The sequence below is a fragment of the Cetorhinus maximus genome, chromosome 17 (assembly GCF_964194155.1).
Source record: "Cetorhinus maximus chromosome 17, sCetMax3.hap1.1, whole genome shotgun sequence".
NCBI lineage: Eukaryota > Metazoa > Chordata > Chondrichthyes > Lamniformes > Cetorhinidae > Cetorhinus > Cetorhinus maximus.
The window spans coordinates 29,797,613-29,941,791 of record NC_135895.1 but is presented as its reverse complement, the minus strand read 5'-3'; the positions used below and the strand labels follow the sequence as shown (position 1 = coordinate 29,941,791).

Here is a 144,179-nt window from a genome sequence, read left to right as displayed (position 1 = left end):
ACTCTTATTTCCCAGTTTTTACTGTTTTTTCCTATTGGGAGTCAAGATTGCCAATGGCTCCTTTCAGGCTACCTAAGGTCCAGTCAATCAACCTATATCTCATACTAATGGTCAATGATGCATTGTTTATCAGGGATAAGGATTTCATCATTTTAATTCTGAAGCATGAATGTCAACGAGAGAGCACTATTCACCTTTTCAGAGTAGTTGATTTCCCAAAAATACAAGACTAGGTCGATGGAACCATTTGGCCATATGGAATCCTTGCACAAATGCAATGGTACTTATGGAAACCATTCCATCACAGATAGGTATATGTGACCATTGGAGTTAGAACAACATCTTGTAGACAGATATCAGGTACTCTGGAAGCTGCCACGGTGCGTTTATTCTGTATCAATCTACAATCACACCTTAGATGGATAGTTCTGTCCTAAATAAATAGATCCTGGGCAACTAGAAATATCCACTAGACCTTGGCTTTCAACAGATGTGTGGAATCCAAGAAGTGCATCGGAAAGAAAATGCAAGGATGTACATGTACCTAAAGGAATATGAATCGATCAAACATAAAGACTGCTGAAAGAAAAATTCTGCTACTTAAATCAGTCCAGAGCAATGGGGTCGGCAGGAGTTGAAGCTGTACAACCTCAAAGAGAATTCTAAAATTACAGTTGTGCACTGAATACTGAACAACTATGAGCAAAGATGGGAAAGAAGGAGCAAAGGAGATCAGACAATGCGGCTAAACCTGAGCATTGTACACTGGAACAGCAGCGTGCATGACAAATCTAACATTTAGTGGACAAACAATTCTCTTAAAATTTCTTTGCCTTCCCAGTATAAGCAAGACTATATCAAGTTCCCAAAAAACTGTCATGCCACTACCATGGCCCAGTATCACATGTCACCCACCATGGAAGCACATTGAGTCGTATCTAAGAGGTATGTGGTACAAGACGAAGCAATTCCCACTGCAAAGTTAGAGTTAAAATCCTCAATATTTGAGTAACACTGGGGAAAATTTTTAGCTTGGCAAGTGGGCACGGGCCCAACCTGACCGAGCGTAAAATGACGCATGATGATGTTGGGCGAGGGTCCCAACATCGCACACTTGCTCGTTTTTTCGGTCGGTGGGCGCGTGCCTGAGTCGGCAGCGAGCTCACCGACAATTAAAAGGCCTATTAAGGCCATTAACAGGTCATTGAAATGGTTAGCAGGCAGGCAAAAAAGCCAAGCGGCCCTTGCATTTTTTAGGAAACCTCAGGTTTCTAACAGCAAATAAAAATAAAATAAATTTTTTAAAATTTCATTTATAACATTTCCCTGCTCGTGTGACAGACAGAGTCACATGAGGGGGACACGTTTTATAACATTTTTAAAATCTTTATTTCTAATTTTTAAAACTCTTCGTCTCCCTGAGGTAGCTCTGTGCCTCAGGGAGATTTTCAAGCGCACACTCGCGTGCATGCGCGAAGTTCGTGCTCGCCTTCCTCCCCCACCCCCACACAGGCAGTGCTAAGCGCTGCCTCTCATATTTCACGCAGGGCAAGCTTTAATTGGCCCGCCAGCATGAAATCGCAGTCCAGCCCCCATTGCGGGCGGCGATCGGCTTCCCAAACGCCTCTGCCAAGCCCACCCGACAAGGGCAAAATCCTGCCCACTGACTTTTTTGATGCAGTGGCAGTGGTTTTTACTTCAATGCTTCCCAGTGTTACCTGTAACCTATGCACACATCAACCTAGAAGGAATTGCAAAGGCCACTTATAAGTTGTCCCCTTTAAGATACTGCACTTGCATAGCCGCAAAAAAATACATAAATGTAATTTTTTTTTTAAAAGTTAAATGAACAGGCCATGCACGATGAAAAAAATGAAGAAAAGAGAGCACAGCGGTGCTTCCCTGGTGAGTACCCTTTACAAATTAACTTAGTGCTCCTTCTAATGGGAGAAGCAGATGAGGTGTCTGACTGTTGGATGTTCCAGAGGACTTCCTTGGATGTAGGTAGCTCATTACTGCTTCCTATAAAGTCATAAGATGCCCTTGTCATGCTGTCTGCTTTTATCTGTCCAAGCCCACTTAATTTCAGGCGTTGTGAGGCCATGTGAGTGGCCCAATTGATTGGCGTGAGTAGTGCCCTAAAACACAGTTCCTTCAACCATGTCTATTGCTGCCGTGGCCTTGCTGCTGGGCATTGTGACAGCATGTTCTGCCATCTGTGCAAGGGCAGACTACAGGGCTGCAGTGAAATCCTGTATCAGCGTCCTGTCAAGATGATTCCCCAGCATGGTGAATCCAAGCAGAAACATATCACAGAGATCAAAGCCCAAGAACTTGAGAGCCACCCTGCTCCTGAGAGAAGCTTTGGACCCTAGTTGAAGGTGGTTCCCCTCCAGATGACCCATATACACCTAAATTTCTGTGAAGCAGCTAAATATCACTGCACCGTTATGGATGGTGGAGTGGCCCATATTTAGCTGACGTACATTGTAGAATTCCTTGTCAAAAAAAACTCTTTGAAATGTTGGTGTTCAAATAGCAAACTTTTTTTTTTGGTTATAATGTATTGAGACCCCTTATAACATTTTTCAGTAGATTACACATGTTAAGGTGTTGTGGTGCTTATGGTAAGTTCCTTTGCAACAGAATGCCTGAGTGAAAGCTAAACATATTGGGGAATGTAAATACAACAAGAATGTGTACTAACCCGTAGATACAGGTCGGGCATCTGCATGCCCCGCTTCAATGGGCTCCACAGCATGCTGATGTTCTATGTATAGAATTAGCACCTCCTGCTATCTTAGGGGCTTAAAGTTGGGTGCCTGCCCTAGAATTGTGGGCCTTCATCTCGTGCAATCATGAAGATTTGGCAAAATGTCATTTGTTCAATGAATCCCACTATGGTTCTGCAATTAGCCACTGTTACAGCATGCAAGTGGATGCTATAAGCCCAGACTTCTTAAGTAGGTGAAAGGTGTATCATGCATGAATATGCATTGCCTTATTCTTGTGCCAAATGTCCATGCGAATTAGGAATCATCGTATAAAAATAAAAAACTACTGCGGATGCTGGAAATCCAAAACAAAAACAGAATTACCTGGAAAAACTCAGCAGGTCTGGCAGCATCAGCGGAGAAGAAAAGAGTTCTGTTGAAGGGTCATGAGGACTCGAAACGTCAACTCTTTGCTTCTCCGCCGATGCTGCCAGACCTGCTGAGTTTTTCCAGGTAATTCTGTTTTTGTTTAGGAATCATCATATTTGAGTACGCAGTGGGTTGTGCTGAAGTGAACTGTGTGAATGCCAGAGTAGGATACCAATAAGGAGAGCAAATTTCTTTGAAGCATTGAATTTTTCCTCAGGTGAGAGGAAGACCACCTTACAAAGGACACTGTGTTACCCTACTTTGCCACTTTTTCTTGCAACAGGTGCCTTGTAAGGAGCAGGCCTCTCTGAGCCAACAATACCAACCCTCCTTTGCGCTGTCCTGCTCAGAATAATTTCCAAAATTCTGTCCAAAACTGAAGCCGTTGTCCCTCCTCTCTGGCTAACTGCAGGCCCATGTCGCAACTTTCAAAATAAGCAGCCCATAAATCAAGCAAACAAAAAATCACAAGTGCTCTTTTTAAGGGGCTGAATCTGCATATTTAACTTCCTGCCTCACATTTCCTCGCCCCACCTCCACATTCCCAATAATTGGGCCAGACCATGCTGGGAACCCAACATACTTATGTAAATTATGTCGAAAATCTTGGAAGGTCCCTCCCCATGCCTGTAATGTGGATTGCACCGGCACATGGTCAGTTGCTGCCACTGTAGCCCTCGTATTTCTCCGCATATGGGACACATCACTTTAATTGCAACGATCACTTTAAATTTAATCCACTGGCCAGATGTTTCACCCCACGTGCCCCCATTAGGCTTGTTCTTTACATAAGACCAAAGCTGTACAAGGAGCTAAGAATAATTTTTCAAATGACCTGACACAGACAACTGGAGGCAGTCAGCTCACTATGCTGATAGTTAGCTTTGCATCAGCAGGTAGCAAAAAAAGCATAAGCTTAGCCTGGAGCAAAAAATCCAGCAGGGTTGAAAAGATGTTACAAAAGCAAAATACTGCAGATGCTGGAAATCTGAGGCAAAGGGAAAATGCTGGAAGTACTCAGCAGGTCTGGCAGTGTCTGTAGAGAGAAGCAGAGTTGACCGTTTCAAGTCGATGACCCTAAGAACGTTCCTCAGTTTTGATAGAACCATAGAAAAGTTACGGCATAGAAAGAGGCCATTCAGCCCGGTGTGTCTGTACCGGCCATAAAAAGTGAAAATAGAAGCTAGCCGCCCATTTTTAATCCCGTTTTCCAGCACCTGGTCCATAGCCTGGCAGGTTACTGCACTTCAGGTGCATATCCAGGTACCAATTAAATGAGTTGAGCATTTCAGCCTCAACCACCAATTTAGGCAGTGAATTCCAGATGCCCACCAACCTCTGGGTGAAAATGTTTTTTCTCATGTCTGTTCTAATCCTTCTATCAATCACCTTAAATCTATGCTCCCCGGTAATTGACCCCTCAGCTAGGGAAAACAGGTCTGTCCTGTCTACCCTATCTAGGCCCCTCAAAATTTTGTACACCTCAATTAGGTCACCCACCCCTCAGCCTCCTCTGTTCTGAGGAAAATAACCCTAGCCTAGCCAATCTTTCTTCACAGCTGCAATTTTCAAGCCCCTCCTGTAAACAGTCTTGTAAACATCCTCTGTACTCTCTCCACAGCAATTATGTCCTTCCTGTAATGTGGTGACCAAAACTGTACACAAAATTCTAGCTGTGGCCTAACCAGCATTTTATACAATTCCAGCATTACATCCCTGCTTTTGTATTCAATACCTCATCCAATAAAGGAAAGCATTCCAAAAGCCTTTTTTTTTTACCACCTTTTCCACCTGTCCTCCCACCTCAGGGACCTGTGGACATGCACTCCAAGGTCCCTCAGCTCCTCAACCCCTTTCAATATCCTCCCATTTATTGAGTATTCCCTTGCTTTTGTTTGCCTTCCCCAAATGCATTACCTCACATTTCTCTGAATTGAATTCCATTTGCCACTTTTCCACGCACTCAGCCAAACCATTGATATCATTCTGGAGACATTATTTACAAAAGTATGTTGTGTTCCCAGCATGGTCTGGCCCAATTACTGGGAATGTGGTGGTGGGGTGAGGAAATGTGGGGTAGGAAGTTAAATGTGCAGATTCAGCTCCTTAAAAAGAGCACTTGTGATTTTTTTTTTTGCCTTGTTTTATGGACATTTTATATGACATTTACTATCAATTACGTGGCCAATTTTTGTGTCATCTGCAAACCTCCCAATATTGTCTCCCACATTTAAGTCCAAATCATTAATATATATGACAGACAGCAAGGGCCCCAACACTGAGCCCCGTGGAACACCACTGGAAACCGCTTTCCACTCGCAAAAACATCTATTGACCATTATTCTCTGTTTCCTGTCACTGAGCCAATTTTGGATTCAACTCGCCACCTTCCCTTGTATCCCATGGGATCTCACTTTTCTGACTAGTCTGCCTTGTGAGACCTTGTCAAATGCCTTACTAGAATCCATGTAGACAACATCCATTGCACTACCCTCATTCTCAAAAAGTTCTATTAAGTTAGTAAGAAATGATTTTCCCCTAACAAAACCATGCTGACTTTCCCTGAGCAATCCATGCCTTTCCAAGTGACAGTTTATCCTCTTTCTTAGATTTGATTCCAATAATTTGTCCACCACTGAAGTCAGGCTGACCAGCCTATAATTTTCTCATCTATCCCTCGCACCCTTTTTAAATATTGGTACAACTTTCAAAGACTTCCAATCATATGGCACCTCGCCTGTATCTAGTGAGGATTGGAAATTTATCCTCAGAGCATCCGTTATTTCCTCCCTGACTTCCTTTAACAACCTGGGATACAATCCATCCAGCCCTGGTCATTTATCCACCATTAAGGATGTCAGTCCCTCCAATACTTATTCTCTCATTATGCTTATTGTATCTAACATTTCACTTTCTCTTTAACTAGAATGTCAGCATCATCCCTCTCCTTAGTGAAGACAGAGACAAAGTAGTCATTGAGAACCCCACCCATATCTTCAGCATCAATGCACAAGTTACTATGTACATCTCTGATAGGCCCTACCCCTTACCTTGTTATCCTCTTGCTCTTAATGCACTAGTAAAACATCCTTGGGTTTTCTTTGATCCCACCTGCCAGTGTTTTTTCATATCCTCTCTTAGCTTTCCTAATTTCCTTTTTTACTTCACCCCTGTACTTTCCATACTCCTCTAGGCTTTCTACAGTATTAAGATTTGTGTGACTGTCAAAAGCTTTCTTTTTCTGCTTTATCTTACCCTGTATGCGCAACATACTGTATTCCCTGTATTCCCCCACTTTGGAAGAACATGTGGATCCATAATTGGGCTCCTCAGTCATCTGAAGTCTCACCAAACCTGACAGAAGTCATCCTCGATTCCAAGAGACCGCTGTCACCAATGATGACAATGACGGCTTCTGGATAACCACGGGACTCTAGATTTGGCAGTAGCACCTTTTTTCTTTGTGGAGACATGTCTACACTGTGCCCGTGGAATCTCGCTTTTGAATACCTCCTGTTTAGTAGCCGTATCCAGTCCACTTATACCAGTTCACCTCTTAGAATTGTAAGATTTGTCTACCCCAATTTAGAACTTTTACTCCTGTTCTATCTTTGTCCTTTTCCATAATGATGCTAATTCTGGGGAGGTGTAGTGGTATTGTTGCTGGACTAGTAATCCAGAGATCCAGGGTATTTCTCTGGGGACCCGGTTCAAATCCCGCCATGGCAGTTGGTGGAACTTGAATTCAATATAAATCTGGAATTAAAAGTCTAATGATGACCATCATGTCGATTGTTGTAAAAACCCATCTGGTTCACAAATGTCCTGTAGGGAAGGAAATCTGCTGTCCTTACCTGGTCTGGCTTACATGTGACTCCAGGCCCACAGCAATGTGTTTGACTCTTAAACGCCCTCTGAAATGGCGCAGCAAGCCACTCAGTTGTATCAAACCACTACAAAGTCTCAAAAAATGAATGCAACCAGACGGACCACTCAGCACCAACCCAGGCACCGGAAATGACAACGGCAAACTCAGCCGTGTCGATCCTGCAAAATCCTCCTTACTAACATCTGGAGGCTAGTGTCAAAATTGAGACCTGTCTCACAGACAAGTCAAGCAACAGCCTGACATAGTCATCCTCACGGAATCATATCTTACAGATAATGTCCCAGACACCACCATCAACATCCCTGGGTATGTCCTGTCCCACTGGCAGAGGTGACGGCACAGTGGTGTACAGTCGAGAGGGGTTGCCCTGGGAGTGCTCAACATTGACTCCGGACCCCATGAAGTCTCAAGGCACCAGGTCAAACATGGGCAAGGAAACTTCTTGCTGATTACCATGTACCGCCCACCCTCAGCTGATGATTCAGTGCTCCTCCATGTTCAATACCACTTGGAGGAAGCACTGAGGGTGGCAAGGGCGCAAAATGTACTCGGGGTGGGGGACTTCAATGTCCATCATCAAGAGTGGCTCAATAGCACCACTACTGACCCAGCTGGCTGATTCCTAAAGGACATAGCTGCTAGACTGGGTCTGCAGCAGGTGGTAAGGGAACTAACAAGAGAGAAAAACATACTTGACCTCATCCTCACCAACCTCCCTGCCGCAGATGTATCTGCCCATGACAGTATCAGTAGGAGTGACGATCGCACAGTCGTTGTGGAGACGAAGTCCTGCCTTTACATTGAGGGTATGCTCCATCTTGTTGTGTGGCACTACCACCGTGCTAAATGGGATAGATTTTGAACAGATCTAACAACTCAATACTGGGCAACCATGAGGCGCTGTGGGCCATCAGCAGCAGCAGAACTGTACACAAACATAATCTGTAACTTCATGGCCCAGCATATACCCCACTCTAACATTACCACCAAGCCAGGGGATCAACCTGGTTCAATGAGAGAGCAGGAGGGCATGTCAGGAGCAGCACCAGGCATACCTAAAAATGAGATGTCAACCTGGTGAAGCTGCAACACAGGACTAAACAACGTAAGCAGGAAGTGATAGACAGAGCTCCCACAACCAACGGATCAGATCTAAGCTCTGCAGTCCTGCCACATCCAGTCAGGAATGGTGGTGGACAATTAAACAGGTCACTGGAGGAGGAGGCTCCACAAATATCCCCAGCCTCAATGACGGGGGAGCACAACACATCAGTGCAAAATATACAGCCTTCAGCCAGAAATGCCGAGTGGATGAACCATCTCAGCCCCCCTCCTGAGGTCCACAGCATCACAGATGCCACTCTTCAGCCAATTCGATTCACTCTACATAATGTCAAGAAAGGGCTGAAGGCACTGGATACTGCAAATGCTATGGGCCCTGACAACATTCCAGCAATAGTACTGAAGACTTGTGCTCTAGAACTTGCCACAACCCTAGCCAATCTGTTCCAGTACAGCTACAACTCTGCCATATTCCTGGCTATGTGGAAAATTGCCCAGGTATGTCCTGTACACAAAAAGCAGGACAAATCCAACTGAGCCAATTACCGCTCCTCAGTCTACTCTCGATCGTTAGTAAAGTAATGGAAGGGGTCATCAACAGTGTTATCAAGTGGCACTTGCTTAGCAATAACCTGCTTACTGAGGCCCAGTTTGGGTTCCACCAGGGCCACTCAGCACCTGACCTCATGACAGCCTTGGTTCAAACATGGACAAAAGAGCTCAACTCACGAGGTGAGATGAAGACTGCCCTTGACATCAAGGCTGTATTTGACTGAGTGTTGCATCAAGGAGGTCTAGCAAAACTGGAGTCAATGGGAACCAGGGGGGAAACTCTCCGCTGGTTGGAGTCATATCTAGCAAAAAGGAAGATGTTTGTGGTTGTTGGAGGTCAATCATCTCTGCTCCAGGACATCACTGCAGGAGTTTTTCAGGGTAGTGTCCTCGACCCAACCATATTCTGCTGTTTCATCAATGACATTCCATCTATCATAAGGTCAGAAGTGGGGATGTTCGCTGATGATTGCACATTGTTCAGCAACATTCATGATCCTCAGACACTGAATCAGCCCATGTCCAAATGCAGCAAGACCTGGACAATATCCAGGCTTGGGCTGACAAGTGGCAAGTAACATTCGTGCTACACAAGTGCCAGGCAATGGCCATCTCCAATAAGATCTAACCATCACCCTTTGACGTTCAATTGCATTTCCATCACAGATTCCCACACTATCAACATTCTGGGGGCTACCATTGACCAGAAATTGAACTGGACTAGCCATATAAATACTGTGGCTACAAGAGCAGGCCAGAGGCTAGGAATCCTACAGCGAGTAACTCACCTCCTGACTCCCCAAAGCCTGTCCGCCATCTACAAGGCACAAGTCAGGAGTGTGATGGAATACTCCCCATTTGCCTGGATGAGTGCAGCTCCCACAACACTCAAGAAGCTTCACACCATCCAGGACAAAGCAGCCCGCTTGATTGGCACCACATCCACAAACATTCATTTCCTCCACCAACGAGCACTGTAGTAGCAGTATGTACCATCTACAAGATGCACTTCACCAAGGCTCCTTAGACAGCACATTCCAAACCTACGACCACTACCATCTAGAAGGACAAGGGCAGCGGATGGATGGGAACACCATCACCTGGAAGTTCCCCTCCAAGTCACTTACCATCTTGACTTGGAAATATATCGCCGTTCCTTCACTGTCACTGGGTCAAAATCCTGGAACTCCCTTTCTAACAGCACTGTGGGTGTACCTACATCACATGAACTGCAGCGGTTCAAGTAGGCGTCTCATCATCACCTTCTCAAGGGCAACTAGGGATGGGCAATAAATGCTGGCCCAGCCAACGAAGTCCACATCCCGTGAATGAATAAAAAAAATCTAACTATTATTGTCACTATCTCCAAAATGACACGCCCCCCCCACCCCACCCCACCCCCCCAGCTGCTATTTCATCCACTTGCCCAACTTCATTTCCTAAGACTTAATCTGGAATTGTGTCCCCTCTCATTGGGCTTGTTACATGCTGGCTGAAAAAGCTCTCTTGAATGCAGTTCAAGAAATTGTGCCCTCTGTGCCCTTCACACTGTTCGTATACCAGCTGATATTAGGGTAATTGAAGTCTCCAACTATTACTGCCCTATTGTTTTTGCACTCAGAAATTTGCCTACATATTTGCTCTTCTAATTCCCTTCCACTATTTGGGGGTCTATAGTACAATCCTAGCAATTTGGTTGCCCCTTTTTTTATTTCTGAGCTCAGTCCATTTGGCCTCATTTGGTGCTTCATTTAGTTTATCATCCCTTCTCACAGCTGCAATGGTTTCTTTAACCAATAATGCTCCACCCCCCCCACCTTTTTTATCCCCCTCTCAATCCTGCCAGAAAACTCTAAATCCAGGGATGTTGAACTGCCAGTTTTGCCCCTTTTTAAGCCAAGTTTCTGTTATAGCGATGATACCATGCTGCCCTCAGCTCATTGGTTTTATTGGCTAAACTCCTTGCATTTACATATACACCTTTTAACATGAAGGGTCATCGACCTGAAACATTGGCCTGGATTTTCACTGAGCCAGTTTGACTCTGGCACCCTTTAAAAATGGCAGGAGGGTCCCGATTCCGGGATTCCCAACAGCATTCCCGGACTGTTTAATTTTTGGGGGTGCTTAAGGGTGCGGGCTGGTTCCTTTCAAAAGCCAGCATCCAGCACTCCCGGCCTGGCCAGCTCCATTGCAGAGATAGGCATGTCTTACTCTTCTGCAATTTTCTTGGAGTCGAGAAAGTTTTTTAAAGAGTCATGGTTCATGGACCCTTAGAGCAGTCATGAATCCTAATGTGCATGAGGGGACCTTTTAAAAGTTAGTTCAAAAAGTCCCCCTCCTGCCCCCTATACCAAGTTCTGCCCTTCCATACACCTCCTATGTCCCCTAATGCCCCCATGCCAAGTTCTGCCCTTCCACACAATCCCAATGGCCCCTAATGCCCCCATGCCAAACTTTCCCTTCCACCCACCCACCCCCTCATGCACCTAATGCCAAATTCTGCCCTTCCAACTACCCCCAAGGCCCCTCATGCCCTCTATGCCAACCTATGGCTCTCCCATGCCCATAACCCACTGTACATTTTGTAGAACCAATGAACCCTATAATGTATAGTGATATGTGTAAAAAAATAGCTTTGAAAAAAGTAATCGATTGATAACTTTCTCCTATGCTTGAAAAAAGGCTGGACTGCAAGGTAATAAAAATGTCAATCATCCTTTGATGTTTCAAAACCACTTAACAAACATTGTGAAATTGATGGCAGAGATCAGAGAGCCTGAGCTGCCAATCAAACAATGTTTCTTCTGGGGTACACATGTTCTCGTGTTGAAATAGCTGTCTGGGCTCTCTGCCAAGTCTCATTATGTATGCTTGGGACATAGGGGTGGGTGGGAGGCATGAGGTGGCATGGATGGGGCATGGGAAGTGTTTGGATGGTGAAGGGGGTGAGATGGCTGAAAGCTGGAGGACCTTTGTGTTTTTATTTTAACTGGGACAAAGTCCCATGGCACCAAGGCAGGCCTTTTAAACAGCCCATCTCGGCATCCGGCAGCCCCTGTGGCTGCCTCCACATTTCTTCTTCTGGCTCAATTCCAGCCTGCACCTGGCCCCCAGCAATGAAGATCCTGCCTTTGCGGGCACTTTCTCCTGAGAGGGCGGGCCAAGCCGGGGATTTTCCCGACTCTCCTTACCCACCTCGATAATGAAAATCCAGGACATTAACTCTGTTTTTCTCCATAAATGCTGATCTTTCCTTCACTTCATACCTTTCCAGCACAGCAACAGCAAATCTGGTGGTGTGGTCACCGTCCAGGAACATTTCATCTCAAAACTCTTTCCCTTGTGCTCCAACCAAAACTGTGCCAATTTAATTACTTCTGAAGTCCTTTAAATGAGCCTCACTTGTTTACCTTCTGTGAACACTCTGGGCTATTGTAAAGAATAGATAAAAAAAAGCTTTTGTCAGGAGTAAATGAGCATGTGAGTGTGATCACGAAAAATACTTGCAATGTAACTCTTACCCTGATTTGCAAACTGCCACAAATCTTTAGCCGCATAATTTGGCAGTGCAATTAAGTAGCAATAGGAACAGTTGGGCAAGCATTTCCTTGGAGTTGCTCCCACAAGCATGTGGGATTTCAGTCACTCTTCTGGTACCATTATGGGTGACGGAGCACAAGCATGCAAGGAAATCCCCAGCCAATTAACTTGCAGGCTTTGGATGAGGACATAACATTTGTTTATGAGTCTAACATGTAACTGAAATGTTCAAGTGGAAGAATACCTTATTTCCACAGTAATTTACAGCTGTGATGACTATCCTCGGGCAAAATGACTGTAGGGTGATTTATACGAGTAATATAAAAAAGTCCCTTAGCAATTCACAGGGACAGTTGTAGTTTTGCTTATGTAACATAGGTATAGTATAGGTTTATCTTAATCATGGAACACCGAAGTCTTTTTTCTCTGTGGGCCAAGGAGGCGCATACCACGGAGCACCATGGGCCACATATAAAGTTTAAATCTATGTTCCCATTCACTCCCAAGCAGCTGATACAACAGGTCTTAAGGCAAGACATTCAACATCTGTGACAACATAAAACTGGCAGTGTTGAATGTTTCACCCAATTTTCCTCTCCATTAACTCTTCATAACTTAATTGATTAGGACAATTAGAAGCTCATTACTACCTTTGTTCAGCTCCTGTATGGCCTATTAATAAACTGCAAAGTAGCAACTCAGAAGATCACTGCCAATACATCACTGTATTCAATTCACTCCATGTGATATCAAAAAACAGCTGACAGCACTGGATACTGCAATAGCTATGGGCCCTGACAATAATCTGGCAATACAACTGAAGACTCATGCTCCAAAACTAGCCATGCCCCTAGTCAAGCTGTTCCAGTACAGCCATAACACTCACATCTATCTAGAAATATGGAAAATTGGCCATGTATGCCCTGCCCATAAAAAGCAGGACAAATCTAACCTGCAAATTACTGCCCTATCAGTCTACTCCTGATCATCAGCAAAGTAAAGGAAGCGGTCATCACCAGTGCTATCAAGCAGCAATTGCTCACCAATAACCTGCTCACTGATGCCCAGTTTGAGTTCTGGCAGGGCCACTTGGCTCCTGGCCGCATTAAAGCCTTGATCCAAACATGGAGAAAAGACCTGAACTCAAGAGGTGAGGTGAGAATGACTGCCCTTGACGTCAAGGCCGCATTTGACCGAGTGTGGCATCAAGAAGCCCTAACAAAACTGAAGTCAATGGGAATCAGAGGGAAAGCTGTTCACTGGTTGGAGTCATACTTAGAACAAGGGAAGATGGTTGTGGTTGTTGGAAGTCAATCATCTCAGTCCCAGGATATCTGTGCAGGAGTTTCTCAGGGTATGTCCTCGGCCCATCCATCTTCAGCTGCTTCATCAATGGCCTCCCTTCCATCATAAGGTCAGAAGTGGGGATGTTCACTAATGATTGCATAATGTTCAGCACCATTCGTGAGTCCTTACATACTGAAGCAGTCCATGTCCAAATGCAGCAAGCCCTGGACAATGTCCAGGCTTGGGCTGATAAGTGGCAAGTAACATTCGCTCCACAAAGTGCCAGGCAATGACCATCTCCAACAAGAGAGAATCTAACCATCTCCCCTTGATATTCAACGGCATTATGATTGCCGAAACCCCCACCATCAACATCCATTGGAGAGTTTTCCCCCTTATTTCCATTGACTCCAATTTTGCCACACTTGGTCAAATGTGGACTTTAATGTCAAGGGCAGTCACTCTCACCTCACCTCTGGAGTTCAGCTCTTACATCCATGTTTGAATCAAGGCTGTAATGAGGTCAGGAGCTGAGCGGCCCTATTGGAACCCAAACTGAGTGTCAGTGAGCAGATTTTTGCTAAGCAAGTGCCACTTGATAGCACTGTTGATGACCCCTTCCATCACTTTACTAATGATCGAGAGTGAACTGATGGGGTGGTAGTTGGCTGAGTTAGATTTGTCCTACTTTTTGTGTACAGGACATATCTGGGCAATTGTCTTCATTGCTGGGTAGATGCCAGTGTTGTGGCTGCATTGGAATAGCTTGGCTAGGTGCGCGGCAAGTTCTAGAGCACAAGTCTTCAGTATTATTGCCGGAATATTGTCAAGGCCCATAGCCTTTGCAGTATCCAGTGCCTTCAGCCATTTCTTGATACCGCATGGAGTGAATCATTGGCTGAAGACTGGCACCTGTGATGCTGGGGACCTCTGGATGAGGACAAGATGGATCATCTACTCGGTCTTTCTGGATGAAGATTATAGCAAATGCTTCAGCCTTATCTTTTGCACTGATGTCCTCCATTATTCAGGATAAGGATATTTGTGGAGCCTCCTCCACCAGTGAGTTGTTTAATTGTCCACCACCATTCACGGCTGGATGTGGCAGGACTGCAGAGCTTAGATCTGATCCAATGGTTGTGGAATCGCTTAGCTCTGTCTATCACTTGCTGCTTATGCTTTTTGCCATGCAAGTCATCCTTTGTTGTATTTCACCAAGTAGACACCTCATTTGTAGGTATGCCTGGTGCAGCTCCTGGCATGCTCTCCTGCACTCTTCATTGAATCCTGGCTTGATGGTAATGGTAGAGTGGGGTATATGCTGGGCCATGAAGTTACAGATTGTGGTTGAGTACAATTCTGCAGCTGCTGATAGCCCACAGCACCTCATGGTTGCCCAGTCTTGAGTTGTTAGATCTGTTCAAAATCTATCCCATTTAGCACAGTGGTAATGCCACACAACACAATGGAGGCTATTCTCAATGTAAAGATGGGATTTCATCTCCACAATGACTGTGTGGTGGTCACTCCTACTGTCATAGACAGATGCATCTGCAGCAGGCATATTGCTGAGGATAAGGTCAAGTATCTTTTTCCCTCACCAAAGACCCAGCCTAGCAGCTATGCCCTTTAAGACTCAGCCAGCTCGGTCAGTAGTTGTGCTGCTGAACCACTCTTGGTGATGGACATTGAAGTTCCCCCCCCCAGAGTACATTCTGCACCCTTGCCACCCCCAGTGCTTCCTCCAAGTGGTGTTCAAGATGGAGGAGCACTTATTCATCAGTTGTTGGGGTGGGGAGTGCCAGGGTGGCATTATGTGGTGATCTACAGGAAGTTTCCTTGCAAATGTTTGACCTGATGCCATGAGATTACATGGGGGTCCAGAGTCCATGTTGAGGACTCCCAGGGCAACTCCCTCCCAACTGTACACCACTGTGCTGCCACGTCAGTCCTGCTGGTGGGATAGGACATACCCAGGGATGGTGATGGTGTGTCTGGGATATTGTCTGTAAGGTATAATTCCCTGAGTATGGCTATGTCAGGCTGCTGCTTGACTAGTCTGTGAGACAGCTCTCCCAATTTTGGCACAAGCCCCCAGAGGAGGGCTTTGCAGGGTCTACAGGCCATTGTCATTTCCAGTGCCTAGGTTGATGAAAGGCAGTCCATCCAGTTTCATTCCTTTGAGGCTTTTTAGCTTTTTAGTGGTTTGATACGACTGTAGTGGCTTGCTAGGCCATTTCAAAGAGCATTTAAGAGTCAACCACAGTCTGGAGTCATATGTAGGCAGGATGGCATATTTACTTCTCTAAAGGGCATTAGTAAACCAGATGGGTTTTTACAACAATTGACAATGTTTTCATAGTCATCATCACACTTTTAATTCCAGATTTTAATTGAATTCAAATTTCACCATCTGCCACAGTGGGATTCGAATCCTGGTCCTCAGAACATTACCCTGGGTCTCTGGATTACTAGTCCAGCAACAATACCACTATGCCACTGCCTTTGAGGTACACCCACTGACATCAGTGCCTTCAGCTGCTGAGGCCCTAAACTCTGGAATTCTCTCCCTCAACCTTTCTACCTCTCCGCCTCAATCTCCTCCTTTAAGAAGCTCCTCAAAACCAAACTTTTTAGCCATCTGTCTTAAGTTTTATTTATTTATTCATGGGATATGAGCATCGCTAGTTCGTCCAGCATTTATTGCCCATCCCTAATTGCTCTCCTTCTCATGCTCTCAGTGTCAAATTTTGTCTGATAATGCTCCAGGTAAAAGCCTAGTAATGTTTTACTGCAGTCAAGGTGATACATAAATGGAAGTTATTGCTGTCATTCTATTCCTGTAGGTACTTTCTATGCTTTCTAAGACTACCGTATGCAACTTCTTTGTCTCCTTCTTGAGTTCTGTGCCTGAAGACAGGCCCTTGGCGATTATTCGCCAAATCACTGTAAAGTGCTGTGATTTTTTTTACTATGAGTAGGGTGAAGAGGCAGGCAGATCAAACCCCACGCAGTTGGCATGAATCTGATCCACTCGCTAGCCATCTAGCCACCTGAACTAACTGATCTATGCAATCTTCCCACAAAAATACAATGATTATAAAATATCTCCAACATTAGAATTAGCTCTTAATTTTTTTATGATTTCTGAAATATCAAAACATTCAACAATTAACCAAACTTGAAGAGTTTACCCTGAAATCCATCGCAGAAAATTCACTGCATCCTTTGAATTTCGATCTGCCTTGTTCACGTACATGCCAGACGGTCCTACAGCAAAGGCCAATAGGTAAGTGAAATTCTCCATTGACCTGTTTGGGAAACTTTATGGAAAGATCACAGCCACTTCTGTGTGAAGAAACCAACACATTTCCTCATTTCTGCCTTTCTAGCCTATTTCAATTTCTTCAATGCAATGCACCAACGCAAATAATTTGTCTGGAAGGCAATTATCTCTCCACTACATGTTTTTAACTTAACAGAGGAGGAAGAAATGACCAGTGACCTCTCCCTTATGATTGTATTTCTGAAAACACTAATTGCAGGACCGTTTCATTGTGTATGCAGTGTCTTTATTTTTAAAGAACCTATGTCATTGCAATGAGCTAAAATGTTTAAAAATCTTTTTTCCTTTTGATTTACCCTTCGCTGGCTCAAGTAATAACTCTGAGGCAGACACTGTCTGTATTCTTTACACACTGCTGCGAAAGGAGCACTGAGTTACTGCAGTGGTTGCCACAGTAACAGGTTACCATAGCAATCAACTTTGCAGCCCCTTCATGCAGGATGTATTGGTGTTGTCTGACAAATAAACACTGCAGAGTCTAATGTTACCATGGCTTTCTGACCATCTCAACAGTCCCCTCCAAATGTTTTGTTAAAAAAAGAGAAAAGTAAATACTGCATTTCGATTCATTTAAAATGTTATCTGACGCACAGATGTCATAATAAAATGGAAGAAATTCTTATCAGGCTCTACCATGAAAAATGCTAAGTGGTTAAATAAGTGGTATTGCTGGAATCCTGGGTGGAGCATGTAAGTCTTGTTCAACAACTGATTGCACATTTATTCTGGCTCATTAAAAACAAACATTCCGACTGCAGATTGAAAAGATCATACAATTCGGGGTACGTTATTAAAAACCTGAACTGTTTTATGACATTGACATTCACTGTTTATGCATTTTGTATTTTAAGTAATGTTGACAATAATGAGCACTGGAAGGTATGGTAAAGTGGAGCACTGCCCTTTCATCTTTCAAGCTTGGATTTAAATCTGGACTACGCTTATGATTTGGGACTTTCTTTCCACTGGTTTTAAGAATTCTATGGGCAGAATTCTTACCTCGTCGAGCGGGCCTGGGAGTGACCGCACAACCGTCCGCTGCCCACGATTGGACCCCAACCACAATTTCACGCTGCCCGGCCAATTAACAGCCAGCCAGCGTGAAACGCACGCTGATAACCTCAGCGCTGCCAGGTTGGGAGGGTGGGGAGGAGGGCGAACGCAGAAGTCATCGCATGCGCGCGGGTGTTCTCAGTGAAAGCTCCCTGAAGGCACAGAACTGCCTCAGGGAGCTGAAGATTTTTCACATTAAAAATAAAGTTTTCCAAGAAAATATGTCCTCTCATGTGACTCTAACACATGAGCAGGAACATGTTGAAAATTAATTCTAAAAATTTTTATTTTATTTTTAACTGATATCGGAAACCTCACTCTGCCCGTGGGTGAGGTTTCCTCAAAAATCCAAAGGCCGCTTGGCCTATTCGCCTGCCCGCCAACCATAAGGTTGGATGGGCAGGGAAAAATTCTATTTAATTAATTAATTAATGGGCTTAACAGCCCTCTTAATTGTCGGGCCCGCTGCCAACTCCTGCGCACGGCTGCTGCCCGAAATATCGCGCAAGTGTGCAATGACGTCGGGGCGCTCACCCGACGCCATCGCGTGCTATTTAACACTCGTGCGTGTCGGGCACATGCCTGCACGCTGAGCTGAAAATCCTGGCCTATGGAAATTGAATTTGGGCTGCCTCAACTCACCTGCCGCTGCATAGGATAGTCACTGTTGTAATATATGGAAGTGCCAAAGATCCCATGGTACAATTCGAAGAAGAACAGAGTTTTCCTGCCAAGTATTTATCCCTAAACCACATAAAATGATTATTTAGTCATTTATCTAATTGCAGTTTAGGAGACCTTGCTGTGCACGAATTGGCTGCAGAAATCCCTTACATCACAAGAATATAAGAGCAGAAATAGGAGCTGGAATATGCCAAGATAAAAACAAAAAGCTAAAAGCTACTGCGGATGCTGGAAATCCAAAACAAAAACAGAATTACCTGGAAAAACTCAGCAAGTCTGGCAGCATCGGCGGAGAAGAAATCAGTTAACGTTTCGAGCCTTCATGGCCCTTCGGCAGAACTGGAGCATAGTTAGAAGAAGGGAGAAATATAAATTGGTTTAAGGTGGGTGGGGGGGGGGAAGAGGCACATTGAGGGTGTGGTGTGATGATTGTGGAGATGAGCAGATAATCAAAAGATGTCACAGACAAAAGGGTCAAAGAGGTGTTGAAGGTGGTGGTCTTTGTCTGAGAAAAGTGCTAATTAAGAATGGAAGACAGGATATTCAAAGTACAGCTCTAGTGGGGGTGGGGTGGAAAGACTAAAGGTTTTAGTTTTAGATTTAAAAATAATGGAAATAGGTGGGGAAAGAATAAATTATTGAAAAAAAAAGCGGCGGGGGGGGGAAAGCGGCGGGGGGGGGGAAAGAAACGGGGTGGGGATGGGGGGAGGGGGAGTTTAAGATCTAAAGTTGTTGAATTCAATATTCAGCCCGGAGGGCTGTAAAGTGCCTAGTCGGAAGATGAGGTGCTGTTCCTCCAGTTTGCGTTGGGCTTCACTGGAACAATGCAGCAAGCCAAGGACAGACATGTTGGCAAGAGAACAGGGTGGAGTGTTAAAATGGCAAGCGACAGGGAGGTTTGGGTCTTTCTTGCGGACAGACCGCAGGTGTTCCGCAAAACGGTCGCCCAATTTGCGTTTGGTCTCTCCAATGTAGAGGAGACCGCATTGGGAGCAACGGATGCAGTAGACTAAGTTAGGGGAAATGCAAGTGAAATGCTGCTTCACTTGAAAGGAGTGTTTGGGCTCTTGGACGGTGAGGAGAGAGGAAGTGAAGGGGCAGGTGTTGCATCTTCTGCGTGGGCATGGGGAGGTGCCATAAGTGGGGGTTGAGGAGTAGGGGGTGATGGAGGAGTGGACCAGGGTGTCCCGGAGGGAACGATCCCTACGGAATGCCGTCAAGGGGGGTGAAGGGAAGATGTGTTTGGTGGTGGCATCATGCTGGAGTTGGCGGAAATGGCGGAGGATGATCCTTTGAATGCGGAGGCTGGTGGGGTGATAAGTGAGGACAAGGGGGACCCTATCATGTTTCTGGGAAGGAGGAGAAGGCGTGAGGGAGGATGCGCGGGATATGGGCCGGACACGGTTGAGGGCCCTGTCAACGACCGTGGATGGAAAACCTCAGTTAAGGAAGAAGGAGGACATGTCAGAGGAGCTGTTTTTGAAGGTAGCGTCATCAGAACAGATGCGACGGAGGCGAAGGAACTGAGAGAATGGGATGGAGTCTTTACAGGAAGCGGGGTGTGAGGAGCTGTAGTCGAGGTAGCTGTGGGAGTCGGTAGGCTTGTAATGGATATTGGTGGACAGTCTATCATCAGAAATTGAGACAGAGAGGTCAAGGAAGGGAAGAGAAGTGTCAGAGATGGACCATGTGAAGATGATGGAGGGGTGGAGATTGGAAGCAAAATTAATAAATTTTTCCAGGTCCCAACGAGAGCATGAAGCAGCACCGAAGTAATCATCGATGTACCGGAGAAAACAGTTCTGTTTGTGGATTTTGGGTAGGAGGTAGAAGCGGGCCGTCCGAGGTTGGGCGACTATCAAGTTGGAAGCTGTGGGAGGAAGATCTCCAGAGGAGATGAGGTCAGTGACAGAAAATCCTACCCAAAATCCACAAACAGAACTGTCCTGGCAGACCGATCGTGTCAGCCTGTTCCTGCCCCACGGAACTCATTTCTCGTTATCTTGACTCCCTTCTCTCTCCCCTTGTCCAGTCCCTTCCCACCTACATCCGTGATTCCTCTGACACTTTACGTCACATCAACAATTTCCAGTTCCCTGGCCCCAACCGCTTCCTCTTCACCATGGATGTCCAATCCCTCTACACCTCCATCCCCCACCAGGATGGTCTGAGGGCCCTTAGCTTCTTCCTTGAACAGAGGCCCCAACAATCCCCATCCACCACTACTCTCCTCTGTCTGGCTGAACTTGTTCTCACACTGAACAATTTCTCCTTTAACTCCTCTCACTTCCTCCAAATAAAAGGTGTGGCTATGGGTACCCGCATGGGCCCCAGCTATGCCTGTCTCTTTATGGGGTATGTGGAACATTCCTTGTTCCAGTCCTACTCCGGCCCCCTCCCACAACTCTTTCTCCGGTACATCGATGATTACTTCGGTGCTGCTTCATGCTCTCGTCGGGACCTGGAAAAATTTATTAATTTTGCTTCCAATCTCCACCCCTCCATCATCTTCACATGGTCCATCTCTGACACTTCTCTTCCCTTCCTTGACCTCTCTGTCTCAATTTCTGATGATAGATTGTCCACCAATATCCATTACAAGCCTACCGACTCCCACAGCTACCTCGACTACAGCTCCTCACACCCCGCTTCCTGTAAAGACTCCATCCCATTCTCTCAGTTCCTTCGCCTCCGTCGCATCTGTTCTGATGACGCTACCTTCAAAAACAGCTCCTCTGACATGTCCTCCTTCTTCCTTAACCGAGGTTTTCCATCCACGGTCGTTGACAGGGCCCTCAACCGTGTCCGGCCCATATCCCGCGCATCCTCCCTCACGCCTTCTCCTCCTTCCCAGAAACATGATAGGGTCCCCCTTGTCCTCACTTATCACCCCACCAGCCTCCGCATTCAAAGGATCATCCTCCGCCATTTCCGCCAACTCCAGCATGATGCCACCACCAAACACATCTTCCCTTCACCCCCCTTGACGGCATTCCGTAGGGATCGTTCCCTCCGGGACACCCTGGTCCACTCCTCCATCACCCCCTACTCCTCAACCCCCACTTATGGCACCTCCCCATGCCCACGCAGAAGATGCAACACCTGCCCCTTCACTTCCTCTCTCCTCACCGTCCAAGGGCCCAAACACTCCTTTCAAGTGAAGCAGCATTTCACTTGCATTTCCCCTAACTTAGTCTACTGCATCCGTTGCTCCCAATGCGGTCTCCTCTACATTGGAGAGACCAAACGCAAATTGGGCGACCGTTTTGCGGAACACCTGCGGTCTGTCCGCAAGAAAGACCCAAACCTCCCTGTCGCTTGCCATTTTAACACTCCACCCTGTTCTCTTGCCAACATGTCTGTCCTTGGCTTGCTGCATTGTTCCAGTGAAGCCCAACGCAAACTGGAGGAACAGCACCTCATCTTCCGACTAGGCACTTTACAGCCCTCCGGGCTGAATATTGAATTCAACAACTTTAGATCTTAAACTCCCCCTCCCCCCATCCCCACCCCGTTTCTTTCCCCCCCCCCGCCGCTTTTTTTTTCAATAATTTATTCTTTCCCCACCTATTTCCATTATTTTTAAATCTAAAACTAAAACCTTTAGTCTTTCCACCCCACCCCCACTAGAGCTGTACTTTGAATATCCTGTCTTCCATTCTTAATTAGCACTTTTCTCAGACAAAGACCACCACCTTCAACACCTCTTTGACCCTTTTGTCTGTGACATCTTTTGATTATCTGCTCATCTCCACAATCATCACACCACACCCTCAATGTGTCTCTTCCCCCCCCCCCCCACCCACCTTAAACCAATTTATATTTCTCCCTTCTTCTAACTATGCTCCAGTTCTGCCGAAGGGCCATGAAGGCTCGAAACGTTAACTGATTTCTTCTCCGCCGATGCTGCCAGACTTGCTGAGTTTTTCGCTGGAATATGCCATTTGGTCAATCAGCCTGCTCGGTCATTCAGTATAATCATGATTGAACTTCTACCTCAACTCTACCCTCCTGAATTATCCCCACGTCCCTTTATTCTTCTAGTATAAAAAAAAACTATCAGTCTTAGCTTTGAATATACTAGACAAGTGAGCTCTCGGTAGAGAATTCTAAAGATTCATAAGCCTTTGAGTGAAAAAATTTCTCCTCATCTCAGTCTTAAATGCCCAAATAGTGACCACAAAGTACTTCACTGGCTGTGAATTACTATGTGATTTCCCCAAGGTCATAAAAGGCATAATAGAAATTTCATTTTTTTAGATAACTTTTGCTGTATCAAAGCTGTGAGTACTTCAATGTTAACACTTTAGGACCAATTTAAGGAATTATATTCGCAGTGGGCTCCAGGAGTGTGCATCGGGAAATCATGCTCATGCTCTATTTTCCATCCAATACAATTGTGGGAACATGCACTGATAAAATCATCTTTAATATGCCAGAAATGGGAAAATGTCTCATCCCCCATCACCATCCTGACCAGCAGAAAAATTCATGGAAAATTGTACTTTTGAAACCTGGGTGCAAACTGGATAGGAATGGAGAATATATATTGGGCCACAATATGCTGAAGCCAGGCAGCTTTTCCTGTTCTTTTGAAAATAATATTCTACATCTTCCAGTCGACAATATTGTTTCATTCAAGGACCAGGAAGTCTGTTAAGGAAATTCCTTCAAGTGGGTCCCCAACTGAATGACATAGTCAATCTAAAATGTTCTTGTATAACAAGAAGCCTTATTCAAGGGCGGCAATTCTACGTCATCTTCAGCAGTATCGCCCAAACCTGAGGCTTCCACCACTAAGAAGGACAAGGGGAGCAGATACCTAGGCATGCCATCACCTCCAAGTTCCCCTCCAGGTCACACATCATCCTGACTTTGACACATACCACGTTTCATCATTATCGGTGGATCAAAATCTTGGAACTCCCTGTCTAACTGTACAGTGGGAGCACTTTCACCACACGAACTGCAATAGTTAAAGAATTCACATAGAATTACACAGAATATACAGCATTCAGTTTCTTGTTTCTTAATTTCTAAGGTGTAAGCAATGTTTCTATTTTCTGCTACCAAAATGTATGATCTTACATTTATTAATGTTAAAGTATATTTACCACTTACTTGTCCAATCTACGGTTTCTAATGCCTTCTTGTATGGTGTTGAATTTTTACTCAGTGTTAGTTCTACCCCGTCATCATTTGCAAATTTTGATATTGAGTTACTTATTTCTAAATCACAATTATTAATGTAAATTATAAATGACATTGGTTCCAGCACTGATTCATGTGAAGCACCAATTTTTACTTTCCACCAATCTAAATAACCACCATTTAGCCCTACTCACTCTGTTTTATTTTTTAGCCAATTTACTATCCATTTAGTTACTTTCCCCTGATTCAACATGCCCTTCCCTTTGTCAGGAGCCTACTGTGTGATATCTTATCAAAAGCCTTTTGAAAACCTGCTATATGGAATCTACTACATTACCCTTGTCTACACTTCCCATTATCGCTTCAAAAAGGCAGTTAAGCATGACATGGCCTTTCCTAATCCATGATTATTTTTTATTATAATTTCTGTTTCTACTCTTTTAGTATAGATTTCAGCATCTTTCCTATCATTGACATTATGCTGACTCGTCTATAGTTCCACGTTTTTGTTCTTTCTCCTGTTTAATATATGGGAACAACATTAGCTGTCCTCCAGTTCACTGGCACTATCCCCCCTTCTATGGAATCTTTATATACAGAAACTAGTCCCTCTGCTGTCTCCTCCCTAGTTTCCTTGAGTATCCACATACCATCTGAACCTGGGTTTTTATCCCCTTTTGGTTTTGCTAGTTTGTCAATTACTTTGTTCCCTTTCTATCCCATCTGTATTAATATTCTTTTTAAGTGTATCATGTAGTGCAGTGTCTTTTTACTCAATCTTCTCTTGTAAAAACTGAGCCCAAGTAGTTATTCAATACTTGCGCCATTTCTCTGCCATTAATAGTAAGTTTATCTTAGTCATCCTTTTGAGGCCCGATCCATAATTTAATTTTCCTTTTGTTGGTTATGTGTTTATAGAATGCTTTATTTTTATGTTCTTTGATAATTTGATTTTGTATCTTCTCTTTGCCTTTGTGGTGTTTTTTATTAGTTCTCTCCTAAAGGTAAATGGAGTTAAGATACAGATCAGCCATGATCTAATTGAATGACTCGAGGGGTTGAATAGCCAACTCCTACCCACATGTTCTTAACTGAAGGACAGAGTAAAAAGCAAACTGCAGGCTGTTCTTGCGCAGAAATGTTTTTGACAAGAATAAAAGAGGGGTCATTGCATAGATAAACTTTAGAAGCTGGGATTGATGAATTTGCATGGGATTGAAAGATGTTATAAATAAGTTTATTGACATGATGATGTGACATGTGCAGGTGAGATAGCAATCTTTAATTTCATTGGCTGGTCAAATATATATTGATAAAAGCGAATATATATTGAACTGCTTTAAAAGGACTTTTAAAAAGCAAGCAAAGACACTGAATTAAGATGACTGCCACAAGCCATTGGATGTCTGGTACTAAAAATTGTCCAGTCTCTGGAAGGTTCCAATCTGAATTACAATTAAGACATGATAATACAACCTCCTGTGGAATTTCACACCTGCTGATGTCAAGAATTACTTCAAAAGATGAACTGAAACTGTACCGTTCTTCACTGTTTGCATTTCTATAAAGCTACCCTTCCAGCGGAGGCAGAAAGTCTCGGGACAATAGCTATATGGATGGTGTTCTTCCTACCTCATCGAGATGGAGGATGAATTATTCAGGAGTTAATGTCTGGGACATTACAGAATCTAATGACCTAGGCCATAAAATAATAGCCACAGTCTGTCCAGACATGAGCTAATCTATTACCTTCTGAAACCATTATGGGTAGAGAGAGCCTGTGACTAGAATAACCATTTTGAAATGTATTTTATGACAACACCCAATTTGCTAAGGAGAAGTCTGGAAGAAATTTGCCAGTGGAGCAGTAACACTTTCTTCCCCCTCCCCCCTCCAAGTTCAAGACCCTGGATGAAATAGCCCTAGATTTGCATTAAGTGTGGTAGCGGGCATGTAAAACAATGTTTATCATGTTGTATCGTCCAAACGCCGCCACATTACATATGCATTCCCAGGATACACGCGTTTCCATCGCAGGGGGGCTCTCATTCACCCACCACACCATCACCTCGCTGCTTCATCACACCAGGCACCACATTTAAAGTACAACTGCGTTCAGTGCTTCTATCCCAGGACTGCAGCAAAGAAGACATGGTCCCAAAAGACAAGAAGACGGCAGCGTTTGAGCACCTTTTGGAAGCTGTGGAGGCCTGCTGTGACGGTCTCTACCCCCCGCTCTGGCCGCAGGAGGGAAAGCTACATTACCGCTCTGGCTTGGTAGGCAGTGGCAGCTGTGGTCAGTGCCAATGTTGTACAGAGGAGGTTATAGACTCATAGACTCATAAATGTTTACAGCACAGAAGGAGGCCATTCAGCCCATTGTGTCCACCCAGTCAACAAAGATCTGCCTACACTAATTTCATTTTCCAGCGCTTGGCCCATACCCTGGAGGCTATGGCAACGCAAGTGAATATCTAAATACTTCTTAAATGTTACAAGAGTTTCTGACTCAACCACTCTTTCAGGCAGTGAGTTCCAGACTCCCACCACCCTCTGAATGAAAAAACCTGTTCTCAACTCCCCTCTTAGCATTCCACCTCTTACCTTAAATCTATGTCCCCTGGTTATTGACCCCTCTACTAATGGAAAAAGTGCCTTCCTATCCACCCTTTCTATGCACCTCATAATCTTATACACCTCTATCAGGCCCCCTCTCAGCCTTCACTGCTCCAAGGAAAACAACCCCAGCCTATCCAATCTTTCCTCATAGCTCAGACCCTCCAGCCCAGGCAGCATCCTGGTAAATCTTCTTTGCACCCTCTCCAGTGCAATCACATCCTTCCTATAATGTGGTGACCAGAACTGCACGCAGTACACCAGTTGTGGCCTAACCAGCGTTTTATACAGTTCCAGCATAACTTCCCTGCTCTTGTATTCTATACCTTGGCTAATAAAGGCAAGTATCTCATATGCCTTCTTAACGACCTTATCTACCTGCCCTACTACCTTCAGGGATCTGTAGATTTGCACACCAAGGTCCCTCTGATCTTCAGTACTTCCCAGGGTTCTACATTTCATAGTGTAATCCTTTGCCTTGTTAGCCCTCTCCAAGTGCATTACCTCACACTTTTCCGGGTTGAATTCCATTTGCCACTGCTCTGTTCACCTGACCAGCCCATTAATATCCTCCTCAGTATTTACCACCCTACCATTTTTTGTGTCATCCGCGAGCTTCTTGATCATACCCACTACATTTAAGTCCAAATCATTTATGTACGCCACAAACAGCAAGGGCCCAGCACAGAGCCCTGTGGAACCCCACTGGAAATAGAAGTCACAGAAACATCCCTTGGCCATCCAATGCAGATAGAGGATGAATGATCTCATCCATGCAGCCAGGATATGGCAAGCATCTCATCACTCTAAACTCACACACTCAAGCCCATCACACAGTCACTGGCATCTCACTCACTGCCAGCTCAAGGAGACATCTCCACCCATTCTCACACACATACCCTTACTGTCCATCTGGCCACATCTCCTCTGGAAACTGCCTCCTCAGTCCTCATCATTTTGAGGCCACTTGCGCAGATCAAATGTGCCCTCACACACCCTGGGATACCCTCCTTCCAGTATAGCTTTCATCCTGCAGCCTCTTCCCTTACCTGAGGCCACATCTTCCCCTTCCCCAAGCAAGATCTTGCCCTGAAGCCATTGAAAATCCACCCACATATGGCTGAGCTGGTAGATAGAGACCTATCTTGAGCCCCCCTAAAAGTGATGTGGTGCTGTCTGTGAAGCCTGGCGCTGATGCCTGCGAGAGCTGACCGAAGCAAGGCAGACAAACAAATCTTAAAGTCCCGAGCAAAATGCAGCCTGCCAGATGGACGTCATTTATGTGCTGTTGTGAAACATGTTGGTGTGTTTTCCTACCAACGTGGGGGTAGGGTGGGGGGGGAGGGGGGTGGATGAGTCCGGCGGACTGGACTTATAATGATTAACTGATGTATTACAATGAGGTTCCTGATGTCTGATGGCGGGCAACGCGGCCCACCAATGGCAGGCTAAGCAGGCAATTGCAAACTGATTTCACGCCATTGTGAAACTGATTGCACCATATTGTCCGCTCACGCCACCGAACACGGCCAACACTGGCGGGCAGGGAAAATCCCAGCCCCTATCGCTATCACAGTTCGAAAACCAGCACAGAGATAGAGAACTTCCATCAAGAGGAACATTAGGTGCAAAAATCATCGACTTTTGGATAAGACAGATTACATTTAAAAAAGAGACTGTCTCCAGATATTGCAGTTTACATTGGCTTCAACTCCACTGAAATTTCAAGACCACTGTGGAAAAATTCTGCCACAGAAAACAGCAAGGCCAGGAAAGGAATTAAACACAAAGATGAGGATTTGATGCATTTGGAGACTGAGAGCCAATGTAGATCAGCGAGCAGAGGAATGATGCATGAATTTGGGAAAAAATAGAAATGACAGACTTTGGTATCAGCTGTAGATTATAGGGAGGCTGGCCATGGGGAGATTTGGAACAGTCAAGGCTGGAGTTGGTAGATGTATGGCTGACAGTTTTGTTAACAGATGGGCTATGTCTGAGGTGGAAATGGATTATCTCATGGAGATGGTAGAAGGCAATCACCTGAGATGAATTATGACATCAAAGCAAACAGTTCAGCACACGTGGTAGGGAGGGAATGGAATCAAAGGCAAGATATGGCTTCTGTTGGTGGGGCAAAGACAATGATTTTGATCATTCCAATGTTTAACTGAAGCGTATTCTAGCTTAAACAAGACTGGACAAGCAGCCTAGAGACAGTGGAGCAGTTGAGAGAAGTGGTGAAGCGGTAGAGTTGAGTGTCTTCAGTATACATATGGATAATAACCTCCTGTCTTTGGAAGATGTCACCAAGGAACAGTATGTACATAAAGAAGATGAAGAGTATGGGGCCAAGCATAGATCTTTGGGTATTCCAAAGTTAACGTTACAGGGGTAGGAGGAGAAATCACTTCTGGAAATACTCTACACTGAGCTGGACAATGGAGGAGAGGCATTGAAGAAGGATGGTGTGGTTGAAAGTGTGAAAGGCTGCAGAGAAGTGAAGAAGGACAAAGAGGGATAATGCATTCTACTCACAGTCACAGAGGATATTTGTGAATTTGATGAGAGTCGTTTCAGCTAGGGCAAAAACCTGACTGGAGCATTTCAAACTTTGGAGAGGAAAGGAAAATTAGAAATGAGGCAGTAGTTCCCACCCAAGTTTTTCACTTTGTTATATTATTTTTACTTTGAAGAGAACTGTGTGTGTGACTTTCAATACGGAACATGCTGGGCAGAACAAATGACTTCATCTGCTACTGTCTTTGATCAGTTAGTTCTAAATGCCACAGATCTCAATGAAATAAGTTTCAACTTTGAACCTTCAAAGGATTAATGAGCTCTTCCAAAGCTTTTTACCAGCGTTTTAGGATCAGTTGGTAATGTACTTTATGTCATCTCTAAGAATGAAAGAACAAAGATTTCTTAAAGCAACATACGATAGCATTTTTCTGAAGTTTAATTGGAGTTATATAATTGACGAGTAGAGAATGCTAAATGGTAGAAACTGAGATGCTGGCAAATCATTTTATTCAGAGATTCGATCATGATCTGATTACATTTGGAGAGATATGCATTTCATTATGTAACCTAATTTAGTTGGTTTAGTGATTTTTTTTGTGACTTTTTTTCTACGATAAATTAGCTAATCACCTGTGCCTAATTGTTTATCCTACTGATGCAAAGAAATATTTTATTTTTGGTTTTAGTTTTATAACTGGTTTATTAATTTTATATATTTTGGGCTTGTCAGGGAACTACTTTTCTCCTGTCTGTACATGTGCATGGAGACCCACTGCTGATTTAAAGCAACAGCCATTCCTAAGCTACACAACTATGTAAAACCATGTGATACAGAACAACCCATATTGTCAACCATACTATGCCAATGTAGTTTAACCCCGTCATGAGCCAGTCTTCTTACCCTTTTTGGTAGCATTTCAAATGTAAATACTGTATATATTTTTGTAACATTGGGCCAATTCCATGACTGGGTTAAAAAATGACTTACGTTTTCAGTGCTTACCTGCTCTATGGTGCAATGGTCAAGTCACGTCAGATTCCACAGAATCAATTCATTTACAGAAATTAAAAAAGCTCCCTGCATGGTTTTCTCATGCATAGAAAATGCTGCATCACCTGGGATTGGGACTGAAGGTGAAGAATCAGGGCTGCAGAAGTTCTTAAAGGCCAACTGTATTCTTAACAAGAGGAAGCAATATGTGGAGGTAGTGTTACCAGGCATTGCGACTGGAGGAGCTCCAGAATTGCCCCGTTCAGTGAAAAGAGGCTGGAGATTTTACTGGAAAAGGGAGCCCTGAGTAAATTGTTAACCCTTGAGTGCCAGAATACAGCAAGAAGGTTGGCAAACAGATTAATGAGTTCCCTTCAGTGTATTTTTTTATATACATTCTTTCATGGCATGTGAGTGTTGCTGGCAAGGCCAGCATTTATTGCTCATTCCTAAGTCTCCTTGAGAAGGATCTTGAGATGGGAGCACATAAGAGATGGAAAAAGCAAACACTGAGCACAGTCCACAATTGACAAGATGCTGCCGTATCTGCGATGCAGCTTGCAAACTATTCACTCACTGCTTCAATCTTCTAAAAATCCAAAGTTGTACCAACTGGAAAGCTACCAAAGGGATGCTTTCCCTTCACTCACACACCTCTAGCATGTTTTTTGGCCAAGCTCCTTCAACTATTTGTCCACTCACCATCTTTCCACACCAGGTGCCACGTCAAAGAAGGAGATATTAGGAGAGACGTCCAAAGCCTTGGTCAAAAAAGTGGATTTTTAAGGAGTGTCTCAAAGAAGGAGAGAGAAGTTGGGAGGTTTAGGGAGAAAATTCCACAGGAGTCTAAATGTCTGAAATCATGCTGGGCAAAGAGAGGGGAAGAAGCACCAGAAGTCACAGTTGGAAGAATGGAGATTTCTGGAGGCACCTGGACTCAAGGTGGTGGGGTTGGGCTGCTGTAGTGCTAGAGTAGTTAAAGAGATAAGGAGATAAAAAGGCAATCAACATTTAAAACATGAGAATGAACATTTTAAATTGGAGGCTTTGAATGAGTGGGACTTTAAAAAAGTCACTCCTATGTTGCGGGCTTTATTGGCAACAAGAACAAGTCAGAATCTGGATATTCTGTGGCAGGTAGCTCACCTTCAAACTCCCCAAAGTATTCCCCTCACTTACAAGACACCAGTTAGGTATATGATGGAACTCACACCACTTGCCTGCATGATTGCAGCTCCAAGAACACTCAAGAAGCCCAACACCATGCAAGACAAAGCAGCCACTTAATTGGAACCCCATTTAATGCCCATCTTTAATTGCCCTTGAGAAAGCTATGGTAAGCTGCCTTCTTGAACTGGTGCAATCTGTGTTGTCCAAGTGCCCCCATAGTACTGTTAGGTAGTTAGTTCTAGGATTTTGACCCAGCAATGGTGAAGGAGTGGCAACATATTTCTACATCAAGATGGTGAGTGACTTTGAGAGGATCTTGGAGGTGATGATATTCCCATATTTCTGCTGCCCTTGTCTTTCTAGGTAGCAGAGGTTGTGAGTTTGGGAGGTGCTGTTGAAGACTTGCCAAGTTGCTGCAGTGCATCTTGTGGGTGTTGTTCTCATCTTGCAGCATCTGAGTTGTACTGCTCCCTATCTGAGGGTTTGTGAACAGTACTGAACATTGTGCAATCAGCAGCATATGTCCCCACTTCTGACCTTATAATGAAAAAAAGGTCACTGATGAAGCAGCTGAAGATGTTTAGGCCTAGGACACTACCCTGGGGAACTCCTGCAGTGATGTCCTAGTGATGAGATGATTGACCTCCAACAACCATCTTCCTTTATGCTAGTTATGACTCCAACCAGTGGAGATTTTCCCGATCCTTGATTCCCATTGACTTCAATTTTACAAGAGTTCGCATTTGGTCAAATGCTGCCTTGATGAGGTGAGGGTGAGAGTGACTGGCCTTGACATCAGGGCAGCAATTGACCAAGTGTAGCATCAAGGAGCCCTAGCAAAACTGGAGTCAATGGGAATTGGTGCGGGTGAGGTGGGTGGGGATCTCTTCGCTGGATGGAGTCATACTTAGCACAAATGAAGATGCTTGTAGTTGTTGGAGGTCAGTCATCTCAGTTCCAGGACATCACTGCAGGAGTTCCTCAGGGTAGTGTCCTTGGTCCAGTCTTCAGCTGCATCATCAATGACCTTCCTTCCATCACAAGGTCAGAAGTAGGTAAGTTTACTAATGATTGCACAATGCTTAGTACCATTCACAACTCCTCAGATACTGTGGCAGCCCATGTCCAAATGCAGCACGACCTGGACAATATCCAGGCTTGGGCCAACAAGTGGCAAGTAACATTAGCTCCACCCAAGTGCCAGGCAATGACCATCTCCAACAAGAGAGAATCTAACCGTTGCCCCTTGACATTCAAAGGCATTACCATCACTGAATCACCCATTTTCAACATCCTGGGGTTACCATTGACCAGAAACTAAACTAGATCAGCCACATAAATAGTGTGGCTACAAGGGCAGATCAGAGGCTAGGAATCCTGCAGTAAGTAACTCACCTCCTGACTCCACAAAGCCTGTCCAGCATATACAAGACACAAGTCAGGAGTTTGATGGAACACTCTTTACTTGCCTGGGTAAGTGCAGCTCCAATAACACTCAAGAAACTCAACACCATTCAAGGCAATGTTTCCCACTTGATTGGCACCCCATCCACAAACATTCACTACTCCCACCACTGACGCACAGTGGCTGTACCATCTACAAGATGCACTGCAGGAACTCACCAAGGCTCCTTAGACAGCACCTTCCAAACCCATGACCACTACCACCTAGAAGGACAAGGGCAGCAGAAACATGAGAACACCACCACCTAGAAGTACTCCTCCAAGCCACTCCCCATCCTGACATGGAAATATATCACCGTTCCTTCACTGTCATTGGGTCAAAATCCTGGCACTCCCTCCCTAATAGCACTGTGGGTGTACCTACACCACTTGGACTGCAGCAGTTCAAGAAGGCAGCTCACCACCACCTTCTCAAGGGTAATTAGGGATGGGCACTAAATGCTGGCCTAGCTAGTGATGCCCACATCTCATGAAAGAATAAATTTCACTGAATCACAGTGCAGAAGAGGCCCTTCGGCCCATTGAGTCTGCACCGACACGTGAGAAACACCTGACCTACCTACCTAATCCCATTTACCCGCACTTGGCCCATAGCCTTGAATGTTATGACGTGCCAAGTGCTCATCCAGGTACTTTTTAAAGGATGTGAGGCAACCCGCCTCCACCACCATTACAGGCAGTGCATTCCAGACCATCACCACCCTCTGGGTAAGAAAGTTTTTCCTCACATCCCCCCTAAACCTCCTGCTCCTCACCTTGAACTTAGGACCCCTTGTGACTGACCCTTCAACTAAGGGGAACAGCTGCTCCCTATCCATCCTGTCCGTGCCCCTCATAATCTTGTACACCTCGATCAGGTCGCCCCTCAGTCTTCTCTGCTCCAACGAAAACAACCTAAGTCTATCCAACCTCTCTTCATTACTTAAATGTTTCATCCCAGGCAACATCCTGGTGAATCTCCTCTGCACCCCCTCCAGTGCAATCACATCCTTTCTAAAATGTGACGACCAGAACTGCACACAGTACTCCAGCTGTGACCTCACCAAGGTTCTATACAACTCCAACATGATCTCCCTACTTTTGTAATCTATGCCTCGATTGATAAAGGCAAGTGTCCCATATGCCTTTTTCACCATACCACTAACATGCCCCTCCGCCTTCAGAGATCTATGGACACACACGCCAAGGTCCCTTTGTTTCTCAGAACTTCCTAGTGTCATGCCATTCATTGAACACTTCCTTGTCAAATTACTCCTTCCAAAGAGTATCACCTCACACTTTTCAGGGTTAAATTCCATCTGCCACCTATCTGCCCATTTCACCATCCTGTCTATATCTTCCTGTAGCCCAAGACACTCATCCTCACTATTAACCACCCAGCCAATCTTTGTGTCATCCGCAAACTTACTAATCCTACCCCCGATTTAGTCATCTATGTTGTTTATATAAACAACAAATAATAGGGGACCAAGCATAGATCCCTGTGGTACGCCACTGGACACTGGCTTCCAGCCACTAAAGCATCTTTCTGTCATCACCCTCTGCCTCCTACAACTAGGCCTATTTTGAATCCACCTTATCAAATTACCCTGTATCCTATGTGCCTTTGCCTTCTTTATAAGTCTCCCATGTGGGACCGTGTCAAAGGCTTTGCTGAAATCCATATAAACTACATCAACTGCACTACCCTCATCTACACACCTGGTCACCTCCTCAAAAAATTCAATCAAATTTGTTAGGCATGACCTCCCTCTGACAAAGCCATGCTGACTATCTCTGATAAAACCTTGGCTCTCCAAGTGGAGATAGATACTCTCCTTCAGAAATTTCTCCAATAGTTTCCCTACCACTTACGTGAGACTCACTGGCCTGTGGTTCCCTGGCTTATCTCTACAACCCTTCTTAAATAGCAGAACCACATTAGCTGTTCTCCAGTCCTCTGGCACCTCCCCCGTGGCCAGAGAGGAATTAAAAATTTGGGTCAGAGCCCCTGTGATCTCCTCCCTTGCCTCCCTCAGCAGCCTGGGACACAAATCATCTGGACCTGGAGATTTGTCCACTTTTAAGCCTGCCAACACCTCCAATACCTTGTCACTCCCTATATCAATTTGCTTAAGAACCTCGCAGCCTCTCTCCCTGAGTTCGATACCTTCATCCTCATTCTCTTGGGTGAAGATGGACGTGAAGTATTTATTCAACACTCTAGCGATGCCTTCTGGCTCTACCCATAGATTGCCCCCTTGGTCCCTTATGGGCCCTATTCTTTCCCTGGTTATCCTCTTCCCATTGATATACTTATAGAATATCTTGGGATTTTCCTTACTTTTACCAGCCAGAGCTTTCTCATATCCACTCTTTGCTCTCCTAATTGCTTTCTTAAGCTCCACCCTGCACTTTCTGTACTCCATTAATGCCTCCGCTGATTTGCTTCCCTTGTACCTGCTAAAAGCCTCTCTTTTCCTTCTCATTGTATCCTGAATATCTCTGGTAATCCATGGTTCTCTGGGCTTGTTACTCCTTCCTATCACCCTCAAGGGAACATGTTGAGCCTGTACCTTCCCCATTTCCTTTTTGAACGTCCCCCCACTGCTCCTCTGTAGATTTCCCCACAAGTAGCTGTTCCCAGTCTACCTTGGCCAGATCCTGCCTTATTTTACTAAAATCCACTCTCCCCCAATCCAAAACATTTTTTTGCAACTTGCCGATTTCTTTGTCCATAACAAACGTAAACTGTACCATGTTGTGGTCGCTATCGCTAAAATGCTTGCTCACCGCCACCTCAGCCACCTGTCCGGCTTCATTCCCCAGAATTAGGTCTAGCAATTTTTGAGTTTAGCTCTTTTGTTCATGTTTGAACCAAGGCTGTAATGCGGTCTGATCAGAATGGCCCTGGTGGAACTCAGACTGAGTTTGGTGAGAAGGTTATTGTTGATTAAGTGTCACTTGATAGTTGTGTCCCCAACACCTTCCATCATTTTGCTGATGATCGAGAGTAGACTGATGGGGTGGTAACTGGCTGGATTGGATTTGTCTTGCTTTTTGTGGTCAGGACACAGCTAGGCAATTTTTCACATTGTCAGCTAGATGCCAATGTTGTGGATGTACTAGAAACATTTGGCTATGGATGCGGCTTGTTCTAGAACACAAATCTTCAGTACTACTGCCAAGTTGTTTTCCGAGCCCATTGCCTTTTCTGTATCCTGTGCCTTCAGCACTTCTTGCTCTAGATAGTGCTAATTCTTAAGGTTTGTCTTTTGTACTCACATGTTTGTGGCGCCTCCTCCTTCAATTTGTTGTTGAATTGTCCATCACTATTCACAACTGGATGTGGCAGGACTGCAGAGCTTTGATCTGACCCATTGGTTGTTGGTGGATTAGCTCTGTCTGCTGTTCAGCTCACATGCAGTCCCATATTGTAGTTTCACTAGGTTGGCACTTCATTTTTAGGTATACCTGGTGCTGCTCCTGGCATGCTGTCTTACACTCCTCTTAAACCAGGGTTGGTCCCCTAGCTTGATGGTAATGGTAAAATGAGGGATACGCTGGGCCATAAGATTACAGATTGTGGTTGAAAGAATTCTGCTTTGCTGATGGCCCAGAGCTCATGGATGTCTAGTTTTGAACTACTAGATCTGTTCCGAATCAACCCCATTTAGCCCAGTGGTAATGTCACACAATGCAATGGACAGTACCCTCAGTGTGAAGATGGGACTTTGTCTCCACAATGACTGTGTGGTGGTCACTACCACCACTACTGTCACGGACAGATGCATCCACGATAGGTAGATTTGTGAGGACTGAGTCAAATAGCTTTCCCCCACCCACATTCCCACCCCCTGCCCTGCCTTGCCCGTGTTGGTCTTGTCACCAGCTGCTGCAGTTATTGCAGCCTATGTCCTTCCGTATTCAGCCAACTTATTCACTACTGGTGCTCATACATTCTGAGCCCTTGCTACCCTCACTGCTTATTCCAAGTGGTGTTCAACATGGAGGAATACTAATTTATTAGCGGAGAGAGGGTGGTAGATGGTAATCAGTGGGATGTTTCCTTGCCTGTGTTTCAAATAATGTCATGGGATCCAAAGTCAATGTTGAAGACTCTCAGGGTCACTCTTTCCCAATGGTATACCGCGGTGCGAACACCTCTGGTGGGACTGGACATACTCAGGGGTATTAATAGAGGAGTCTGGGACATAGCCTGTAAGGGTAAGGTTTGGTGAGTATGTTTATGTCAGATTGTTGTTTGACTAGTCCCTGTGATAGCTGTTCCAAATCCTTAAATGTTCATGTGGAGGGCTTTGCAGGTTCGACTGGGCAGGGTGTGCCTTTGTATCTGGTGCCTAGGTTGATGCTGGTTGCGTTGCCCAGTTTTATTCATATTTGACTTTTCAATACAGCTGAGTGGCCTTGCAGAGGCCGTTACGAGTCAACTAACATTGGTATCGGTCAGGAGTCCCATGTAAGCAGCTGATTTGCTTTTCTAAAGGGTGTTGGTGAACCAGATGGGTTCTTTATGACAATCTGGTAGTTTCATGGTCACTGTTATTGATAATTCACAGACTGGTTAGTTCTGTCGGTTAGTGTGGTTCAGAATAATTTCAGCAGCACGGATTCAATCCCTGTCCATCTGAGGTAGACTTTGGACCTGTCTTCTTACCCTTCCCCTGAAAGTGGAAGGCAATGGCAAACCACCACTGACAAAAACTGCCAAGAAAACAGCTCAGGATGAAGCATCAGCCGACAATGAGCCAAGGACTTCCCTACAGCAGGAAACTCATGAACTGGAATTACTGATAATAGCCTTTTTACTCCAGCTTTATTTAATTGAAGTAATTAATTGAATTGAACTGGCTTTCCTAGTTTAGGATCATCTGCAAATTGAGCTTCTGAATCAGTCATTTATGTAAATTAAATAAGTATCTGAACACCAATCCTTAGGGCCCTCCACTCAGTGCTCCTCTTTCTGCCAACATGACTCTTAAAAGTGCCTGAAACAAAAATAAAAAACGCTGGAAAAATTCAGCAAGCCTGACAGCATCTATGCAGAGTAAGATAGCGTTAACGTTTCAAGTCCGTATGACTCTTCTATGATTTTTGTTATTATCTTATAATTGTTATATATTGTTAAGATTTTATTTTTGTTTCAGATTTCCAACATCCGCAGTATTTTGCCTTAAAAGTACCTGCTGTTTTCTGACTATTAGCCATTTCTTAACCATTCCCAAGGTTTATTCTGAAATGCATAAAGATTTCAGCCTTTTGGGCAGAAGTTTTTCAGATGCTTTTTGGAAACCTAAGTTGCTGTTTTAGTGGAATTTTTCTTTTTAATGAACATATATACGGACATAAGATCCAAGAGCAGGGGTTGGCCATTTGGGCCCTTGAGCCTGCTCTGCCATTCAATAAGATCATAGCTGACCTGTTTGTGTTTTGAGTTCTACATTCCTATCTACCCCTGATAACCTTTGATTCCCTTGTCTAACAAGAATCTATCTGCTTCCGCCTTAAAAATATTCAGTGACTCTGCCTCCACTGCCTTCAGAGGCAGAGAGTTCCAAAATCGCACAACCCTCTGAGGGAAAAAATTTCTCCTCATCTCTGTCCTAAAAAGGCAACCCCAAATTTTAAAACAGTGCCCCCTAGTTCTGGACTCACCCACGAGGAAACATCCTTTCTACATCCACCTTGTCAAGACCTTTCAGTGTCAAATATTTCAATCCCTAACTCTTCTAAACTCCAGTGGAAACAAGCCCAGTCTGTTCAGCCTTTCCTCATAAGACAACCCGCTCATCCCAGGTTTCAATCTAGTAAACCTCCTCCAAACCACCTCCAATGCATTTACATCCTTCTTAAATAAGGAGACCAAAACTGCAGACAGTTTTCGAGATGTGGTCTCATCAATGCCCTGTATAACTGAAGCATAACATCCTTACTTTTATTTTCAACCCCTCTCGTAATAAAGAATAGCATTCCATTAGCCTTCTTGATTAAATGCTGTACCTGCATACTAACTTTTTGTGACTCATGCACTAGAACACCTAGATCCCTCTGCACCTCGGAATTCTGCAGTTGTTCTCTATTTAATTAATGCTTTGTTGTTTTATTCTTCCTGTCAAAGTGAACAACTTACCATTTTCTCACATTGTACTCCATCTGCTAAATTTTTGCCTATTTACTCAACATATCTCTATCTGTCTGCAATCATTTCAGGCCTCTACAAGCTGCTGCAGCAACCTGCCATGAAGAGAAATTTCACCCATTTTCTGCTCAATTACTTAGTGATCATTTTAAATTTGGCCCCTCGAGCCTGCTGTGCCAGTCAATAAGATCATGGCTGATCAGGTGTGACCTTAACTCCACTTTCCTGCCTGTTCCCTTGTAAACCTTTGACTCCCTTGTAAATCAAAAGCCTGTCTAACTCAGCTTTGAATATATTCCAGTGACCCAGCCTCCATTGCTCTCTGGGGCAGAGAATTCCAAACATTAATGACCCTCGGAGAGAAGAAATTGCTCTTCATCTCCGGTTTAAATGGCAAACCCTTTACTTTGAAACTGTGTCCCTAGTTCTCGGTCGTCTACAAGAGGAAACATCTTCTCTGCATTTACCCTGTCAAGCCCCTTCAGAATCTTATCTGTTTCAATAAGATCACCTATCATTCTTCTAAACTTCAACAAGGATAGGCCCAACCTGCTAAACCTTTGCTCGTAAGGACAACCCCTTCCTCCCCTGAATCAGCCGAGTAAATCTTCTCTTAACTGCCTCCAATGCAAATACGTAAGATGACCAGAACTGCACACATAGGTGAGGTCTCACCAATGCCCTAGCTGTTGTGGCAAGACTTCCTTACTTTGATATTCCATCCCTCTTGGGATAAAGGCCAGCATTCCATTTGCTGTCTAATACTTGTTGAACTTTTTATGATTCATGTACAAGGTACCCAAATCCCTTCTGCAGCCTCTTGCTATACCTTTATTAAATGGATTAGCCTTTCTTATTCCATTGCAAATAAGAAGATTTAGTTGTGAGATACTAGAGAAACTGGGGATCATTGCACCAGAACAAAAATGGTCCTGGAAAGGACTTGGAAGTTAAGAGGGCTGCAGGACTGGAAAATTGTAGCAATGAGGGAAGATTGGATAGGCTGGGGCTGTTCTCCTTGGAACAGAGGAGGCTGAGGGGAGATTTGTTTTAGATGGGCAAAAAAAGGAAAAGTTTTTTCACCCAGGTGGTTGTGAGGGGCCTGGTTAGAGTGGATGGGAAGGGCCTATTCAGCAGCAAGGTCAGTGACTAGGGGGCATAGATTTAAAGTGATTGGTAGAAAGATTAGAGGGGAGATGAGGGGAAAAATTCCCCCCCCCACCCACCGAGTACAGTAGCGGGTGTGGGCAGGCGTGCCTCCGATCGGTGCCCCCAATTGGGAGCGCACTTCCATTTTACGTGGGTGGGCCAATTAAGGCCTGCCCAGCATGACGTCCGCCATGAAGCGCTATGTGCTCCCTACGCGGGCAGGATGGGATTCCCTCAGCCGAGAGTGCATTCTTTCGTGCATGTGCGCGAAAGAGTGCACTGATCTCCCTGAGGCTAAGTGCTGCCTCAGGAAGATCGGCTCCAAATTTATAAATGGTAAACAAATGATAGCCAGATTTCCTTGACATGTCCCCTCATGTGAGACTCTCACATGAGTTGGAACATGTCCATCACTTTTACTGAAACCTTTATTAAATATTTAAAAACCCTCATGAAACCTCATCCCGCCCATGGATGAGGTTTCATGCTTTTTCTTAAGCCCGCCAGGGCTCCCAGCCTGCCCGCCACCCCTAAGGTTGGACAGGCAGGTCCATTAATGATGTTAGTTACTTTTTAAATGGCCTCAATTGGCCGTTGACAGATCGGCGGGCGCACAGCTGATTAGGCTGCGCCCCCGCCGACCTGAAAATGGAAATGATGTGGGGGTGACGTCGGGGGTTCCACCCGGCATCATCCCGTGTCATTTTACACGTTGGTGAGCGGGCCCCGCCCCCGCTTGCCAACCAGAAGATCCTCCCCAAGGAAAAGTTTTTTCACCCAGGTGGTTGTGGGGGTCTGGAGTTCACTGCCTGAAAGGGTAGCAGAGGCAGAAACCCTCAACTCATTTAAATGGTGTCTGGATATGCACCTCGAGTGCTGTTAGCTGCAGAGCTACGGACCAAATGCTAGAAAGTGGGATTAGGCTGCATGGCACGTTTTTTGGCTGGCGCAGACACTATTGGCCAAGTGGCCTCTTTCTGTGCTGCAAACTTTCTATGATCCTAAGGGGCAGTCTGTTAGAGGTGTTCCAAATTATGAAGAGTTAGCAGAACAGGACAGCAGATGCGACATGTGGATTGGGTGCTCTGTGCTTGATTCGGAGGAAGGTAAAATTACAGGTCATCACTCCCAATTGCAAATCAGTGACCTCTGCTGAGAGTTCATTTATTTGATATTGAAGAGCTCCTCCAACCCTACTATTGGAGCAGAGTAAATTGGGCCTATGTTCTCTGGAGTTCGGAAGAATGAGAGGTGATCTCATTGAAACGTCTCAGATTCTGAAGAGGCTTGACAAGGGTAGATACTGAGGTTGGTCCATGTTTATATGTTTATATAAGAACATAAGAAATAGGAGGAGTAGGCCATTCAGCCCCTCAAGCCTGCCCTGCCATTCAATAAGATCATGGCTGATTTGCCTTAGGCCTCAACTCCTCTTTCGTGTCAGCTCCTCATATCCCTCAACTCCCCGATATTTCAAAAATCTATCTACCTCCTCTTTAAATACTTTCAGTGATCTAGCCTCCACAACTCGCTGGGGTAGAGAATTCTTGACACTTACTACCTTCTGAGAGAAGAAATTCCTTCACATCCTAGTTTTAAATGACTGCCCCCTTATTATGTAACAATGTCCCCTAATTCCAGATTCCTCTCAACATTTACTATGCCAAGCCCCCTCAGAATCTTGTACATTTCATTAAGATCACTACTCATTCCTCTAAACACTAATGAATAAAGGCCTAACCTGTTTAGCCGTTCTTGATAAGTCAACCTCTTCATCCGAGGAATTAGCCTAGTGAATCTTTTTTTTTAAACTGCCTCCAGTGCTACTATATCCTTTCTTAAATACGGGGACCAAAACTGTACACAGTACACCAGGTGCAGCCTCACCAACACCTTGTACAGTTGTAACAAGACTTCCCTATTTTTAAACTCCAAACCCCTAACAATATAGGCTAAAATTCCATTTGCCTTCTTAATTACTTGCTGCACCTGCATATGTTAACTTTTTGTGTTTCATTTGCAAGAACACCCAGATCCCTCTGTGCTGCACTATTTACATAATAGTCTGCCTTTTGATTCTTCCTACCAAATTGCATGATCTCACGCTTTCCTACATTTCTTCACATTTCTTAGGTTTGGCAAGGAGTGGTTTGTAATTGTCTCTACCTCAACTTGCATAATAAAATCAAAAGAACAGAAGTAGCCCATTCAGCCTGCCAAGCAAATCTTGCCAATTATTAGATAAAGGGAGATCAGTAGCTCAACTCTTTTTACCTGCCCTTGTTCCATATCCCTTGATGCTCATACCTAACAAAATCTATTATTCTTCAATTGAGTATGGAATTACGTAGGCAATTTCTTTGCTATGAATCACTATGAGCAAGTTCACAATCTCAGCTGCCGCACAAAGGAAAAGAAAATAAACTGAAAAATAAATTAAAGGGAGAATCAACTCTGGGTCATTGCCACACACATCACTAGCCGTTTGCTGTATAAGTCTATGAAGCCAAGGAACATTGAGAAAATGAGGAAAAAGTGGTATCCAAAATTGGGAACAGGCAGAAAAGAGGACCTGAATCTTATGTTCGTCGGGCGTGCGCGATCTGTGGGCCCAGAAGTGGACGCGAAATGAGCTTCTGCTCGCAGTCGGCCCCTGAACGCAAACACGTGCTAAGAAAGGCTCAGCGCTGCTGGGGGGGTGGGTGGGGGGGTTGTGGGAAGAGGGCGGGCGCTGAGAGAAGGGGAAGTGTGGGCTTGCGCTCCCTGAAGGCTGACGGCTGCTGTGGAGCTGCCTCAGGGAGCTGCAGCGATTTAAAAATGAAACGAGCTCAATAAAATGCTGCAAACTGTGACATACATGCAAGCACCTGGCAGCAGACTACACAATATATCATCCCTCAAATATCTTCTTTTATTTTATTTAACCCCAGACATTTCATCCCACCCTGGATGTAGTTTGTAGTGAAAATGTGAAGGTCGCTTGGCCCGTCCGCTGACCGTAAAAGTGGGTGGGCCGCATAAAATCGCTGATAAGCGGCTCTTTAATGGGCTTGATTTCCTGCTTAATTGTCGGCGGGCCCACTTCCAACTCCCTCGCGCGCCGACCAGCCGTATTTTCACACGCACACGCGATGACATCGGGAAGTGCGCCCGATGTCTTCTCGCGCGATGTCACATGATTCCGGGTCAGGCGCTCACCCGCACGAACAGCGTAAAATTCTAACCGTTTTGGTTTTTTTTGAAATGCAGCATGAAAACAACCTTAGAACCAATGTAATTTTTTTTTCAATACATCGCTCTTGAACACTGACCATTTAATTAGCAGACAATAAAACTGCATAAATCAATGCTGAATCTTAGGGTAGAATTTTCCGTTTATGAGACTAAGTGCAGTTTCAGCAGCGCCCACACTGCTGCTCAGAATAGCGGAAACTCGTGCCCGACTCCATGCTTGGAAGCTCATTAATTATGCACAGGCCAGTATCAGGCTGAATGACCTGGTGGGTCTGCAGCTGATTCGTCCACCCCGCCGTCAACTGGCGGGGTCGAAGGCCCGGGCGCCAGATTAAACGCCAGTCGAACACATACATCTCATTCTCTGCAGCCCACGTGTCTCCAGGACACTGTTACAGATGTCTTCTACGCACAACAAGAAGGCTGCACCCCGCTTCAGACAGGACACCCACCAGGCCTTGATCAGAGGAGTGCGGGCGCATAGGGATGTGCTCTATCCCAGGGACAGTTCCAGGACACACCAGTCTCACTTCTCGGGCCTGGAAGACCATCGCCAAGGAAGTCAGCGTGCACGGCTACCAACTGTGCCCGGAATGAAATCCAGTGCAGAAAGAGGAGGAATGATCTCATCCGCTCCACCAGGGTAAGCCATGCTTCAACTCCGTCCAATATCAAACTCTCATCATGGCTCATGTGCTCAAATGTACTCCCTTCAGGGATCTCACATAACCATTACCAGGGGACACATAGAAGCACTGATAGATTAAAGGAACCTTTTACATCACCACCAGCCCATCTATTATGCTACATACTCGCCATCCTCAGGCCTGCTGGGGAGGGCTCACCACACACAGGGAGCATGAATCTTTGCTAACTTGTACTCTATCCCTTCTCATCACATGCCTTTCTTGTGTCTTCATCCAGGCCAAGCTTGCCCACAACAGGCAGGAAAGTTCCCAGGTAGGGGGAGCCCAGTCGACATCATTGACCTCACAGCGTTCGAGGAGGTTGCAGCCCAGATCGCTGGGGAGGACAGGGATCACTCCTGTGTGGAAGAGGAAACCAGATTGTCTCAGCAACCCAGTGCGGATCACTTCTCTATGAGTTGATCACATCCTCATCTACTAAAATTGCATTCTTTATTTTATAGGCACCTGCAGATTGAGACCTACAAGGGACACCACCAGAACTTCCAGACCAGGTCGGAGAAGGAGAATGTTGAAGAACCATCACAGTGCTCACCTGCACCCTCCACACACACCTTCCTGGGGCACATCTCTAGATGAGGCTCGGGCTCGCTTTCTGGAGAACACTTCACCGACACGTCCCCGCAGCAATCGGAGGTAGGGACAGGCCAGCTCTTTGGCACACGGAGGGCTGCTGGAGAACAGCCACCCACTCAGTCCAAGTGACGAGCCTCTGGAAGCGGCCTTCCAACTCATGGTGGATGGTCAGCAAGAGGTGAGGGAACACCACTCAACGCCACCCATTACTACCGCCTGCTGCCTTCCATCTCGCAGCTCCCATCTCCTGTGCCGAGGTCCCTGGAATAATGCTCGAGCCCGTGCCGACATCCCTGGAATAATGCTTGAACCTGTGCAAAGTCCCTAGAAGATGGTCTGAAGCCTCAGCGAAATCAAAGCTGCAGCACGGAAACCTCCCACCTTCCAAAAGCTGCTTCACAGAGGAGCCATGTGAATGAGACTCCACCCGCCATGCGGTGCACGTGTTCCTCCAGGGTCTGGTAGCTGTAGGCCTCCATCACCTTCCTCTCGTCAGATGTCCCCAAGCTGAGCAAGGCCCTAACAGTAAGCCCCAACTTGTGCACGCCATTCATTTTCAAACGGGTTTGAGGCCAATGGAATTTTCCACTGGCGTGCAGCATGAGGAAATTCCAGCGAGCAGCTGTTTTAATGAGCATTCATGAGATGTTTTTGAATACTAATGGCATTCACGCCACTAATCGCCGGGATAACTGACCCACCAATGACCCGCCTTCAAGAGAATCACAAGCTATTGTTACGCCAGCAGACTTCTGACTTTTTGGCTCCCGCTGGATTCTCCGCTCCCACCTGCCACGAAACCCGCTGTGGGAGGGATGGGAAAATTCCGCTCTAGTTTCTTGTGAAAATTGAGAGGATATTATTCAAGGTAAGAATTATGCTGGACAGTTTAACTTTAACTTTCCTTCATCCTACAGGCAAGCTGTGCCACAAGGAAGTATTTTGAATTAGTACAATGAGAAAAAAAATTGCAATTGCACTGTCCAGAGCAGCATGCATCAGTGCATTTTTATAATCTGCATACTCACAATGGTGCCAATTATTCATAGAATGCAACCTTTTTCTGACCACATTATAATCTCTAGTGGGCTTTCAACTTTCTTATAATGATGCTTCAGAATATAATTCAGAGGGTTGTGAATATTTGCAATTCTCTATTCCAGAGGGTTGTGCAATATGCATCATTCTCTATATTTAAGGCTGGGATTGACAGATTTTTGGTCTCTCAGGGAATAAAGGGGAACAGACAGGTAAGTGGAGTTGAAGCCCAAGATCAACCATGATGGCAGAGCAGGATTGATGGGGTGTATTGTCTACTGCTGCTACATCTATCTATATATATATATATATATATAGGTAGGCCCAGGAGCGGCTGCGAATCAGGCCCCCATCGCGATTTCACGCTGGCTGGCCAGTCAATGGCAGGCAGCGTGAATCGCCCGCTGAAATGTCCAGTGCCATCTGGGTGGGGGATGGAAAGTGAACGCGCAAGTCAGCGCATGCATGTGGGTGCGCTCAGTAAAAGCTCCCTGAAGGCACAGAGCTGCCTCAGGTAGCTGAAGATTTTTAACATGAAAAATAAAGAATTGAAAAATAAGGAAAAAAATGTCCCGTCATGTGACTGTGTCACATGAGCAAGGACATGTTAAAAATGAGTTTTAAAAGATTTTTATCTTTTCAAATCATTGGTTGAAGCCTCATCCTGCCCGTGGATGAGGTTTTGCAAAAAATGCAAAGGCCGCTTGGCCTGTTTGCCCACCTGCCAACTGTAAGGTTGGATGGGCAGGGAAAACTTCAATTCAATTAATGGGCTTAACAGCCCTCTTAATTGTTGGCGGGTGCACTGCCGACTCCTGCACGTGCTGGCTGACCGAAATATCGCACGAGTGCGCGATGAGGTCAGGACGCTCACCCGACGTCATTGCGCACTATGTTACTCACATTTGGGTCAGGCACATGCCCGCCTGACGAGGGAAAAATTCTGCCCTTGTGTTCTAGGCTCTCTTTGCTGGTCAATGTAGGCCGGAGAACACCATCTTTGCAAACGTATTCTCCTCTTTTCCCACAAACCCGCTTCAGAGTTTCATCCTTCATTGTGCACATGGGTTAGGACTATAAGTAGAATAGAACAGAATTAATTTATTCCACCAGTTTATGAGCCATGTAACACTGTTACTCTGATGAAGTGGCATCACATATCACAATACAGATCTCTATCTGGTGGAACTTTGGAGGATGCATACCTAGACCCAGAGAACCAGACTTCACTTTCAAACTGCATAAGGAAAACATACAACAGAAGTAGTCCATTTAGCTTCTCAAGCCTCTCTTGCCAATTGTTAGATACAGGTAGATCTGCTCTTCAACTTCATCTACCTGCCTTTGTTCCATATCCCTTGATGCTCATACCTAACAAAATCTATCAATCTCTGTCTTGAAAATTTAAATTGACCTAGTTTCCACAGCCTTTTGGGAAGCGAGTTCAAGATTTCCCCACCCTTTGTGTGGAAAAAGTGCTTAAAATGGCCTCATTCTAATTTGAAAATTATGCTGCCTTGTTGTCTATGCATGTGTAGATATTTCGAGATCTTCAGCAAAAAGTCCAATAGCCCACGGTGCTTTCCAAATCAGTAGCATTTTCTTTAATATGCTAATTGAATTGCAGATGCACTGATGTAAGTGAACAAGAGGACAAGGGAAAAGGATGTAAAATAAATGCTACAGATCCCTTTTATGATTCCATAACCAAATAGTTATTCTTCATGATTCTTAAGTCCTAGTCCGACAAAGGAAGTGATGCCTTCAGTCCATGTGCATGATCAAGGATGAAACTGTAAAGTGGGTATGTGGGGAAAGATGGTGTTCCCTGGCCTACATTGATCAGCAAGGAGGGCCTTGAACACAAGATATAACAGCAGTAGACTATACAGCCTGTCGAGCCTGCTCCACCATATGATACGAGCATGGCTGATCTTGAGTTTCAACTCCACTTTCCTGCCTGCTCCCCATATCCCTTGATTCCCTGAGACCTCAAAAACTTGTCTTTCCCAGCTGTAAATATGGTCAACAATGGAGTTTCCACAACCTTCTGGGGTAGAGAATTCCAAAGATTCACGACCCTTTGAGTGAAGAAATTTCTCCTCATCTCAATTCTAAATGATCAACCCCTTCTTCTGAGGCTGTTTCCCCACGTTCTGGATTTCACAGCCAGGAGAAACAATCTCTCAGTATCTACCCTTGTCAAGCCCCTTCAGAATCCTGTATGTTTCAATGAGATCACCTCTCATTCTTCTAAACTCCAGAGAACATAGGCACAATTCACTCAGCCTCACATCATCCCAGGGACCGGTTGTCTAATGACTGTCTTGAGGGGAAGGAGGAAGCAGGATGCTTCTGGGATTAAACTGACTCCCAAATATGCTTTGTGATGGGATGTTGGAATAGACTTGATCCTCTAACCTGTGTAATCAGATTCCAAAGCAGTTAGATGCAGAATATTCCAGCTGTCAGTTGATTAAGCGTCTAAACCAGTTCAGTAAAGGATTCTTAAGGGGCAGCTTGGCCTAGAATTCTTCCCAGCAATTCAAAATAACCCCGCAAATATTCTTGTAGAGTGATCCATAGGAGAATGAGTGGGAAACTCACCAAATCTTTGTGCTCATAACCTGGTTGATTTTAGCTCTTTAAACTCCCAGCTGTATTCCTATCCATGCTGGGTTTCCTAAATCTCAATCCCTGCTAATCTATACCTAATTTTCTCTGGGCATGTGTTCCTACGGGAAGACAGTGTATACACGATTAAGTAAATGAAGACTCAACTTGTGTGATTTCACAATATTTTAAGTTTGGGGACTCAAACTTGAAGGACTCCCATACATGTCAGCACCTAGCTGACCATAAATAATTTATCCAGAGCAGCAGTTATATAGATTTATGTAAACATACATACATCCTTCAACTCCTTCCTCTAATCAAACCTAAGTCACCATTCAAGGCTGCAGGTTATCCAATTCTTGAGTATTGAGAAACTGTGAAAAAAAATTACACTTTATTGGATATTCAATTACAACTTTTCCTTAAATTGCAAGTGTATTTTATTAAAGGACACTATTCAACAAGTAATTTCACTTTATTGGAAAATAAAAGTGGATTACAATCAAAGTAGGAACCTTGGATTATTAAACACACTTATTTCCATTCTCCCCTAGGCAGATTAATGTAATAACATTTCAAAACCATGTAAACTAATGAGACACTAATGTACCTAACTGGCCCTGTTCCTTACACTCTTATTTTACTACTCCCCCACTTTTCTTTGGCAGGCTCCAGGCTTTGACTTAGTGCACAGGCAGGAAACTTGTCCCCTTGCTCTTTCAATGCAACTCTAACCAGTCATTGGAAGACATAGGGTGTTAGCAGTCATTATACTACTGGATTAATAATCCAGCAACCTGGGCTAATGACCTACAGAGATGGGATCAAATCACACCAAAGCAGTTGAGAAATATAAATTTAGTTAATTAACCTGGAATAAAAAGCTAATATCAAAAATGGCCACAATGAAACTACTGGATTGATGTAAAACCCTATCTGGTTCAAAAATATCCTTTAGGGAAGGAAATTCACCATCCTTATCCCACCTTGCCTATATGTGACTTCAGACTCTCAGCATTGTGGTTAACTCCTAACTACTGTCTGAAATGGCTTAGCAAGCCACTCAGTTGCATCTCAGGGGCAATTAGGGATGGGCAATAAATGCTGACCTCGCCAGTGATGCCCACATCCTCCAAATGGAGAAATAAACAAGGGCAAGGCGTGATCCTTCCTTTTTTTTTGTATGACCAAGGACCCAGGGCCTACACTACAACAGCATAACGTGATTGGGAACTCTTCATATGTCTATGTGAACTTGTGTTTCTATTCTGCACTGTAACTCAATTACGAAAACTCCATCTTTTAGGTGGGTCTCTTCATTTTACATAGGACTAAACGCAACTAAGGAGACCCACTGGCATCTTCATGAAATGATGAAAATGAAAGTGTAAACTTTTTTCCTGACAAAATTTACCTTCTGACTGGACCTGCCATCCACAATCCCATGTACGAAACAAACACAATAATGATAATCAGTGAAATTCACAGTTGCAGTTTGTTGACCTGGCTTAACTTCTAAAATGATGAGTCCAGTTCAAGCAGCAGCGTTTTGGCATTGCAATCCAAGATAGGGATGCACAACTACACACACAAACATGGCTCAATCAAATTCTAAGATGTCAGATCTGTGTCTAGCATGGGAAAAAAGTTACTCTTGGCAATCCTTTTTGTTTTGAAAGGAAATCCACAATCACAGCATTGCAGAGTCATGTTTGTTCCTCTTAATGGTGATGTGGTGACCGCGTCCATCAATAATTAAAACTAACTTCCAACAAAATTACAGGAGGAAATTGGAAGAGCTACCAACAGAAATTTTGTCCCTTATCCATCCTCCAATAACGTTCTCATCGTCACCCTCAATCACAGAAGACATAGACATTCCTTTCCCTTTATACACTCCATCCCTAACAGCACTGTGGGTGTACCTCCACCACATGGACTGCACTGGTTCAAGAAAGCAGCTCATGACCACCTTCTCAAGAGCAATAAAAGTGCTGGCATAGCCAGTGACATCCTGTGAAAGAATTTAAAAAACCACTAATAATTGGTTGCCAATGATGAAGTTATAAAATGCTGTGCAGGAAGTAGTATATGGGCTACAAATAGCACTGTAACGTTAAATTGAGCTAACTTTTTATTCAAAGTGTAGGTGCCTTTATTTTTAATCTGAACAAAATCTGATTTTTAAAAACTTTTTTCATATTGTTGAAACATTATGCAGAAATGTTAATGATGCTTGAACAGTTTGACTTTTATTCACCCTGCTCAGTTTTTAAGTTAAAAAATTAAGAAGTTTTCTTTGAGGGGGTGAGGGAGAAGCAATGCTCGAGGATTCCAGTATTCTGCCATGCAATCCCAATGATGTAACGGAAACCTAATCATGTCTTTATATTGTAGTGTTAACTCTAGACAGAACCCTGTAGACAGTCCAATGCTTTTGGTGCAAGTCCCAGCATCAGCAAATATGAACAGTTCGAGGTGGAAGAACCTAATGATAGCAAATATTACCAAATCTGCTCAGTAGTACAACGGAGGGCAATTTGACATGAATGAGAAAAGGCACACGTTACTGAGCACCGTACAATGGAAGAGTTTCAAGAATGGCAAAGAGGTATCAATCACACTGCATGCACATTGTTTATCTTATAATGATGTATATTATGATATTCAATAATATACATCATTGAAACACACCAAAAATTGAATAATTTATTGAATGTACTGGGGGTTCTGGAAACAGTATTAAGTATCATTTGAAAAATCGCATCCTTTCATAATACAAACATAACTTCCTAAAGGAGCAGCATTAAAGCTCTCACATGACAAGAATACCTATTGCACTGTCTTGCAAAACATAAGGTTTATCAAAAAGCCCCGTCTTCATATTTTCTCCGTTGTCAAGAGCGTATTCACCACACGTCCATTACTGTTTAAAGGAGGCAATAACTCTACAGACAAGTGCAGGGATTGGGAACTATCCAACTACCAGATGTGTTCCTTACATTAATTTCAACATAAATGTACGTCTTAGAAAACTGTCCCTGATTGTATTTTAATATAAAGATCATTGAAGCCTTCAGTCCCAGTCGGCCAATCACACTAATACTGCGTCAATATGTGTCCAATAGGGATTCCATCAGCTGAAATTAACGTACCGCTAAACCTATCAGAAAGTGGATATTTGTGTACAATTTTAATTAATGATCTGGAGGTAGGTGTTGAGGGCACAATCTGCAAATTTGCAGACTGTGCCAAGATCTGTGCAAGTGTTAGGACAGTGGACAATGCTTGTCTATGTCAGGCAGACCTTGATTTGTTGAGAGATTGGGGTCATGACTGGCAAATGAAGTGTAATTTGGATAAGTGTAGTCTTATACATATGGGCAGGGGAAATATTCAATCCTGATTGATATAAAGCGTTCTTCTATAAGTAAGTGCTTCAAACTAACCTGAAGAGTAACCGCCTCCTTTCCGATGAATCCCTGAGTCAACTTATGTTTATTTATATCTTTCAGGCAAGTTCAACATACAAAATATTTTAAACAATAGACAGATGTTAAGATAAAAAATAAATATGTTTGTAACAATGTTTAAAAATATTATCCCATAACCTCCTTGTACAAAAATATTAGAGCTAACTGCAGGCTGACATAAGCTGAGCAGCAAGATCATGTTTCATCTAAAATAAAACTTTCACAGATTGAAGTTCTGCTCCATTAGGTGTGTTATGTGAGAGCAGCTCTGCATTGGATGAAATCTGTTAGACATGTATTCAGGAAGACCCATCACTGACACTCATCGCTGGAGTGGATAAGTGTCGCTGTGAAGTTTTTTTCAGCCTGTGCCTTGGCCCTCCGTTTAGCAAGCCTAGAATTGGAGGGAGGGGAAAGTCGCATGGAACACACAGTCTTGATGATGGCTTCCTGCTCCCCTTGCATCTCCTCATCCTGCTGCGAAAGCTGCCTGTTGAAGGCAATGGCTTCTGCAGCAAAATCCGTCAGGTCCTTTGTGCTGCTGTTTCTGGAGAAGGAACACGTCAAAATTTTAAATATGTCTATAAGCTGGTAAAAAAAACTGCATAATATAACCTTAAAATGCATGTAAAGCAAAGACATCATCATAAATTAAGATATTGTCCTGTTATTATTGAAGCCTAGTATTAATTTAATCATGTGATTTGATATCTGCCATTAAAAATTCACTAGGTCATCCAGAAAATTACAAGAAGCCTGTGTTTGCACATATTCAATTGTAAAAGGGCAGCCTGAGAAGATGTGAGAACCATAACAGATGCAAACTGGCTTGAAACAGGATGTGCACAAGTTCATTAATATGCTGAATGATGTCTTCCCTTGTGAATACTTGGAGGAAGTAATGAACAATATGCTTTCTCTGAGCAGAGATAAACTAAACAGAATTAATGAGTTTGATATAAATGAGATAGATCGAAGTCTTAGACAGGCTAAAAGAGGTCCCAAACAAATAAATCTCCAGTAACACATGGTTGTTTTCACAGGAGATTAAGAGAAACTGGGAAGGAGCTTTTTCAGCATTGATGATCATCATAAAGGGAAATCACTGAACACTGCACCTGTACATTAGAAACAGTCTAACATGGTGCCCATACTCATAGGCTGACAAAACAGACATCGGCAGCTACAGCGTTTCTAAGCAAGTGACCTGGGATTCAGAAACAGACTGCAAACTGGTCAAATTGGCAGGTTATGCCAAACTAGAAGGAGCAGTAAAATTGGATGAAATGACAAAATGTCAGAAATGGCAAAATCAGTTGAACAAAATATGTGAGTGAACAAATGCAAAGGACTGCACATCAGAAGGAAAAATGGGCAACACATGAATGGCATTAAAATAGTGCAAGATTAAGTTGAAAATGAAGTAACAAAGCCAATAGAAAGTACAACCATATAACCACACAGTACAGTACATGTCAGGGAAAGTCGCAATGAAACTGTATAGTACTCTGGCCAAACTACACCATGAATACCACATCTAGTTCTGGTTCCTAAGACACAGTCAAGTAATGGAAGCAGTAGGACCTGGGCTGATGTCCTCGGGGGAATATTTACTAGAGTGATCGGGGAGGGTTTAAACTAAAATGGCAGGGGGATGGGAACCTATGCAAGGAGTCAGAGGAGGGGAATCAAGGGCAAGAACAAAAGACAGAAAGGGGAATAAGAAAAGTGATAGGCAGAGAAATCAAGGGCAAGAATCAAACAAGGCCTCAGTGAAAAGTTGTGGGAACGGGACAAGTAATGTTAAAAAGACAAGCCTTAAGGCTTTGTGCCTTAATGTGAGGAGCATTTGCAATAAAGTGGATGAATTAACCGCGCAAATAGATGTAAATAGCTATGATATAGTCAGGATTACGGAGATATGGCTGCAGGATGACCAGGGATAGGAACTGAACATCCAGGGGTATTCAGTATTTAGGAAGGACAGGCAAAAAGGAAAAGGCGGTGGAGTTGCATTGCTGGTTAAAGAGGAAATTAACGCAATAATGAAGAAAGATATTAGCTCTGACGATGTGGAATCTGTATGGGTAGAGCTGAGAAACACTAAGGGGCAAAAAACGTTAGTGGGGGTTGTATATAGACCCCCAAACTGCAATGGTGATGTTGGGAGTGGCATTACAAAGGAAATTAGAGACGCATGCAATAAAGGAGCATCTGTAATTATGGGAGACTTTAATCTGCATATCGATTGGGCAAATCAAATTAGTAACAATACTGTAGAGGATGAATTCCTGGTGTGTATACGCGATGGTTTTCTGGACCAATACGTTGAGGAACCAACCAGAGAACAGGCCATCCTAGACTGGGTATTGTGTAATGAGAAAGGAATAATTGGCAATCAGTTGTGCTAGGGGATGAGCAACCATAATATGATAGAATTCTTCATCAAGATGGAGAGTGACGTCGTTGATTCTGAGACTAGGGTCCTGAATCTTAATAAAGGAAACTACGATGGTATAAGACATGAGTTGGCTCTGATGGATTGGGAAACATTACTTAAAGGGATGCCGGTGGATAGGCAATGGCAAACGTTCAAAGAAAGCATGGGTGAACTGCAACAATTGTTTATTCCTGTCTGGCGCACAAGTTAAATAGGAAAGGTGGCCAAACCATGGCTTACAAGGGAAATTAGAGTCAGTATGAGAGCCAAGGAAGAGGCATACAAATTGGCCAGAAAAAACAACAGACCTGAGGATTGGGAGCCTTTAGAGGACCAAGGGATTGATTAAGAAGGGGAAAATAGGGCACGAGAGTAAGCATGCAGGGAACATAAAAACTGACTGTAAAAGTTTCTATAGGTATGTGAAGAGAAAAAGTTTGGTGAAGACAAATGTAGGTCCCTCACAGTCTGAAAACAGGGGAATTTATAATGGAGAACAAAGAAATGGCTGACTAACTAAATGCATACTTTGGTTCTGTCTTCACAAAGGAGGACACAAATAACATACCAGAAATGTTGGGGAACACAGAGTTTAGCGAGAGAGAGGAACTGAAAGAAATCAGTATTAGTAGGGAAATGGTGTTAGAGAAATTGATGGGATTGAAGGCCAATAAATCCCCAGGGCTTGATAATCTACATCCCAGAGTACTTAAAGAAGTGGCCCCAGAAATAGTGGATGTATTGGTGGTCATCTTCTGAGATTCTATAGACTCTGGAACAGTTCCTACAGATTGGAGGGTAGCTAATATAACCTCACTATTTAAAAAGGGAGGTAGAGAGAAAACAGGGAATTATAGACCAGTCAGCCTGACGTCAGTAGTGGGGAAAATTCTAGAGTCCATTATGAAAGATTTCATTGCTGAGCACTTGGAAAACAATGGCAGAATCAGACAGAGTCAGCATGGATTTACAAAAGGGAAATCATGCTTGACAAATCTACTGGAATTTTTCGAGAATGTAACTAGTAGAGTTGATGAGGGGGAGCCAGTGGATGTGGTTTATTTGGACTTTCAGAAGGCTTTCGATAAAGTCCCACAAAAGAGATTAGCGTATAAAATTAAAGCACATGGGATTGGGGGTGGTGTATTGAGATGGATAGAAAACTGGTTGGCAGACAGGAAACAAAGAGTAGGAATAAACGGGTCTTTTTCTGAATGGCAGGCAGTGACTGGTGGGGTACCGCAGGGATCGATGCTGGGACCCCAACTATTCACAATATATATTAATGATTTAGATGAGGGAGCTAAATGTAATATCTCCAAATTTGCAGATGACACAAAGCTGGGTGGGAGGGTGAGCTGTGAGGAGGATACAGAGATGCTTCATGGTGATTTGGACAAACTGAATGAGTGGGCAAATGCATGGCCGATGCAACATAATGTGGATAAATGTGAGGTTATCCACTTTGGTAGCAAAAACAGGAAGGCAGATTATCTGAATGGCTATAAATTGAGAGAGGGGAATGTGCAATGAGGCCTGGGTGTCCTCGTACACCAGTCGTTGAAGGTAAGCATGCAGGTGCAGCAGGCGGTAAAGAAGGCAAATGGTATGTTGGCCTTCATAGCAAGAGAATTTGAGTACAGGAGCAGAGATGTCTTGCTGCAATTATACAGGGCCTTGGTGAGACCACATTTGGAATACTGTGTGCAGTTTTGGTTTTATGTGAGGAAGGACGTTCTTTCTATAGAGGGAATACAGTGAAGGTTTACCAGACTGCTTCCTGGGATGGCTGGACTGACGTATGAGGAGAGGTTGAGACGGGTAGGATTATACTTGCTGGAGTTCAGAAGAACGAGGGGGGATCTCAGAAACCATAAAATTCTAACAGAACTAGACAGGGTAGATGCAGGAAGGATGTTCCCGATGGTGGAGGAGTCCAGAACCAGGGGTCACAGTCTGAGGATGTAGGGTAGACCATTTAGGACTGAGATGAGGAGAAATTTATTCACCCAGAGAGTGGTGAGCCTGTGGAATTCGCTACCACAGAAAGTAGTTGAGGCCAAAACATTGTATGTTTTCAAGAAGGAGTTAGATATAGCTCTTGGGGCGAAAGGGATCAAAGGGTATGGGGAGAAAGCGATAGCAGGCGATTGAGTTGGATGATCAGCCATGATCATAATGAATGGCGGAGCAGGCTCGAAGAGCTGAATGGCCTACTCCTGCTCCTATTTACTATGTTTCTATACTACAAAGAACCATGAGGCCGATTGCTAGTATCCGATTAATAGGAAAGATTAGAGCTCCTTACCTTTGTAGTAGTTGTGGTGTGGGCAGACGTCTTTCTGGTGCATTCTGTAAAGAAAGAGAGAATTATCACTAGGATATATAATTTGTTTTAGTTGCAAAAAAAATTTCCCTAGGTGGCTCTGTTCTTACTTTTGTTAAAGCTAATGAAGGATAGTTCACAGAGTTATTGTGTTATTGAATTTCACATATGTATTTATTACACCTCAAAAAATAATTAAAAATGATAAAGTAGCACTTGAAATGGATGAATGCAAAAGTACGGGGGTATTTTATGGGAGAATAATTTTTATACAGATTAAACGTACCTTGGATTATTCTTGGTACACTTTAACATTGAATAATGGAGTTGTTTAACAATAAGTGTAGAGCACCCCTCTTGCTCTCTATTTCATCATAGCAACAGCAAACTTCAATCCTTCAATAAACATGAACTCGTGAAAGTTCAAACTGAAAAGTTTGGGTGGAAATGTTGCAATTGAATTGATTTTTTTAACCAGTTACAGAATAACTCAGACAGAAGAATTTACTTTGTGAGATGGATGGTTGTGTATAAAGCTATAGCACACAATGACCCACATGTGAGAGAGTCTAATGTAGAAAATGTTGTAAATGTAAATGTGAAGGCTCAGTTTTGACTATTAGTCTTTTAATTGCTTCTAAATGTGGCTGTACCAGAAATCACAAGTCAACCAATTAATGTCTGCCACATTGGGCTGAATAATACGGTAGTGGGGAGGCACGTAATATGGCCGTAAAGGGCGTGGACAGCACGTCCACCCCCCACCCCCCTCCAGAAACCATGTCAGTGTGGAACTGACATGCTCCATGCTGACCTGCCCCGCAGCCATGAAGTCCTGCAGGGCTGATTAATGAGGGCCAAGTGGGACTTGTGCCCCTCATTGGGGCAGAGATCCTGCCCTCTGGAGCTGTGGCCAATCAGATTGCCCAGAAGCTTCATCAGTCCTAACAGCGCCAGAAAGACGTCAGTGGCCACTGCCTGAATTGTTGGTGAAGAGAGGGCTCCAAGGCCTTGGATTCCTGCAGCAGATAAGTCTAGGGTCTTGGGCTGGAAGGGTTTGGGTAGGTTTGGGAGAGAGGCAGTGGTGGGGGGGCGGAGAAATAGGGTGGGTTTAAGGGAGGGAGTAGGTAGGAAGGTCATGGTTCAACCTAAGGAGGGGTGCCTGTGATCAGCAAAGGGTAGCCCCTGAAGAGTGACACTCTCCCTTCCTTTCCATGCTTTAAACATTAAAGTTTAAAACACTGGCTTCCCACTCCTGCCCCGTCACCTCCCCACACCAAACATTTTAGGGGGTGGGCGACATATTATCAGGGTCAACTGGTTTGCTAACAAGACTAATTGACCCTTAATTGTTCATTTAAGTATGGCTGGCAGGCTTCCAATTTCAATACCCGCCCGCCGTATTAATGGGTAAGCAGGAAGGTGGGGGTTGGGCACCCACTTCATTTTATGTCACCCCCACAACTGCTGCAGGAAACACGCCTGCTGGGGGCAGATAAAATTCAACCCATTATCTTTCTGGTCACAATCCAGAAATGAAATGGCAGTGCATTAAACCACTGTCAAATAATTCCATTCTAACCTACTTTAGCTATACACACTTACCCCCTGCACCCAAGGATGTTGAAGAACTTGTGCAGCACTGAGCCTATCCTTTGCATCACGCACCAACAACTTGCAAATCAAATCCTTGGCCCCATCAGAGATGTGAGCCCAGTCCTTTTCAGGGAACTCATATTTGCCTTTCTGTATGCTCTCAAACAGTATGTTCTGTAGGCAAAGAAACATTCATTATATACTAATTGGGTGTTGTACCTTTAACAGAATATACCATCAGTAAAATAAAAGCTCTTCCAATGGCTCAATTAGGGAAGACACAGTAGCTGAGTCACAAAAATCAGATCTAATTCTTGTCATTGTTATTCTCTAATCAAAGCTGAGGTACACGGCTTGGCTGTGAGACCCTGTATTGAAAATAGGATGGCAACCCTCACTGTTTAGGCACATATGTAAAAAATGACCAGTTGAACAAGGTAAAAGTAGCACTAATAGAACCATAGACCTACCCAGGTATGGTTGCATGGTGGGTATATTAGTGGACTAATAATTTAGACACTAATAATCTGGAACATGGAATTCAAATCCCAACCATGACAGCTGGGGAAAAAATCTTGAATAAAAAGCTAGTATCAGTAATGGTGACCATGGAGCTACATGATTGTCATTAAAAACCCAACTGGTTCACTAATGCCCTTTGGGGAAAGAAATCTGCTGCCCTTACTCGAGCCAACCTATATGTGACGCCAGGTTCTTGGCAATGTAGTTCACTCTTAACTTCCCTCCTGAAATGGCCTAGTAACCACACACTTGCATCAAAAACTGTTATGAGAAACTCCAGCAGTTCAAGAGTATGGCTCACCACCTTCTCAACGGCAATTAAGGATGGGCAATAAATGCTGGCCTAGCCAGCAACACCTACATCCCATGACTGAATAAATATGAAAAATACATTCAAGAGAAAGGAGAAAAATTTACATAAAAAAATACTTGCTTGGTAGCATTAGATCAAGTACAATGTTGTGAAACATCTAATATTCATTGGATAAGAAATGTTACCAGTCATAATGGTGCAGCAATAAAAACTGCCTAGTGCTTTTAACTAAAAGCACGGTTTATTTTAGCAGTGCTCTTTTGAGGTGGATTATAGTTCTAGGCCCTTTTTGGTACCGTCCTGGATCAGGCGTACTTCTCAGATGTTCACTCGCAACTTAAGGTTAAGGAAGCCAAATCCTAAAGACAACGAATGGATCTGAAGGTCCGGTCTAACTCTCTCCAAAGGGAAAGAATGAGCTGAGAATATTATCATTCTCCTTTTTAACAAGTTTCAGCCAGATTATAATATCCTGGATATTGCAAGGGTCGTTCACGAGTTAAAGATACATAAGGCTACATGAAGTAATATTAATTCTCAACTATATAGAAGTTTATTAAAGAGCCAAGCATGTTGGTGAGGTAGTCAATCGCAGCATTAATAGTACTAGAAAAATATAGAAAATACAACCTTATTTTTAGTTGAGAATCCAATTTTTAAATGCAAATATTGTTACAGTAAAATATTTTAGTAGTATACCCAATTATTAAAATAACATTTACCTTAAATCCCAGAGTTAGTAGAAGACTATAGAGCTGGTGAAATGGCTCTGACCCAACATAAGGGGAAGATCATCTAATAGCCATACCTTTACCTTGAGAGATGCTCAAGCAATTTAAGTGAATCTAAAAACTCAATTTGTGCTTCCGGTATTTATACTGCTTCTCATGGTTGCATGATTAATTTCTTACGTATGGTGGTTATAGCCCAATTCTAAGTAAGTGCGTCCCCCTTTAGTTCCCAAATAAGGTCGGACTGTAACTCTCATGGAGCATGGAGTTGCAATCAGAGTCAGATTGCCACTCCACTCCTAGTTACTTGCACTGAAATGAAGCCGCTCTGTTCTTGTCCGACCTTCCGAATCAGGCTGAGCTTGTAAGGTGCAGCGCAGTGGGTTTCCGAGGCCTTGTGTCGAGGGTAGCTGAGTCAAAGGTAAGGAAGCCATGCACCCTTCTTCACAGCTCTAGCTGCCGTAAAGCAGATAAGCAGGTTCAGTCACTTCGTGAAGCCAGGGAGAAGGCAAGTTTGTAAGGTAAGTGGTTAAGGTGGGGAGGGGCGGGAAGTGGTCGGGTGGTCAGTGTGGGGTGGTGACAGGGGCCAGGAAGTGGATAGTACTATAGCTAGTTGGAAGTGGTTTTAATTCTTCTAACTTTATCTGGGTAACTATTGCTATAAGACAGTCTGAACCATCTGAAGTTTGCAATTTAGATTTCAGTATCGGATGATTCTATTGCAGGGCAATTGCCCAACTAAAGTTTGAACCTCCTGGGAAAATGCTGTGAAATCCTTATGTGGAGACCTCCGGGGCAAGGTTCCCCAGCACATCTTTTGGGTAGCCCCAGATACAAAGCCCCAGGGAGCGAAAGTTATGGGTCATTGTATAACTGCTAATTTCCAAGTAGTGTTCGTCCCCCTTTGATTTCTAAGAAAGCTAGTGTAGCCGCAAGCAGCAGGTGCTTGTGATGGTCAATTTTCATGATTCATCTCACTGTGTTTCAAGATTAGGGAGTTGGTTATAATTCAGTTTGGACTTGGTCAGGTTGGTGAAAACTTGTTAAAAGTAAAATATTGCAAATGCTGGTAATCTGAAACAAAAACAGAAAATGTTGGGAAAACTCAGCAGGTCTAGCAGCATCTGTGGAGAGAGAAACAGAGTTAACGTTTCGAGTCCGCAGAGTTATTCCAGCATTTTCTGTTTTTGGTCAAAAATTGTGTTGACTGTGGTTTAGGGCTATTAGCATAAAACCATCTTTAGCAGTGAAACCATCTAATCAGGAGTTACCCTTATGGTTTTAAGATGAGGTAAGCTTTTTCACTCAGGGGCCCATGATTATTCAGCATTAGAGAGAGGAACTTTTTTAACCTTTTAGGAAAATTAACCCTTTTGTAAGTTTTTAAGCCCGCTTTCCTAGGAAAATAGCTCTTTTAATCTTATAACCCTTCATTATAGCCAGATTCCTACACACTGACAGATAAAACATTCACATTTTCCTTCAGTCATATCATTCCCCTCTCACTGAACAATGTTTTATTTACTTATTCCATCAGGTCATACTGATATTACTACTCTATTTATCCTACATTACACTATCACTGGACACTGCAAATCATATTTACAAAATGAAAGTACATTTGTCAGTTAAATAATGGGAATCCTGAGAAATGGAAACCCAATAAGAACTTTTTAAACTCCATGAATTTGATAAGGTTTATTATTTCTTCACAAATATCCCTTTTTAAAAATCTTTAACCTGATCAAACATTTCTCAATCCAATAGCAAACAGATGATCTGATTACAGGTCTTTGAAACTCTTATAAGAGCCACACAAAAGCTTTTGCAAATTAACTCTGTCCTTTCTGCTATGCAGTTTGAGGCTTGGACATCCAACAGGACCATTCGTCTCTCACGGGTGCTCAACTCAGCTCCTTTGTAATTTTTTTTACTTTTTCAAGAATGTTACTATTGTTGCAGTGTTTTTCTTTACTGGACTTTTAAAATATATTTTCTCTTTGGATTTTTTTTTAGGGTCTTTTTGTTTTGTTTATTCTTTGTTTGAATGGCAATGTTCTTTAAAAATGTCCACTTATGCAGGAAAGAACATGTCAGGAAAGACAGCATGCATTGAGAAGTTGAAGAAAGGTGACCATAAAACCATAGGTGACCAAATCAATGAAAATGGAAGAAGCAAATTAATGAACTCACAGTAAGAAATATTTTGCAATTCTACACAAGCTCTGTGGAAAGATCACTGGATCAAAACTACTGAAGAACATAGAGAGAAAGATAGTGTATGTCAGGGAACCTATTGTGAACTTCCCAGCAATGGTATTGTTCAAAGGATGACTCATATCATGAGAAGAAAGGGGACACTACAGCACTAGCCAAGTTACAAAGAATTTAGAGAGAAAAATAGCATTGAAAGTGGTAATACAGGCAATGAAATTGGAGGAAAGAAAAAGTCTCAAGAGAGCATAGAATTGGTCTTTAAGTAGCTAAAAATGAGGAGACTGAAGAGATTGAAATATCCAATCAGAATGTAACTCAGTTTTGGACATTGGCAGTAATACCAGTTTCCAAGGAAACAAATAGCAATAATGTGCGGCATTAATCTGATTAGTGATTGAGAAGTTATTTAGTGGAATACAGTGACACCTGTACCAGTAAACCCGACTGAGAACATCCATGTCAAATAGAGCATCATATTTCTGCAGCTCTGACATCCTCCACTTTAATAAACACAGAATTTACCAAATAATTTTTTTTTTCACAAATAAAGCATCATTTCCCTTTGATAAATCATCACTTGCAGATATGTTATTCTGCCTTACCCGACAGGCCATACAGGCCTCTCCTCTGTCCCAGCCACAGTCTGTTCCACAATTCCCCACAAAAGGTGGATTGCCACTCAGCATGATGTAAAGAATTACCCCAAGGCTCCACAAGTCACAACGCTTATCATAAAATGATGCATCCTCTGTGAACGTCTCTACCACTTCAGGAGCCATGTACTCCGCAGAACCACACTGAGAATATCAATGCAATTATTAGAAATTAAAACCCAAAATAGTCAGCATTAATTTCGAACCCAGCTCACAAATTAAGACTGAGTTTGAGCATGCCATTAATCTAGTATTTTGGGGGTTTGGAGCTGGAGGTAGAAACTCTGCCTTGCCCCATAAATAACTTTCCTTCAATACACCCATCATATAGATTGTGATGATTACATTTTATACAGTTTAGTATTTTACAATAAATCTAGTAAACTAAATTTATGTAACTAAAAACATGGGATAAAAAACGAAACATACCATATTCAAGTTGTCAACAACATAATCCCTGCCTACAGATGGAAAGTGTGAATTAATCATGCATGAGTGACCACCACAGACCTGTCAGCATGAATTTTACAAGGGTCTACCAAACATTGTTGCACTTCAGTTTTTGTAGCAATTTTTCCACTGCAAGCCCTTGGCAAAGAACATAATACTAAAATAGCTGGAAATAAAGCTAATGGACGGGATGTTCCAGGACAGACTTCTGGCTGCTCTCTAAGTTTTCTGGTCCCGCCTGTGGTGGTTCCCACTGCGGGCTGGACCGGAAAATCCTGGCCAATGTCCTGGATTTTGAGGTTAGCTGTGAAAGATAGTGCTAGTTGTTCATTACATATACACTTGCCCACAGACTTTCTATGGGTTTTTGCAGTGGAAGTTGTGGTTATTAGAAATCCAAATCAGTGTGGTGTCTTCCACAGGGGATCTAAAACCAGTGTGAAAAGGGCAAGCGTGGAGTGACTCCTTAGCCAGGTTGAAGAATCCTTCCTGAGACATGTAGAGTGTGAATCAGGAATTGTAGATCTGAATAGTTTATTCAAAGTCAAACCATGTACAGAAAGTGAAAGAAAGGAAAGAGTGAAGGGATTAAGAGAGAGAGATAAGAAACAGAGAGAAAAGTGGTTTCTTGAAAAAATCTCCAACAATAATTAAGATTTGAAGGAATGAGAATACTCATTTGTAAAAGTTAATGATCAGTGCCAGAGTGGTTGTTTGGCAATAATTGAAACTTAGCATTCAATTAACATTTACTCTCACTTGAATGGACAAGCTCTAACTTTTTCTAGCAAGTACTGTAATTTAATGCTGCTCCACATGTTTTAATGCTGAGTCATTTGGCGAGATGCCATAATAGCAAATATTCTGGAGCAGCAAGGCAACTCAGAAGGCAACTTCCTGATTTCTGCATTTAACTGTACAGGTGGGCTTGCCAGAAGGTGCTGTCCGAGTTATTCTTTGATAAAGTGAGTGCCAACAGCCTCACCATTAGTTTCATCACAAAATCTGGGCCAATGTCTGATTCTGACAGTCTATACAGTGACATTTTCTATCTAACGATGGACTCATTATTCTTGAGCACTGAACAACCCATCAAAAATAATTACATACATATTTTATAGAGTTGTCCAGGTTTAAAGGTGAGACAAACATCAAAGCCCAGATTTTCTTCACAACGAAGAGGCTCTGGGCCTTCTGCCCAGCCACCTTCACCACCCGGCAGCCTCTGCACTCATTCGAGGGGTGGTAGGCCCAATTTCTAATTCAGTCCACTCACCCCCCAACATCAAAAATAGAACTGTGGGCAGCTATTTTTAAAGGTCGAACATACAGAGCCAGGAATTCTCCCAACTATGCGCCCCGAACCAGGGGCAAAAATCTGGGCCCAAGAATTTTTGCAAGAAAATATTTCAAGCAAGGTCTACTTATATAGCAATTAGGCAATTCACAGATAGGGATATAGAAAACATATCATTATTATCTTTGAAAACTCAAGAAATTTACTACACTGAATGCCAGAAATAATTGCAGTAATTTTGTTCAGGAAATGTACTACAGATTAAAAACAGAAGCTGCAATCACATTTACTTACCGGAGTCATCAGCTCAGGAGTTGATATAGGAGTACATGCACTGCTCAACTTCACTCCACTACCAAGGTCAAAGTCACAAATCTTCACCGGGGATATCTAGGAATGGGAGTGTGGAGAGACAGAGGGAGGTGGGGTTCAGACAGAGAGAGGTTGTGGGCGGGGTGGGGGGGAGAGGGAGGCAGGGAGAGGGCGGGGGGGAGGGCAGAAGAGAGAGAGGGCGGGGGGGAGGGCAGAAGAGAGAGAGGGCGGGGGGGAGGGCAGAAGAGAGAGAGGGCGGGGGGGAGGGCAGAAGAGAGAGAGGGCGGGGGGGAGGGCAGAAGAGAGAGAGGGCGGGGGGGAGGGCAGAAGAGAGAGAGGGCGGGGGGGAGGGCAGAAGAGAGAGAGGGCGGGGGGGAGGGCAGAAGAGAGAGAGGGCGGGGGGGAGGGCAGAAGAGAGAGAGGGCGGGGGGGAGGGCAGAAGAGAGAGAGGGCGGGGGGGAGGGCAGAAGAGAGAGAGGGCGGGGGGGGAGGGCAGAAGAGAGAGAGGGCGGGGGGGGAGGGCAGAAGAGAGAGAGGGCGGGGGGGAGGGCAGAAGAGAGAGAGGGCGGGGGGGGAGGGCAGAAGAGAGAGAGGGCGGGGGGGAGGGCAGAAGAGAGAGAGGGCGGGGGGGAGGACGAGAGAGGGCGGGGGGAGGACGAGAGAGGGCGGGGGGGAGGACGAGAGAGGGCGGGGGGAGGACGAGAGAGGGCGGGGGGAGGACGAGAGAGGGCGGGGGGGAGGACGAGAGAGGGCGGGGGGGAGGACGAGAGAGGGCGGGGGGGAGGACGAGAGAGGGCGGGGGGGAGGACGAGAGAGGGCGGGGGGAGGACGAGAGAGGGCGGGGGGGAGGACGAGAGAGGGCGGGGGGGAGGACGAGAGAGGGCGGGGGGGAGGACGAGAGAGGGCGGGGGGGAGGACGAGAGAGGGCGGGGGGGAGGACGAGAGAGGGCGGGGGGGAGGACGAGAGAGGGCGGGGGGGAGGACGAGAGAGGGCGGGGGGAGGACGAGAGAGGGCGGGGGGGAGGACGAGAGAGGGCGGGGGGAGGACGAGAGAGGGCGGGGGGGAGGACGAGAGAGGGCGGGGGGGAGGACGAGAGAGGGCGGGGGGGAGGACGAGAGAGGGCGGGGGGGAGAACGAGAGAGGGCGGGGGGGAGGACGAGAGAGGGCGGGGGGGAGGACGAGAGAGGGCGGGGGGGAGGACGAGAGAGGGCGGGGCAGAGAGGGGGGAGGACGAGAGAGGGCGGGGGGGAGGACGAGAGAGGGCGGGGGGGGAGGACGAGAGAGGGCGGGGGGGAGGACGAGAGAGGGCGGGGGGGAGGACGAGAGAGGGCGGGGGGGAGGACGAGAGAGGGCGGGGGGGAGGACGAGAGAGGGCGGGGGGGGAGGACGAGAGGGGGCGGGGGGAGGAAGAGAGGGCGGGGGGGAGGAAGAGAGAGGGCGGGGGGAGGAAGAGAGAGGGCGGGGGGAGGAAGAGAGAGGGCGGGGGGAGGAAGAGAGAGGGCGGGGGGAGGAAGAGAGAGGGCGGGGGGAGGAAGAGAGAGGGCGGGGGGAGGAAGAGAGAGGGCGGGGGGAGGAAGAGAGAGGGCGGGGGGAGGAAGAGAGAGGGCGGGGGGAGGAAGAGAGAGGGCGGGGGGAGGAAGAGAGAGGGCGGGGGGAGGAAGAGAGAGGGCGGGGGGAGGAAGAGAGAGGGCGGGGGGAGGAAGAGAGAGGGCGGGGGGAGGAAGAGAGAGGGCGGGGGGAGGAAGAGAGAGGGCGGGGGGAGGAAGAGAAGAGGGCGGGGGGAGGAAGAGAGAGGGCGGGGGGAGGAAGAGAGAGGGCGGGGGGAGGAAGAGAGAGGGCGGGGGGAGGAAGAGAGAGGGCGGGGGAGGAAGAGAGAGGGCGGGGGGAGGAAGAGAGAGGGCGGGGGGAGGAAGAGAGAGGGCGGGGGGAGGAAGAGAGAGGGCGGGGGGAGGAAGAGAGAGGGCGGGGGGAGGAAGAGAGAGGGCGGGGGGAGGAAGAGAGAGGGCGGGGGGAGGAAGAGAGAGGGCGGGGGGGAGGAAGAGAGAGGGCGGGGGGAGGAAGAGAGAGGGCGGGGGGAGGAAGAGAGAGGGCGGGGGGAGGAAGAGAGAGGGCGGGGGGAGGAAGAGAGAGGGCGGGGGGAGGAAGAGAGAGGGCGGGGGGAGGAAGAGAGAGGGCGGGGGGAGGAAGAGAGAGGGCGGGGGGAGGAAGAGAGAGCGGGGGGGGGGGAGGAAGAGAGAGCGGGGGGGGGGAAGAGAGAGAGCGGGGGGGGGGGGGAAGAGAGAGAGCGGGGGGGAAGAGAAAGAGCGGGGGGGGAAGAGAGAGAGCGGGGGGGGGGGAAAGAGAGAGCAGGGGTTGTAGAGAGAATAGGGGGTTGGCGAGAGAGTGAGGATGGAAGAAAGACAGAAAAATAGAGAGAGAGAGAAAGACACAGATTTCTATTTCGAATTAAACTATGAAAATGGCATTGATCCCAGCAGGAGTTGGAATTGACATTTTCAAGCTCAAAAACAGCATTCAAAAGCAGCAAGCACGCAGATTCCAGCTCAACTCAAAGGCAGTCAACTGGAAAGGAATTCGGGCATTTCAAATTGCTCTTTTACAACCTGCAGAAATAATACGGTGGCTCTCAAAGAAGCCCCTCCAACTTGGACAAATTTGAAAAATCTCTTCAGAAAGAATATGCCTTAAAGTAGTTCACTTGATGAAATTAAGACAATTAGCCAATGAGGGACTAAGGTATATAGCTTGAGTGGCACCACTCCACACCAAGCATGGGGCAAGACAAGAAGGAAGGCCTCCCTGAACTAGCACAGCCGATATGTGGATTGAATCTGTGCCATTGGTGTCATCCTGTACCACACTAGCCAACTGAGCTCATCGACCCCATACTTCATGAAACAAAAGTACAAATTTTACCAGCACTGGCAAATGACTGGCCAAAAGTGCAAGTGGAAGTGCATTCATCTATTGTGTAGCTGTAAATACCCTACTACACAAGATACTGAATGCATATGTAACCAAATGCAGTACCACTTTAACGAGGATTAACTATGTCCTTAATTCACCAGAACAACAAACTTATTTTAGTAATTATTTGGTTACTAATTGATTGATTTCTCCCTATTTTTAACTAAGTGTAAGCTTCAATTTCTAACATGTTGCTATCACAGCTTACTGTACTAAGTCAAGGAGATAAGATTCTTCAAAAAACCTTTCTCCTGCATAGTAGATGGAAGAAATTATGGTTAAAATGGAAAACCTCCAGTGATTAATTCAACCTGTTCTCTTTTCACTCTTGCACTATAATTACACATTCGATGCTTGGGTGCAGGGGTTAATTGAAACTTAACAAAAGGAGTAACCCTTTGAGATTAGGGAAGTCACCAATTTATTCCAGCAAGTAGGACAAGGTCTTAGAGAAAGTTAAACCAAATACAGTGGCAGTAGTTACCCACTGAAACTAGAAAAGCAGTGTTCTAGGATATCCTGTAGGAGAAATAAAATACTAATAAAAGGTGGCTTTAAGGATACTTAAAATACCACAGCCACAATATAATAAGCAGGTGACTGAACTACATGTACCTAGATGTCCCTACCCACCTGCGAACAAACCTGGCTTCAAAGCAAACTAGTGAAATGTGTAATAGGAGACAACTTCATTGGGCATATCACTAAAACACATCTCTGAACATAGTTTAATTAAACAATGATGAAAACACTAGCAAGTTGGGAAAAAAAATCGACCTCATTTTATTTAGAATGACAATTGAGCATTGCTCAGTATACAAACCTCCATCACTACGTTTCACCCAAATGATAACATCGATGTGAGGGGATGAGTACAGTGATATGTCCCATCTTGATATCATATCACAGTTCTATACAGATATCCCGTCTGGCTGAATCTAACCATCGGTTTTACAGCACAACATGGTAAAACGGGCAAGAAACATGCTGACATTTAGTTTAACCTAATACTCCTGGATACACAGCATTTTGGCTTATTTTGAAATCATAGGTCAAACAAATTGAAAAGCAAATTAGCAAGCCGGCGTCTAACCTATCATGACTGGGCACTGCAGTGGCTCATAAGCCACCAGTTTGCAATCTATTCCTTTGAATTTGCCTCCTACATCTCATATTTCCGATCCCCACTGTTGCCCATCTCAGCATTTTCCTTCTGACTACTGTCAAGTTAGTAAATGGTCTGAAGTCTGTAAAAGAAACTATTCTGAAAGTTTAAAATAAAAGACACAATAACCTATTAAATGACCGAAAGAGCTCACCATATCGGCAGCTCATTTCAGTTATTAAAATGAGCAGGGAGCAGCACTCCATTAAAGCATTAGAGAATGGAAGCAGTTAGTTAGACTTTCCAGAACCTCTCAGTGACACAGCAGCATAATCTTTTGTTAAAAAGCACTCAAGTCGTACAGGGTAAAATGATGCGACATTTACCTGTTCTGCAAATTCACAAAGGATATTCTCTGGCTTCAGATCTCTGTGTGCTATACCTTAACAAGAACAACAAATCAATTACATAGAGAATACCAGGCACCAGAACTCTCAGTCAGAACACCCCAAATTTTGCACTGCGTGCAATCCATTTCCCAAATCTATTTATAATCCAAATTTGATGTACCCAATTTGCTGTGTTGCAGCCAAACTCAGCAGTAATTGTATTTTACTATTTTCAATTTAGCAATTTTAATATCCCTCCAAGAATAAATAAATATTTTCTACTTTTAAGCACAGACAATGCTGAAAATACTCAGCAGGTCAGAAAGCATCTTTGAACAGAGAGACAGAGCTAATGCTTCAGGTCAATGACCCTTCATCACAACTGAAGTTCTCCTGTCTGACGCACTGAATATTTCCAGCATTCTGTTTTTATTTCAAATTTCCAGCATTGGCCCTATTTTGCTTTTATATTTTTCATTTCGAATAGAGCACCATTCCTAACTCCCTGCCATAGTCACTACCCAGATGCAGTCATTGTAGTAGCAAAGCAGGAAGCAGTAATGATATTGAATAGGACAAAAAAAAAAAGAGGAAGGTTGGCAGCTCTCAAAGTGGAAAAGTCACCCAATCTGATGGAACGTATCCAAGCTTGCTGGGGGGAAATAAGGGTGGAAACTGTGCTGGTCACAATCTTCCAAACTTTCTTGGATTTTTGGCTGATACCCAGACTGTAAGATTAAAAGTGTTCCACCCCATTTAGAGGCTAGGAATCCTGCAGCGAGTAACTCACCTCCTGACTCCCCAAAGCCTGTCCACCGTCTACAAGGCACAAGTCAGGAGTGTGATGGAATACTCCTCACTTGCCTGGATGAGTGCAGCTCCAACAACACTCAAGGAGCTGGAAACCATCCAGGACAAAGTAGCCCGTTTGATTGGTACAGTGGCAGCAGTATGTACCATCTACAAGATGCACTGCAAGAACTCACCAAGGCTCCTTGGACAGCACCTTCCAAACCCACAACCCACAACAGCCACTTAATGGCTGCTGGTAAGGTGTGCCCACAAGAGCTATGAGGCCTGCGGTGATTCTCAATGAGGGCACACAAGCCAGAATCAGCTGCCTAGATAGGCTCGGCAACCTGAAGCACTAATATTTCTAGAAAGCTAATTCTGCAGTGCTATATTTCATGGCAAGGACGGAGTATCTAATCCCCATTTCCAGGTATAGCCTTGCAGAGTCAGCTTCTCTGTCATACCTATCTGAATCCCCTAGCCATGCTACCTGTAACATCACTCCCCCTCTACTACCCCAACGCTTACAGATTATACTCCTGGGGAGCATTTCCAAAATCGTAGCATGCCGGAATGTAGTCAGGAAGCCGCCTCGACATGTGGCAGCAGGAAATTCCAGGACCACTCATCTTCATTCCCACATCCGCTGCGCTATCAAAATTTGGCCCACGATATTTGCCCAATATTCACCCATATTTAAGACATAATTATTTGAAAATTGGAACAATGTTTTCATTTCTCTCCCTCCTTCCCCCAGGCAAAATTAAATTGAACCCATGGATATTTGGTACTTAGCCCCAGTCTTCCCAGTTTGGACTCCATTTTGATGCATTAAAAATTGGCGTGACCTGAGTGAGAGCCAGGGGGGATTTGGGGAGGGTGGTGTGTGGAAATGGGGAGTTGTGAGAGGCAACTGCTATATTTATAAGTCAAGATATCATTACATGCATTCTTTAAAGGGACGATGCATGAACAATGGAATAGCATTACCACTTTGATATGGATAACAAAATAACGGGAGCAGTTCTCAACAAGATCCTTTCAGTCAATGTGATACTTCCAGAAAACTGATTTGTAGGAAAAAATATTTATCAAATTGAAAAATCAGGGTGGCTTAGAAAGGAAAGACATGAGAGGGAGAAACTGGGAGACAAACTCATCTGAACGGACAGCAGTTTGGGGAAGTTTAGGTGCAACCCCTCCAGCAGCTCTGGGAGATCACACTTTGACATCAGGGACAGGTCGGCAGGAGTCATGAATGTGTCCCAGTTGCAGTCTGCAAACTTAATCTCAGGCAAGGTGAGAGTTAGCAACTAGAAATTTTAGAAAGAAGTTTAGAGGAAAGATGAATCAAACTGTGAAATTAGCACTTTAGCAGTATGCTCATCCAGATGCGACCTATGGTTTGGGAACCGCTGACTTACCCATGTGTTCTGTATTTTGTTAAAGACAGCAAAACTTTTGGGGTATTTCACAGCACACTGAATGCGTCAAGAACCATGTAGCAGATATTAACCCTGCCCAAACAGCAAGAACAAGATGGGCAGATTGTTACAATATGGTCAGGTGCTTAATACACCGTTCCTGGTCAGTTTGCGAATGTCATCATTTTAACAGCCGAGTTTCTGGCAGCGTTTGGGCCGCCCGCCACAGGTAGGGTGTCTTATCAATATTTAAATTTTGGGATCGCATGCTGTCACTGGGATCCTAATGTGATCTTAGCTGCCCATCACTACAATAACACCTAGTTATGGAACCGTCAGTGAAACCTGGTGATCGATAAGATCATGGCCAAAAGAGGACAAAGTAGAACATATTTTAAAGAAAAGAAATACAAGTTTCCTTGTGAGTCGGGGGAATAGGAACACTCCTCCGTGTCCCACAAGGGAACTTTCAGACTTCTCTGTTCCTTTTCCGACTACCATCCCCTCTGGCAGTTTCTGTGCAAACTTATGTTAATCTTGTAGAGACCATTCCCTTGAGTCACCGACAGTGGCTGCTTCCACTCGCTCCTGCCCACTGGCCTCATCATTCCTGCGGAGTCTGGGCAGATGTCATCCTTGCATCACTGAAATGAAGCCTTGAAGTAAAATATCCTAGGCCTCACATTTTGTGCATGCATGCGTGTGTCTGTGCGTGTGTGCGGACAAGGAAGGGGGATGGTTAGCCACCTGCCTCAGCCCCTGCACTTCTGCCCAAAGTTAAAATCAGACCTCAGAGCTGAGTATGAGGGGAATAAATAATGGCCGGCCTTTAACGGTAGGGCTAGAATACATAAAAGTTATACTATACACCTGCAACACTCAGTAAATGAAGTAGTATTATTTTGGCTCCATCAACCTGGTTGAATTGCAGGGCTGCCACCCACCACTCAAATAAACAATGCTGCCAAACCCAACTCTGATGTATTATGTAGAAGAACAGTTGGTGGGTGTTTTAAGAAAGCAAACAGTCTCAAGTTAAGAAAGCAATCACAATTCAATCATTGAATTTTTGTCATAAGCCAAAAAATACATTTTAGACACATGCACTTACTCATTTTACAAATGTTAAAACACAGAAGTTCTTAGGAACAGGCAGTTAGGACAAAAACCTCGTCACTTTCTGACAAATCAACTCTTATCTACCCACTGTTCACTGTATTCCTCAACCCCCTCCATTTCCTAAAATGAAATTCTGATCTGTTTATCTGTTAGAACATCTCATTTTCAACCTGTCCAAATGCCTTCACTTGTTGTCCTCGTACCAGAGTTTAGATTGTCAGGTGCACAATCCTGCTGGAATGTTGCCCAGCATGTATTACTCACGCTGTCTGTCACATTGGCATTCCTATTCAAATTCTTTAGTCAATTCCCCTTTTGGTCTTCAATCTTTCATTTCTCCCAACATGTTGGTCTCGCTTTCTCCCTGGCTTTATGGCTTCCTTCAGTTTCCTTTATTAAAAAAACAACCCTTACTCCCTTTACAGTTCACCTGACCAAATATCTTTCATTTGGCCACATCTAAAGGCTTATTTTTATTTCCTTCTTTCTCAGCGTTTATATCTGTCAATCACAGTTTCCAGCTAATACCTATTCTTTCTACAAGATACATTTCTATCCTTCCAAATGCAGGTTCTATCTTTCTTTCTTGTACAGTAGTCCAGTTCTTGTCTCCTATGTGATTTGTGACCTCTGAGCCAAATATAACATATGCTGATTTGTTTGATCCACTCAGGTTATTCTCATCTTGATTCCCTTGCCAGATGGCATCATTTTTATTTTCTTGGATTTCACTTTGACCAATAATAGCTACTTGGCAGTTTCTACACCGGTTCCTGCAGATCCAAGTCTTTCTTTTTGTTCCTTTATGGGATGTAGGCATCACTGGTCAGGCCAACATTTGTTGCCCATCCGTAATTGCTCTTGAACTGAGCGGTTTGCTATGCCAGATTTCTGGGTCACCATCACTGTGTGACTAGCTTTCCATTCCAGATTTGTTACTGACTGAATTTTATTCCACCAGCTGCCATGGTTAGATTTAAACCCATGTCCCCAAAGCATTAACCTGGGTCTCTGGATTACTAGCCCGGTGACGTTACCACCTCTCCACCGTCTCCCACCATCTACTACACATTTCAATTGATACCTCTAAGTACAGACTCCACCTGTTTCCACTGCCCTGCTCCAACTGCCAAAATCACTCTGATATCAGATATTTCTTTTGACATTGACTCTCCTTACCTTTGGTGTGCAGAAAATTCAAGGCAGATGCAATGTCTTTCACAACAATACTTGCTTCTCTCTCATTAAAGTACTTTCTTCTCTGGATGTGGGTCAAGATGGAACCTAGAAAGCAGAGCTTGTTTTTAAATGCTTGCATTACATGAATGGGATTCTTCAAAGAGCAATACAGGGTACAGTCAGGATTTTTAATTTCATGTGCAGCTCTAACCCAAACATCAGAAGAGTTGGATTAGAGTAAAGAAATGGTTTGTGCCTGCATTCCCCACAGGGCAAACTGCTGATCTCAACTATGCTTGCATAAAATGCTGCAAGTGCTTGTAAATTGGAAAATAAATATATTTTCATTAGAAGAGTCTTATTCCACTCAAAACATTAACTGTTTCTTTCTCCACAGATCCTGCCAGACTGATGAGTATTTCCAGCACTTTCTGTTTTTGTATCACTTTTTTTTTTCGATAGTTAGAGTAGAGTCAAAATTCTCAAAGGGATGTTAAATTTTAAATCATTGGAAAGTTTGTGACCAATACTCAAACCGGGCCATGCAGCAGGCCCAAACACAGTATAAGGAGATGGCAGCCAGCTTTGTAGCACAAAAATCGACACAGCTTCCACTGCAGTCCCAAACAAATATTTCAGTATTTATTCACTTGCTGACCAGGGAGTTGAACAGCTTCACAATAAAGATTTTCTGATGTTTCTATTTTTAAGAGCATAAGAACAGGAGAAAGCCATTTAACTGGCAGCAGAACCGTAAAGCATGGCGGACAGAAGAGCCTCTAAAAAAAAAAGTCAACACAGCAAACACTGGCAGTGGCAAAGCAGCAAATCACAATGGGAGAGGGGCAATAGTGAGAGGCGGGGATATATCACAAAGTGACGTCATAGGACAAGGCGTCAAGAGGTGCATGTACACTTTAGTGTAAGCTTTTAATTCTTCTATTTAATTAAATAAATTAACTATAAAGTAAGACAGAATCAATTAACGAGCATAAACCTAAAGCCAATTTGTTAATTTATCATAGTGTTTAGCTAATTACTCAAGTCTAGGGATAAAGTTAAAATTAAATAGGGATGGCTAAGAACACTAAAGGGTTCTGAATTTTTCAGTAAATTAAAATTTGAGGTACATGGGTAATAAGAGTTAAGTAAAACATTTAAGTTAACTCCCTATAAAATGAAGTGATACCAGTGTCAAGTCTTACGTTTATTTCTGTTAATTCGGTTAATAGTTTAATTAATAGAATTTTGGCAGGGCATCTCAGTCCTGTGGAATGCACATCCTGTTCCAAGTGTGCATTCCAGGATGCTTCTCGTGGCTTGGACAACCACATGTGCAGGGAGTGTTGTCAGCAGGACGAGCTTGAACTCTGGATTTTGGAGCTCGAGTGGAAGCTGGCGGTTTATCCAAGAGGTTGAGAGTTTCATGGATAGCACATTCCTGGATGTGGTCAGCCCGCAGCTTTAGGATGTGCAGGCAAAGAGCGAATGAGTGACCTCAAGGAAGAGCAGGCAATTAGTGCAGGTGTCCTGAGTGTATCTTGCTGTCCAACCAGTATTCAGTTCTGAACTTCCCTGGATCCTCTGGGGAGTGCAGCCTGAGCCAAGTCCATGGCACCATTTCAGGCTCAATTGTACAGGAGGGCTGGAGCAAGATTGGGAAAGCAATAGTGATAGAGGATTACATAGTTAGGGAGCAGGCAGGTGTTTCTGCTGCTCCAGACGTGAATACAAGATGGTACGTCGCTTCCTTGGTGCCCAGACCAAGGATGTCACTGAGTAACTGCAGAGCACTCTGAAGCGGGAGGATGAACAGTCAGTGGTAGTGGTCCATATCGGTACCAACAACATAGGTAGAAAGAAGGGTGAAATCCTGCAAGCAGATTTTAAAGAACTAGCAAAATAACTAAGATGCTGAACCTCAAAAGGTACTAATCCCCATATTACTCCTGGTGCCATGCACTAGTGTGTATAGAATAGGAGGATAGAGCAGACGATAGTCAGTTTTCAAGAGGACACAGAATGGCTTGTGGAATAGTCAGATGTGTAGCAGATGATATTTAGTGCAGAGAAATGTGAAATGATACATTATGGGAGGAAGAATGAGGAAAGGCAATATAAAATAAAGGATACAATTAGGGGGCAGCAGAGAGACCTGGGGGTTTGTGCGCACAGATCATTGAAGGTGGCAGGACAGGTTGAGAAAACGGTTAATAGGCCTACACAATTCTAGGCTTTATAAATAGAGGCATAGAGTACAAAAGCAAGGAAGTTATGGTAAACCTTTATAAAGCATTGGTTTGGCCTCACTTGGAGTATTGTGCCCAATTCTGGCACAACACCTTAGGAAGAACTTGAAGGCATTAGAGATGATGCTTAGAAGGTTTCCAAGAATGGTTCCTGGGATAGATTGAAGAAGCTGGAACTGTTCTTCTTAGAGAAGGCTGAGAGAAGATTAAATACAGGTGTTCAAAATCATGAAGGGTCTGGACAGAGTAGATAAAGAAACCCTGTACTCATTGGCAGAAGGTTCGAGAACCAGAGGACACCAATTTAAGATGATTGAACCAAAGGTGACATAAGAAAAAACTGTTTTGTGCAGTAAGTGGTTAGGATTTGGAATGCTCTGCTGAACATGTGATACTCTTTTCGAGTTATCAACAGTCACAGATTGCAACTCTTTTGAGTGCAATCACAGTTCTTGGTTTCCGGGAGTGGGACATGAACCCACAACCCTCTGATTCAAAGGCGAGGGTGCTATGAACTGAGCCACAGCTGATGGCAGATTCAATCATGGCTTTCAAAAGGGAACTTGATAATTATCTGAAGAGAAAAAAATTGCAGGGCCATGGAGAAAAAGGCAGGAGACAGGATTAACTGAGTTGTCCTTGCAGAAAGCCGGCATGGACACAGCAGGCTGAATAGCATCCTTCAGTACTATAACCATTCTATGATTTTAGCACATTCCGCTATTCAATGAAATCAAAACGGATCTTCGACCTGACTCCACATACCCACCTTTGCACCATATCCTTAATATCTTTGGTTAACAAGAATATATCAATCTCAGATTTAAAATTAACAATTGATCAAACATCAATTTCCATTTACAGACTTCTACCACCCTCTGTGCGTAGAAGTGGTTCCTAATTTCACTCCTGAAATATCTAGCTCTAATTTTGAAGACTATGTCCTGTGGTCTTAGACTCCCCAACATGTGGAAATAGTTTCTCTCCATCTACCCTATCTGTTCTCCTTAATATCATGAAAACTTTGATCAAATCACCCTCTAACCTTCTAAATTCCAGTGAATACAACTCTAGTTTGTGTAATCTCTCCTCACAATTTAACCCTTGGAGTCCAGGTAACATTTTGGTAAATTTACGTTGAACTCTCTTCAAGGCCAATATATTCTAAAATATGGTGCTCAGCACTGCTCACAGCACTCCAGGTGTGGTCTAACGGGCTTTGTATAGCCGAAGAATGACATCTACTCCTTTGTAATCAAGTCCTCTAGATCTAAAGGTTGGTAATCTGTTAGCCTTTTTGATTATTTTCTGTACCTGTTCATAACATTTTAATGATTATGTACTTGGACTCCCAAGTCTCTTTGCACCTGTTTCTAGCTCTTCACCATTTAGAATGTGCCCTGTTCACTCCCTCACATTTGCCTACAATGAAATTCAATTTCCACAGTTTTGCCTTTTCACTTAATCCATCAATATCACTTTACAATTTTAAGTTTCCATCTACGCTGCTTAGAGTGCTGCCTATCTTTGTGTCACAGGCAAATTTGGATTTATAACTTTCTATGCATCATCTAAGTCAACAAATATGGAAAATAGCTGAGGCCCCAACACAGATCCTACCGAGACACCACCAGTCACATCCTGCTGTAATCTCAAATTTATAGAAACCTTGATCCTGAAATAATCTCAATTAAAGTAAAACCTTGGCAAAGCAGCCAGGAATTTTAGCAGGATTTGGCTGCTTTTGTTAGACAGGAACTTTATTTAACTGCATAAAGTGTTTAGCGTGGAATTGTCATTTAAAACATCAATCTACACTTTGTCTCACCTGATTACACTATATGCCTAGTATAATTTTCCTCATCAGTATGATTAATCTTTAACCGTAAGGAATACAAGTGACATGAGTCCTCACTGTGCTGCTAATGTGTTGGGTAATAGAAATTGTATACAACTTTATTATTTGTTGACAAGGGAAACAAAACAATGGTACTGGGTTTATATGATTATAGTTCTCAAATATGGAAATGGTCTATTGTTCCTAAACCATTAAAACAAGGAGAAAATGCAGCACAGTAATAAAATTTGTATTTTAACACAGAGAGGATAAATGCAGCCTCTTCTTCCAGCCACTTAAGCTAAATAATTTACAACAGGATTAGTCACAAATAATACAAGATTCAGGAAAACAATTTGTGGAGGTGGTACCCATCAACTGCTACTAGTTGTCCCAATTGTTCTTTTTCAACGATGATTCAATCATTGGGCATGGCATCAAATCTTTTATTACATTTTGCTTGTTGAACTGGTAATGTGTGTCTAATGTCTAATGATAACCTCATTTAGTCTGTGACATTAGCATATAGATGTTGTTTTCCAATCATATATTCTAATACCACAATAGTGTACATGATGTACACAGGGACAGATTGTAACTGCCACTGCAAGATATCACTTGAGGCTGTAAGAAATTATAATAATTACAAAATCTACGGCTCAGATAAGGGACCAATGAATCTGTTATGCACAGTGTAACAAAGCACTATCCATTAAGCACTATTCTACTTGAGGACTTGAATGATGTCATAAACCATGATAGCAAAGCTGAGCAGTTAATCATCTAAAGCCTGAAATTATACAGAAATAAGTTGGTGATCTCATTATTTCCCATATGTATGGTTTAGATTTTATGTGGATTAAGTATTGCATTTGGTTAACTTTTGAACTAGGAGCTTATCTGCACATTCAACATCAAGCAAAAAAATTCATAATTCATAATGTTATTATCACCACTTACACTTTAGTTATTGAAACTCTCAAAGCGGGAGACAGAAACTTACAAGAGCAAAATTACACAGATTCCTAAAAGCAGTATTGCACATACATGAAAACAAATGTGTTGAGGTTTTTTACCAAGTATTTAAATGGGCCATTTGGCGCAATAGGTCCTTGCCAGTGCTTTTGCTTCACATAAGCTTCTTCATCTCACCCCATCAACATAACCTTCTATTCCTTTCTCCCTCATGTGCTTATCTAGTTTCCGTTAAACACATCTATGCTAGACGCTTCAACTGCACCTTATGAGAGAGTTCCAAATTCTAACCACTCCCTGGGTAAAGTAGTTTATCCTAAATTCTCTACTGGATTTATGAGTGACTATCTTAAATTAATGGCCCCTAATTCTGGACTTGCCCATCTATGGAAATATCTTCTCTACTTCTACCCCATCAAACCCTTTCATAATCTTAATGACTTCTATCAGGTCACCCCTCAGTCTTCTCCTTTCTACGAAATGAAATTGTTCAAACATTTAAATCTGTATCCCCTAATTCTTGTACCATCAGCAAATGAGAACAACTTTTCTTCATCTACCTTATCTAAACCTGTCATAATCTTTTACACCTCTATCAAATCTCTCCTCAATCTCCTTTACTCCAAGGAGAACAACCCCAGCTTCTCCAACCTGTTTTTTTGTGAACAGGACATAAATGGGCAATTTTCGATTTTGTTGGGTAGATGCCAGTGTAGTAATTCTACTGGAATAGCTTGGCTAGGAGGCTGGCTAGTTCTGAAGCACAAATCTTCAGTACCACTGCCGAGATGTTGTTACGGCCCTTTGCCTTTGCTGTATCCATTGCATTCAGCTGTTTTCTGATATCACATGGAATCAGGCCAAATCAAATTGGCTGAAGACTGGCTTCTGTGTTGATGTGGACCTCAGGAGCAGGCAGAGATGGAGTATCCACTTGGCACTTCTGGCTGAGGTGGATGCAATCATTTCAGCCTTCTCTTTTGTACTCATATTCTGGGCCCCAGCATCATTTAGGAAGGGGATGGTCATGGTGCCTCCTCCCATTAGTTGTTTAATTATCCACCATCATTCACGATTGGATGTGGTAGGATAGCAGAGCTTTGAACCAATCCACTGGTTATGGGATCTCTTAGCTCTGTGTATAGCAGGCTGCATCATGTACTTCTGTATTGTAGCTTCTCCTGGTTGCACCTCATTTTTAGATGTGCCTGAGGCTGTTCCAGGCATGTTTTTCTGCACTCTCATTGAGCCAAGGTTGATCCCCTGGGTTTTCGGTAATGGTAGAGGAAGTAGCATGGTAGGCCCTGAGGTTACACAATGTTGTGACATATGATACTGCTCATGGCCCACAGCGCCTCATGAATGTTTAGTATTGAGCTGCTACATCTGTTCTGAATCTATTCCATTTAGTACAATAGTAGAGCTACACGTAATAATGGAGGGTCTCTCCTACCAATACTGTCATGGACAGAAGCATCTGCAATAGGTTGACTGGTGTGGATGAGGTCAAATAGGTTTTTCTCTCTTGTTGATTCTCTCACCACCTGCAATAGGCCCAGTCTTGCATATATGTCCTCAGGACTTGCCCAGCTTGGTCGGTAGTGATGCTACCAAGCCACTGATTGACAGACACTGAAGTCTCAGCCAGAGTACATGCTGTGCCCTTGCCACTCTCAGTACTAATAAGTGGTACTCAAAAAGTAGCATATTGATTCATCGTCTGAGGGAGGGCGATAGGTCACCAAAGGTTTCCTTGCCTCAATTTGACCTGATGTCATGAGGCTTCATGGGGTCCAGAATCAATGTTAAGGAATCCCAGGGACAATCTTTCCCCCCGCCACCCCCCTACCTCACCCCAAAAAATGTATACCATTGTGCCGCCAACTCTGCTGGACTACAACACACCCAGGGACGGTGATGAAGGAGTCTGGAACATTGCCTGAAAGGAATGATTCTGTGGGCATGACTATGTCAGGCTATTGCTTAACTATCTGTGGGGCAGCTCTCCCAATTTTGGTACAGGTCCCCAATGTTAGGGAGGAGAGCTCTGCAGGGTTGACTGGGCTGGTTGTGCCTTTATGGTGGATGATCCACCATAAAGGGGTGATGCCGGTTGGTCCATCCGGTTTTATTCATATTGTTTTTCCTAGTGGTTTGATGCAACTGAGTGGCTTGTGAGGTCATTTCAGAGGGTAGTTAAAAGTCAACTACATTAGCTGTGGATCTAAAGTCACATAGGCCAGGCTGGATAAAGCCAGCAGATTTCCTTTCCTAAAGGACATTAGTGAACCAGATGGGTTTTCACAAAGACCTGTAGCTCCACAGGCACCATTACTGAGGCCAGCTCTTTATTCCAGATTTATTCCATTAGCCAAATTTAAATTTCCCAGCTTCTATGGTAAGATTTGGGCACTCATCTCCAGATCATTAGTCCTGACCTCTAGAATACTAGTGACATAACCTATATGTAAACATGCCTTGTTTACAAGATTAAGTGGAATAGAAAAAAAAAGTTAACTCAGACCATAGTTCAACTAAAGCATGCTGCAGGATATGGAGATAAAAGGTGCCTGGTCAAAAATAAACCTTTGGAACTGATTTCAGTCATTAATTCTCCTAACAAAATGATAAATACTGCTTTTGGTGTTTCAGATAAGCTGGTGGAGGCAAAATCTCTGGAATTATTCAACCATAAGAGGCTGTGAAGGACAGGGAGCAGAGGCCATACATTTTATGGAAGGACGAGCCTGAGGAGTCAAATGATCTTTCAGCCCTACTCACCATTTATTCATATCCTCCTCTTCCCCATCCAAGCATTAATCAGTAATGAAAACAAAACCAGCTGCTACGTTTCCAAAGCTCTTGTATCAAATATTAAGCATGGGAGGGCGGAAGGGTGGTCTGACCAAGGGGAGGGTAGAGGATGGAAGGAACGGTGGATGGATGGATTTAAGATTTTAATTTATTTAACACTCTAAGGTAGTTCATTGTATGTGGAGAGTTTTGCAAAGTGCCGTGCCTGCAATTCAGAAAATTCTGCATGTAGAAAAAGTTTATGAAGCCCACTAAGGTGAAAGATGAGGTCATTGTAATGTTGATCAATGGAAGAATATTGGTCAGAACACCAAGAAAACTCCCTGCTTGGCTTTAATTAGTGCACTGTGACATTCATTATCCACCTGAACAGGCAGATGGGATAAAGAGAGAATAATTTGCTCATTCCTTTTCTCCTCACCCCACCTCTAACTCTATGGGAAAAAATTTTCCCCCGTTTGGGGGGTGCAGGGGTGGACGCAGGCAGGCGCGCCTCCAATCAGCGCCCCCAATTGGAGGTGCGTTGCCATTTTACGTGGGTGGGCCAATTAAGGCCTGCCCAGCGTGACGTCTGCCAGGAAGTGCTATGCGCTCCCTGTGCAGGGGCGGGGGGGTGGGGGGGGGGGGGGGGGGGTGGGATTCCCTTAGCCGGGAATGCGCGCGAAAGAGCGCACTCATCTCCCTGACGCTAAGTACTGCCTCAGGGAGATCGGTGCCAAATGTAAAAATTGTAAAAGGTGCACAAACAAAATTTCCCTGACATGTCCCCTCATGTGACACTGTCACATGAGTTGGGACATGCCTATCACTTTAAATTAAACATTTATTAAATTTTTAAAAAGCCTCATGGAACCTCATCCCGGCCGTGGATGAGGTTCTATACTTTCTCTGAAGCCTGCCAGGGCTCCCGGCCTGCCCGCCAACCTTAAGGTTGATGTCAATTACTTTTAAAAATGGCCTCAATAGGCCACTGACAGGTCGGAGGGTGCACAGCTGACTTGGCTGCGCCCCTGCCGACCTGAAAATTGAAATGACACGGGGTGATGTCAGGAGTTCCACCCGACGTCATCCCATGTCATTTTACGCGTTGGCGAACGGGCCCCACCCCCCCGACCTAAAGACCCTGGCCTGTGTTTAACTTTCCTTCCAAAGGAGTTCACAAATGGAAGCTACTGGGTGTATGGGGAGGGAGAGAAATAAAGGCCACAAAGCCTCATCTTACCCTACTATGCAATAATGCATTAACTCAAACGCTTTTAGCCAAGCAAAAAGCAACAACATTTTGCTGCACACTATTTGTTGCAGAAGTAATAGATTTGACCTACCTCCACGCATTTTTTCAAACACAAGGTAAAACTGTGCTTCATCCTCAAAAAATTCAATCAGTTCTAAAATGTTCCTACAAAAAGAGATAAATAAATTCAAATCCCAGGAGCCCTTAGTAAAAATAATAAAACCAAGGAAAAAAAGTTTCCTGTCCAAATTGAATAGGAAACAAATGAAAACATTTGATCATATATTGATTTCCTTTTTTTACACAGTACATATTTCTCCAGTGAGTTTCCATGATAATATTTGAAAATATAACTGGCTTTTTCCCCCACACGTTTCATTTTTGTGTCATCTGTATAAGAGGTTTTGACAGTCTCAAAATAGCAGCTTATATTCATTTGTCTAACCCATTAGCTACAAATCATTTGCCAATTTCAAACTTCCACCATAAATGCCTCTATTACAAAAGTTACAACGCAGGTTTATCTAAAATTGATTTTTCTGGGACTTGGGTTAAAGCTTAGAAGCACAATTAGATTCCAACAACACTTATGTCTATTTACTGCTCACAAATTAGTAAACGTTGCAATCAGATATGCAAACTGGCGGTTTTATGAAAACATTGGTCATTTTGAAGGGCCAGCCCACATTCACAAATAAAACCATACGAGATCTTTCCTGTCTTCTCCTCCCCTCAATGCCATTGTGGGTACCTGCTCAAGTCCTGTTGCTGCTGCTGCAAACCCATGTGAACATGGCCACACATTTCTAGTAGGAATTAATGCGATGTTCATGTTCGTCTGGTTTGGCTCGATAAAATCTTGTGAATATTATAGATTATGACTTTCAGAAATTTGGTATATTCCCTCTATACCTTACTGAAGACAAATGTAAATAGCATTTCATATTGAGTAAGGTAAAATGGAAAATTAATTATATACCCTTTAAAATGTAGAGGACAGCAAGAATAGGATGGTGTGTGACATGATCAAACACTGAAAAATGTCATCACAGCAACAAGGGAAGAAGTATAGCGTTACTGAAAACATGCAGGATAGCACCACAGAAGTTGCAGGGTTGAAGGTCTTTGTGATTTCTCCTAAACTGCCATTTTGAAATGCAAATCTGCAATATGGTGAGGGTTAGAAAAATACAGAAGCTGAATTTGAATCTGAAGTTGGTACTGGGGAGGTGCTTATCTAGGTTCCTTCTGACCAACTCAAACTGCAACCAATCACAGTAATCTCCGCCTCTCAGCGCAGTTATGCATAATTGATCTTCTCGTCCTGTCCCAATAGAAACTTTATAAATTTTTCCTACAGCCACAATCCCACTGCAGCAATGACCCTGGGCAACGGTCATCTTGATTCCAGCTTAAACCCTCCCACTGATGTACCAGCTCTGGCCTTCACCCTGGTTAATGGTTTGGCCTGGTCCCATCAGGCCTGTTTCTTCCTACCTTGCAAATAAATAAACAGAAGAGAGGATGGTGAGGGACAGAGAATAGGAGAGCAAGAAAATAAGTTACCTAGAAAAGAAGACTGAACCAGAAAAGGAAAGATAGAAATATCAATAATAAAATGGCATTGCTAATATTACTTAAGATTGTAGTAATGTTTGTCAGGTATAGTAGTGCAGCAGTTCCATAAGATATCGCTGCTCTTTGCTCCCATATTTCAGGATTTGAAACTTACTGGTTTCCCTGACACTGATATAAAGTCTCAACTTCACGGAATACCCTACTTCGGCTCAGATCTGTTTTCTTCTCAATAACCTGCAGTGGGGAACACAAAGTGTTTTCAATTACTGTTCTGATCATGATAAAATAAACAAAACAAAAATGTTCTTATTCTGCACTTGATTTTGGAAGACCCAAGAGTCACAGTAATCACATATCGAGAGTTAATTAAAAGTCTTAGTGAATACGTTATTGCCCAGGCATCGACAGTATCAGGTCAGTGTCTTATTTACCACAGTCTTTATTCAGAAAATCACACTAGCTAAACACAATACTGTTTTGTGTTTTTAAGTAGGCCTGTGTTTTCTCTGCTTAACTGAAGAGGAACACAAGTCTCAGGATGAACCTGGGGAATAATGCATACTTAACTCATGACAATTTTCCACAGTTTGACATAATCTACCTCCTTTATTATACTATAATAATATCAAACACCAGGGTGGAATTTTCCATTAATGAGACTAAGTGTGGTGGGCAGGCGGTTTCAGCAGCGCCCACCCTGCCGGCTGGAATGGTGGGAACTTGCGCCCGATTCCGCACATGGAGGGTCATTAATGATGGAAAGACACATATCGGTCCGAATCACCTGGCGGGTCGGGAGCTGATTCATCCACCTGGGCCAGTTGGCGGGTTTGAAGGTCTGGGCGCCATATTTAAAGGCCAGTCCAACACATGATCTCGCTCTCTCCAGCACACCAGAGATGTCTTTCAGCCTGAAAGTGGAGGTCGAGAGCCTCAAGGAGGAGGAAACACCCCACTTCACCCACCAGGACCTTGATCAGAGGGGTACAGGTGCCCAGGCAAGTGCTCTATCCCAGGGATGGCTGCAGGAAGGGCAGCAGCCTCACCTCTCCAGCCTGTGAGGCCGCTGCGGAGCAGGTCAGTGCGGCTGGCAGCTGCTCCCAAAATACCATCCAGTGCAGGGTGAAGGTGAATGATCTCATCTGCTCCGCAAAGGCAAGTCATTCTTCAACTCCACAATATCCTTCAGTGCAGAAGGCGGCCATTTGGCCCATCGAGTCTGCACTGGCTCTCTGAAAGAGCCTCGTCCCACTCCCCTGACTTATCCCCGTAACCTCACACATCCTCTCTTTTCAGGTAGCAATTCAATTCCCTTTTGAATATCCCGATCAAATCTGCCTCCACCAACCTTTCCAGGTTTGTTCCAGACTCCAGCCACCCTCTGGGTAAAAATTTTTTCCTCACATTACATTCACTCCTTTTGCCAACTATTTTGAATCTCTGTCCTCTAGTTCTTGATGCTCTCTTGAGTAGGAACAGCTTCTCACTATTTACCCTGTCCATACCCCTCAGGATCTTGAATCTATCAAGTCTCCTCTCAGCCCTCTTTTCACCAAGGAAAACAGCACCAACCTCTATAATCTACCCTCATAGCTATAGTTCTTCATCCTGGGAATCATTTTGGTGAATCTCCTCTGTACTTTCTCCAATGCCTTCACATCCTCAAATATGGCTCCCAGAACTGGACGCAGTATTCCAGATGAGGCCTAACTAGTGTCTTATACAAGTTCAACATGACCTCATTACTCTTGCGTTCAATGCTCCTATTAATAAAGCCTAAGATATGATATGCTTTATTAACTGCCCTCTCAGCATGCCCTACCATCTTCAGTGACCTATGTATGTATATACCGAGTTCCCTCTGTTCCTGCACCTCCTTTAGAGGCTCTCCCTTTATTTTATACTGTCTCGCCATATCTTTCAGGACCATATCAGGACTGAGTGCGTGCAGTTGTTGGGTTCAAAATAGTATATTTTGAGCGAGAGGTGAGCAGCAGAGGATAAAAGGAGTGGAGCAAGAGGCCTATCTGCAGTGAGACCAGCAGCAGAGTGACATCACGAGCTATAACGTGACGCGAGTGCAGGGAAAGCAGCTGAATGGTGAGTATTTATAGTCTTTACAGTAAAAGTAAGGTCTTTAGTTTGTGTTTAGATCTCTAGTCTTTTTTTCTCTCTTTTTCTTAAAAATAGTTTAAGTTGTGTAAAAAAAAATTAATTAACAGTAAAGTGCAAAGAGCAGGGAATTCTTAAAGAGTAAAGAGCAGGGATACTAGAGTAATTAATTAATAGATTAAATGAAATACAGTAGTGATGGCAGGACGGGTGATGTGTTGTTGCTGCAGCATGCGGAAGCTGCTGGACGCTAAAGTGATCCAGAGCGAACACATCTGTAATAAGTGTTTGCAGCTCGAGGAACTTTGGATCCGAGTTGAGTAGCTGGAGGAGTCAGATCTGCAGACACTGTGCCACATCAGGAAGGGGAAAGTTACCTGGACACTTTGCTCCAGGAGACAGTCACACCCCTCATATTAGATAATTCAAATTTGGTCTGTGATCAGGGAAGCAGGGTGTGACTGCAGGTGAGGCAGGTATAGGGACCCAGGGGACAGCATTCGAGGAGCCTCGGCCCCTGTAACTGTCAAACAGTTAAGAGGTTCTTGAAAGCTGTGTGGACAAGAGCGGGCACTGCAAGGAGGATGAGCGAACTGACCACGGCACCATGGTACAGGGAAGCATTCAAGTGGGGGGAGGAAATGGGAACGTAGTAGTGGTAGGGGACAGTATAATTAGGGGGATGAACACTGTTCTCAGCAGCCATACGCGTGAGTCCCAAAGGCTGTGATGCCTGCCCCGTGCAAAGGTTAAGAACATCTCCTCAGGGCTGGAAAGGAACTTGGAGTGGGAGGGGAGGGATCCAGTTGTTGTCATGCACATTGGTACCAATGACATTGATAGGACTAGAAAGGAGGTTCTGCTGAAAGAACTTTGAACAATTAGGAGCTAAATTAAAAAGCAGAACCTCCAAGGTGATAATCTCATGATTACTACCTGAGCCACGGGCAAACTGGCATAGGGTAAATAAAGTCAAGGAGTTAAATGTGTGGCTCAAAGCTTGGTGTGGTGGAATGGGTTTCAGTTCATGTGACACTGGGCCAGTACTGGGGTAGAAGGGAGCTGTTCCAGTGGGACAGGCTTCATTTGAACAGTGCTAGGATCAGTATCCTGGCAAATCGAATAACTAGGGATGTAGAGGTGGGGATGGGCGGTGGTCTGGAGGGTGGATACATAGGCTTACAAAGCAAAAGGATATGGCAGCATTGCAGGGCAGCTATTTAGGTATCGATATATAGAGTGTGACAGGAAGGGACAGAGAGTACAAACATTAAAAAAAAAGCAGCAAACAGGGGGAAAAAGGATAAAAAAGACAAAATTAATGGTTCTTTACTTAAATGCACGTAGTATTTGGAGCAAAATAAATGAATTTACAGCACAAATAGAACTTAATGGGTATGATCTTATAGCCATTATGGAGACATGGTTACAAGAAGATCAAAGCTGGGAACTAAATATTCAGGGGCATGTAACTTTTCGAAAGGACAAGGAGGGAGGAAAGGGCGGTGGGGTAGCTTTGTTAGTACGAGGTGGAATAAGTACGATAGCAAGAAACGATCTTGGATCAGAAGATGTAGAATCCATATGGCTGGAGGTAAGAAATAACAAGAGGAAGGCGACACTAGTGGGGGCAGTCTATAGGCCCCCTAACAGTACTGATACTGTATGACAGAGAATAAATCAGGAGATAATGAGGGCATGTAAAAAAGGCAGTACATTAATAATGGGTAATTTTAATCTTCATGTAGATTGGGGAAATCAAATTGGCAGAGGTAGCCATGAGCAAGAATTCATAGAGTGTATTTGGGACAGTTTCCCAGAACAATATTTTGTGGATCCAACCAGGGATCAGGCTGTTTTGGATCTGGTAATGTGTAATGAGGCAGGTTTAATTAATGATCTCAAAGTAAAAGATCCCCTAGGAAACAGTGACCATAACATGGTAGAATTTAGCATTCAGTTTGAGAGTAAGAAACTTGGGTTGGAAACAACTATGCTAAACTTAAATAAGGGTAATTACAAAGGAATGAGGGAAGAGTTCGCTGGCGCTGACTGGGAAAGGAGTTTAGCAGCAAAGATGGTTGATAAACAAATATAGAATTTTAAGAAAATAGTTCATGACTCATAACAAAGATATATCCCAGTGAGGAAGAAGGATTCTAGGAACAGGATAAACAAACCACGGTTAACCAAGGAAGTTAAGGATAGTATCAAATTGAAAGAAAGAACATACAATGTGGCAAAGATTAGTGGTAAGCCAGAGGCTTGGGAAAGTTTTAAAAACCAACAGAAGATGACCAAAAAAAAATAAAGAGGGAAAAAATAAACTTTGAGGGTAAACTAGCAAGTAATATAAAAACGGACAGCAAGAGCTTCTTTAAATATATAAAAAGGAAGAGAGGCGCCAAAGTGAATGTAGGCCCCTTACAGAATGAGGCTGAGGAAATAATAGTGAGGAACTAGGAAATGGCAGAGGAGTTGAATAAATTACTTTGCATCAGTCTTCACTGTAGAAGACACTAAAAGCATTTCAAAAATACTAAATAATCATGGGCAAAAGGGAGGGGGGAGGGGGAAATGAATACAATAACTAACACTCGAGAAAAGTACTAGGGAAACTAATGGGACTAAAGGGTGATAAGTCCCCTGGACCTGATGAGTTGCATCCTGAGATATTAAAGGAAATAGCTACAGAGATAATGGATGCACTGGTAGTAATCTTCCGAGAATCCTTAGATTCTGGAAAAGTCCCAGAGGATTAGAAAACTGCCAATGTAACACCCTTATTCAAAAAGGGAAGGAGTCAAAAAACAGTTAACTATAGGCCAGTTAGCTTAACATCCACCATTGGGAAATTGTTAGAGTTTATTAAAGGATGTAATAGTAGGGTATTTAGAAATGCATAATATAATCAAGCAGAGTCAGCATGGCTTCATGAAGGGGAAATCATGCCTGACAAATTTATTGGAATTTTTTGAGGAGGTAACAAGCAGGATAAATAAAGGAGAACCAGTAGATGTAATATATGTGGATTTCCAAAAGGCATTTGAAAAGGTACTGCATATAAGGCTATTGGGCTCAGGCTCACTTGCTGGGGAACATCTCACTGACACGTCCCCACAGCAGTCAAAGGCAGGGATACCCCAGGTCTCTGGCACTCAGAAGGCTGCTGGAGACCAGCTACCCGCTCAGTCCAAGTCGGATGTTGAGCCTTTGGAAGCAGCCATCAACTCAATGCTCGTGATGCAACGTCAGACGGCAGAACATCCCTCAACAGACTAGAGTGAACAATGGAGGAGTCCGTCCACGTTCAGTCTGATGCCATGGCTCTGACATGCTAGCGCCTCGAGGTCACCATGGGAAGGCTGGTGACCACCATGGAGACCTTAGTCCAGAAGCCAGATTTGCACTCGGCCCTGCACTCTCTGGCCACAAACCCTGGTGGGTACCATCAAGATGTAGGCAACATGGAGGCGAGGCACCTGGACTTCCCTCCAGGTGCACCATCTCCTGCAGGAGCCAGGGTGGGGCACTCGGGCACCCGCAGGGAGGATGAGCATCAGTTGGACACCGCGGGGGCCTCCTCTCAGGACACTCCAAGGGTGTGCAGTCGCTCACAGACCCCTCTGCCTACTCTCATCCACCCCAGCTTCTCAGTCCGACAAGGACACTTCTGCCCCTGAGCATGTGATCCTTATCAGGCCGGGGCCCTCCAGGCCACGGGCCAGCAGAGGACATCCGCCAAGTTCATCACAGACATTGGGACATAGCAGTCAGCAGGCTGCCTCCACCTCTGCTGCGGACGTCAGGGCTGCACTCAGGCGTAGTGGTAAAGTTAGGGCAGTTAAGAAAATTGATGTCACTTTTGGGTCACGGGTGTGCTAGATATGTAAATAAATTGCACTTATGTGAGTTCATTTGATGGTTATGTGAATGTTCTTGGCAACTGAAGGCGTTGTGATTTTGTACTTTGGAATCCTCTTATTACGAGGTTTAGCGTTCCTCCCACTCAGAGATAGTGTCTCACTATGAGATTCACATTCCTGTGATGATGTCAACCTCAGTTGAACTAGTCTCTGCACCCTTGTGTGATGTCGGGGAGATGGTTTAAATCTTTACTGGAAGTGTTTGATGTACGTGTTTCTAACCCTTCTTCCTCAAGGAACACCATTTGAGTGAGGGCAACACAACAGCACTGATATTCTAGTGGCATTAGAAGGAAAGACATGCACAGGAGGAGGAGATCCCTAGGCATGTGCACATCTCGGTCATAGCAGTGTTTGCATCATTAGATGGCAGCGAAGGCTTCAAGTCTTCTCTCACACCGCTCTTGTTCCTAAGTGGACTCTCAGTTCCCAGAGTAAGCTCACTCACAGGGTTCCATGGACCAAAGCAAAGATCATGGCCTGGCGGTTCATGAGGCCAGAATGCACAAGTGTGAATGCAGAACTCATTCTCACTGCAAGTGGGTGGGCATCCCCGAGATGAAAGAAAATGGCAATGAGAGCTAGGAGAGGTGTGGCCATATTTCCTTGCTTAACTTTATTCTTCCTGGAACCTGTCAGCAATTAATATATCATGGGCATGTCTCCCACATCTTCCTTCCTCCACAACATAATCGCACTCATACTGTCCCTCAGCAGCCTCCTGAGGTTCCTGGGCTCTGGATCTTCATCCGCTGATGATCTCTCATCCTCCTCCAGTTCATCCTCTGGCAGGGGTTTACCTCTTTGCATTGTCAGATTGTGAAGGGTGCAACACATTGTGATGATGTGGGAAACTCTGTCAGGAGTGTATTGTAGTTAGCCACCTGAGTGGTCCAAGCACCTGAACCGCATCATCAGAAGCCATATGGTCTGCTCTATAAGGGAGCACATAGAGCTGTGAGCAGCATTGTACCTCTCCTCAAACAAACTCTGACGGCGATGCACCGGGGTCATCAGCCAACATTTCAGTGGATACCCATTATCCCCAAGCAGCTATTCCTGCAGACGTAATGGCCCCTCCAAAATCTCAGGCACCTAGGAGTGACTAAGGGTGTAGGAGTAATGGCAACTCCCAGGGTACCGTGCATAAACATGTAGTATGTTCTTCCGGTGATCACACATCAGTTGTACATTGATGAAATGATAGCCCTTGTGGTTTATAAACATTAGGGCCTGCTGCCATGGAGCCTGTAGTCTATTGCACCCCACACCCTTGGGAAGCCTGAGATGGCGGCAAAGCCGGTGAATCTTGCAGCCTGGCTATCTACATCCAGAGCAAACCTGACATAATGATGGGCTTTCTTGTAAAGGGCATCTGTGACCTCCTTTATGCATCGGTGTGTTGCTGACTGAGAGATGCCGCACAGGTCCCCTGTTGATCCCTGGAAAGAACCAGAGGCCAAGAAATTGAGTGCTGTGGTTACCTTCAAAGCCACTGGCAGGGGATATCCTCCAACTCCAAGTGGCATCAGGTCTTCACGAAGAATGTGGCATATGTGATGTACCAGATCACAGGACTAGCGCAGACGTGCACAGCATTGCCTTGCACTCATTTGTAAATAGGAGGCTCTTTTATGATAAACCCTAGGTCTGGTGAGTCACACCCATTGTCTGATTCTCTCTTCCTGACTCTCCTGTTCATGCTCTGGCTCTGCTTGACCATGTCCTTCCTGCTGGAGCAGCACATGGAGTCGCCTCTCCCTCCTTTGTCTCCTCCAATGCATTAGGACCCTGACAAAGGCAGCATTCAGCCCTGGATCCATATGTGCTTTTACCTTCTCTCTGAAAGGAAACATTGAAGACATTAACGATTCAAGGGGCAAGAAAGTGAAGCTCAGAAGATGACATGTTGGGAAATTGTAAGGATCCATAGTTTTTCCTGCCCTACTTGCATGGTGGCTGACACCGCCTTATCGCTGAGACATTAGCACACAGACTGAGATAACCAAGGGGGCATCGTAGATATAAAACATCTTGAGCCCTGCATGAGATGCTAAAGTTTAATTCAGATGAGTGACCCAACCTAGCTCTGTGCTCCATTCTCTGATGTTAATGACCAATCACTTGCTCATGGTCGATGAGTGGATGCCTTTTGGCCCGTTAGGAGTGTCAAATCCGGTGAACACGTGACAGGCCTTCATTGATGGAATGCCATATATGATACAGCTGTGCGTCCTTCACTATTGCCTGCATTCTCAAATTCAACATTCCTATGTGTTACTCTTGAAATGTAGCAACTGTGATGTGAAGCCACTGAGTTCTGAGTAGCCCTTTAACAGTGCTAATGAAGCCATTCACTTTCAGTGGCTTTCGTCGCAAGGAGGTCTTCCTCCTTTCTTTCTAAACAGACTCCTGTTCACCCTTCCACCTGACTGCAATTCCACAGCCTTCGCTCCCCATTGCCCGCTCATGTTTGCCCTTCCTTGCCATTTCGCAGCCTTCCCTCCCTGTTGCCCCCTCGTGTTCACCCTTCTCCTTGACTGCCATTCCAAAGCCTGCCCTCCCTATTGCCCCCCTCGTGTTTGTAAACCGCACCCTCGCCTCACAGCCCACCTCCGGTTGACATGTTTCTGAAAGTGGAGGCCTGCCTGAGTGCCACAGCACAGTGGTGTTCTTCGGGACAATGTAGGCAAAGAGCAGGAGCAGACCAACCCTACAGCCCGAGCAGTGGGGCGTTCATCGCTACAAGACCAGCGTCGCACTATGGCAAGTAGGCTATGTATGCTCCATTCACCTCGAAGTTACCAGCGAACCAAGGTCTGACTTGTGCACACCATCCCTTCTCAAACGGGTTTGAGGACGATGTAATTTCCCGCTGGCGTGAAGCAAGGTTGGAAGGCCTGACAAGATTCCGGTGAGCAGCTGGTTTGGTGAGCATTCATGGCATGTTAATGAATGCAAATGGCATTCATGCCACTAGTCAGCAGGACAAGCGAGCCGTCATAAACCCACCATAGGGAGAATTGCAAGCTGTTCTTATGCCGGCAGGTTTATGCCTTTTTGCCTGCCGCTGGATTCTCCACTCCTGCCCGCCATGAAACCTGCCAAAATTCCGCCCTATAAAGCAGCAGTGCACACAATGCAGTCAGAGAAAGATGGAAAGGCAGACAGACTTTATTTGTAAAGCACCTTTCATTATCTAAGCACTTTACAGTTAATTAACTGCGTGATGAAGTGTAGTCAGCTGCACTGGCAGCTACTTTCCACACAGCAAGCTCCCACAAACAGCAATGTAATTGGGATGTTGGTTGAGAGATAAATACTGGCCATTACACCATGGGTAACTCCGCTGATCTTCTTCAAAATAGTTTGTGGGATCTTTGACACAGACTCAGAGAGTAGTCAGGCCTTAATTTAAAATCTCATCCAAAAGACTGCACCTCTGACAGTGCAGCACGTGGGAATGAGAGTTCACACTACCTGCATAACTTGATATCCTGAGCTGTTTATAGGATTAAGAATCAATAAGAAGAAACAGCTTTCTCCTGAGCATGGGATGCATTGTGTAAATGTGCTTAAGGCCAGGATGAGGAGCTGATGGAATGTATGAAACTCACTTATCCATGCCTTGCTGGTCTGGGAGCTATTGATCCAGTTACTTGGCTTATAGCAACAAAATGGTTAAGCGGGTCATGATAATAAAATGTTGAGCAATTATGGAGAGCTAAGTTCACTTTGTTGACTGTGTTGATGTCACTTTAACGTATCTTTGATGTAGTATGATTTGGTGGTATTATGCATGCAAAGTAAAGATCAAAGGTAGAATTAGTATCAGAGATCTGAGTGAACCCTGTATGTTGTACTCATATTGGATTGTGTAATAACAGCTCAAAAAGACCCATTTACTCACACCGGAATCATGAAGTGTCATGTCACGAAAAAAGCTGATTCTGCATTGCTACAACTAATGCATATGTACTCCGATGCTTAAAGTAATGAGATGAATTAGAACAAGAAAGCAGTCCAACACAGTACTCCCTCAGTACTGCACTATCAGCCTAAATTTTTCTGCTCAAGTCTCTGGAGTGTGACATGAACCCACAATCTTCTAACTCAGGAGGACAAAGTGATACCCATTCAGCCACATCTGACACTGACACTTAGATGCCAGTGCTGGGATAAATTCTTACGCTCTCAGAATTTTGCCAGACTATATAATAATTGTCCTTATAGCCTTCATGATTGTAATTATGACAAAACACCACATCTGCCTCAGGGTATGGGAAGTCTAACCTAAGAGCAAAGAAGTGAGATGATCGAAGGTTTGAGTTTGTATTATAAACACTAAGGGCTGAACCCTACTCTGGGCTTGGGAAAATCCAAGCTGCGCACTTTCACGGCTTGCAAACTGCACAGTTGACCCATATGTGACGTTGCAAGCCATTTTATCATTTCACACTGGGCTCAGGATTGGAGTACAGTTTACAAGCCACGCTGAAGTGTGAGAGCAGTGTGGTTGTGGAGGTGGTCAGTTAGAAAGCCCACCTTGATTCTCCAACACAGTATCCCAGCTCCCAACAGTGTTTAAAGGCCCTCTAAACCTCATCCATCACCTCACTCCCAATCCCCATGCCAGCCCACGCCCTCTCAGATTGCCCATGCCACCTCTATGCCCCCATGTATCCTCCATGCCCCCTCAGATTACTCATGCCACTTTTACGGTTCCTACATATCCTCCATGCCCCTCAAGCCACTCATGCCACCTCTATGACCACCATGCAACTTCCATAGCTACTCACCTAATATACACTATGTAAAGTCCTCAGATTCCATGCAGTATTAATGGAAAATATTACCCTCTAATCAACTAATAAAAAGCCTCTAACAAAAACAGAAAATGCAGGAAAAACTCAGCAGGTCTAACAGCATCCGTGGAGAGAAAGACAGAGTTAACATTTCGAGTCCGTGTGACTCTTCTTCAGAGCCTCCATATCTTTGATCATGAGAAAAAAAATGAAATCGACCATGTGAAAAAAATTCGTAATATTTGTAATCCTTTTAGTTTGCGCCAACAAATCAGAAACCACATCCAAGGGACAATCCGTTATTACAACAACTTGAAACAATCATTCATTCTCAGATGAATGGAACACCTACTGCGCTGAAACCCATTAAGCAATTGAAACTCAACCAAGCATTCAGAAAGGCCACTGCTGTCCAAACAATAGACTGCTCTCTGGGAAGGAAAGTGGTGCTAATTTCGATTTCAAAGCAGAGTGCCTGTCAATCAATGTAACAGAGCAGATGGTTAGATTTTTTTCAAGTGTAGATTTTGTTCAAGTGTCAAAACCAGTTTTTTTTTCAAATCAGCCAAAGGCATTTAAATCACAGTAGAAAAGATGACAGCACAGGCTGACGGGGTATTTTCTAATGTTCTTCACTGCATTATGGTGCTTTCTCCATTAGAAAATTTCTGTAATGCATATGAATAAATACAAAAAGTTGGTCAATGTAAGTGTCAAATTACCTTTATAGGGCAGATCCCTATGATGAATCACTACATTAAAGACACATCTACATGACAATACAGCATCCAGTAGTGACATCCGAAGGTGTCAAAACACTTTACACTTATTTTTCAGAATGTTCCAGATTCTTCAGCAGGCTTTCAATTTTCTTCACAAGCTATTAAATCTGTCATGCTTTGGGCTTAAATCCATGCTTCCAAAATCCCACACCACCAGGCAAAACTGGTGTTTGGTAAGAAATCCGATTTTTGTCCCCATTAAAAATGGGGGACCTGACTTCAGCAGGGGTGCGTGTGCATTTTTCACACTAGGCATTCCATGCCTGCAAAAAGGCCAGCGGCAAATGGCACGGGGTTAGGAATACAGAAGAAAATTGGATTTTCTCCAATTAGCTGCAATGCTATGGAGAGGCAGTCACATGAAAGGAATGCAAACAAAATGGTTGCTAGACCACCATTACATAGCTTTCAAGTGCCAGTTCATGGGTTTTAGTGATTCTGAGAACAGCTACATGGAGCACTTACCCCAGAGCAAACATGGTGTGGCAGATCATAGAAGAGAAATAAAGAAAAAAAATTATCTTCACAGAAGTGAATAGACAAACAAAATGTAATTAATTGGGGGCAATTTTATGGAAGCAATGGGGGTCTGGCCACCGGCTGGAGAGCCAGCGAGTGAACCAAACTGCCTCCTTTGGGGAAGGTCCGCCAAATTACATTCAGGCAATAAACAGGCCATTGGTGTGCCTTCCATGGGATGAGACCCACCACCAAGAGCTGCCATCCAATCAGTAGCCACTGGGGAAACACTGGAGGCCCAGGATCTCCAGAGGAGTTTTGCAGGGTGTGGGTAGCAGTCGCAGGGAGGAGGGGATCACAGCAAGAGCAGGGGAGAGACTCCTAGTAGGCCCCCGCTGCTGATGCCAGGTCCCTCATTCAGGCACTGAGTGCGTTTGAATTAGGGACCCTGCCTGGGAGACCACAAGCAACTCTGCACGGGTTTGTGTGTCATGCTCCCTGTGTAGTGACAGGCTCGCCCGCTGCTGTGTTAATACCAGCGGTGACAGAAAGAGGCCTGTAATGGGGCATTAATTGCCCCTGAAGGGCCTCATTTGGCAGCGGGGCAGGAAAACTGTTCACAGGCTTCATGCCACGGATTTAATCAGGGTGGAGGCGGGAAGGTGGCGGAGTCACCACCCGCCACCATCCCACCCAATTAAATGCCCTCCCACCACCAAACTCCCCACATGGGAGAACATAAAACACTGCCCATTATATCTGATTCATTCCCCTTCCTCCAACTTCTCAATTACAGGTATATCCATTTTATCTGATCATCATTATCCCCTCAAACACCACTCATTAAGTGGACCTTGCTTCGAGGCAATACCCTTTTGAATTAGTTCTTTTTGTTGGCCTCTCTGCACAATTTTTCCACTTTTTCCCCTGATCTTCTCAAGCATCACAAGAACATAAGAAACAGGAGCAGAAGTACACCATATGGCCTGTCGAGCCTGCTCCGCCATTCAATACAATCAAGGTTGATCTTGGGCTTCAACTCCATTTTCCTGCCCGTTCCCTATATCCCTTAATTCCTTACGGGACCAAAAATCTGTCTATCCCAGCCTTAAATGTATTCAAGTATGGAGCATCCACAATCCTCTGGGGTAGAGGATTCCAAAGATTCACAACCCTTTGAGTGAAGTAATTTCTCTTTATCTCAGTCCTAAATGATTGGCCCCTTATCCTGAGACTGTGCCCTGTATTTTAGACTCCCAACCAGCAGACACAGATCTCTCAGTGTCTACCCTATCAAACCACCTCAGAATTTTGTAGGTTTCAATGAAATTGCCTCTCATTTTTCAAAACTCCAGAAAATATAAGCTAAAATTTACTTGGCCTTTCATCAGCGGACAAACCTCTCATCCCAAGGACCAATCCAGTGAATATTCACTGTACCGCCTCCAATGCAAATATATCCTTTCTTAAATGTGTAGACCAAAACTACACACAATATTCCAAATGTGGTCTCACAAAAACCCTGTACAACCGTAGCAAGATTTCTTTATTCTTGTACTCCAATCCCCTTGCAATAAAGGCCAGCATGCCCTTTGCCTTCCTAATTGCTTGCTGTACCCTGCATGCTAACTTTGTGTTCCTTGTACAAGCACATCCAAGTCTCTTTGAACATCAACACTTACAAATTTCACATCTTTTAAAAAAATATTCTGATTTTCTATTCTTACGACCAAAGTGAACAGCTTCACACTTCCCTACATTATACACCATATGCCATCCCGTTTCCCACTCGTTTGACCTGTCTATATCTCCTTGCAGCCTGTCCCCTCCCCACAGGTTACCTTCCAACCTAGTTTGATATCATCAGCAAACTTAGATACATTACTCTCTGTCTCTTCATCTAAGTCATTAATAGGAGATGGTACATAGCTGAGGACCCAGCACTGATCCATGCAGCATTCCACTATTCACTACCTGCCAACTGAAAAAAGCCCCACGTATGCCCACTCTGTTTTCTAGCCTAGTGCGGCAATCCTCAATCCATGCTAGAATACTCCCCAACTCTATGAGCCCTTATCTTGCCTTATGTGCGGCATCTTATCAAATGTCTTTTGGAAATCCAGGCATACTACATCTACTAGTTTCCCCTTTATCTACCCTACCAGTTACATCCTCAAAAACTATAATAAATTTGTCAAACAGGATTTCCCCTAAGTAAAACCATGTTAACTTGTTCTAATCATAACAGTGCACTTAGAAAAGCATTGTAAGACTTCCTTAATAATAGATTCCAGCATTTTCCCAACAACTGATGTTAGGCTAACTAGCCTATGGTTCACGGTTTTCTCTCCACCTCTCTTGAAAATTGGTGCAACATTTTCCAACTTCCAATCTAATGGGACTGTTCCCGAATCTAAGGAATTTTGGAAAATCACATCAAATATATCTTCAGCTACCTCTTTTAAAACCCTAGGGTGTAGGCCATCAGGTGCCAGGAATTTGTCAGATTCTGGTCCCTCAAGTTCCTCCAATACTTTTTCTCTGCTGACATTAATTTCCTCACACTTTTTAGCCCCTAGGTCACCATCATTTCTGGTATGAAACTTGTGTCTTCTATTGTGAAGACAGACAGAAAATAGTTCTTCAATGCCTCATTCCCCATGTTAATTTTTCATCTCTCTGCTTCTAAGGGACCAACATTTGCTTTAGCTACTCTCTTCCTCTTTATATACTTATAAGAGCTCTTACAATCTATTTTTATATTCCTGCTAGTTTACTCTCATATTCTATTTTTTCCCTTTTCATCAACTTTTTGGTGGCCCTCTGCTGGTTTCTAAACACTCCTAATCATCAGACTTGCTACTGTTTTTTTGTAACCCTCTTCTTTTAATCTAATACTAACCTTAACTTTTTGAGTAAACCACGGATGGGACTTTCTCCTTGAGTTTTTGTTTTTCAATGAAGTGTATTTTTGTTGAAGGTTTTGAATTGTTTTTTTAAATGTATCCCACTGTTCATTTACCTCCATACCTTTTAGTCTATTTACCCAATTCATCTTAGCCAGTTTCCCCTTCATATCTATGTAATTGGCTTTGTTTAGGTTTAAGCTTCTTGTTTGTGATTGGAATATGTCACTTTCAAACTTGACATGGAATTCAATGGTTTTATGATCACTATTTCCCAGTGGATCTTTTACCAGGACAAAAACTAATTGACACTGCTTCATTACACAATACTAGATTTAAGATAGCTTTATCCCTAGTCGGTTCCACAATGTATTGTTCGAAGAAACTGTCACAAAAACATTCTATAAACTTATCTTCTAGGCCGCTCTTGCCAATCTAATTGTCCCAGTTTAAATGAAGATTAATTCCCCCACAATTATTACATTGTCTTTGTTACAATGAACTGTTTGGACCAGAATCTGTTATGTCAGAAAACTCCAGGACAAAACCAATAGTCTCTATGTTAACAGTATATAATCTCCAAGAAATCATGAATTCTGCCATTACAAAAATAATTTACAAACAACTGAGACTGAGACCTAGGTATAACTTCAACATGGACAGGGCTATGGAACTCTGACAATCTTCAGGAGCCACATCCTTCATTGCTTGTAATGTATGCCCCTTTGCTCCTTACCTTTACAGCACATTCTTTTCCACTGTGCAAGTTGACACAGCCTTGAACCTTGGCGTAGGCTCCTTCTCCTAGTTGTTCATCAGTCAACTTGTACAAATCTGCCAATGCAATAAATGATTTAGTAAACAATTATTTCAGTGTGGTCACAATATTGCCAGTGCAGTTAACAAGACATTACAATGGAAAATCATTGTGAACTGATCAAAATGAGGGCAGAACTTAACCAATCAGAAATAATTGTAAAGGAAAAGAATAGCTTAGAATAACTGTCAAAACATCCAGGAATTGCATGTTCATTGGCCAGTCTAAACTTTCAGAAATTTGATAGGCCAAGTAGCCTTTTCTGATCCCAGGCTTTTTTTATGTATAACTATAATAACAAACATTATAATGCACTGGAAATACACCTATGAAAATTGAAAGCCATTTTCTATAAAATGTTGCTGATGACTTGGGAACGAGCACCCTCTTTGGTCCTCACCCCAGTTCATATTCATGAGATTTATTTCCTTTTCATTTCCACAATGAGGAAGATTAAGTGTTATCCCAAAGCTGAGAATAAAAGAAATCAGCAAACAACAAGAGTGAGCAACACCCTGGAGAATGAAGCCGATGGAGAGACAGAGCACGTGCTCAGAGTGCCAGATCAGGAAAACATAAGTACCTGAAAAATAGAATGTCCTGGGAAAGCACAACAAGCCCATCAACATCCAAAAGGAGAGGTTAATGTTTTCACTGTCAAACCTTTGTCAGAACTAGAAAAAGGAAAACCCATGATTTAACTCCCTTAGCAATTAGAGCTGTATTTATGCTAGCAGAACAGCAATTAACAAAGCATGCACAATTCTGAATCTTACAGGTAAATCTGTAGAATACAAGTCATCGAATGTGATGTTAAAAATATACTGTGCTCCGATCAGCATTTATTGAGTACTGCACCCAATTTTGGTCACTCAGTTCAAGGAATGCAATCAAGAAGCTGGCACAAATTTAAGCAGCCAATTCCTAGTATCAGAGGAGAGAGTTATGAATAAAACTTGAAAAAACTGAGCTTTGCAGGCTTGAAACTCAGTTGTTTACAAGATAGGAGAGGTAAACTTGAAACAGTACTTGAAGTTAAACTGTCAGTAGAAACAGTCTGTGTAGGTTCAGTTCTTTACACAGATTTCCCATTAGGATAGTACAAGTAAAAATTCCTGTCACAGCTATTATTAAAATGGGGGATGGAAAGCTAAGTTGTTTTTAAGCAAATGCACTAGATGGGTCAAACAGCCTTACTCATCACCAGCATTTATCTCCTGATCTTGTAAAATGATTCATTAGTTATCTGAAGCCTTATACTCACCCAAATGTTCACCATTTTACTTTTCTCCCCACATTTTGCAATCAAAAATCATTGCTCAAAGTGCAGTTTTATATTGTTACATTTTACAGGAGTTAAATGAAGATAAGTGGCAAAGATAACATCTCAAATATTGAGAATAAATAAATAGTAAGTGGTGTTTGATCAAGTAATTTCAGTTTATATTTTGTCGTGCTCTGTGCTCCCATCCAAGTCACACATCCCTATACTAAGAAAAACATGAGAGAACAGCTGAGGTGAAAGGCTAATAACTCCAGAATCATGTAGTTTTTCATCTGTATCTGCGTGTTCAGCTTGATGTTGACTTACTGATTTTCTAGTTCTTTTTTGTTCGCAAAATTTGATAAAATCAGTGGGAATGTTTAGAAAAATGGATAAAAACATCAGCATAGATGGTAATAAAGCCAATCCAACATTCTGGAAACCTTGTGACTCAAATTCTTGCTTATGTATACAAAAATGGGCTGAAACAGTGGGAACTGTGAAAGTTGTAGAACACATTTTCAGACTGGTGGTAGAAAAGGATGGAACTGGTGGGAATGGTGACAAATAGGTCAGTGGGGTTCAGGACAACAAGTAGTTGCTTTCAAGGGGATCAGAACAGGTAGGCCTAACGACAACATTCTTGCCTTAGGGCACTCTATAGTAAGATGAACTGATAGAATATTCTGTTGCAAGCATGACCAAGAAGCCAGAATGGTATCTAGGTTCTAGAGTTCAGAATGGAACTGAAAGGGTGAATATGATCTTATGGTTGGAAAGGGAAAAACTAGGAGGTTCAGGTTCACAAGGTAACCAAAAATGTAGGTAGGGTAGAAAAGTAATTTTAGAGAAACTGAAGAGCAGAGCCACTGGGGTCGCTTTGAACAGAATAATGGCTTAGATCTTCCAGTCTCTGGATCGTGGAAAACCAGACGTACAACCCAAGATGCACTTCGGGACCCTGCAGAAGTCCTGATGATCTAACCTCTGTGGGAACTGCCCAGGAAGTTTCAACTTCTGACGGACAATCCCCTGCTCCCCGGGATCCTCCGCAATCCTCCTTGGGACTTACATGAATAGCAACTCAGGAAATGTTAGACAGAAAAATCCTAGTCTAACTCCTAGGTAACTACTGAACTGACCTCCCCACCCCTGACCTCCTAATCAATCACACTGACTCCTCCCTCAACACCACCCCCCCAAACCACCTGACCACCTCCACTGACCCAATGTGACTAACCCCGCTCCCCCCACCGAGCTGACCTGGCTAGTCTCCAACCGGCCTACCCCTTGTGACCCTTCACCCCTGAACACCTGCCAACCTCACCCACCTGCTATCAGATCATATTTATTTACTTCAATGTAGGCCATCAATTCATGTACTTTGTTGTGAATGCTATGTGCATTCAGATAGGGAGCCTTCAGTTTTGTCTTTTTATCTTTGTAATATCTAGTCTTGACTGTTGATGTATTCATAGGTTTTTTCTCTGTCTCTTCCTGCCATTCTCTGACTCTCATATTACTATTTTACTCTCCTGTCTTGACTCGACACCTTGAATTGCTACCTCTACCCAAACTTGATCCCTCACCCCTCTCGTTTAGTTTAAAGCCCTCTCTACTTCCCTAGCAATTTGCGAGGACACTCGTCCCAGCACAGGTCAGGTGTAAACCATCCCAACAGTACAGCCCCCACTTTCCCCAGAACTGATGCCAGTGCCCCACAAACCGGAACCCATTTCCCCCACACCAGTCTTTGAGCCATGCATTCATCTCTCTAATCTTATTTGCTCCAAGCCAATATGCACGTGGTACAGATAATAATTCAGAGATTATTACCTTTGAGGTTCTGCTTCTTAATTTGGTACCTAGCTCCTCATACTGACTTTACAAAACCTCTTTCATAGTTCTACCTATGTCATTGGTACCTATATGGACCATGACAACTGGATCCTGCCCCTCCCAATGCAAGTTCCTCTCCAGCCCTGAGCAGCTGTCCCGAACCCTGGTGCCGGGCAGGCAACACAGTCGTCTGGACTCCCGCTCTTTGCTGCAGAGAACAGTGTCAATCCCCCTCACTATACTGTCCCCTACTACCACTACATTCTTGTTTGCTCCCCCCACTTTTACGGCTTCCTGTACCACAGTGCCATGGCCAGCCAGCTCATCCACCTTGCAGACTTCACTTTCATCCTCACAGACTGTGAGCACCTCAAACCTGTTTGACAATTACAAAGTCTGAGGCTCCTCCACTATTGTCTGCTCGGTCCCATTACCTGCCTCACTGACAGTCACATCCTCTTGTCCCTCACGGCTGACCAAAACAGATGACCCTCTTCTAAGAGGTGTGACTGTCTTCTGGAACAAAATATCCAGTATTTCTCCCCCTCCCTTATGTTGAGCAGTGTCTGCATTTTGCCCTCCAGATCAATAATCCTGATCCAGAATTCCTCAAGCTGCTTACACTTCCTGCAGACGTGTTTGTCAAGTATTGCCTTGGCCAAAAGCCAAGTCCAAAAGCTCCCACATCTCACAGCCGTAACATAACACCTGTCCCTCCATTCTAACATTTGTTATTTAATTTACTTTAATTACTTTCTTCCTATGTATGCTACAATTTACTGTGTTTATTGAATGCTAGTACCACTGACAACTAAGGTTATATGCTTCTTAACTACAAGGTATGACTTCACGCTCTTTTATTCTGCGTCTCTGCCAGTCTCTTTGCGCTCTTTTATCCTGTGTCTCTGCTCTCCTCGCACTCTTTTATCCTCTTTCTCCGCCGTTTTCCTCAAGCTCTTTTATCTGGTGTCTCCACCGCTCTCCTCGCGCTATTTTATCCTTTGTCTCCACCGCTCTCCTCGCGCTCTTTTATCCTTTGTCACCACCGCCCTCCTCGCGCTCTTTTATCCTGTGTCTCCACCGCTCTCCTCGCGCTCTTTTATCCTGTGTCTCCACCGCTCTCCTCGCGCTCTTTTATCCTGTGTCTCCACCGCTCTCCTCGCGCTCTTTTATCCTGTGTCTCCACCGCTCTCCTCGCGCTCTTTTATCCTGTGTCTCTGCTCTCCTCACACTCTTTTATCCTGTGTATCCTCCGCTCTCCTCGCGCTCTTTTATCCTGTGTCTCCGCGGCTCTCCTCACACTCTTTTATCCTGCGTCTCCGCCGCTCTCCTCACGCTTTTATCCTGCATCTCCGCCGCTCTCATTGCGCTTTTTTATCCTGCGTCTCTGCCGCTCTCCTCGCGCTCTTTTATCCTGCATCTCCGCCGCTCTCCTCGTGCTCTTTTATCCTGTGTCTCCGCCGCTCTCCTCGCGCTCTTTTATCCTGTGCATCCTCCACTCTCCTCACGTTCTTTTATCCTGTGTCTCTACCGCTCTCCTCACGTTCTTTTATCCTGTGTCTATACCGCTCTCCTCGCGCTCTTTTATCCTGTGTCTCTGCTCTCCTCGCGCTCTTTTATCCTGTGTCTCTGCTCTCCTCGCACTCTTTCATCCTGTGTCTCTGCTCTCCTCGCACTCTTTCATCCTGTGTCTCTGTTGCTCTCCTCGCACTCTTTTATCCTGTGTCTCCGCCGCTCTCCTCACGCTTTTTTATCCTCCGTGTCCGCCGCTCTCCTCGCGCTTTTACCCTGCGTCTCCGCTGCTCTCCTCGCGCTCTTTTATCCTGTGTCTCAGCCGCTCTCCTCGCGCTCTTTTATCCTGTGTATCCTCTGCTCTCCTCACACTCTTTTATCCTGTGTCTCTACCACTCTCCTCGCGCTCTTTTACCCTGTGTCTCTGCTCTCCTCGCGCTCTTTTATCCTGTGTCTCCGCCGCTCTCCTCACGCTCTTTTATCCTGTGTCTCCGCCGCTCTCCTCACGCTCTTTTATCCTGTGTATCGGCCGCACTCCTCACACTCTTTTATCCTGTATCTCTGCTGTTCTCCTCACGCTCTTTTATCCTGTGTCTCCGCTGCTCTCCCCAAGCTCTTTTATCCTGTGTCTCCACTCTCCTTGTTCTCTTTTCACCTGTGTTTCCGCCACTCACCTCACACTCTTTTATTGAAGGATACATGACATTCAAGGAGGATAGGAAGCTAGGTAAAGATGATGGGGTAGCACTGTTAATCAAAGAGGGCATTGGTGCAATAGTTAGAGATGACCTTGCTTCAGATCATCAGGATGTCAGTTTGGGTGGAGATGATGAATAATAAGGGGGAAAGATCATTAGTAGGAGTGGTCTACAGGCACCCTAACAGTAGCCACAGTATAGGACAAAGAATTCAAGAAAAAAGTATTGTGTGCTTGTGATAAAGGGACAGCAATAATCATGGGTGATTTTAATCTATACATAAAATGGAAACATCAGATTAGCAGTAGTAGCCCGGATGAGGAGTTCTTAAAATGCTTTCGAGATAGTTCCTTACAGCAGCAGCACCAACCAGAGAGCAGGTTATATTAGACTTGGTATTGTGTATCGTGACAGAATTAATTAATGACTTCAGAGTAAAGACACCCCTAGGTAGCAGCGACCACAATATGATTGAATTTTACATCCAGTTTGAAAGGGAGCAGAGCAGTTCTAAGACTTTTGATAAAGTGCCACATAAAAGATTATTACGGAAAATAAAAGTGCATGGCGTAGTGGGTAACATATTAGCATGGATAGAAGATTGGCTGGTTGTCAGAAAGCAGAGAGTATGCATAAATGGGTCTTTTCTAATTGGCAGGATGTGACGAGTGGAGTTTGTACTGGGGCCTCAACTTTTTACACCAATGACTTAGATGAGGGGAATGAAGACATGGTAGCTAAATTTGCAGATGACACAAAGATAGGTAGGAAAGTATGTTGTGAAGAGGACATGAGGAGGTTGCAGATGGATATAGATAGGTTGAGTGAGTGGGCAAGGACCTGGCAAATGGAGTTTAATGTGGGAAAATGTGAAGTTAGTTCACTTTGGCAGGAAGAACAAAAAAGCAGATTACTTAAATGGAGAATGGCTGCATAATTCTGAGGTGCAGAGGGATCTAGGTATTCTAGTACATAAGTCACAAAAAGTTAGTATGCAGGTAAAGCAAGTAATTAAGGCAGCTAATGGAACACTATTCTTTATTACGGGAGGGATTGAACATAAAAGTAAGGATGTTATGCTTCAGTTTTACGGGGCATTGGTGAGACCGCACCTTGAATACCGTGTGCAGTTTTGGTCTCATTTAAGGAAGGATGTAAATACATTGGAGGCAGTTCAAAGGAGGTTTACGAGATTGATACCTGGAATGAATGGGTTGTCTTATGAGGAAAGGTTGGGCAGACCGGGCTTGTTTCCACTGGAAACTTTCACTTAGAAGATTGAAGGGTGATTTGATTGAAATATATAAGATCCTGAACGGCCTTGACAAGGTGGACGTCGAAGGGATGTTTCCTCTTGTGCGTGAGTCCAGAACCAGGGGGCACTGTTTAAAAAATTGGGGTTGCCCTTTTAGGACAGAGATGAGGAGAATCTTTTTCTCTCAGAGGGTGTGTGACCTGAATTCTGCCTCAGATGGTGGTGGAGGTGGGGGTCATTGAATATTTTGAAGGCAGAAGTAGATAGATCTTTTCACTGAGAACTGTCGGCGTGACATCAGTCGTCTCATTTTCTCTGCTCCTCTCACCCACTCTAACCTGTCTCTCTCTGAACTTGCTGCACTCCGTTCTCTCAGGTCCAACCCCAACATTGTCACCAAACCTGCTGACAAGGGTGGTGCTGTTGTTGTCTGGCGCACTGACCTCTACCTCGCAGAGGCTGAGCGTCAACTCGCAGACGCTTCCTCCTACCTTCCCCTGGACCATGACCCCACCAGTGAACATCAAGCCATTGTGTCCAGGACTCTTACTGACCTCATCTCCTTTGGAGATCTTCCTTCCACAGATTCCAACCTCAGTCTCCCAACCTCGGACGGCCCACTTCTACCTCCTACCCAAAATCCACAAACAGGACTGTCCTGGCAGACTGATTGTGTCAGCCTGTTCCTGCCCCACGGAACTCATTTCTTGCTATCTTGACTCCATTCTCTCTCCCCTTGTCCAGTCCCTTCCCACCTACATCCATGATTCATCTGACACCCTACATCGTATCAACAATTTCCAGTTCCCTGGCCCCAACCGCCTCCTCTTCACCATGGACGTCCAATCCCTCTACACCTCCATCCCCCACCTGGATGGTTTGATCGGTCTCCGTTTCTTCCTTGAACAGAGGCCCGAACAATCCCCATCCACCACTATTCTCCTCCGTCTGGCTGAATTTGTTCTCACACTGAACAATTTCTCCTTAAACTCCTCTCACTTCCTCCAAATAAAAGATGTAACTATGGGTACCCACATGGGCCCCAGTTATGCCTGTCTCTTTATGGGGTATGTGGAACATTCATTGTTCCAGTCCTACTCCGGCCCCCTCCCACAACTCTTTCTCCGGTACATCGATGATTGTTTCGGTGCTGCTTCATGCTCTCGTCTGGATCCGGAAAAATTTATTCATTTTGCTTCCAATTTCCACCCCTCCATCATTTTCACATGGTCCATCTCTGACACTTCCCTTCCCTTCCTTGACCTCTCTGTCTCAATTTCTGGTGATAGACTGTCCACCAATATTCATTACAAGCCTACCGACTCCCACAGCTACCTCGACTACAGCTCCTCACACCCCGCTTCCTGTAAGGAGTCCATCCCATTCTCTCAGTTTCTTCGCCTCCGTCGCATCTGTTCTGATGATGCCACTTTCAAAACCAGTTCCTCTGACATGTCTTCCTTAACTGAGGTTTTCCACCCACGGTGGTTGACACAGCCCTCAACCGTGTCCGGCCCATCTCCCGCGCATCCGCCCTCACACCTTCCTCTCCCTCCCAGAACCATGATAGGGCACCCCTTGTCCTCACTTATCACCACATCAGCCTCCGCATTCAAAGGATCATCCTCCAACATTTCCGCCAACTCCAGCATGACGCCACCACCAAACACATCTTCCCTTCACCCCCCCTGGTGGCATTCTGCAGGGATCGTTCCCTCCGGGACACCCTGGTCCAATCCTCCATCACCCCCTACACCTCAACCCCCTCCCACGGCACCTTCCCGTGCAACCGCAGAAGGTGCAACACCTGCCCTTTTACTTCCCCTCTCCTCACCGTCCAAGGGCCCAAACACTCCTTTCAAGTGAAGCAGCATTTCACTTGCACTTCCCTCAATTTAGTCTACTGCATTCGCTGCTCCCAATGCAGTTTCCTCTACATTGGAGACACCAAACACAGACTGAGTGACCGCTTTGCGGAACACCTTTGGTCTGTCCGCAAGCATGACTCAGACCTCCCTGTCGCTTGCCGTTTCAACACTCCACCCTGCTCTCATGCCCACATGTCCGTCTTTGGCCTGCTGCATTGTTCCAGTGAAGCTCAACGCAAACTGGAGGAACAGCACCTCATCTTCCGACTAGGCACTTTACAGCCTTCCGGACTGAATATTGAGTTCAACAATTTTAGATCATGAACTCTCTCCTCCATCCCCACCCCCTTTCCGATCCCCCTTTTTTCCAATAATTTATATAGCTTTTTCTTTTCCCACCTATTTCCATTATTTTTAAATGTATTTCCATCCATTGTTTTATCTTTGCCTTTTAGCCTATTTCGATCCCTTCCCCCCCCACCCCACCCCCACTAGGGCTATCTGTACCTTTGTTATCACATTCCTTAGATAATATCACCAGCTTCAACACCTCTTTGTCCTTTTGTCTATGACATCTTTTGGTTATCTCCACCTATCACTGGCCCTCTATCCAGCTCTACCTGTCCCACCCCCCCCCCTTAAACCAGCTTATATTTCACCTCTTTTCTATTTTTCCTTAGTTCTGTTGAAGAGTCATACGGACTCGAAACGTTAACTGTGTTCCTCTCCTCAGATGCTGTCAGACCTGCTGAGTTTTTCCAGGTATTTTTGTTGTAGACAGATTCTTGTTAGGCAAGGGAATCAAAGGTTATTGGGATTAGATGGGAATGTGGAAATCAAAACACAAGATGATCAGCCATGATCTTATTGAATGGCGGAGCAGGCTTGAGGGGCCGAATAGTCTATTCCTGTTCCTATTTCTTATGTTCTTAACCTCACCCACCTGCCAACCTCACCCACCTGCCCATTCACACAATCATCCACTCACCCATTCACAAACATTCATCCATTCACTAACATTCACACTGGACATTTAAACTTACCATACAGCAGCTAGTGCAGCAAAAAGGGGGCATACCTCGCCTTCCCCCAACAGCAAAGTGCTGCGATGGAGCTCTCCAATGGACGATGTACTCTGCATTTCTGGAGGAGCTGGGCTCAGAATACCCAGCAAGAAATGCGGAGCAGCATTGACGCATGGAAAAATTCAAGTAGAGCAGCACTCCGTGGAAGATCCTAGCCAATGTGTTTTGTCTAGTATTATTGCTGTAGTTTCCTCTTTATAGCTCGGTCATTGTAGGGAGTTTGAGTACCACTGAAACCAAAATGGTGCCCATGACATGACCTGATACAATAGTGCAATGTTTTTTTCGTTGTGATCTCCCTGGTAACAGGTTTGAAGGAATATTGACATGGTTTTCAAATATACATAGACTTTAGGACTGGTTCCTTTGCAATTAAGTAACAGCAACTTTTTAAATTTATGGGGCATAATATTCAAAACCATGATATCAGACAATCTTGGAAGATCTTTGAGAGATTCAGTTAAATATACAGCCATTAGCCAAGAATATATTTGAAAGTCTAAGAGAGAGGTACGATAAGAAAAATACTCCATTTAAAAGCCAACAAGTTGTAAATTACTTTAATTTTTTTATTACTTTGCCTATTTGAGCTAGATAAAAGACCATCTAATTATTCATAGGTCACTATTACATTATTCACATATTTATTATTTAGTCTGCATGCCACTTGCTGGGCCCATGAGATAGGAAGTCGTATGAAGTAGGTCAATGAATGGTTCCACATTGGACATAGAGGAAGGGGTTCATATTCTTGGCCCACTGGATCTCGGACGATAAGATAAATAGCCTATGCAGCTATGGAGGGAAGATCATAACATGAACCAATTAGGAAGGAGGCAGATGCACATCACAAGACAACAAGGAATAGACGAGATGACAGCAACTGCCCTTGACATTAAGGCAGCATTTGACCGAGTGTAGCATCAAGGAGCCCTAGCAAGACTGGAATCAATGCAAATCGGGGGAAAGCTCTCCAGCACAAAAGAAGATGGTTGTGGTTGTTGAAGGTCAATCATCTCAGTTCTAGGACTTCACTGCAGGAGTTCCTCAGGATAGTATCCTTGGCCCAACCATCTTCAGTTGCTTCATCAATGACCTTTCTTCCATCATAAGGTCAGAAGAGGAGATGTTCGCTGATGATTGCACAATGTTCAGCACCATTCATGACCCCTCAGATACTGAAGTAGTCCATGTCCAAATGCAGCAAGGCCTGGACAATATCCATGTTTGGGCTGACAAGTGGCAAGTAACATTCGTGCCACACAAGTGCCAGGCAATGATCAACTCCAACAAGAAAGAATCTAACCATCACCCCTTGACATTCAAAAATATTACCTTCACTGAATCCTCCACTATCAACATCAACAGTGCAGCTCCAACAACACTCAAGCTTGACACCATCCAGGACAAAGCAGCCCAACTTGATTGGCACCACATCCACAGACCTTGTGTGTTTGTTTTACCATGTGGTCGGGGGGGAAGAAAGAGATTCTGAGAGGAGCATGAGAGCGAACCTTTAATATTACAAGAAATAATAAGAAGGTTTGGAAGCTTAAGATAATACAAAAACTCGAGCCTCTGACTTTCAATCAAAGGGCATTTGCTGGTAAAGTTAGCCAAGGTGATTGCATATCTTTCAAAACTCATTAGATCAGGTAAAATTGGAATGTTGCTAAACATATCCCAGATCTATTTTTTTCCATAAAGAAAGGGGAGTGGGGATGCAAGGAATGAGCCTGTAACACTTAGAAGCATTCCCTGTAGGGAAATATTCAAGTCCTTGGTGAAAGACAGGGAATTATCTGGATGGGCAGGATCTGACTAGAAGGTGTTAACATGGATCCAGAAGCAGCAGGACTAGATCTCTAAGCTTACAGATCTCACACATGAGGGCGAGATGGTGGAAGTTATCTACTTGGATTTCAGGAGGTATTTGATGCTTTCAAAAAACAGACTGCTCAAAGTGCACTTGACTGAGAGAGGAGACAAGAATTGGGATGGATTGCAGTATAGCTGAAAGGTAAACAATATCAGCTAACAGAGTGGAAACCAGTTGCAAATGGATGTCAGAAGCCAGTGTCCAGTGGCGTAGCACAGGGTCCCCTATTATTCATCATTCATATAAACAACATAGATGACTATGTGGGGAGTAGGATTAGTAAATTTGCGGATGACACAAAGATTGGCCGGGTGGTTAACAGTGAGGTTGAGCATCTTGGGCTACAGGAAGATATAGACGGGATGGTCAAATGGGCAGATAAGTGGCAGATGGAATTTAACCCTGAAAAGTGGGAGGTGATACACTTTGGAAGGAGTAATTTGACAAGGAAGTATTCAATGAACGGCATGACACTAGGAAGTTCTGAGGAACAAAGGGACCCTTGGCTTGTGTGTCCATAGATCTCTGAAGGCGGAGGGGTATGTTAGTAGGGTGGTGAAAAAGACATATGGGACACTTGCCTTTATCAATCGAGGCATAGATTACAAAAGTAGGGAGGTCATGTTGGAGTTGTATAGAACCTTGGTGAAGCCACAGCTGGAGTGCTGTGTACAGTTCTGGTCGCCTTATAGGAAGGAAGTGATTGCGCTGGAGGAGGGGCAAAGGAGATTCACCAGGATGTTGCCTAGGATGAAACATTTAAATTATGAAGAGAGGTTAGATAGACTTGGGTTGTTTTTGTTGGAGCAGAGAAGACTGAGGGGCGACCTGTTCGAGGTGTACAAGATTATGAAGGGCATGGACAGGGTGAATAGGGAGCAGCTGTTCCCCTTAGTTGAAGGGTCGGTCATGAGGGGACATAAGTTAAAGATGAGGGGCAGGAGGTTTTGTGGGGCGGGGGGGTGGGGGGGGGATGTGAGGAAAAACCTTTTTTACCCAGAGGGTGGTGACGGTCTGGAAATGCACTGCCTGGGAGGGTGGTGGAGGCGGGTTGCCTCACATCCTTTAAAAAGTACCTGGATGAGCACTTGGCACGTCATAACATTCAACGCTATGGGCCAAGTGCTGGTAAATGGGATTAGGTAGGTAGGTCAAGTGTTTTTCACGTGTCGGTGCAGACTCGATGGGCCGAAGAGCCTCTTCTGCACTGTGATGTACCACAGGGGTTAGCATTGAGGCAGCTGTTTATCATTTTTATAAATTATTTATAGAATAGAATGCTGTTCAAGGTGTCAAATTAAACACAGTGGAGAGAATGTTATCCAGAATGTTAGACTAAGTCATGTGCAGAGAGATTTAGTAGAAAAACAAAAAACAGGGACTGCATGTTGTAGAATGTTGAGGTAGCAAAGCAAGAAAGAGTTTGGGGGATGTTGATGGAAAAGCTATTAAAACTCACTTCAGTGTTCAAAAGCAATAAAAAAGTGAACTATTGGGGTATATAGCTAGGAATGTGACCAAGTCAGGGAAGGTGATGTTATTATAGCATCAGACCTTGGTGAGGCACAATCTGGAGTATGGTGCTCTGTTTTGGTATCCATGTTGGAAAGTTATTGGAGACAAGGCTGAGGGTTGAAGTATGAGGGAAGGATTGTCCATCTTGATACTTGACTCTCTGGAGAGGAGTATGGGTGACGTCCATTCAAAGAACAGCACAAGGAGAAACTTAATATGAAGGAAGCCATGAAAAACCTGGAACTCGGGAGTTGTTCTGTCAGGCATAGGATTCAAAGAAAGAATAAAACTTTTCAGCTAAGAGTGTCAAAGGAAAATAAGAAATTTAGGCTACTTTTTATAGTAAGTGCTGATAGCCATTCCATAATTCTTTCATTAGAAATGGTAGTAGAGAAAACCTTTACAGATTTTAAGATAAGGACTGGATGAATTGCTGCTTAGGGCTGTTAGTTCCAGAATCCTAATTGGAGGTTTAGAAGGGTCGGTCAGATGAGCCTATGATCTTTTTATGCCCAAGACAACACTAAGTATCTTACTGTGTATTATATATGTATTTACTGTATATAACATTTCATTAGCTAACTGAAGTTTTTATTTTAACTCACATACTTAACTTACTTCACAAATGGAGTGACAATAAATTACTTTGTATTGATCTTTTCCTGTCTGAACAGTTTGTCTCTTATTCAGTATGGTTTAAACATTTGGAGAGTCTAAGGTTACAATTTGACAGCAATGGATTCTGCTTACATCCGGATGACAGCTTTTCCAATGTTATAAGCTTAGATTTTTTTCAGTACTGTGACACAAAATTGAGTCTGTCCCTCAGCAAATAGATCGTTTCAAATGGCAAGTTACAACACAGTATGACACATCATTCAGGGATTCTCAGTGACCTAATATCACACAGGGAAGTGGTTAGTAACATACTTCAAAGGAAATGCTGTAGGTTAAACTTTAGAATGCCACACCAACTCTATCCAACAAATATCAGAAGTCACCAAAATAAAGTTACTGACCTTCAAACTTCCCAGTAAAGTTGTCCGTAGCCCTGGCTCTTCTCTTTTTCTTGTTGCGCTTGCCACTATCAATGATATTGACTGGCTGACTGGACATAATTTCTGAAGATCCAAAACAAACAGAAACACTTATAAATGTACATGCAGCATACTTATTGTTCAAATGATTAATCAAGTGCTATGAATTTGCTCTTTCATCACCCCCTCTAACCACTCACTGCCTCCAACTACCACCCCCCCTCCCCACACCCGCCTCACCCCACAAACTGCTAAGAAGGTAATAAATGCCACCAACACAAGAGGCTGAGGGATATCAGGTAAAAATTAACACTAAGTTCTACATTTCAAAAAGACAGGAAGCTAGGAAAAAGTGATAGGGTAGCTATGTCAATTAAAAATGTAATTAGTCCAGTAGTGAGATATGACGTTAGCTCAAAAATGCAAGATGTAGAATCAGTTTGGTTGGAGATAAGAAATAGGAAAGATAAGAGGTCACTTGTGGGAGTAGTTTATAGACCCCCTAACAGTAGTTACACTGTCGGGCAGAGTATACAGGAAGAAATAAATGAGGCGTGTAAGAAAGGTACTGCAATAGTCATGAGTGACTTAAATCTGCATGCAGATGGAAGAATCAGATTGGCAAAGGTACCTGGAGAAAATGAGTTCACAGACTATGCAGGGCAATTTCTTAGTGCAGTACTTTCTAAAGCCAACCAGGGAACAGGGTATTCTAGGCCTGGTATTGAGTAATGAGGATAAATCAATATAAAGGAGGCTTTAGGTGACAATGATCATAACATGATAGAATTTCATGTTCAGTTTAAGAGGTGAAGTGTGGTTCTATGACTAGCGCTTTAAAACAGAATAAAGGTAATTATAAGAGTATGAAAGCAGAGCTGGCTAAAGTGAACTGGAAAACTCGTTTAACAGGTAGGACAGTAGAGATTCAGTGGCAGGCTTTTAAGGTGATATTTAATCATTTTCAGCAAAGATTTATCACAGTAAGAAACAAAAACTCTTTGAGAAGGATGCATCATCCTTGGCTGAACAAAAAAGTTAAGGATTGTATCAAATTGAAAGAAACTGTAAAATTCTGCAAAAATTAGTGTAGGTCTGGAGATTGATCAGATTTTACGAACTAGCAAAGAATGACTAAAAAATGGCAAAGAGTGAGAAAGTTGAGTATGAGAGAAAAGCAGCAAGAGTTTTTTGAGGAAGTAACGAGTAAGGTGGATAAAGGGGAAGTTGCAGATGTGGTGTACTTGAATTTCCAAAAGGCATCTGATAAGGTGCCACATCAAAGGTTATTACACAAGATAGGAGTTAAATAGGAAAACAGTAATTAAAGCCAGTGTCGGTCTTCTGGACAGTGAGTCTGAGGTAAAAACAGAAAATGCTGGAAAAACTCAGCAAGTCTGGCAGCATCTGTGGAGAGAGAAACAGAGTTAACGTTTCGAATCCATATGACTTCTTCAGAGTGAGCCTGGGGTACTGAGAATGGAAAACGACGAAATGGTGGGGGCATTGAACAGGTATTTTGTGTCTGTCTTCACGTAGAAGACTCTGAAACTTCCCGTAGAGGCTTGAAAATCAAAATGTGAACAGGAGGGAGGAACTTAAAACAATCACCATCACTAGGGAAAAGGTGCTGGGAAAACTATTAGACCTAAAGGCTGTTCCCAGGATTGCCTGCATCCTAGGGTCTTAAAAGAAGTGGCTGCAAAAATGATAGATGCATTGGTTATAATCTTCCAAAATTCCTTAGAATCTGGAAGTGTCCCAGTAGATTGGAAAATAGCTAATAACACCTTTATTGAAAAAGAGGGAGACAGGAAGCAGGAAACTCCAGGCCAGTTGGCCCAACATCTGTCATAGGGAAACTGTTAGAATCCAATATTAAGGAGGTCACAGCAGGATATTTAGAAAATCATGTGATCAGGCAGAGTCAACATGGCTTTGTGAAACTAATTTATTAGAGTTTTTTGAGGAAGTAGTGAGTAGGGTGGATAAAGGGGGACCTGTAAATGTGGTATACTTGAATTTCCAAAAGGCATCTGATAAGACATCTGATAGGGATAAATGGGTCTTCTTTCAGGTTGGCAAGCTCTAACTAGTGAAGTGCCACATGGATCAGTGCTGGGGCCTCAGCTATTTACAATTTACATCAATGATTTGGATGAAGGGACCGAATGTATAGTAGGTAAATTTGCGATGACATCAAGATAGATAGGAAAGTAAGTTGTCAAGAGGAGGGAGAGTTTGCAAGGGGATATAGACAGGTTAAGCGAGTGGGAAAAATTTGGCAGATGGAGTATAACGTGGGAAAACGTGAACAGGAAGAATGGAAAAGAAGTATACTATATAAATGGAGAGAGGTTGAAGTACTTGGTGGTACAAAGGGATCTGGGTGTCCCAATACACGAGTCACAAAAAGGTTAGTATGCAGGTAAAGCAAGTGATTAGGAAGGCAAATGGAATGTTGGAGTTTAATGCAAATGGAATGGAATATAAAAGAGGGAAGTTTTATTGCAGCTGTACAGGGCATTGGAGAGACCACATCTGCAATACGGTGTACAGTTTTGGTCTCCTTATTTGAAAAAGGATATAATTGCGTTAGAAGCAATACAGCTTTGGGAGAAAATGTTTCTCCTCAGCTCTGTCTTAAAAGGGAGACCTCTTATTCTTAAGATATGTCCTCTAGTTTTAGTCTCCCCCACAAGAAGAAACATCCTCCAGGTATCCACCCTATCAAGTCCCTTCAGGACCTTATATGTTTTCAGACTGAGATGAGGAGAATATTTTTCTCTCAGAGGGTCATTAGTATGTGGAATTCTCTACCCCAGAGAGCAGCAGAGATTGGGTCATTGAATTTATTCAAGGCAGAGTTAGGGAGATTTTTGATAGACAAGGGAGTCAAGGGTTATGGAGGGCAGACAGGAAAGTGGAATTGAGACATCAGCCATGATCTTATTAAATGGCAGAACAGGCTCGAATGGCCAAATGACCTGCTCAAGCTCCTTAGTCCTAAATTCCTATAATCTATTCTCTAAGGCACATGCAGTATCAGTATCTGAGTTGGTGGCCTTTTTTTAAATTCTTTGATGGGACGTGGGAATCACTGCTAAGGCTAGCGTTTGTTGCCCACCCCAAACTATCCTTGAAGTTACTGGCTTCTTTGGCCATTTCAGAGGATAGTTAAAAGTCAACCACATTGCTGTGGGTCTGGAGTCACTTGTAGGCCAGGCCAGGTAGATTTCCTTCCCTAAAGAACATTAGGGAACATGGGTTTTTACAGCAATTGAAGATAGTTTCAAGGTCACCATCACTGAAACTAGTTTTATATCCCAGATTTATTAACTGAATTCAAATTCCACCAGCTGCCATGGTGGGATCTGAACCCACTTTTTAAATACATTTATGGGATGAGGGCGTCGCTGGCTAGGCCAGCATTTATTGCCTAATTGCCCTTCAGAAGGTGGTGGTGAGCTGCGTTCTTGCACCGCTGCAGTCCACGTGGTATTGGTATACCCACGCTGCTGTTAGGGAGGGAGTTCCAGGATTTTGGCCCAGCGACAGTGAAGGAACGCTGATATATTTCCAAGTCAGGATGGTGAGTGCCTTGGAGGGCAAGTTCCAGTGATGGTGCTCCCATGTTTCTGCTGCCCTTGTCCTTCTAGCTGGTAGAGGTCGTGGATTTGGAAGGTGCAGTCTAAAGAGGTTTGGTAAGTTTCTGCATTTTGCAGATGATACACACTGCTGCCACTGTGTCTCACAGTGAACCTTTGTGGATGTAGTGCCAATCAAGTACTGCTTTGTCCTGGCTGGTCAAGTTTCTTGGGTGTCGTTGGAGCTGCACTCATCCAGGCAAGTGGAGAATTTTCCATCACACCCCTGACTTGTGCCTTGTAGATGGTGGACAGGCTTTGTGGAGTTAGGAGGTGAGCTACTCGCCACAGAATTCCTAGACCCTGACCTGCTCTTGTAGCTGCATATTTATATGGCTAGTCCAGTTTAGTTATCAGTCAATGAAAACCCCCAGAATGTTGATAGTAGGGGACAGCGATGGTAATGCCATTGAATGTCAAGGGGCAATGGTTAGATTCTCTTTTGTTGGAGATGGTCAATTCCTAGCAGTTGTGTGGCACGAATGTTACTTGCTACTTGTCAGCCCAAGCCTGGATATTGTCCAGGTCTTGCTGCATTTGGACATGGACTGCTTCAATATCTGAGGGGTCTCGAATGCTGCTGAACATGGTGCAATCATCAGCGAACATCCCCACTTCTGACCTTATGGAAGGAAGGTCATTGATGAAGCAACTGAAGATAGCTGGACCTAGGACACTACCCTGAGGAACTGCTGTAGTGATTTCCTGGAGCTGAGATGATTGACCTCCAACAACCACAACCACCTTCCTTTATGCTAGGTATGACTCCAACCAGCGGAGAGTTTTCCCGTGATTCCCATTGACTCCAGTTTTGCTAGGGTCCCTTGATGCCACACTCAGTCAAATGCTGCCTTGGGGTCAAGGACAGTCATTCTCTCCTCATCTCACCTCTGGAGTTCAGCTCTTTTGTCCATGTTTGAACCAAAGCTGTACTGAGGTCAGGAACTGAGTGGCCCTGGCAGAACCCAAACTGAGTGTCAGTGAACAGGTTATTGCTAAGCAAGTGGTGCTTGATAGCACTGTTGATGACCCCTTCCATCACCTTGCTGATGATTGAGAAGCTGGGCTAGATTTATCCTGCTTTTTCTGTACAGTACATACATGGGCAATTTTCCACATAGCTGGGTAGATGTCTGTGTTGTAGCTGTACTGGAACAGTTTGGCTAGGGGCATGGCAAATTCTGGAGCACAAGTCTTCAGTACTATTGCTGGAATGTTATCAGGGTCCATAGCCTTTGCATATCTAGTGCTTTCAGCTATTTCTTGATATCACATGGAGTGAATAGAATTGGCTGAAGACCGGCATCTGTGATGCTGGGGACCTCCAGAGGAAGCCGAGATGGATCATCCACTCAGCACTTCTGGCTGAAGATTGTAGCAAATGCTTCAGTCTTATCTTATGCACTGATGTGTTGGGCTCCTCCATTATTGAGGATGGGGATATTTGAGGAGCCTCCTCCTCCAGTGAGTTGTTTGATTGTCCACCACCATTCACATCTGGATATGGCAGGGCTGCAGAGCTTAAAAGAACTTAGATCTGATCCGTTGGTTGTGGAATCGCTGAGCTCTGTTTATCACTTGCTGTTTATGTTGCTAGGCATGCAAGTAATCCTGTGTTGTAGCTTCACCAGGTTGACACCTCATTTTTAGCTATGCCTGGTGCTGCTCCTGGTGTGCCTTCTTGGACTCTTCATTGAACCAGGGTTGATCCTCTAGCTTGATGGTGATGGTAGAGTGAGGGGTATGCCGGGCCATGAGGTTACAGATTGTGATCGAGTACAATTCTGCTGCTGCTGATGGCCCACAGCGCTTCATGGTTGACCAGTCTTGAGTTGCTAGATCTGTTTGAAATGTCCCCAGAGCATTAGCCTGGGTCACGAGTCCAGCGACATTACCACTACCCCTCTGTCACCCCCACACTGAGGTGAGAGTGTGAAATCAAGTGGTGGTGCTATATCTTCATCATCACTCTCTTCGGGGTGTTCTTCCATTCTCTAGCCAGGTGCATATCGAGTATCTGAAAAGAGAAAGTCACAAGGGTATGCTTATGCTGCAGTGGTGACAGGTTGGGAGCTGGGCGTTAACAGGTCAATGCTTACACTGTCTATAACTTGTAAATCAGAATTGAGTGTGGGATGAGGCAAAAGTGGGGTGTGAGACGGCGGATTTGTTATGAAGGTAACGTCACCTTTCATGGTTTCAGCCCTACCCACATCAAAGGGCAACCCAATAATGGCCAGCACCATCTCCACCATGATGGTTAAGATATGCAGGTGTGCCTGCCTCTCATCTGGTTATGCACATTTTATTCTTCAAGAGATGGAAATGTGTCAGTGAATGTTATGCAATGTGTTGAGCTGATATGACTCATATGGTTGAATAACTGGCAGTGTGCGCAAGCTGTGAGATGTGGGTGTGAGACTTGCAACAGTGTTAAGAGTGTGAGGGTGAGGTGAAGCTCATCTTCTTGTGGCACTGCAACCAGCTCTTCGGGACTTGTCCACTGGCACTGATTCCCATGGTTATCTGGTCTCTCTGGCTTTTGAGCATGTCTGGATGGTCTACTGCAGATACAGGACCTGTCTTCCACTTTCCACCTCCTCCAATAAAGGCTCCAGCGCAGTGTGCGAAAACCTTGGAGCTCACTCTCTCCTATGTTGGGTCATTATTCATTGTTTCCCAGGTCAGATTCACTTCCTAAATGACTGCCAGCACCTGCTCCAGCCACAATGCACCTCCTCTTTAAGAGAAACTCAGCAGGTCTGACAGCATCTGTGGACTGCATCTCTCTACAGATGCTGTCAGACCTGCTGAGTTTTTCCAGCAATTTTTGTTTTTGTTTCAGAGTTCCAGCATCCGCAGTATTTTGCTTTTATCCTCTTTAAGAGATGCAGACTAGCTTTAACTGGTGCTAGCAAGTTATGGCTTTGAGGTCCCTGCTGATGCATGAAACCAATGAACAGCACGCTTAGCATGGCTGCACAAAGTTGGCGTGCTGTCAGCATTACACTGGACAAGTGTAAGTTAACCAACATCATGATTCTCCATGCCCATTTTTTCAGACTATTCAATTTAACCCCCATTATTCTGTGTTGTACTTTAATGTGCATTTTTATGACCTACAAGCCGTGGAGGTGGTACTTACGGACCACCATTTGTCACTCAGCATTCACACTGAATTCTCTCCTCCTGTTACTCCTAATCCCACTTTCACTGTGTTGAAATGAAGACTCATTGTACAATATCCTACTTTAAATCCTTTGTTTCCCCCTTTGGACTTCAAATCCTCATCTCTCCAAATTTTCTTCTTTTCAACCTTGGTGCTATGCTGCACAACATACCTTGGCCCTTCATCTTAGATTCTGAAGAAAATGAAGATAGTGTTTTTTTTATAGTAGTTAACCAAAGGAATTATTTTTCCACCTTGTTTTAATTAAAACAATTTCAACTGTCTTGTTTCTCTTTCTCTCGTGAAATGCTTTGTGCCAGAAGTTCCAATTTTCCAGCAAGAAGTTCATAATTCCAATAACAATCAGATCGCTAAAATAGATCATAGCCCCTCCCATATACAACACAATTTCAAAAAGTTCTTATTTTCATCCTTTTTATTTAAATGCTAGCAGATAATAAGCTCACTTATCCATAACAACCTATAACTGCTAAGTAAAACGAGGGCTGCCCAGTCTAGTTTTTGCCATTTGTAATTGTGTTCTTAGCCTTTCAACTCACCATATCAGCAAGTGTAGTGTTCATCAGAAGATTTAATCTCATCGTATATTTTAGCAACGTGACCAAGTTGTTTTGAACAAGAACTCACAAATCAGATAAAGTCACACTACTCTCCCGCAACAGAAGGAAATAAGAGCAAAGATAGAATCAACTAGAAGAGGGGTGAGAAAAGCAGGATGACCTCCCCCTTTGGGATTCTCTTCTTAAACCTTTCCACTTCTCACCTGTCTCCTCCTTTAAGGCACTCCTTAAAGCCTACCTCTTGGACCAAGATTTTGGCCTAATACCTCCTTATGTGACCTGGTGTCAAATTTTGTTTTTTTTTAAATTCATCCATGGGATGTGGGCATTGCTGGCTAGGCCAGCATTTATTGCCCATCCCTAATTGCCCTTGAGAAGGTGGTGGTAAGCTGCCTTCTTGAACTGCTACAGTCCATTTGCTGTAGGTACACCCACAGTGCTGTTAGGGAGGGAGTTCTAGGATTTTGACCCAGCAACAGTGATATATTTCCAAGTCAAGATTGAGAGTGGCTTGGAGGGCAACTTCCAGGCAGTGGTATTCCCTTGTGTCTGCTGCCCTTGTCCGTCCAGGTGGAGAGGTTGCCTGTTTGGAAGGTGCTGTCTAAGGAGCCTTGGTGAGTTCCTGCAGTGCATCTTGTAGATGGTACACACTGCTGCCGCTGTTCAGTGGTGGTGGAGGGAGTGAATGTTTGTCGATGGAATTAGCACTGTAGAACAAATGATAAATGGCCACCTGATAACAATGGGATAGTGTGACCGCACCACCATCCCCTCCATGCATGATCTGCATCTCAATCCAAGCCACTTTACATGGACAAGTTTCATCAATGCTCAGCAAGTCTGCACGGTTTAAGATGCAGAGTCAGATACATAGCAGGGTCCCATGTAGTTACGAGGGCTTCATGGGATATAGTGATGGCAATGTGATGTGCAAAGAGCTACATGTGATGGCATATTAACTGGGCAGTAAGGTGCATGCGATGGCAGGTCCACTATACAAGGATGTGCATGAGATGGTGAAAATTAAAGTACTGCATGTATCACCATTACAGAATGTTGAAAAGCCCCTAGTACACTTAAGAACATCAAGAATATATAAAAAAACAAAAAAGTAACAAATGCTGGTACACACACTTACAAATACATTCTTTATAGAAACACACAGCAGGTTGGTTAAGCATTTGAAAGAGCAAATAACGCTAGCTGGTTACGCTTTTCACCTTTACAAGTTTCTTTTGGCTCAAGGTAATATTTTGAATCAATAGTAAGATATTGAAATAACCAACACAGACATGTAGAGAATATTAAGTATAGAAATACACTTCTGATGAAACATTAACTTTTGTTTTTTTCTCTCCACAAATGCTGCCTGGTCTGCTGTTTCCGGCATTTTCTAGTTTTATTTCAGATATCCAGTTTTTGTTCAAGTATTGAAATGGTTGTCTAAAAAGGAAAATATATTTGATACCTGGTCTTGTTTGTGAATTCTGAGTAATTTCTTCAGGATAGTTGGTCGCTGGGTGAATAGAGCTGCTGCTGTTCAAATCACTTACAGGGACTGGGGAGAGTCGAGTGCTCTGCAACTGTAAGCGGCAATCAATTACTTTAGTACAAAAAAAGTATTTAACTGTAATGCCAGAGTATTATCTCAGGCAACAAAAGGCTGTGACTCAGGAGTTTTTTTTATGGGGAGGTGAGGAGAGAGAATTCTCTGCCCCTCTCATTTTAAACATTTTAGCCTTGTATTCTAAAATCCCTGTTCACCATAGTTCTCATTCTGCCAAAGAGCACAGTCAGTAATTTCAATAATGCTGTTCTGTGAACTGTAACATTGGGGAAGTGCATGAACTGCCTAAATTGATTCACTGTCCAAATCACATTGGCATAAATGTGAGTTCAGCTCAAATGTCCCTTCTTACAGAGCCAACCAAAGAGGTTTCCAAGCCCAGTAGTATCTAAGGGGAAAAATAACTTTAGCACAAGGTTCTCCATTCAAACACTGCTTTCTTTCCCTCAATGTAAGCTACTTGATAACCCATCCTGGTAGCAATGAGATAGCTAATTCCTCAGTCCTTTGCATCAACACTATTTAATCAATCATCCATAAAAAGAAATTCATGCTGGCTCACCTGTTTGAGTCTTTCCTTTTCCTCCTTTGTAGGGAAATGCTCAATTCACCATCTTTGTAATAATACAGCTAAAAATCAGAAACCCACCAAGTGGGAAACTGCAGACAAAACCATTTCCCAGAGGAGTTTAATATTAGAGTTGGCCATCTGCTGCTTCTCTCTCTCAACTGTTTATGGCTACACAGTTATACAGAATATGTTTTATATATTCCTCCAAAATCAATGGAAAATCTCTTCTATTCCATATGCTCATCACTTCATTCACAATTGAAGATGCTCATCAATTGTTGTATAGCAGCTTTCTGAAATTATTTTTCTCTGCTCATTTTTTATCCTCCCTCCCTCCGGCAATCATTCCTTTCTGGATATGGTTCCATCTGCAACAACTGGTGACAGTCCCTTGCCCAAGTGGCCAATATTCAGGCGCGTCTGCCAAACAGAGTTAGTAGGCCATTCGATTGTGAGGACATTGCAACAGAACTCAATCCTGCCCTCAGCTGTGTCTACACACACCCTTGCTAGCAAAAATCACCAGGGAGCAATCAGGAGCAGGGTCACTGGCCAGTTTTCCCTCCCTTATCTCACAAGCATTGATGCCAGTTGCACTGCTCTGAATAATGTCCTAGCTATCTCCAAAGAGACAGAGATTGAGAACAAAATTCTCATACTTATGGCTCTGCTGTTCACTGATGAGGTTCACTGAGCCAAACAGGCCAACACAAATTCAGTTGAAACTGTTAAAAATGGGTAAGTCCTATTTCCACATGCAATCTCCAAAAGAATATTCATCACCCTGCGATGGAATTGAACGCTATAGGTTTGGACAGGAGTGAAAACTTGAGAAAGTCCCCTTTCTGTAAAGTGGATATCTGTAACTTTAGTCACTTTAAAACAACAAATCATTTCCTGTCAAAGTCAACTGTATCCATTCGTTCTTTTTGCCCTTTACTTCTCTCCCAAATGCCTCAGCTTTTTGGAGTATAGTTCTACAAGCACTGTAGCTATACACTTGACCTTGCACAGCAAATGATAGAAGGCTAACTGACCATGGAAACATCACAACCAGGCCAATCTGGTCCTTGCCCAACATCTACAGAGCGTGCTTTCAGTGGCAGTCTCCGGAAAAGTCAGTCATGGGAATCTATGCCAATTTCCCCAGCCTTATCCCAAAAACCACAATAATAATTTGAGCCAATAACACTGCCTCAATTAGATTAATGCTGAAGATTGCTTAGGCTGTGTGGATCAGTACTAAACTAAATCTCCCATTTACCCAGGCTCTCTTTTACGCACTGCTGCTAGCCGGTGGTGTAGGCTGAAACTGAGAAACAAACTAGCATGCAAAAGCAGAAAGCATGCTAACTCTATTCACCCACACACTAGACACATCACATTGAGCTGTTGGACACACAGTGGAGTATGGGAGCTGGGATGGCATCTGTGTAGAATGTTGTTTTTTTTTGCATGATAGTCGGAATCAATCCAAACTGGAGTGAAAGTGCCTTCCCTAACCTAACTTTGATTTCACTTGGGAGAATTAAGAGAATACCATTTCTTTGCAGGACATATACCATATGTGCGGTTATTCTAGTAGACTTCAATAGTATTTTAGTAAAATGTGCCTTGGTGACAGGTCTGGGACTAATTTTGAGTGGAAATACACTTTCCTGCTACTTGTATGTAGCATCTATTTGGCAGTTTGGGGAAGGAGGCAAAGGGAAAGAGACACCTTTATATTTTAGTTTTAGAATATCAGTACAGGCTGATTTATTTATTTTTGTATTTCCATCACTCCCTCATTTCCTGTAACTGGATCTTACCGTGATCTATCTGGTATTGACAGTATTGAATATCTAATCCTGGGTCCAATAATTTGACATCACCTGACACCAACCAACGTCTACAACTCCACCCTCTGCTTTCAAACCAATTCTTCTCCTCTATCTCAGTTAATGCAGCATTTACAATATACATTCTGAAGGTCTGCAAACAATCTTGTTTCTCCAAATGAAGCAACCATGCAATTCATTTATGGAAGGCTGAGTAATTACTGAGGATGCACCACAGGAAACAGTGAGTGAAGTCAGGCATATATCTTTTTAATCACTAATTCCATACATAAAGTCTTCTTTCAGGGTTATCTTAATTTATAGAGGTTTCCTTTTCAAACTCAAGTAGTTCACTTTTTGTTTGCACATTTATGGGTTACACAGAGCTTTCATGCAATTGCAATTCCTTTCACATCAATGGGATGATGGGGTTTTGTCAAGCTATACAAACCGTCACGGGGAGGAATCTAAACTGGAGAGAAGTGGAGAGCAAAACAAACTTTGGAGATACAGTGCAGACAAAATGGGAGATGAGTATTCCAGGAAGGGACAGAAAAACTAAGATACTGGAAAGCGCTAGACAAATAGATGCTACCTACAAATGGTAGGAAAGTGTATTTCCACTCAAAATTAGTCCCAGATCTGTCACCAATTAGAATACCTACACATATAGTATATGTTCTGCAAAGAAAAAACTGCATCTCTAACTCTCCCATGTGAAATCAATGTTAGGTTAGGAAAGGCACTTTCACTCCAGTTTGGATTGATTCCGATTATCATGCAAAAAACCCAACATTCTACACAGATGCCATCCCAGCTCCTATACTCCACTGTGTGTCCAACAAGGCGATGTGATGTGTCTAGTGTGTGGGTGAATACAGTTAGCATGCTTTCTGCTTTTGTTTGATAGTTTGTTTATCAGTTTCAGCCTACACCACTGGCTAGCAGCAATGCAATAAAGAAAGCCAAATATTAAGGTATTTCCCATCAGTACACAGCCCTTCCACTGGCAAGTCCTCAGTTGTGCTTCCTCATGGCGACACATGGAAATGAAGTTTCTCGCGGCACCGGGCTATAGCTTCAGAGGAACTCAGAGGAGATTTGGCCCCCCGACATGCAGTACCCACTGACATATAGACACACTGTGGCACTCACGGACCAAACCCCCAGCTATGGGCAAACAGCTCCACTATCTTGTGGATGCCGCAGAAGATCTGAAGGCTAAGGGAGTAAACTCTGACAATAAAACTGGAGTGGAGCCCAAAGGTGGACTGATGCCTAAATATGTCATCTTTCTAGCAACACATGCAACCAAGCTGGCACCAAATGTAATGCTTTACACTCCTTTGGACTCAACCAACGAGGTTGAGAGGGGAACCCTGATAGTTGGGCAGTCTAGGGTCTCCATAAATTTTGCCTAGGTTTGCGCCCTGGAGAGGACACTCCAGTTTTCTGCAGAGCATTAACACAACATGGAAGACAGCAGTTACGAGTGATAAGCCCAACTCAAATGAAATAGAGAATGGGTGCTAGGGGTTGTCTCCAATGGTGGAAGGGGCTACTGTGTCCCACTGGCCAGCCACCGCCCACCTCAAGTCAGGCAGCCTCCGATGAATAAGATGCTGACCCGCCATGGTCCATGTGCTTCTATGGGTGCTTGGAGCTTAGAGTCTCTGCTCAAACAGTAGGCAGGATCCATCACACCAGGTAAATAAACAAAACAAATGAACAGAAAGAAGTTGCCAACTATTCAATTGGCAAGCTGGAACGTCAGGACCATGTGCACGAGACTGACAAACAACTTGCAGCTGGTCAATCACATGCACAAACAGCTGTGATTGTCATGGAACTTGTTAGGGTAAACATCAACATAGCAAGGGACCAGGCTCGCCGAGAGCAGATCACTGAAAGAAATACATTGCACGTTCATCTGGCAGGGTAAAAGTTCAGAGAACTGGCTACTCTCAACGATAGACCCGCCACAAATGGTTCAGAACATTTTATGTCCATTTGCCCCTCAACTTAAGCCGAGCCAATTAACGTCCCGAGTATCTTTGCTTCAACACTTCGCTCCACTCCACAGGTGAAAGACCAGTTCTGTGAGGGGCTTGACACTGCCATCAGCAGAATCTCCAAGTCAGAACATCTTTACCTATGGAGGGATTTCAACGCAGGAGCGGACACAGACCTCCTGCCCGAGACATCATGGCCTGGAAAAGATAAATGAGAACGGAGAGAGACTACTTGAATTCTGCTGCTACCACAAGCTTTGCGTACCTAACACCTTCTTTCAGAACAAGCCAAGCCACAAGGCATCCTAGAGGCATCTGGATCAGGGCACTGGCACCAGCTTGATCTGATCACCACCAGACATGGCTTTCTGAACAGCATTCTCAACATATGCAACTACCACAGCACTGAATGCAATACAGGTGACTCCCTAGTGTGCACCAAGGTGAGGGTGCAGCCCTTGAAGCTTTTTCATTCAAAACAGAAATGCTGTCCTCGTATCATGTCAACAATACTGCTTACCCAGATACAAAACAACAGTTCATTGACTTGTCTGAACAGGCACTCTCTGGCAGAAGCAAAATGGAAAATACTTTAAGACACCATCTACAATGCCATAATCTCAACATATGGGAAGCAAGATCAAAAAAATGCTGACTGGTTCAAGCAAACATCACTGTGATAGAACCGTTCATTTTAGGAAAGCGGTCCACTCTCATTAGTTACAAGAGAGACCTGAGCAAGAAGAGTCTGAATTCACTAAGAGATACTTGAACTAAAGTCCAACAGACTGCAGGCAGTGTGCCAATGACTACTGGTTACAACTTTGACAGAGTTTCCAGTCCAGATGTCCTCCAACTCAGGGAAATTTATTTATTTATTTTATTCATTTACAGGATGTGGATGCTGCTGGCTAGGCCAGGATTTATTTCCTAACTCGAAATGTCCTTAAGAAGGTGGTGGTGAGCTATCTTCTTAATCCACTGCAGTCCCTGTGGTATAGGTACACCCACAGTGCTGTTAGGGAGGGAGATCCAGGATGTTGACTCAGCAACAATGAAGGAACAGCGATATATTTCCAAGTTAGGATGGTGAGTGGCTTGGAGGGAAACTTCCAGGTAATGGTGTTCCTATGTGTCTGCTGCCCTTGTCCTTCCAGGTAGCTGCGGTCATGGGTTTGGAAAGTGCTGTCTAAGGAGCCTTGGTAAGTTTCTGCAGTGCATCTTATAGATGGTACACACTGCTACTGTGCGTCGGTGGTGGAGGGAGTGAATGTTTGTGCAAGGGGTGCCAATCAAGCGAGTTGCCTTGTCCTGGATAGCGTCAAGCTTCTTGAGTATTGTTGGAGCTGCACTCACCCAGGCAAGTGGACAGTATTCCATCACACTCCTGACTTATGCCTTGTAGATGGTGGACAGGCTTTGGGGAGTCAGGAGGTGAGTTACTCATCACAGGATTCCTAGTCTCTGACCTGCTCTTGTAGCCACAGTATTTATATGGCTAGCCCAGTTCAGTTCTGGTCAATGGTAACCCCTGGGATATTGATAGTGAGAGATTCAGCAATGGTAATGCCATTGAACATCAAGGGGCGATGGTTAGATTCTCTCTTGTTGGAGATGGTCATTGCCTGGCATGAATGTCACTTATCAGCCCAAGTCTGGATATTGTCCATGTCTTGCTGCATTTGGACATGGACTGCTTCAGTATCCGAGGAGTTGCAAATGGTGCTAAACATTGTTCGCTGATGATTGCGCATTCGCACTTCTGACCTTTATGATGGAAGGAAGGTCATTGATGAAGCAGCTGGAGATGGCTGGGCCTAGGACACTATCCTGAGGAAATCCTGCAGTGATGTCCTGGGACTGAGATGATTGACCTCCAACAATCACAACCATACTCCTGTGTGCTAGGTATGACTCCAACCAGCTGAGTTTTTCCCGATTCCCATTGTCTCAAATTTTGCTAGGGCTCTTCGATGCCACACTTGGTCAAATGCAGCCTTTATGTCAAGGGATCAAAACGGTAACAGGTTCATCAGCAAGAAAATGGCTCCACTGACAGCAAAGGCAGGGGAGGTCATCATCGACTGCAGTCAACAGTTGGTGAGGTGGGCAATGAACTACCATGAGCTGTACTCTAGGGAGAATACTGTCACCAAGGAAGCTCTAAACACTACTGAAGGCCTGCCCTTTACAGAAGAGCTAAATATTGAACCCACAGTGGAGGAGCTTAGCAAAGCTATTGAGTTGCTTGCCAAGGACAAAGCTCCAGGCACTGATGCTATACCATCTGAGCACATCAAACACGGGAAATCAGCACTCCTGCAGCATCTGCACAAACCTCTCTGTCTCTGCTGGAGGGGGAAGTGCCCCAGGTTATGCGCGATGCAAAGATTATGACCCAGTGACAAGGAAGACGGCAACAATTGCAACAACTATCGAGGCATCTTCCTGCTGAGAATCATGGGAAAAATATTTGCCCATGTTGTCCTTGTCAGATCGCAGTTCCTGGCTGAACGCATCTACCCTGAATCCCAGTGTGGTTTCAGAACTGGAAGATCTACAATTGACATGATCTTGGTCTGGCAGCTGCAGGAGAAATACCATGAACAAACGTCAATCCCACCAAGGCATTTCACTGTGTGAGCAGAGACCCTCTATTTATGCTATGGAGAAAGTTGGCTATCTGCCGAAGCTGCTCAGTGTGATCTCCTCTTTTCTTTCACACACCTGTAAAGAGTTTAGTTTCACCATCAGCATCAGGAAGACAAATGCCATGGACCAGGATGTTGCCATACCACCATTTTCTGGCACTGACAATGTGACACTGGAAGTTGTTGAAAGCTTCACATATCTAGGCTCCACAATCACCAGCGATCTGTCACTTGATGCCGAAATCAATACATGCATCGCAAACATTGCAGCTGTTATGTCCAAACTGAATAAGAAAGTGTGGAGCAACAGCTACCTGCCTAAGAATACCAAAACTGCATGTCTATCAAGCCTGCATCCTCAATGCACTCCACTACAGTGGTGAGGCCTGCACAACATATGCCAAGCAGGAGAAAAGGTTGAACAGTTTCCACCTTCGCTGTCTCAGACTTATCCTCAACATCTCTTGGCAGGACAGGTCACTAACTCGGAGGTCTTGGAGCTTGCTAATTCCATCAGCGTACACTCATTGCTAAGCCAACAGTGTCTGCGCTGACATGGCCACATGAAATTGGATGGATGATAGCCATATACGCAAAGACCAATGAATTGGTCACTGGGTCACCATCTCCTGGGCATCCATACCTCCACTACAAGCACTCATCCAAACAAGATATGAAGATGACGGGCACTGAAACTGACAACTGGGAGACAGTCACTGACAGCATGGACTCTGGAGGCAGCCTGGAAGGGCTTTGGAAGAGGCAAGCAAAAACAAAAAGCTCAGCTGGCCGAGAAGAGGGCCAGGAGAAAACAGAGTCCAGCAAATCATACACCTTGATAAAAGCAAAAAACTGTGGATGGTGGGGTGATAAGTGAGGACAAGGGGGACCCTATCATGTTTCTGGGAGGGAGAGGAAGGTGTGAGGGCGGATGCGCGGGAGGTGGGCCGGACACGGTTGAGGGCCCTGTCAACAGCCCACTTCTACCTCCTACCCAAAATCCACAAATTAGGATTGTCCCGGCAGACCGATCGTGTCAGCCTGTTCCTGCCCCACGGAACTCATTTCTTGCTATCTCGACTCCATTCCCTCTCCCCTTGTCCAGTCCCTTCCCACCTACATCCATGATTCCTCTGACACTCTACATCATATCAACAACTTCCAGTTCCCTGGCCCCAACCGCCTCCTCTTCACCACGGACGTCCAATCCCTCTACACCTCCATCCCCCACCGGGATGGTCTGATGGCTCTTTGCTTCTTCCTCGAACAGAGGCCTGAATAATCCCCATCCACCACTACTCTCCTCCGTCTGGCTGAACTTGTTCTCACACTGAACAATTTCTCCTTAAACTCCTCTCACTTCCTCCAAATAAAAGGTGTGGCTATGGGTACCCGCGTGGGCCCCAGCTATGCCTGTCTCTTTATGGGGTTTGTGGAACATTCCTTGTTCCAGTCCTACTCCAGCCCCCCCCACAACTCTTTCTCCAGTACATCGATGATTACTTCGGTGCTGCTTCACGCTCTCGTCTGGAACTGGAAAAATTTATTAATTTTGCTTCCAATTTCCACCCCTCCATCATTTTCACATGGTCCATCTCTGACACTTCGCTTCCCTTGCTTGACCTCTCTGTCTCAATTTCTGGTGATAGACTGTCCACCAATATCCATTACAAGCCTACCGACTTCCACAGCTACCTCGACTACAGCTCCTCACACTCCGCTTCCTGCAAGGACTCCATCCCATTCTCTCAGTTCCTTCGCCTCCGTCGCATCTGTTCTGATGATGCCAGTTTCAAAAACAGTTCCTCTGACATGTCCTCCTTCTTCCTTAACCGAGGTTTTCCACCCATGGTGGAAAATCCATTGCTTTATCTCTACCTTTTAGCCTTTTTCGATTCCTTCACCCCACCCCACCCGAGGGCTATCTGTACCTTGCTTGTCCTGCTTTCTACCTTTAATTAGCACATTCCTTAGATAATATCACCACCTTCAACACCTCTTTGTCATTTTGTCTGTGACATCTTTTGGTTATCTCCACCTATTACTGGCCCTCTATCCAGCTCTACTTGTCCCACCACCCCCTCTTAAACCAGCTTATATTTCACCTCTCTTCTATTTTTTCTTAGTTCTGTTGAAGGGTCATTCGGACTCGAAACGTTAACTGTGTTCCTCTCCACAGATGCTGCCAGACCTGCCGAGTTTTTCCAGGTATTTTTGTTTTTGTTTTGGATTTCCAGCATCCGCAGTTTTTTGCTTTTACCTAATTGCCTTCCTCTACAGCACTCAATTGGTTCAACTTCTTCCAAATTACACAAAATATCAGACACAACAATTTCAGTAACTCCATGATTCTGAGGCAGTAGCATGAATCTTCTGAATATTACACCCCCACTAGCTGTTTCTGTTAAAGTAAAATTAATATTTGCCTTTGTAATGCTTACCTTAAAGGAGCATTGAAAGTTTGTCAGTTCTGTTATCTTGCTCTGCCTCACCATATCTGCCAACTGAGTGACAAAGTAAAATTAGTTGCATTTTAGAGGAACTAATCAAAAAAAGAAACAACCCTACTGAATATATGGTTACAGCAGACCATTATTCACAGACTAAGTAAGAAGCCCTGATTCTCTGTAAATTCCCCAGGCGCAGGCCTTCAATGATAGTTAACATTTCAACAAGGATATTCTTAATTTCCTTCCTTACCCCTTCCTCCAAAGTGCTTTAAACATATTAAATCAGCTACACAATGAACATTAATATATATCCCCAGTACTCTCTGTAATCTTGTGTTATAACTACTGATATTTCCCAAGTCACCAATAGCTACACAGAGCAAATAACCAAGTTTGAATTATGTAATAGGGTAGTGGCAACTGTTAGGGAATTGTCAGCATTAATTCTACTGAGGGGCTTCAAACCTCTATGTAGAGAATAATGATGGATACATAGTGACATTTTTATCCTGAACAGATGTTTTGATGGTTTATAAAAGATAGATAGCAAAGAAAATCATTAAACTAATCTAACTGATTAAAAATCCAATCAGATAAACATTACAAGGTTTGTAGAATTGTTACCTGAACCTAATAATCAAGCTCCTGTCTTAAATTTATTGCAATCCTGATTGGTTATAGTATAACCAATGTGGCAAAATATTTTATCTTCTTAAAAGGTTTTTTCTCTTGCTGGAACATTGTTATAACTACTTCAGTCACAACATGCTTCATTACTTGAAAAGGCTTTAGAAATTCAGCTTCCTCAATCCTATTACTCAGCACACACCTTCTGTTTTCCAACTCTGCCCTCCTGAGCATCCATCCGCTCCACTTTGGCTGTTTGGGCTATACAAAAAGTTCAGCTTGTTGCACTCTTGTGAAACTGTTATTTTTCACCCTTTTCAGTACAAAATAATACACCCAAATGAAAAATAAGGCAGGGAGTTTGCCTCATATAACATTGAGATGCGTTCATAATCCTTTAACAGTAACATCTTTTTAAACGCGCATGCCCGCATCCCATGAACGAATTTAAAAAAGCAAGCAGGAGTGAACAACATACTGAATCACAAGAGAAACTCACCCTTAATTCATTTTGTGACACATTTTCACACACTGTACTCATTCATGTGATTAGACAGAATCAGGAGATCAGGTAGAGAAGTTAATGGCTGGAGATGAAAGAATTAAATCAGCACACAGGGAGATTGTTATCCACTGTGAGCCTCAACAATACCAGTGAACTGACATCTTCACAAATTCACAATGTGAAAGCCTTCTCCTTCAGCTTGATGCCAGCCTTCCATTACCAAAACATGCCCTCAGCTGCCCTCAAGAGCTCAATACAGGGGAGCGGCTGAATAGACAGTGGTGCCCTATAATTGATCCCCGCTCTGTGTTGAGTTAACTGATGTCAGTCAGGGGAAAAATATACTCAACAAAGATTCTCATTCTTGGTTGGACTCCAATAACCCCTGCTGACAGATGAGGTTGGCATCAGGCTCAGCTGTGGCTCCCCAACATCAAATAGCCCACCTGCACTCACCATCAAGGCTCACAAATAGTTATCACCTGAGCAGTGCACCAAACACCAAAAGCCAAGAGAGAAGAAAATTGATGGGAGAAAATGTCCCCCTCATTCCTGCACATGTATCATCTAGTATTATTTTCAGACATGTAACACATTTCAGACAAGCTTGATTCTAGAAGCAGGTAATTTGAACCTATGGGCACATGTTTAAACCCTGATGCTCTTAACACAGCCACACAACTGTATTGCTACATGATTTAATATTCAGAATTAGATGAACTGTAAATTGTAGTTTTGATCCATCAGAGCATGACTGTTGCAATACATCAGTAGTTAGATTCTACTACTGCCTACATACTATACTGTCTAATGTCTGAAGACAGAGGAAGTCACACATAATTCTATAAGAAACTGCCTCTAACACCAGTACCTATGGTAGAGCTATTACACGTGGGAAACCAAACCCTCCACCCCAAAACAAACCTACATATCTCTGCTTGTTGTTTGTCAATTGAGCTTTAACTCCAAGTCCTGACCTCAGATCATTACAATATACTAGCTGGGATCATTCAGTCTTGCTCCCATGATGAGGATTACATGATCGTCAAGATAAAATCTAACAGGATGTCTGTTCAGGGTCTCTCAAACACCAATCAGAAATGGAGGAGAAAGGCTTCAAAGCCACTTTGCTTAAGAGTGGAAGGGTACACAGAAACAGTCACATCGCAATTACATTTCAAGTAAAACTGTGGTTCCCAAACCTTTTTGGTCATGTATGTCTGTTCAGATTTACCAACTTTTTGTGTACCCCTACAGGCTGTTTATTTAACTACCCCTCTAATGACATGTTTTGAAAAAGTTACAACAGGAAGAGTTACAATAAAGGTAAACAGTTTGACACCACGTTGTATGATAATTGGATAAAAACATTGCATGTAATTTTTTTCTGCATTTGTTGCACTTTCATTGGTACATTTGAAAATAATTTAATTAATCTAGCTACATTTTTTGACAATGCAATGAAGCAGCTAATTACAAAATTTATCAGTATGTTGTGAAACAATTGCTAGTCAATATCAGTGAACCCCCTTCCCCTACAGTATCACTCACTCAGCAGCCCTTCTTCCCAACCCCGCCCCCCCCACTCACTCACTCAGCAGCTTTCTTCCCAGCCCTGACCTCCCCAGTCGCTCACTCAGTAGCCCCTCTTCCCAACTCCTTTCCCCCACTCAGTCACTTAGCAGCTTTCTTCCCAACCCTGTCCTCCCCAGTTGCTCACTCAGTAGCCCCTCTTCCCAACTCCTTTCCCCCACTCACTCACTCAGCAGGTCCTTTTCCCAACACCGTACACCCCCACTCACTCAGCGGCCCCTCTAACCAACCCCTTTCCCCCCACTCACTCACTCAGTAGGCCCTCTTCCCAACCCTGTTCCCCCCCACTCAACAGCCCCTCTTCCCAGCCCCATACCACCCCGCTCACTCACTAACTCAACAGCCCCTCTTCCCAACCCCATTCACCCCGCTCATGCACTCACTCATCAGTTCTTCTTCCCAAACACCTCTCCCAATTGGCCAATGTTTCAGCCAGCAGCTGCTGCTGCTCCCACACACACTGGTGCTCAGGCTCAGGCACCACCACTTACCTCCCAATGCTCCTCCAATCACAGGTTCTAATGCTCCTGCATTAGCTGCTAATAGGCACAACTGCGTCTCACTAGTGCAAGCAGCAGGTGAATGGCAGTTTATGAGACTGAGTTCCAAAGTGTTTGGGAACCCCTGGATTACAGAGAGGGGGAGGTGGAGGTCAGAAAAATTTCCCATCCCTGAAAATATGCCATTTCACAAGTACTCCCTGGAGTCACCTGCCTTAACATTAGTACTACTATTGATTTAAAAGATCACTCAGAAATACGAACTGCAGTCAGGGTTGCAAATTCTAAGAGCCTGAAAGAAAGTCCAACTTGCATGCTGGATTTCCAAGCGGAAATTCCCATGGCATTGCTGACGGTTTCATAGTCCCACTGCTGATTGTGAGCATGTAGAAGGGGGAAAACAGAATCCCACTGGAATAATCATTTAGCCAAAGCACAAGAGTTCCAATGTTCATATAAATACACATCATTTTTCATGTATTTGACTTATGTCCTTGAATTTTATTAGCAATGAAGAAAACAAGACACACGACACCTTTCAATTACTAACTGGGCAATAAAATGCAGATTTGCATGCATTGTACAAGGTGTAGGGCACAAAAGTCTCAATACCTTGAAACTGAGGAACAAGAAAATGGCATTCTACTCAATGAAGCTCACCCCCACCCACATACATCCTTTATATATTGTAAGCTTGGTGTCTGTGTGAAGTGATTTGTACCTTGCAGGGACGCTAAACTTAGTGTTGATCAGGAGTAAAGGCTCAGCCTGATGCTGGGACTAAATGGCGTCAGACTCCCAAGTGGTGTCATACGGTTGGATTTGGCGCTGCAGCATAAATACAGTGTGTTGTGAAACCTAGTTTACAAAAGCGCTCAGTGAGCACCCTGGATACATTTTAAACCAACATATTTGTGAATATTTAATATTTCTGAATATTTAAGATAAAGGCAAAATACTGCGGATGCTGGAAATCTGAAACAAAAACAAAAATTGCTGGAAAAACTCAGCAGGTCTGACAGCATCTGTGGAGAGGAAGAGAAGAGTTAACGTTTCGAGTCCGTTTTGCTCTTCATCAGAATGAGTTTTTCCAGCAAGTTTTGTTTTTGACTGAATATTTAGATAGTTAACCTTTAAAAGAAACCTCTGCTTAATCGTGTGTCCGTGCCTTCACGGGCAGGATGATACGAGTTCAAGCAGAAGCCAAGTAATACAAGCATATTGTCTGGCTGAAACTTGAACTGCAGCTCACAGTCGCGTTGTAGTATAAATAAATCTTGAATGTTTTGACCATCCCCGAATTCTTCATCTCGACTACATCGCTTAAGAGACTGATCGAGACATTTTATCGGCATTTGAATTAAGCTACTTTTAAATCTAGATTTACTTTTCATTAGGTTACATATTTGATCCGTGCCCTGACAGTCGATTTCACATTAAGTAAATTCAATTCAAGCTCCAGACCTCAAAAACCGTATTATTTGTTTTGCTTAACACACCGTTTAGCAGAACTTACATCCTCGAAACATCATTTACAAACAACCACTTACCCCGTGGGTGTGCGATACAAAGTTTCACACGCCTTGGAGCTATTCACCGGCGGATCCAGTGCTGAACTGAAATAGGTTTTAAACAAACCCAATTAAAATATGACAATGCGTACCTTGGAAACTAGATTACAGTCACTGGCAGCTTTATTGCAAAGGCACTCCTTGGATAAAATTTGAAAAGCAGCATTCCGAGTGAAAACTGCCGATCATAACTTTGATAAGGAAATGCCCAGTTCCACTGTGACCGAGTTCCCTCATTGAGTGTTGAAACCGTCCCAGGGAGTTGCATCACTCGGGAGGGATTAGTTGCAATGATTTCCCAAACAAAACAAAAACAGAATTTGATCTGAAATTTTAACCGCTTCCTTACGAGGTTGCCTACAACTGTTGGCATCACTTTCTTCTAGATTGGGTACGTTTATTCTTTTAACCAGTAGAAAACAGGTGTGAAAGGATAGGGTAGAACCGACATCAGTCAGTGCTGAGAATGGGGCTTTACCTCTTCCACCCGGGGGGTGGAGAGAACCGGATTGTACCCCTGTAATGGTGTTTTTGAAATGGTTTGGAATGTGGTTGAAGATATTTTATGAATAAAGTATATTTTTGCAAAAAAAAAATTTGCAAATCAGAGGACAATACGGCCGTGGTGAATTGCCCCCCACCCCACCCCAGTTTATCTGGCTGTATGTGAGCTGTAGTCTCCTTTCTCTCAGGGGCACACACACAGTCTTTTATATTGACTCAGCACCAAGCTCTCCCCCCGTTCACAGTCACATATAGAAAAACTTATCCACACTGACCAAAACCAGTCAAGACAAGAAGAGGGGAAGCAACAATTAAATCGCGCGGGTCAACACGGCTTAGGAAAGAAATCTTTTTTTTTAAAAAAAAAAGTTTCTCACGATATAATTTAAAGTCTTGTCAGGGCTCCGTGCGTCGCTGAGAGAAAGTTGTCGAGCGGTGGCCGCCGCCGCGGCTCCCCGCGCTAAACACAGCCTCTCACCCCCTACACATACACAGCAAAACTACACCTTCCCATTTAACCGGCCAGGCACGAGACTCGTAACTCCGTTTTATCCTTACCTTGAAACTCCGGCCGTAAGGACTAAGCTCCGCTTTCACAGCTTCCGCCATATTCCTCCCCCCCCCCCAACCCTGGGCCGTTATTCGCTTTCCGAAATTCCAAACTGGCCTAACTGACCCGCGCCTGATGGCCACCGTAGCGCCGCCATGTTGGGAAGGTAAGTAAGCAGAATTGACCGTTCTTCAACGCCATATTGTTAGGGTCAGCTATACCAGACAACAGTGGGGACTTCATTGTGTCTCATTGTAAAGAAAACCTTAATAATCCCCTGGTTCTGTTTATTCCAATAGATTTGTAACCCATGCCGCTGAGATTAGCGACTGTAACAGTCCATAGCTCTAAGTCCCCTGATCAATGTGGTTACCCCTCACTCCTTTTCCAATTGGCTGCATCTTCATCTTCATTTATAACCACTTACTCAGGTTGGTTCATCTGAGAATCTAATTTCTGAAAATATGAAATGCATTGCCTACACCTGATTTTCAATGATGCAAATAAATGGAACTGTCGGGGCATTATGTGGAACTTTAAAATAATAACTGTAATTTATAATTAAAGTAGCTGCATACTCTAAGTCATTGTTGTAGGTCTCAACAGCGACAAAGCAAATCACTAGGACTAGCTAAAATAAAACAGATGATGCTGGAAAAACTCAACAGGTCTGACAGCATCTGTGGTGAGGAACAGAGCTAACGTTTTGCGTCAGTATGACTTCTTCAGAGCTAAAGAGAATTAGAAATGAGGACTAGCTAACATTGCCAGTACAGGAAATTATCTTCTGACATTAATTATGCAATTTTGTATTAAATGTGAGTGGCACAGACTGATTTATGAATTTTACAATATTGTTTCCCCAATAACTAACACTTAAACTCCATAAGCAAAATACTGTGGATACTAGTATCAATCTGAAACGTTGGGCGGAACTTTCCGTTTTTCAGACTTAGTGCAGCGACGGGCGGGATAGTCAGCGTGTTTCTTGCTGATTGGTTGGGCTGGGTCTCCTGCCAATTGTCCACTTGAAAGCTCATTAAATATGCATCAGGGAGCTGCTCACTGAATCATATGGCAGGATGGGCACTGATTCATCAGCTAATCATTACCTCATGGGTTCAAAGTTTCTGGCGTCATATTTAAGCAGCACCCAAAAACACATTCGCTCTCTTCAGGACCGCTGTGTGGTGGTAAAGAAATGTCATCCCAGAGAAGCAAGCCACGACTTCCTGGTGATTCTCCTCCAGGCTATCTGAGAACACCGACATGTCCTCTTCCCGATAGATGGCAGCAGGGAGGCGACCAAACTGACTTTGGCGGCATGGGAGGAGGTTACCATAGAGGTATGTACCCGTGGCACACAAAAAAGAAACACACTGCAGTGCAGAAACAGGATGAATGACCTCATCCGCTCTGCCAGGGTAAGTCTGCCTTCTACTCACTCTAGACTTGCGTAAAGGCATCAGGCAATCTAAGGGTTATATTCCACAGGGATTTCACATACCAGTAGCAGAAGGGACATTTGCACTGAATGTCTCACACACACTTTAACATCACCACCATCTCAAGTATCATCCTGCACAATCAACATCTTCTGCCCTTACTGGGGAGGGGCACAGCACACACAGCAGCCATGCATACTTCCCAACTTCTCTTCCATCTGTTCCCATCACATTCCATCTGTCTTCATGCAGGCAAAGCTAGCCCACAACAAGACGAAAAGATCCCAGACTAGTGGAGGAATCCCTGAGGTTCAGAAGCTGGGCCTTCAAGGAGGAGGCAGCTGAGTGGGCAGGGGAGGAGGGAGATCACTCCTGTGCTGAAGGCAAGATCAGTCTCCCCCAGCAACCCAGTACAGATGAAGCCTTCATTAGTTGAAAACATCATGACCTTCACAGTGGGTTACATGTACTGTTGAATGGCGACTCAGGAATTAATTTTATCTTTCTTCACTTCCAGGCACCAGCACGAGCAAGCTGGGATAATCCTTCAGCCAGCCCCAGCCCCCATTCCACCTCGGGTGATGATGCTGAGGATCTACTAGATGTCGAGCTGTCACTGCGTTCACCTGCACACTCCACCAGAGCAGAGACACATACCTCGGTGGGTCATCGATCTAGATTAGGCTCAGGGTCACAGTCTGGAGAAAACCTCGCTGACAGGTCTCCCCAGCAGTCGGAGGCAGTGACAGCCCAGGTGTCTAGCACTCGGAGGAATGCTAGAGAACAGGCCCCTGCTGAGACCGAGTCTGATGATGAGCTTCTGCAATTGGCCGTTGCATGCTGGAGATGCAAAGGTAGGCGGGGAACATCAAGCTGAGTTGTCAGAGGCAGTCACCATACTAGAACAAAGGATGGTGGAGTCCATTTGCGTTCTTTCTGATCTCGTGGCCCTGGCATGTGAGTGCCTCGAGGTCACCATGGGAAGGGTGGAAGCCGCCCTGGAGACCACAGTCCAGTAGTTTCCACCGGATCGAAGTTAACTGGGATACTAGGCTAGGGGATAGATCAATGGAGAAGCAGTGACAGACATTTAAGGGATATTTCAGAATATTCCACAAATGAACAAATATTTTGCTTCTGTCTTCACTACAGAGGATACAAATACTATTCCAGTACTAGCTGTATATCAGGAGGTGGGGGGAGAGAGGAACTTAGTGAAATTACAATCACTAAGGAAGCAGTTCTGAGCAAACTGATGGAGCTGAGGGCTGACAAGTCTCCAGGTCCTGATGGACTTCATCCTGGGGTCTTAAAAGAGGTGGCTAATAAGTCAGTAGACGTGTTGACGCTAATTTTCCAAAATTCCCTAGACTCTGGAAAGGTTCCATCAGACTGGAGAATAGCAAATATAACCCTTCTATTCAAGAAGGGAGGGAGGCAGAAAACAGGAAACTATATAAAGGCCAGTTAGCTTGAAGTCTATCATGGGGAAGGTGTTAGAGTCGACCATTAAAGAGGTTATAACTGGGCACTTAGAAAAACACAAAGTAATTCAGAAGAGTCAGCATGGTTTTGTGAAAGGGAAATCTTGTTTGACCAATTTATTAGAGTTCTTTGAAGGAGTAACATGCGCTGTGGATAAAGGGGAGCCTGTAGACGTACTGTACTTGGATTTCCAGAAGGCATTTGATAAGGTGCCACATCAAAGGTTATTGTGGAAAATAAAAGCTCATGGTGTAGGGGGTATATATTAGCCTGGATAGAAGATTGGCTGGCTGGCAGAAAACAGAGAGTATGCATAAATGGGTCTTTGTCTGATTGGCAGGGTGGAGTCCTGCAGGGGTCTGTGATGAGCCCACAACTTTTTACAGTTTTCATCAATGACTAAGTTAAAGGGAGCGAAGGCATGGTAGGTAAATTTGCAGATGACACAAATATAGGTGGGGAAGTATGTTGTGAAAAAGACATAAGAAGTTTGCAGATGGATAAAGATAGGTTAAGTGAGTGGGCAAAAATCTGGCAGATGGAGTATAATGCAGGGAAATGTGAAGTGGTTCACTTTGGCAGGAAGAATAAAAAACAGAGTATTACTTAAACAGAGAATGACTGCAGAATTCCAAGGTGCAGAGGGATCTAGGTGTTCACATGCATGAGTCACAAACAGTTAGTACGCAGGTACAGCATGTAATCAAGAAGACTAATGGAATGCTCTACTTTATTACGAAAGGAATTCAACATAAAAGTAAGAATTTCCGCATTCAAAGGATCATCCTCCGCCAACTCCAGCATGATGCCACCACCAAACACATCTTCCCTTCACCCCCCTGGTGGCATTCCGCAGGAATCGTTCCTTACGGGACACCCTGGTCCACTCCTCCATCACCCCCTACACCTCAACCCCCTCCCACGGCACCTTCACATGCAATCGCTGAAGGTGCAACACCTGCCCCTTTACTTCCCCTCTCCTCACCGTCCAAGGGCCCAAACACTCCTTTCAAGTGAAGCAGCATTTCACTTGCACTTCCCTCAATTTAGTCTACTGCATTCCTTGCTCCCAATGCGGTTTCCTCTACATTGGGGAGACCAAACGCAGACTGGGTGACCACTTTGCAGAACACCTTCAGTCTGTCCGCAAGCATTACTCAGACCTCCCTGTCGCTTGCCATTTCAACACACCATCCTGCTCTCATGCCCACATGTCCGTCCTTGGCTTGCTGCATTGTTCCAGTGAAGCTCAACGCAAACCGGAGGAACAGCACCTCATCTTCCGACAAGGCATTTTACAGCCTTCCAGACTGAATATTGAGTTCAACAATTTTAGATCATGAACTCTCTCCTCCATCCCCACCTCCTTTCCGATCCCCCCCTTTTTTTTCCAATAATTTATATAGATTTTTCTTTTCCCACCTATTTCCATTATTTATAAATGTATTTCCATCCATTGTTTTATCCCTACCTTTTAGCCTTTTTTGATTCCTTCACCCCACCCCACCCCCACTAGGGCTATCTGTACCTTGCTTGTCCTGCTTTCTACCCTTAATTAGCACATTCCTTAGATAATATCACCACCTCCAACACCTCTTTTTCCCTTTGTCTGTGACATTTTTTGGTTATCTCCACCTATCACTGGCCCTCTATCCAGCTCTACTTGTCCCACCCCCTCCCCCAGCTTATATTTCACCTCTCTTCTATTTTTACTTAGTTCTGTTGAAGAGTCATTTGGACTCGAAACGTTAACTGTGTTCCTCACCGCAGATGCTGCCAGACCTGCTGAGTTTTTCCAGGTATTTTAGTTTTTGTTTTGGATTTCCAGCATCCGCAGTTTTTTGCTTTTATAAAAGTAAGGATGTTATGCTTCATTTATATAGGGCATTGGTGAGACTGCATCTCGAATCCTGTGTACAGTTTTGGTCTCCTTATTTAGGAAGTGTGTACATGCATTGGTTCAGAGGAGGTTTATTAGATTGGCACCTGGGATGAGTGGGTTGTCTTATGAGGAAAGGTTGGACAGACTGGGCTTGTTTCCACTGGAATTTAGAAGAGTGAGGGGCGATTTTTATGAAGTATATAAGATCCTGAATGGTCTTGACAAGGTGGACATGGAAAGGATATTTCCTCTTGTGGGTGAGTCCAGAACTAGGAGGCACTGTTTTAAAATTGGAGGTCGCACTTATAGGACAGAGATGCAGAGAAATTTTTGCTGTTAGAGGATTGTGTGACTTTGGAACTCAATACTTCAGAAGGCAGTGGAAGCGAGGTCACAATATTTTTAAGGTAGAGGTAGATAGATTCTTGTTAGGCAAGGGAATAAAAGGTTATCGGGAGTAGATAGGAATGTAGAACTTGAAACACAAACTGATCAGCCATGATCTTATTGAAGAGCAGAGCAGGCTTGAGGGACCGAATGGCCTACTCTGCTCCTATTTCATATGTTTGTATTTGCGCTTGGACCTTCACTCCGTTGCTCTAGGCATAGGTGGGAAACATCAGTGCCTCAGTCAAAGGGGGAAGGGGCACCTTGACCTCCCTCCAGGTGCCCCTTCTCCTCAGGGAGTTAGGGAGAGGCCCTTAGGCACCCAAAGGGAAGTGGAGCACCTGCCAGACACCCTGAGGGCTTCCACCCAGGACACTCCAAGGGTGTCCAGTCATTTTCAATCCACTCTGCACATGACCCCATCAGCTCCAGCTGCTCAGGCCAAGAGGATACAACTGCCCCACAGCAGGACACGCAAAGCAGTCTGTGGACCTCAAAGCCCCGGGCCTCCAGAGGATGCCTGCCGATGTAATCTCAGATAACACAGCATAGCAGTCAGCAGGCTGCCTCCACCTCTGCTGTGGATGTCAGGATTGCACCTAGACATAGTTATAGAGTGCGTAAAATTATGATTGCACACTGGTGCTCATTCTCTGTATCTATTATATATATATATATATATAAAAATGAACCTTTGTCAATAGAGTTTTATTTCATGACCCAGTGTCTCAGGATGTGAATGCCTCTTGCATATGACTCATTGTGCTGTCTTATTTCAAGGGTGACCTACACTTCCAATCCTCAATGGCCTGCCCTCGTGTCCCTCAGATTCATGTTGTGTTTAGCAAGGTCATGTTAGTCACTCACCCTTTGAGTCATCGAAGGGAGGTGTGTCAAGAAAGTGCATTTAGATAGAAAAATGTTCTTGTAAGTCTACCAACACAGGATTGAATTATGTGTACTCCTGTGTCTTAGAA

The 144,179-nt window shown here is 44.0% G+C and overlaps 1 protein-coding gene across 9 annotated transcripts; it reads right to left on the bottom strand.

Moving 5' to 3' along the window:
• Nucleotides 1–51,412: 51,412 nt before the first annotated feature.
• On the bottom strand, nt 51,413–138,142 carry LOC144692276 (MAP kinase-interacting serine/threonine-protein kinase 1-like). 9 transcript variants are annotated; one of them, XM_078560903.1, is made up of 15 exons: nt 138,012–138,083; nt 136,929–136,994; nt 132,145–132,207; nt 122,551–122,665; nt 113,668–113,769; nt 99,653–99,750; nt 84,081–84,160; nt 82,440–82,513; nt 73,240–73,344; nt 68,723–68,778; nt 64,246–64,341; nt 62,154–62,348; nt 57,778–57,942; nt 56,155–56,198; nt 51,413–51,953 (listed from the first exon to the last, which is right to left on the bottom strand). In XM_078560903.1, the coding sequence occupies exons 3-15, from the start codon at nt 132,196–132,198 to the stop codon at nt 51,719–51,721; spliced, it is 1,419 nt and encodes a 472-aa protein (XP_078417029.1). In that variant the 5' UTR covers nt 132,199–132,207; nt 136,929–136,994; nt 138,012–138,083; the 3' UTR covers nt 51,413–51,718. The 9 variants fall into 9 exon arrangements, with proteins under 9 accessions (XP_078417029.1, XP_078417027.1, XP_078417026.1 ...); XM_078560901.1 differs by lacking the exon at nt 136,929–136,994 and adding an exon at nt 133,280–133,367 and having other exon boundaries at nt 138,012–138,074; XM_078560900.1 differs by lacking the exon at nt 136,929–136,994 and having other exon boundaries at nt 138,012–138,142.
• Nucleotides 138,143–144,179: the final 6,037 nt, after the last annotated feature.

Bases quoted from the DNA above. Each gene is read 5' to 3' on its own strand.
- LOC144692276 (XM_078560900.1), bottom strand. From the start codon at position 138,062: ATGGCGGAAGCTGTGAAAGCGGAGCTTAGTCCTTACGGCCGGAGTTTC. The intron at 57,943-62,153 runs GTAAGGCAGAAT...CTTTGCCTACAG, and splicing joins AGGCCTGTATGGCCTGTCGG to AACATACTGTTTGAGAGCAT. The intron at 56,199-57,777 runs GTAAGTGTGTAT...CTTTCTTTACAG, and splicing joins AACATCCTTGGGTGCAGGGG to AATGCACCAGAAAGACGTCT.